Here is a 144179-nt window from a genome sequence, read left to right on the forward strand (position 1 = left end):
AGCGCAGTTTTCTTTTCATTGCGCACCTTGTTATGAAACTGTTGTCACTTTTCGAGCCGCCTAACAGACTACTACAGGCCGAAGATATGGACTTGTTCACTGCGGTGGCACTTGTGAACAGCGCTTCTGACTGCGTGAAGACACTGCGCACAGAAAACGAGTTTTCTGCACTGTGGGATCTCTGCGCTCCTCCAGCATCGGCCACCGAGGCTGTGCCGGTGACCGACCCTGGTCCAAGCAAGAGAAGACGCACAATTAATAAGAACCTCCGCGGATTTGCAGTTGAAGAAACAGTTGGTCAGCCACAAAGTGACATAGATGAAAAGATTGAGTTCATGAGATTGTTTTACAGTGTTATCGATGCTGTGCAAGGAGAGATTAATGCGCGTTTTGGAGAGCGCAGTAGCGAGCTCATTGGCGCACTGGCTGCTTTGAACCCAGAGGCCGAGGATAATTTCCTGGACCCATCAAAGGTAACCCCTCTCCTGGTATTAGCTGGAACTGATGTGGTTGAATCTGAATATACTGTGGCTTGTGAGTTCCTGGTGAAGAAAATGACACCCCGGTTCCCCCCGAAGATGGAAAATGGACAATAGCCAACATCCTCAGCACATTCAACTGTGCACTCCAGGCTATGCCGACTGTTCTCACAGCCTACATTTTACATTTTTTTAGTCATTTAGCAGACGCTCTTATCCAGAGCGACTTACAGGAGCAATTAGGGTTAAGTGCCTTACTCAAGGGCACATTTACATCATTTAGCAGACGCTCTTATCCAGAGCGACTTACAAATTGGTGCATTCACCCTATAGCCAGTGGGAAACCACTTTACACTTTTTTTTTTTTTTTTTTTTTTTTGTGGGGGGGGGGGGGGGGGGGGGTTGTAGAAGGATTACTTTATCCTATCCCAGGTATTCTTTAAAGAGGTGGGGTTTCAAATGTCTCCGGAAGGTGGTGAGTGACTCCGCTGTCCTGGCGTCGTGAGGGAGCTTGTTCCACCATTGGGGTGCCAGAGCAGCGAACAGTTTTGACTGGGCTGAGCGGGAACTATGCTTCCGCAGAGGAAGGGGAGCCAGCAGGCCAGAGGTGGATGAACGCAATGCCCTCGTTTGGGTGTAGGGACTGATCAGAGCCCGAAGGTACGGAGGTGCCGTTCCCCTCACTGCTCCATAGGCAAGCACCATGGTCTTGTAACGGATGCGAGCTTCAACTGGAAGCCAGTGGAGTGTGCGGAGGAGGGGGGTGACGTGAGAGAACTTGGGAAGGTTGAACACCAGACGGGCTGCGGCATTCTGGATGAGTTGTAGGGGTTTAATGGCACAGGCAGGGAGGCCAGCCAACAGCGAGTTGCAGTAATCCAGACGGGAGATGACAAGTGCCTGGATTAGGACCTGTGCCGCTTCCTGTGTAAGGCAGGGTCGTACTCTCCGAATGTTGTAGAGCATGAACCTGCAGGATCGGGTCACCGCCTTGATGTTAGCGGAGAACGACAGGGTGTTGTCCAGGGTCACGCCAAGGCTCTTCGCACTCTGGGAGGAGGACACAACGGAGTTGTCAACCGTGATGGCGAGATCATGGAACGGGCAGTCCTTCCCCGGGAGGAAGAGCAGCTCCGTCTTGCCAGGGTTCAGCTTGAGGTGGTGATCCGTCATCCATACTGATATGTCTGCCAGACATGCAGAGATGCGATTCGCCACCTGGTTATCAGAAGGGGGAAAGGAGAAGATTAGTTGTGTATCATCAGCGTAGCAATGATAGGAGAGGCCATGTGAGGATATGACAGAGCCAAGTGACTTGGTGTATAGGGAGAATAGGAGAGGGCCTAGAACTGAGCCCTGGGGGACACCAGTGGTGAGAGCACGTGGTGCGGAGACAGCTTCTCGCCACGCCACTTGGTAGGAGCGACCGGTCAGGTAGGACGCAATCCAGGAGTGAGCCGCGCCGGAGATGCCCAGCTCGGAGAGGGTGGAGAGGAGGATCTGATGGTTCACAGTATCAAAGGCAGCAGACAGGTCTAGAAGGACAAGAGCAGAGGAGAGAGAGTTAGCTTTAGCAGTGCGGAGAGCCTCTGTGACACAGAGAAGAGCAGTCTCAGTTGAATGACCAGTCCTGAAACCTGACTGGTTTGGATCAAGAAGGTCATTCTGAGAGAGATAGCAAGAGAGTTGGCTAAAGACGGCACGCTCAATAGTTTTGGAAAGAAAAGAAAGAAGGGATACTGGTCTGTAGTTGTTGACATCAGTGGGATCGAGTGTTAGTTTTTTGAGAAGGGGTGCAACTCTCGCTCTCTTGAAGACGGAAGGGACATGGCCAGCGGTCAAGGATGAGTTGATCAGCGAGGTGAGGTAGGGGAGAAGGTCACCGGAGATGGTCTGGAGAAGAGAGGAGGGGATAGGGTCAAGCGGGCAGGTTGTTGGGCGGCCTGCAGTCACAAGTCTCAGGATTTTATCTGGAGAGAGAGGGGAGAAAGAAGTCAAAGCATAGGGTAGGGCAGTGTGAGTAGGACCAGCAGTGTCATTAGACTTAACAAACGAGGATCGGATGTCGTCAACCTTCTTTTCAAAGTGGTTGACGAAGTCATCCACAGAGAGAGAGGAGGGGGGGGGGGGGGGGGGCGGGGAGGATTCAGCAGGGAGGAAAATGTGGCAAAGAGCTTCCTAGGGTTAGAGGCAGATGCTTGGAATTTAGAGTGGTAGAAAGTGGCCTTAGCAGCAGAAACAGATGAAGAAAATGTAGAGAGGAGGGAGTGAAAAGATGCCAGGTCGGCAGGGAGTTTAGTTTTCTTCCATTTCCGCTCCGCTGCCCGGAGCTCTGTTCTGTGAGCTCGCAATGAGTCATCAAGCCACGGAGCTGGAGGGGAGGACCGAGCCGGCCGGGAGGATAGGGGACACAGAGAGTCAAAGGATGCAGAAAGGGAGGAGAGGAGGGTTGAGGAGGCAGAATCAGGAGATTGGAGGGAGAAGGATTGAGCAGAGGGAAGAGATGATAGGATGGAAGAGGAGAGAGTAGTGGGAGAGAGAGAGCGAAGGTTGCGGCGGCGCAGTACCATCTGTGTAGGGGCAGAGTGAGTAGTGTTGGAGGAGAGCGAGAGAGAAAAGGAAACAAAGTAGTGGTCGGAGACATGGAGGGGAGTTGCAGTGAGATTAGTAGAAGAGCAGCATCTAGTAAAGATGAGGTCAAGCGTATTGCCTGCCTTGTGAGTAGGGGGGGACGGTGAGAGGGTGAGGTCAAAAGAGGAGAGGAGTGGAAAGAAGGAGGCAGAGAGAAATGAGTCAAATGTGGACGTAGGGAGGTTGAAATCCCCCAAAACTGTGAGGGGTGAGCCATCCTCAGGAAAGGAACTTATCAAGGCGTCAAGCTCATTGATGAACTCTCCAAGGGAACCTGGAGGGCGATAGATGACAAGGATATTAAGCTTAAATGGGCTAGTGACTGTGACAGCATGGAATTCAAATGAGGAGATAGACAGATGGGTTAGGGGAAAAATTGAGAATGTCCACTTGGGAGAGATGAGGATTCCTGTGCCACCACCCCTCTGACCAGATGCTCTCGGGGTATGCGAGAACACATGGTCAGACGAGGAGAGAGCAGTAGGAGTAGCAGTGTTTTCAGTGGTAATCCATGTTTCCGTCAGCGCCAGGAAGTCGAGGGACTGGAGGTTAGCATAGGCTGGGATGAAGTCAGCTTTGTTGGCAGCAGAACGGCAGTTCCAGAGGCTGCCTGAGACCTGGAACTCCAGGTGTGGGGTGCGTGCAGGGACCACTAGGTTAGAGAGGCAGCAGCCACGCGGTGTGAGGTGTTTGTGTAGCCTGTGCAGAGAGGAGAGAACAGGGATAGGCAGAGGCATAGTTGTCAGGCTGTAGCAAATGGCTACAATAATGCAGAGGAGATCGGAATGAAATTAACTAAACATCTGGGAGAGGAGAGAGCAGAGCCTCCCTCACCAAAACTTCCACCTCAGAAACTATCATTGTTTCACTGAACCACCCGAACAAAAACTCTCCCAACTTCCACCTTTAGAAATCAGAATTGTTGTGAACCACAGCGGTTCAATGTTTCAAGGAATAGACTCAACCCACTTTATTCAGCTAGCTAACTATGACACCATAGCTAACTAGCATGCTAGCATCCAATAACACACAGTTTAGCACCAACACTTGGTCACAACAAACCACCAATAGTGTGTTAACACACTAAACAGATAATTCGTGTCCGTGTCTAGTTCCTTTCATAACGCAGCAATAATTAAACGTTGGCTAGCTAGCACAAATATATTGTATTTAGCTGCCACAGTACAGCACACAATGGCTACTGTGTTGACTCTGTTCGAAAAACGGCTAGCTAGCTAGCTTCGTGCTACACCCGGCACCGCCGAAAACAATGCTAACCTACAATAACTACCCACAACAGCCCACGATGCCTAACTATGACACCATAGCTAACTAGCATGCTAGCATCCAATAACACACAGTTTAGCACCAATACTTGGTTACAACAAACTACCAATAGTGTGTTAACACACTAAACAGATAATTCGTGTCCGTGTCTAGTTCCTTTCATAACGCAGCAATAATTAAACGTTGGCTAGCTAGCACAAGTATATTGTATTTAGCTACTACAGTACAGTTAGCTGGTCGTGTTGGCTAGCTAGCAATGGCTACTGTGTTGACTTTGCTTGAAAAACGGCTAGCTAGCTAGCTTCGTGCTACACCCGGCACCGCCAAAAACAATGCTAATCTACAATAACTACCCACAACAGCCCACGATGCCTAACTATGACGCCATAGCTAACTAGCATGCTAGCATCCAATAAAACACAGTTTAGCACCAATACTTGGTTACAACAAACTACCAATAGTGTGTTAACACACTAAACAGATAATTCGTGTCCGTGTCTAGTTCCTTTCATAACGCAGCAAAAATTAAACGTTGGCTAGCTAGCACAAATATATTGTATTTAGCTACTGCAGTACAGTTAGCTGGTCGTGTTGGCTAGCTAGCAATGGCTACTGTGTTGACTTTGTTTGAAAAACGGATAGCTAGCTAGCTTCGTGCTGCGGGCCTATCTACAATACCTAACTACAATCTAAATACATAATTAAGCCTTACTCGACAAAGCCCAAGCTATGTATAAAGCCAAACTTACCCGACGCCAGCTAACATACTTTGATGAGGAGGTTCTGCTCGTAGAAACGCCGCCTCCCGCTGTACTGACAGGAGGGACTGGAGAGAGGACAGCCTACACACTTGCCCTAACTTTAGGAGCTTCCACAGCAATGTGTGAAAACTCATTTTCCACGCTCAAAAGCGTCTTCTCAGAGCATCGGCGCAGTATGCTGCACAGACGCAAGGCCCAGCTGATTCAGCTTGCTTTTGAAAAGGACCTCACTCACAAGTTTAAGTCCGAGTGGAAGGATACTTTGATGAGGAGGTTCTGCTCGTAGAAACGCCGCCTCCTGCTGTACTGACAGGAGGGACTGGAGAGAGGACAGTGCTGCCTCCACTCAAGGTACCGGTGGGTTCAAAGTCTCTCTGTGTGTGTGTGTGTGTGTATATGCGTGTTTGTGTGTGTGTGTGTCTCATGGCAATGCATATCCCTCTGTTGACTGCTTTAAAATGCAATGTTTGAGAGATGCTTCTGGTGTTACATCTAATATGTTGTATAGTCAAGTGTTTTATGGATATTCATAACATTACATAGAAGCAATGTGGTGTAGGCTATAGGCTACCTGGTCATATTGCTGTTGGTTATGTTTAATGTGATGATTACGTGCTGCGCAAATAGAGTATACGATTATTATAAATATACGTACTCTAGGCTAATAATAATTGTGCCCTGCCCTCCCATGCATTTCATATGCCCCCCTTAAGACTGAGGTCTGGCGACAGGTCTGCCTTCACTCTGACCCTCCTTCTACCCAAGCATTCATGCTAATGTTAGTCCAGTCCACTAGGGACCTGTTTTCATTTCATAACGTTAGTAATCAATAACCTAGTTGTGTGTGTGTGTGTGTGTGTGTGTTTGTATTGTGTTATTATTTAGTTAGTTAGTAAATAAATAGTTAAGCCAATTTGTGTATTGCTGATTCATCAATAAGGTTAGGGTTCTTGCAGGTTCAAGGATTATGCGACGTTCAGAAGGAGACTGAAAGAGGTAATTATTTGATAAGTGTCTTATCGATAACATATATATCTTCTAAGAGTTTAATTCGGGAGATGGTAACTCGTTAAACAACTTCTTCCGTGGTGCCCCAAATTCCTAATGAGTTAATTGTTACATGATTAATTTAATTGAGTGACAATTAAACATAGTTAGGTGATTCGAAAAATAACACTCATACATTAAAGTAAGTCACAACATATTGGTGCCCCCGTGCGAGGAATCCAAACATATTGGAGCCCCCGTGCGAGGAATCTAAGATATAATGAGGCCTTACTGTTGAATTTAGTCTATATGAATTGTGCAGCACATTACGTTATACACCCAGGTTACGTTATACACCATTAGAGCCATAGGCAGGATTTGTTGAGGTGTGTGTGTTTCCATTTGAACAAGATACAAGAGTTTGCCTCCGGTGTTGAATATCTTACAAAAAGTCAGTGTGTAGAGTGAATTACTGAATGCTAAGAGCCAGGACATATTGGGCCGGCCGATTTTGGTATTCTCAGATATAGTCCCGTTGGGCCAAACGGGTACTATTTCTTCTGTCTCTCGCGTCTCAGGAGCCAGTTGACTCGGTCAGTATTAATTTCTAGAGCGAGGACATAGGGCCAGCAATGATAGAAATTTGGATAGATATATTCGTTGACCGGGCCGGAGTTATTATCTATCTGCCTATCGTGCTTCGGTAGCGTGGGTAGGCCACAGGCGTATCTCTAATGTTCCCGCGCGTTCTGGTAATATAGTGCTAGCAAAGAGAATGCCGAATGGGTTTGAATGTGAGATGTCCCTAGTAACCACCTTCCAGTAGTGTATGGGATCCTGTTGTGTGCTTAAAACAAGTATAAGAACGGTTAGCTTTGCACTATATGCTAAGCTAACAAAGGGAGAGCAGCCATTTTGTTTTTCCTGTGTCACGTTGAAATCCCCGTCTTGGCCGACGGGAGTCCCGCACCTCGGTACTCCCTTCGAGTTCAGCTTTCTGCGATTAGTGACCCCTAGTGGTGAAGAAGCGCAAGTATTTCTTTTATGAAAAGAAATATTCTATCTGAGGGCAAAACGTGTTCTTATAGTGTAACTGGCTGGATATCATAAATGTAGCCCCTAATCTCAACTGATTGGATATCATTGTCTCATTCAATTTAATAAGTTAAATTGCCGAACATACCTTTTCAGGTTGATCATTTGGATAAGATCCAAATTGATTTGGTTCAACAAAGGAGACAAAATTTAAACTTTTCCATATTAACCTAGATAAAGCAACGCTTTCAGGTAAATTAAAGTTGAATTCCCAGATAGCCTATACAGGTATGATTAATCATTAACATTGATTAATCAATCCAATTTGCTTTTGCAAATTCATTCACGTCCAACTCCCACATTACTGATGCAGTAGTGATGGTTCATTATTGTCTATAAATAGATTAAAATCATTTTTGCAGCATCCAACAACTCAAAACTCAAACTTTGAAAACAAAAAAACAAAAAAATGCTTTAATAATGTGCAAGCTATCAGAGGGGGTGGTCCCCACTCCCCCGCTAATTAGTGAACCCTCACCCATAAAAGGATTGATCGCTGACCTCCGCAGCGATACCAACCCTAATTATGCCATTAGCGGAAAAACTGCAGAAATTGCGACAAACGCTCTCCAAAATCAACCATTGGGCGCAGGCCTTGTAAAGGTTCTCTCCAGTTTAGCCCTGATGTATCGCCATCAGAGATTGGCATCGGTCCAATACCCAGTGCACAGCTGAAGCACGAGCAATAAATGGTTGATATGAAGGGACAGGTGTAAAGAACCAGGAAACTAATGACAAAAGCAGATGAGGAAAACATTCTGTTAACCGAGGTACTGCGTTTGAAAACTGAACAATTAAAAGTAATTGCAAAAACTTATGACGACGAACGAGCACAAACTCTTCAACAAAATCGTCTTCTACAGGAACAACTCGATTTAGCCAAAACTAAATACGCCAAACTAGACAAATCTGACGAGTTATCTGCAAACAGGAGCGCGCAATTTGATAACATAAATGCAGTTTTGATTAACGTTACTCAAAGCAATAATGTTCTAGTCCAAATGCTGCACACCAAAGATGATCAGTTAATAAACACCATGACCAAGTAGGATGACAAATCAGCAAAACGCATTGAAGTCGCTGAACAAAAGAATGATGTGAGAACTCAGGTGATGAAGATGGAAATATTGATTTCTAAGCAAGCTGAGGAAATCTCATCACTGAAACTCTCGCTCCGTACTCAAGCCCTCTACCCGCAAACCATGTCAGATAAGTATGAGACCGAACGGAGCAAGTGTGAAACTCACGTGTCTGAAATAAATACTCTAAGCGCCCAAGTGGACTCTGCTATGCAGCAGAATACCACCCTTAGGTACCATCTGGAGGAATTCCAGAACAGTCACGCGCTACAGCGTGACTACCCAGTTAAGCAACCAAGCTCGCAACCGGAGCTCAGTACACAAAGGAGTGAAGATGACAGAAGGTTTCAGACTTAGCATCTCGCAGATGTCCCTCAGTCTTCCCCTCTTGGCCATTCAGCATAGGGTAATATGGCGCCTCCTCGCCAACAAAGCCAAAACTTCGCTTCTCCTCTTGGCCTTTCGGCCCACAATTCCCCACAGGATGAAGCCAACCCTCCCCGCGCACTTGGCACGGAACGCCTTGACAAACTCGTCAAAAACCTTTGACCCCGTTCCAGGTAAGCCAAACGACACTGAGACGTTCCTAGCATTTTTACATTTACATTTTAGTCATTTAGTAGACGCTCTTATCCAGAGCGACTTACAGTTAGTGAATACCTTTTTTTTTTTTTATACTGGCCCCCCGTGGGAATCGAACCCACAACCCTGGCATTGCAAACGCCATGCTCTATCAACTGAGCTACATCCCTGCCGGCCATTCCCTCCCCTACCCTGGACGACGCTGGGCCAATTGTGCACCGCCCATGAGTCTCCTGGTCGCGGCCGGCTGCGACAGAGCCTGGATTCGAACCAGGATCTCTAGTGGCACAGTTAGCACTGCGATGCAGTGCCTTAGACCACTGCGCCACTCAGGAGATCAGCCACTAGCAGACATAGAGGACGCCTTGGATGGCTACCCGAACGCTACGGGTGCTGACAGGCTTTACTTATTGAAATGAACGTCGAATAGACACGTGACACGGTTTATTCGTCTCCAACAGCAACACGTGCAAAACGACTACGCTAAATTTGCCACGGCCTTGAAAGTAGAATTCAGTGGTTTTGTGACTCGTAAACACGACAGCTCGCTGGCTAACACTGTCAAGCAAGCTCGGAATGAACACCCACAAGCTTACTATCATAGGCTTCATTCAGCTTACTTTGGCCTACTCACTGAAACAGGAATGGAAGAGCTATTACCATTCAAACAAATGCTTCTGTCGAACATGTATCCCACCTTCATTACCTACTTGGGTCCTACAACCCACGTTGGTTTGCCAATCTCAGAACTCAGAGAGCTTGCGAGCACAGGTTTTGAGGCATCAAAAGTGTGCAGCGCTAAGAGCCCTGACATCTCAATTTTGGAGTTTGAACAGGAGCACTCACTCCAGTTAGAGGGTGCATTATCAGGTATTGAAGCGTCAAGAGATGAAGTACAACAACTGTTTCTACCACGAAACCACGATACCAATACCCACCATGGTCGAAATAACTGTAAAGTACGTCGCCAGCGAAACGACTACCGCTACAATCGACCGGATCGCTATGTTCCTGCACCCAATCCACCCAAAGTGTCAGAGCACAAGGGTAACGGGTGAAAAAGGGTTCAATGACGACCGAAGCATATGCCAATACTCGCTAAAAGCTCTGCTAAGAGAAATAAAGAACCGGAAAGAATTTGATAAACAGGAAAAAGACAAGTCACTATGACTAGACGTGGAATTGCCAGACAACAGGTCTGCCAGAATGAACACCCTTAGCAAGGACGCTAACAGTCAAATTACTCCCGCTGTCACTCCAGACCCTATCCAGGGCCCGCTCGATCAAGACACGAGCCCACAAGCTTTGTCTATAGTCTCTGATACAAATGTTGCAAAGAAAAGGTCAAACACATCACAAGAGCCAATTCCACTCGAAACCCGATAAGTCCATCCGTTTCCACCATGAACAGAAATGACACATCACATCGTTACGAATGACCACTACACTTTGTGGGGAATATGACCACAAAACGCAACTCAAACAGCCCATACCTGGAAACAGTCCTGGAGGACTGCTTAACCTGTCATGCGCTAATTGATTCGGGCTGGACAATATCGCTAATCTCTCAAACGTTGTTCAATGATCTCAAAAGGGCTTTGAACCCAGCTAAATGTTTGTTGAAAACGGAACGATGCAATTCTTTACTTCGAGGTTTCACCCAGACTACCTTGCCTCTCGCAATGCGACTCATGCTGAAATAAGACTTCCAAGACGTATCGCTTGTTCACCCTGTGTATGTTACCAGCCTCGAAAGTGAACCCCTGCTACTTGGAGTAGACTTTATGGATCGGTTGATCCCTCTGATGGATTGGAAGACCAACCAAGTATGGTCACAGGCAACCATGCCGTCTCCACTGACCATACTGTCGTCTCCTACCGCTGACTGCGACACAGTCATCCACAAAGAGCATCTATCAAAAGAAACCCTTTCGAAAAAGATGTCTCTACACTTCTCTGTGAAGCATCTGACCCAAGGAGATATTACAATATCTCGTCACATTCAATCAGCAAACTTGATTGACCAGTCCTTTCATGATTTCAAGCCAGCAGTCTCTGTGCATGAGCCACGTCCCTCCTCCTTGGAGTCATGCGATACTGTAGCTGAGATTAACTTTTCTTGTCCTACGGACACTTCCGCAAGCACTGCGGCCGTCTCAGGAATAAAAGCATCGACATGCAGTGTACTCTGCTTCCGATGATACATTTTCCGCTTTGAGGGGGACTGAAACCCCTTACAATGGAACTAACAGCGTCGGTCCCGCAACTGATCCGATGAGTCCCACTGGTGAAATACTGTGCCATATCGCAGAAATATAGATATCCTCGTCTCAGTTCGCAGGTACTGAAACGGTCGCCACACACGGACGCTGTGGTGACTGACAGGCCACGACAGCCACTGAGCATTTTCAAGCACAAACACCAGGAGATTTGGTTGAATGGTTACAGCCAATCTACTAACCACGCGGCTGCTGACAACTCGTACAAAGGGTCCGACCTTTTCGTTTGTGCCACGGACACCAACACCCACCGGGGGGGGTGGCGGGTTGAGACTATGTGCAACACTGTACGAGACCGCCAGAGCAGGAAAGAAATCTAGTTGTAAACTTCCCCATGAGAACAGAGAGGAGCGCACAAGCCCCTCGATGGGGATAACCTTAGAACACATCTGAGACATCACTGAGGTCTACCACACTGGTCGTAAAAGAAGTCCAGTGGACTTTCCACCTACAAAACAAATGGCAACAATAATCATTCCTTGCCATGTGTAGTTTCAACTACAATGCAACTAGGAAAATGCTCTAATCATGTATTCCGGTAGGATAACATTTCAGAATAAATCAGGAGGATAGCTTGTCCCCTTGAGTACCAGTTCCAATGCCAGCAACAGTCAGTCCAGCCACAATCAGTAAGAAGGTTAGAAACCTAACAAGTCAAATGGCCCTTGACAAAAGCGACAGAGGAGTTAGTAGTCACTCAGATTGCAACACGTGGAAGGGAATCCCCCAAAACACTCTTCTGATGGTTAACAGACATGCCTCTAATAAATAGAACCCTCCATTCAGGAGGAAAGTTATTAAAAGTCATGAACCATGATCACACCGCGTACGACTGGTTCAGTGCTTATAGAGAACTTCCGTCGTGAGGTTAGCTCCTCCGGGGATAACATAGCTATGAAATAGAGTCCTTCATACCTGCTCCGTTGGAAGAAAGCCTACCAGGGTAAACCACCAGAGGGGGACCGCAACAGCGATCCCCAACCAGGACATCCCCTGGCCATTCTTGTGGTGGCCTGCAGCTTGCAGAGATCCTCCCAAGGTAAACCACCAGAGGGGGACCGCAACGATAATCCACAACCAGGACATCCCGTGGTCATTTTTATGGTGAGTTGCAACTTGCATAATAATACCAAGATTGAACCACCAGAGGGGGACTGTCATGACTTGCCCTCATGGGTTGAGGATAAACATGCCGGCTAGGCAAAGGTTTGAACACCCCCTTTCCTGGGGGCCAGTTTTATTACTGGTTGTAAATACCGTGCAGACTTTCTCTTCCTTGCCATGAAGTATTGGGAGAAAGGACCCCTTTGTTAACAAAGGAAGTCTTCCCGCCAAGACTCCAACATCCAAAAGTGGATAATGAAACAATATTCCTACTTAAAAGAATGTGGGAAATGGTTGGTAGGGACTTAAAGAACAATCATGTCAAATTCAATACTATGTTGTGATGTCAATAAAGACGGTGGAACAACATAACTGTATCTCTGGGGGGGTACACTTCCCAGTGATGAGGTTTGCATCTAATTGTTGAATAGAACAAATGATTAAGTATAATAATACTTTTGTGAAGATAACAATGTGATTTTAGCATTCTAGATGAGATGATTGTTTTCCATATTGATTTGTTCCCCAGTCACTGGCCACGCCCAGATGAGCACAAACATGATGGAACGCCCCTTTTACCCCGAGTGCATAAAAAGCCTTGTGACGAAATACACCTCAGACCAGCAGACGTGAAGCGTGAGCTAAACGTTGCAAATGGTTGAATTTCTACCAGACCAGGAAGCCCACGGCTTAAAATGGTTGACACTCTACAAGACCACCAGATGTGAAGCATGAGCTAAATGTTGCAAATGGTTGAATTTCTACCAGACCAGGAAGCCCAGATCGAAATGCTAATTAGCAACAGAGAAGACCTCAGCAAGACTACAAATTCCTGCAGGAAACTCCTGCACATCATCTCTAGCCGACACTGCCAGCTACCGTTCACCAGCGCAATTAGAGACTTGTGCCCAGTCCATGATGAATCCATGTACTGTATTGAAATGTAATGAATAAAGTGTTGAACTTTTCCGTCCCCTTTCTCTGTCTTAGCTAGCCAGACTACTCTTTAGCTAGCTAGTTAGTAGAGCAATAGATCAAAAAACCATTCTGTTTTACTTAGCCTAGATACTTGTTTGTACAGTATGTTGACTTCGCTGTCTATTTCAGACCTTATGGCATTTTTCAAGGATGAGCATAGGAGCATTAAAAGGGGCGAAGACCACTATAAGTCTGGCCATGTGGAGAAGTGCAGCTATAGTGAAGGGCAATTTACCAGTTTGATTCAGCATGAGGGATAAAGTTTATCCTGTGTCGGTGATTGTAGCTATTAAGTTACGTTTGAGCATCTTAGCAATACAATGTGTTCTATACTGCTTCCAACATTCTACAAGGAAAGGGACACTTAATCAATTACATAATCATTAGCCAGATTACCCCCGGATACCAACTTAGATGAGTGATAACTCAGTTCTAGAATGTTGTCATTGATGACAATTAATCCAAATCTATTGACATTCAGAATTGACTGTTTAGCCTGTATTGTAGCTTAATGACCAGAGACAAATCTTCAAAGGCACAATATGTATTTATTCAGTGGTACAGTGGGGAGAACAAGTATTTGATACACTGCCGATTTTGCAGGTTTTCCTACTTACAAAGCATGTAGAGGTCTGTAATTTTTATCATAGGTACACTTCAACTGTGAGAGACGGAATCTAAAACAAAAATCCAGAAAATCACATTGTATGATTTTTAAGTAATTAATTTGCATTTTATTGCATGATATAAGTATTTTATCACCTACCAACCAGTAAGAATTCCGGCTCTCACAGACCTGTTAGTTTTTCTTTAAGAAGCCCTCCTGTTCTCCACTCATTACCTGTATTAACTGCACCTGTTTGAACTCGTTACCTGTATAAAAGACACCTGTCCACACACTCAATCAAACAGACTCCAACCTCTCCACAATGGCCAAGACCAGAGAGCTGTGAAAGGACATCAGGGATAAAATTGTAGACCTGCACAAGGCTGGGATGGGCTACAGGACAATAGGCAAGCAGCTTGGTGAGAAGGCAACAACTGTTGGCGCAATTATTAGAAAATTGAAGAAGTTCAAGATGACGGTCAATCACCCTCGGACTGGGGCTCCATGCAAGATCTCACCTCGTGGGGCATCAATGATCATGAGGAAGGTGAGGGATCAGCCCAGAACTACACGGCAGGACCTGGTCAATGACCTGAAGAGAGCTGGGACCACAGTCTCAAAGAAAACCATTAGTAACACACTACGCCGTCATGGATTAAAATCCTGCAGCGCACGCAAGGTCCCCCTGCTCAAGCCAGCGCATGTCCAGGCCCGTCTGAAGTTTGCCAATGACCATCTGGATGATCCAGAGGAGGAATGGGAGGTCATGTGGTCTGATGAGACAAAAATAGAGCTTTTTGGTCTAAACTCCACTCGCCGTGTTTGGAGGAAGAAGAAGGATGAGTACAACCCCAAGAACACCATCCCAACCGTGAAGCATGGAGGTGGAAACATCATTCTTTGGGGATTTTTTTCTGCAAAGGGGAAAGGACGACTGCACCATATTGAGGGGAGGATGGATGGGGCCATGTATCGCGAGATCTTGGCCAACAACCTCCTTCCCTCAGAAAGAGCATTGAAGATGGGTCGTGGCTGGGTCTTCCAGCATGACAACAACCCAAAACACACAGCCAGGGCAACTAAGGAGTGGCTCCGTAAGAAGCATCTCAAGGTCCTGGAGTGGCCTAGCCAGTCTCCAGACCTGAACCCAATAGAAAATCGTCGGAGGGAGCTGAAAGTCCGTATTGCCCAGCGACAGCCCCGAAACCTGAAGGATCTGGAGAAGGTCTGTATGGAGGAGTGGGCCAAAATCCCTGCTGCAGTGTGTGCAAACCTGGTCAAGACCTACAGGAAACTTATGATCTCTGTAATTGCAAACAAAGGTTTCTGTACCAAATATTAAGTTCTGCTTTTATGATGTATCAAATACTTATGTCATGCAATAAAATGCAAATTAATTACTTACAAATCATACAATGTGATTTTCAGGATTTTTGTTTTAGATTCCGTCTCTCACAGTTGAAGTGTACCTATGATAAAAATTACAGACCTCTACATGCTTTGTAAGTAGGAAAACCTGCAAAATCAGCAGTGTATCAAATACTTGTTCTCCCCACTGTCCATGCATTCTAACAGTCTTGATTTATAGGACCCTTCCCACTATATTATATGATAAGTGATAAAATCCCAACTTAATCCCAAAAACTGCACTTGTGAAAATGACAGTTTATTAAATATTCTACAGCTGTAATGTCAATCAAATAAAACGTTATTTATATAGCACATTTCTTACACAAATGCATTTCAAGTTGTTCAGTCATGCATTTAAAGGCATGTGGCAGTTAACATCCATCTTGGCAGGTCTATAGGTGACCAGGGGATTCTCTCTACCACATGCGAATGCCTCCGTGGAGCTCATAAGTGTAGCCATGCAGCCTATTTTGGCAGTTCACAATATCAGCCATACGGATGTGGAATGCGAGTGGAGGAAGCCAGCCGTGCCCAACCAGGTGCAGTCAGCGAAGGACCTGTCCCCGGCCGAAGACTAGAGGAGGATCTTCAGTGTGTGACTGTTTCCTTCAGCGAAAAAAAATATTCACAACCAGAGCATTTTCATAGTTTTGGCAAGATAACAGACCAATCTGAGATGTGTAAATAGTAGGTCAAGAACCAAGGACTGCCATGACCCAAACACAGCATAATGTAACAGTAACAAGAGTAATGCATGGCCAAAGACAGGACGCAGGTTCATGTTAAAATGATTGCTGTTTAATTGGTACATTAAGTTAATCAAACAAGTGCAAAAAATGTTTCATAACTGGCTGACCACAACATACCAGTTTAAAGTGGTTCCACACTGAATTTAACAGGTTACAGACACACTGAAACCAAAGACACAAGTACAGACATTGTTCCAGCTTTAGCAGAGACTGCATTAACAGTAAACGCTGCATGTTGACCAATCGGAAATTACCTTTACATTTATATTGCGCAATATGTAACGCTTCAGGCGATACAGATTGAATAGAGCCACTACAGTATACTTCAAAAACACATGAATACTTCATTTTGTTAATTCAATGTGCTCCTCTGTTGGAAATAATGGTTTCAAAGATCAAATGAAAGATGACATTCTGGAACATGATTTGCATTCCATTTTGAAAACATAGCAAGTAAAAAGCATTAAAAATGTGGCTGTCTTGTTTGGTTATGTTGAACACCGCTCTGCTTAGTAGGGTACATTGACCAGAATAAAGCTAATTCAAATTTACTGTAGGCTATACAATAGACATCCAACTCTAAAAATATTCTTCATTACACTTTTATTTGCAACTTTCTAAACTTCTTAGCATAATAAATAAGAACCTGGTTTCATATGAAGCAACCACTAGTTTTATGCACACAAGTGCTATTAGATCTCACACAACATATTACATCTGTTATTTTCATTAACAAAGAAAAAACAGGACAGCCTGTAAGAGACAACCAAGCAATGGAATAAAAAGGGCAGTGGAAAATGTCTGTCAAGATAATACAAATTAAATAAAGGGTACAACTGCAGAATGTTTGGTATTTTCCATTGCTAAGGCATAGTGAAGAATCCAGAGCACTTTGAACATTCAAAACACATTAAAGTTGAGCCTGATATTACTGAGAGCTGCAGGTGTCCTGCCTATAGAACACCACGACCCAGATAGTCTTGCACGGTTGTGAACGTCACTTTGTAAATTTACTCAAGGCAGTAATTCAACTGTTAGGTATGGTGGATGTTATATTACAAGTGGTTGAAAAGCAGATCTCCAATACATTTGCGCAATCTGCTTAAATCAGTCGGCAGAATTAATCTTACACATTCAATGTGAGCCAGTTACACCCAAATCCAGAACAGTTTAGAGTGAAAATGTGTCACGGAAACATGATTCATCTCTGAAAATAGACATTGGAACATTACAGGCATGTATTTTTCCTTTTTAACTTCTCATTAAAACAAAATGTATTTACATCTTTTTTTAAATAAATCTTTCATTGGCTTATCTACAGTAGAACTCCAAGACAATACAAATAGGCTTTAAGTGCAAATAAATATTCAGAAGCTGGACCATGAGCCAGAGTCCTTGATCCCTCAAAGAACTAGCACACTTTACAAAATAAGTATACTGCATCAATTCCATGGTCTCCTTATAAAACCAACCTTTTTAGATTTACCTGATATTTACACAATTAAGACTTGTCCAAGGCCAATGACTAGAGCTAAACTTAGTGAAAGCCCATTGATTCTCTTTGAACCAGATTTTGTTCATGAACTCGAGGTTACGTTCAACACATCTGCAACCTGGTCTATGAAACCATTGTTGACCTTTGGTGGTATGACATATCAAACTGCATGATATATTGTGAGTGTTTTTTTTTATATCGCAAAGGATAAGATTTCCTTAAATGTCTTTATTTCAGAGGGGGTAAAACTGGCTTTGTGATGCATGGTCGCCCTGAAGAGCAGCTGCCATACATATGGGGGAATTTTAACATCAGAATGTAGGCAATGAGATAAAGCAGGCTTAGATTAAGTAATGAAGTTAGGCCACTCCTTATGCACAAGCTTCCAAATGGGAGTGAACCAATACATTCTTCATAGTGAGGTTCCATATCATCACGTAATAGAGCTTCCTTTGAAAGGATATGAACCATTCCCGGTGTCTGGGAGGGGCTGCTGTATTGTTGAGCGGAAGGGTAGTTGATTCGGGGGCACCGTCATAGCAGCCAGTTCTCCGTCACTCCTTTCTCAATTAGCAGGAGACGACTAAGGTAAAGTAGGCTACTTGGCACTACAAAAATAGAAATAAAATACAGTTAAACATCTCCCAAAAATACATTTCTTTATATACTGATAATAGCTATCTGCCCAGCTAAACAAAAACAAACGTGGACCTGTGGAACACAAACTGGGTAAATATGTTGGACTTTGACACATATGACTGAATAGCTGCCACAACATGACAGCTTGAAGCCAAGTTGGAGATCATTATGGTTCAGTTCAAGGTTCATGCTCACCCTTCAAAAAAACAAAACATTTTGCATTTCACTGCCAATTCATTCTCGATCACATACCAACCATCTTTTCTTATCTCAAATTAAATAAAAATGGTGTGCTCAGAAGCCCATCTTCTTACCATGGCCGAGGATGCTACAACTCATTGTCTTCAGAGTTTTTAGTGGCCACATTTCCTGAGTAGCCACTTCGAGAGCTGTAACCCAGAAGTCGAGCACTGGTCATCATGACTATTTCTCACCCTTAGAAAACCGCCACCATTGCCCACCACCTAAGTGACTACCCATCTAGACCTCTTCAATGACAGACACACCAACCAGCTCAATGCTAAAAGACCAATCCATTTCTGACATGGCCATTGCCTTCACTTTGCTCCACTACTGTGGCTGGTCTGCGTGTGTATTGATATCAAACACCAGAAAGCTTTACAAACGTAAATCATGCAGCATTGGTAGAAACCGGCATTGGTGGCAACGATGCGAGTGTAAGAACACATGAAACTGAGCTCCAAACATTTTAGTGAGCTATGAAGAAAAGAGGGAGGAGCCATGACTGGAAGCAAGCATTGGTTGGATGTTAGTTAATGAAATGAGAACTTCTTACCTTCGTTTAACTTTGTAGAATACAAATACCGCAAGACAAAGAAGTACGACTAGAAAGAAAAAGAAGTATGAATCCATAAGGTATTATTCTGTTTAACATCTGAAGTAGTTCATTTTTACTTGGCATACATTTTAAAACCCAAAACATACCTGATCCTTTTCCTTATTGTGAATATAATGGAAAAATAATATTGGCATGACAAGTGGTATTGTTATAGGTCTGTATGCCAGTAACAAAAGCAAATTACAAATAACTGTCAGTTCTGCACAAGAAACAAAATACTCCCAAGGTATTAAAAAGCCTACACATTGGTGAGTATATGTTAGAAAATTAATTAATAGTACAGCAACAAGTACACAATTGTTGAATGATAACTTGATTTGAAAACAAAAAAGTTGCCAATTAAATGAATCTCTTCATCAGAAGAATAGTTCTGTGAATTTGACCATTTTCCCACTTATTAGCATGATGCTAATGTTACATCACTAATGTTGGACTGCAATAGCCTATGGTATCTTCCATGATTGATAGTTGTTATCCATGTAGCTCGTCATTCAAAAACAACTTCTGCTGCAACTTACCAAGTACACCACCTACAACACAGCCTGCTATTAACCCAGTGTTGTCTGTAAATAAATAAGCATACACAGAAGGAAGGAAGGTGACATGAATTTGCAGTGAAGGCGAGTCATCACTAAATTGCCTAAATACTGCTTGAACCATCAAAGAGAACATCATATACTGTACAACATCGATAGATAGCAACTGAGTGATAGCTAACTGTTGTAACATCATATATAACATCAACAGATAGCAACTAGGTGATAGCTAACTGTTGTAACAACATCATATACAACATCAATAGACAGCAAATAGGTAATAAATATTGGTTGTAACAACATTAGGGATGGGCACAGTTATTCGAATATGAATGGAGTTGTAGACATTTGACAGGGAGCGCAGCAAAGTAGCCCCAATTTTCCTAGCTACTTTAGTTAGCTAGCTGGCTACTGTGGCTAGCTGGCTACTGTAGCTAGCTAGCAAAACAATGATTTGATGCAGTCAAGGCAATATAAGAAATCATGATACACAAATTTGTTGCAGCCTTAAGTTATCTAACTAGCGCGAGTCGGTTTGGCTACTTTCTCTCTTTCCCTCTGTGCCACATAGACTGTCAGATCGCAGCACACCTGATTCTCTCTCGAGTCACGCGAGCAAGTCTCCATTGACGTAAACAAAAATAACATTCTTTAAAACATGTATTTCGACTATCCGGATATCCGAAAAAATATGATATTATTTGAATACTGAAATAATTTCAAATACCCATCCTTACATCATATACAACACCAATAGATAGCAACTGGGGCATAGCTTACCGCTGGGCTTCGGGGTTTGATCAGTGGGATCAGGTACATGCTCTTCTACATAAATAAGTGATATTTGGGTTAACACACTCACAGGAAACTGACGTTAGATAAAACAAATCAAAAGAATGTAGTGAAAGAATGAGGTGGTGTCGGTGGTAGAGCTCGGCGATATGGAAAAAAATATCCATATTGCGATGCATTTCCTGAATTTATGTGATAACGATCAATAAGTTAATAACAATGTGTAACAGTTTTTTACAAAATATTATTATTATCATCAATCTTTAAACTACTAGTTTGATGGTTGAAGCAATCAATTGTCCGATTAACAAATCACCCATATTAGCAAAAATGTCATTTCAAACTCCACATTTCTCTAGTAAAGACTACTTTTCGAAATGAACGATATCAGCAAAATCCCTGCGATAAGTGATCGGTATGGTCGGTGTAGATAATTAAGTTTATCATTCCAGCTCTAGTTAGTGGCATGGCACACTGGTGAACAAACTAGTGTTACATTTCAACACATCCAATAGTTTATTTCCGTGTTAGAGGTAGGCCAAGAGCTCACATAACTCAAGATAGGATTCAGCCGTTTGTGAGGACAGTGATGATTACTTCATGCATTTGATATGGGTTGTTTTTCTCCATGACTACTTGACAGGTACATCGTTACATATTCAGATCACAATCTATCCTTTGTTTCAGGTGAAGGAGAGTCTGATGGAGAAAAGCCACCATAAACTACCACTGGATGCCAATCAGATTCAATTTGAATGTATAATTCAAGTGTCAATGAAAGTTTAGACAAGCATATCACTTTGGACACAACTTACTAGGGGAATGTAGTGAAATATTAGGCTGAGTATACTTCACAGAACCAATGATGATTCTGCACCTCAGCCACAGACTATGACATGTAACTTGGTGTTGAGGTCCTTCCAAAGCCTCAGACAGACACCACTGGGTTATTGTATTACCACAAAGGATCAAAGGTTAGGCTAATACAATGAGTTAAGGTGTTAGGTGCCAAAGTGTTAGCATAATATATTTTCTCTATCAACACTAAAATATGTGAATTCAGGTCATTCAGCTGTACAACAGGCACTCTCTGATTTCCTGTAGGTTAGGTAATGCTATGGAGAAGAACATGAGGGGTCAGAAGCAAAGCCATTGCTAGGCTATATACAGTATACTGAGTGTACAAAACATTGAGTTGCACCCCCTTTTGCCCTCAGCATAGATTCTACAAGCTGTCGAAAGCGTTCCACAGGGATGCTGGTCCATGTTGACTCCAATGCTTCCCACAGTTGTGTCAAGTTGGCTGGTGGACCATTCTTGATACACATGGGAAACTGTTGAGCGTGAAAACGCAGTAGCGTCTGGCACTTACTACCATACCCCATTCGAAAGGCACTTAAATTAATGTGTCTTGCCAATTCACCATCTGAATTGCACACTTACACAATCTATGTCTCAAGGCTTAAAAATCCTTCTTTAACCGGTCCCCTCCCCTTCATCTACACTGATTGAAGTGGATTTAACAGGTGACATCAATAAGGGATCCCATCTAGTACCAGGTCAGACCCCCCGTTGCCTCCAGAACAGCCTGAATCCTTCGGGGCATTCAACAAGGTGTCGGAAACATTTCACAGGGATGTTGTTCCATGACGACGCGATGGCATCTCGCAGTTGCTGCAGATTGGACGGCGGTACATTCATGCTGCGAACAGCCCGTTCCATTTCATCCCAAAGATGCTCTATTGGGTTGAGGTCTGGGGAATGCTCAGACCACTCAAGTAAACTGAACTCGTCATGTTCCAGGCAATGTTTTTCCACTCCTCAATTGTCCAGTGTTGGTGATCACGTGCCCACTTGAGCCTCCTCTTCTTGTTTTTAGCTGATAGCAGTGAAACCCGGTGTGGTCTTCTGATGCAATAGCCCATCCCTGACCAGGATCGACGAGTTGTGCGTTCCGAGATGCCGTTCTGCACACCACTGTTGTCCTGTTTCATTATTTGTCTGTTTGTGGCCTGCATGTTAGCTTGCACGATTCTTGCCATTCTCCTTCGACCTCCCTCATCAACAAGCTGTTTTCACCCACAGGACTGCCGCTGACTGGATGTTTTTTTGCTTTTCCCACCATTCTCGGTAAACCCTAGACACTGTCGTGCGTGAAAAGCCCAGTGTGTGAAAAGCCCAGCTGCTGTTTCTTAGATACTGGATCCGGCGTGCCTGGCACTGATGATCATACAACGCTCAGTCCCATAGGTCACTCGTTTAGCCCATTCTAATGTTCAATTAAACAGTAACTGAATGCCTCGATATCTGATTTATATAGCAAGCCATGGCCACGTGACTCACTGTCTGTAGGAGCGATCCTTTTTCGTGAACGGGTGGTGTACCTAATAAACTGTGTGAGAATATACACTTGAAGTCGTAAGTTTACATACACTTAGGTTGGAGTCATTAAAACTTGTTTTTCAACTACTCCACAAATGTCTTGTTAACAAACTATAGTTTTGGCAAGTTGGTTAGGACAACTACTTTGTGCATGACACAAGTAATTTTTCCAACAATTGTTTACAGACAGATTATTTCACTTATAATTCACTGTATCACAATTCCAGTGGGTCAGAAGTTTACATATACTAAGTTCATTGTGCCTTTAAACAGCTTGGAAAACTCCAGAAAATGATGTCATGGCTTTAGAAGCTTCTGATAGGCTAATGGACATCATTTGAGTCAATTGGAGGTGTACCTGTGGATGTATTTCAAGGCCTACCTTCAAACGCAGTGACTCTTTGCTTGACATCATGGGAAAATCAAAAGAAATCAGCCAAGACATCAGAAAAAAAATAGACCTCCACAAGTCTGCTTCATCCTTGGGAGCAATTTACAAACACATGAAGGTACCACGTTCATCTGCACAAGCAATAGTACGCAAGTATAAACACCATGGGACCACACAGCCATCATACCGCTCAGGAATGAGACGTGTTCTGTCTCCTAGACAGGGGCGGTGTGTTCATTAGGGCGATATGGGCGACGCACTGCCAAACGGGAAAAGGAAGGGATTTTTTTTCTAATCAATTATATCACGGTAACAGTAGTTATCAGTGTTCTAATCTAGACGTCTGATCTGCCACTAAATGTCCAATCAGGCTAAAGTCGTGCTTCAAATGGCCCCGCCCCTTTTGGGGCGATTTCAGTCAGGTTGAAAATCGCCCAGGAGTCTCTCATAGACTCTCATGTAAAATCTTTTTTTTTTCAAATATCAGAGCTTTCAATACAATCTCTATGGGTTCCGGGAGGGCTTGCACTTACGCGCTTTCGTCATACGTAACATAAGTAACCATGAACATAACTAAGAAAAGAGCGGGTAGCAGCGTCAATCAATTCACGTACTACTGTCAAGATGGCTAGCTTTGCGAGGCAAAGATGAAACTGAGGGCTCCACCAACCCTGGTATTTTTCTTGGACTTGTCAACTTTGTGGCACAATTAGATGAGGTGTTTGATGACCATCTTAAAAATGCTAAAGTTTAAGGGCACATCAAAGACCATTCAAAACGAGCTACTGGAGTGTATGCTAGCGGTCATGAGGGAACATATTGTGGAGGAGGTGAAGTCGGCGAACTTCGTAGCTATCCAAGCTGACGAGACCACGGACGTTTCTACACAGACACAGCTGGTGCTTGTGCTGAGGTACATAGATAGCAACCACAAAGTGCAGGAGCGCTTTTTTGAGTTCCTTCCCATCTCGGAATCAACCTCAGTCTCAATCGCCAGTGTGCTTTTGGAGAGACTGAACGGTCTTTTTGCCGACGACGAGAAAGTCAAACTCATTGCGCAAGCTTACGATGGAGCCAGTGTGATGAGGGGAGAGAAGGCTGGTGTGCAGCAAAAGGTGCGTGAGCATTTCAAGAATGCCCATTACGTGCATTGCTATGCGCATCAGCTGAATTTGATCATGCAGCAAGCTAGAACAGTTTCAGTACAAGTAATGTAGCCTCTCTCTCTCTTTGTCCCTCCCTGTCTGTCTCTTTAACACACACACACGCCCAAATCAGTTCACAGTTGATGTTGTTTAAAATAGTTATTTTTCATTTTTAAAAAAGTAAAAAAAAATCTGTTCATGTTCATTTTTACAAATCTATACAATTGGCCAGAATATGGTTGTTCATATTTACAAATCTATACAATTGGCCAGAATATGGTTGTTCATTTTTACAAAGCCATACAGATAGCTGTGTTTACCTTTTCTAGAAATTATTTTCAAATTCTGTTTTCAGGCAAAATGTCTATCACTGTTCATTTTCACAAATCTATACAAGAGGGCAGAATATGGAAGTCTATAAAAATTTATTATTACCAATAACTTGCATCAATGTTTTCAGTAGCCTCTATCAAAAGCTCCTGCTTGCTTGTTGTGAATTATGCTCAGGTGCACATAATTTCAATTCAACCATGAGGCCTTTTTGAAGCAAGTAATGTGTATATCAGTATTGACTTATATGCTGCCCCTGTCTTCATGTTGTTGCTGGACATATCTTTTTTAAAATGTGTGTAGGTCACCTAAATCATCAGAAAAATTGCCCCCCCTGAGAATTTTTTCAGGAGCCGCCACTGCTCCTAGAGATGAACGTACTTTGGTGCGAAAAGTGCAAATCGATCCCAGAACAACAGCAAAGGACCTTGCAAAGATGCTGGAGGAAACACGTACAAAAGTATATATATCCACAGTAAAACAAGTCCTATAATCAACATAACCTGAAAGGCCGCTCAGCAAGGAAGAAGTCACTGCTCCAAAACCGCCAAAAAAAAAAAACTGACTACGGTTTGCAACTGCACATGGGAACAAAGATCGTACTTTTTGGAGAAATGTCCTTTGGTCTGATGAAACACAAATAGAACTGTTTGGCCATAATGACCATCGTTATGTTTGGAGGAAAAAGGCGGGAGCTTGTAAGCCGAAGAACACTATCCCAACCGTGAGGCACGGGGGTGGCAGCATCATGTTGTGGGGGTGCTTTGCTGCAGGAGGGACTGGTGCACTTCACAAAATAGATGGCATGAGGAAGGAAAATTATGTGGATATATTGAAGCAACATCTCAAGACATCAGTCAGGAAGTTAAAGCTTGGTCGCAAAAGGGTTTTCCAAATGGACAATGACCCCAAGCATACTTCCAAAGTTGTGGCAAAATGGCTTAAGGACAACAAAGTCAAGGTATTGGAGTGGCCATCACAAAGCCCTGACCTCAATCCTATAGAAGATTTGTGTGCAGAACTGAAAAGGCGTGTACGAGCAAGGAGGCCTACAAACCTGACTCAGTTACACCAGCTCTGTCAGGAGGAATGGGCCAAAATTCACCCAACTTATTGTGGGAAGCTTGTGGAAGGCTACCCGAAACGTTTGACCCAAGTTAAACAATTTAAAGGCAATGCTACCAAATACTAATTGAGTGCATGTAAACTTCTGACCCACTGGGAATGTGATGAAAGAAATAAAAGCTGAAATAAAGAATTCTCTACTATATTTCTGACATTTCACATTCTTAAAATAAAGTGGTGATGTGATCCTAACGGACCTAAGACAGGGAATTTTTACTAGGATTAAATGTCAGGAATTGTGAAAAACTGAGTTCAAATGTATTTGGCTAAGGTGTATGTAAACTTCCGACTTCAACTGTGTGTGTGTGTGTGTGTGTGTGTGTGAGAGATGTATATAAATAAATAAATAAAATTAGATTAGGATTGTGCCAAGCAGTATCAAAATGCTCTTAACGTGGACTATGGTTCTCTTTGTAGTAGCTGCAGTAGTGGTGGTAGTAGGGGGCTTTGTTGTAGTCAGAAGGGCTATAAAGACATTACATATAATTAGGCCACTAACTATTCTTATCTGGTCTGTCACAACACTTTACTGTTGTGATCCCTCAAATGCTTTAGTCAGCCAGTGTGGTCTGAGGAGTAGAATGGTGTTGGACCAGATAGCTAGTCAATCATTCATAACATGTAAAAAGGGAAAATAAATACTTGAGGTTGCTATGCACAGGGATGTATATGGTGAAAAATAACAATAGCATGAACATTAACACACATACCATATTTTCTTATCAAAAAGGCCTCAATGTGTTTATATAAGTTGAGGTCCATTCCATTAAAAAATACAGTTTGCTGACACATTGGTCCTGTTCCTACACACCAAATGGTGCACAAAATATCTGAGCTAAAATATAGGCTAAAGTGTGTTAAATAACAAACACTGAAATCAGGCTTACCTTTGCATGTAGGGAAAGGAGCTGACCAGCCTTCTATTTCACAGGTCAGACTGGCTTGTCCCTCCATCTCATTTCCAGCGTTGCACTTATATGTCACAAAAGACTTGTACGTATAGGGGGGACGGCCTTCAATCAGAACGGCATTCTCAACAACAGGACGAGGACATGAGACCACTGCAGACATAAACAAAGAGAGATGTCATTAGCTACTGTTTTGAGGTGAACAATGTGACCCAAGTATATTATTTATTGGTTTTAGACTACTTGAAGCAATAAACAATGTTGTTATAGTCACCCATTTATGAATCCTGCAACTAATCATTATCTAACAAATAAATAGGGTAGATTCTATTGTAAACCACTTCCTCTGAGCTTAATGTTGCATCATGGTTTTCAGAATAGGCCAACACATTATCCATGTTTTAGACTGCTTGCTTAGCCTGTTTCATGCACATCTGTGCTTATGTTCTATTTTATTAGGCTAGATACTGTGATATTTACACATTTATCTTTCAGAGGAGGTCATCTGGAACATGCTCACGATTGTGTGGTGGAGGAAAAAAGTGGAGCCCATATAGATTTGATCAGTGTAAGCCACATGTTTCAAACTCATTCCATGGAGGGCCGTGTGTCTGCGGGTTTTCACTCCTCCATTGTACTTGATTGATGAATTAAGATCACTAATTAGTAAGGAACTCCTCTCACCTGGTTGTCTAGGTCTTAATTGAAAGGAAAAACCAAAAACCATCAGACACTAGGCCCTCCATGGAATGACTTTGACACCCCTGTTGTAAGCAGTTCATGTGAGCAGTTCTATATTTTGTTAACATCCATACTTAGAATGGGAAAAAAGGCAAGCTTTCAACGTACTTTTACACTCAGGTGGAGCTGGCTGGAATTCTCCATTCTCCGAGCAGATTATGGATTTAGTTCCAACCAGAGTGTAATCCTTCTCACAGCCATATTGCACTACAGCTCCAAAGTTATACGTCTCTTCAGGTGGGACAACAGGCCCACCGTTGACAATGGTGGGGGGCTTTCCACACTTCACCACTGCAGATTAGAGCACAACCGCAGTTATGATCAGTTATGAAGAGTTTTGATTTAGGCACAATCACAGAACTGTTAAAGTTATTGTTATTTTCACTTGACATGCTCCTTCAGATGACTAACCTTCACATACAGGAACTCTGCCATCCCAGCCTCCGTCCATACAGGAACTTACACCGCTGCCCACAAGCAAATAGCTGAAAAAGAGAAAGATTAGACAATATGAGACAGTATCTGGAGCTTTGCTTTTAGGACAACAAGGGTTACAACAGAGAGCTCTGATCAAAATAGTAACGACAGATAATATGCCAAACATTTTTTTAAAAACATTTTGTTTAATTTTTAGGGAAGTTTGAGTAAGGCCTATTTGGAAATCACAAAATTAGGCCTACAAATGGACAGCTTTGTGAAACATGACAGTTGCCATGTTAACTCTGAGAAATCACATCTAACACTCAAGAAAGCATTCGGGGGGAGGAGAGAGAGAGAGAGAGAGAAAGCAAATAGCCTTGCACTGACCCAGTGTTACAGGTAGCAACAACCTTGTCGCCAAACAAGATCCCCTCAGAGAGATCATAATGGCCGTTGATCACTTCTCCTGGGGAGCCACACGACTTCCCTGAAACAACCATAGAGAAAACCAGTCAGACTTTCAAAATGACAGTGGCAAAGAGTTGAATGTTAGCACAAAACAGGTCCGAATTCCAGGCTAGTATTTCAAGAAGATCTATGGATGGGCAATGAATATATCAAGTTGCGAGTGGGTAACTAAAAACATTTACAAGAATATGGCATAACTTTAAAGAACAAAAACAAAGACAATTATATTACTTTCGCATTTCAGTTTCACTTCACTCCACACGCCAGCAGTACAGGTGACTGTACGAGACCCTCCTGCACGGACATATCCAATTGCACAGTCAAAAGTGACTGTTGCTCCGTCTACAAATGTCTCTCGAATGATGAAGGCATCTGACAAAACCATGTTTGGCCCTCCTATGGGTTTGGTGCAGTTTTGAGCTGAAAGAGGTGGAGACAAAATGGAGTTAATGTTAATGACCAAGGTGAACAAATACAGGAGACAACACCGTCAATTCAACCCATAAACTGTAGTAGTGTAAGCTTCACACCACCGTCTGTACACAGAGATGCAAAGAAATAGGATTCTGATCCCTCAAATGCTTTAGTCAGCCAGTGTGGTCTGAGGAGTAGAATGGTGTTGGACCAGACAGCTAGTCAATCACTCAAAGTGTAAAAAGGGAAAATAAATACTTGAGGTTGCTATGCACAGGCATGTATATGGTGAAAAATATCAATTAGCATGAACATTAACACACATACCATATTTTCTTATCAAAAAAGCCTCAATGTGTTTATATGAGTTGAGGTCCATTCCATTAAAAAATACAGTTTGCTGACACATTGGTCCGCTGTTCCTACACACCAAATGGTGCACAAAATATCTGAGCTAAAATATAGGCTAAAGTGTGTTAAATAACAAACACTGAAATCAGGCTTACCTTTGCATGTAGGGAAAGGAGCTGACCAGCCTTCTATTTCACAGGTCAGACTGGCTTGTCCCTCCATCTCATATCCAGCGTTGCACTTATATGTCACAAAAGACTTGTACGTATAGGGGGGACGGCCTTCAATCCGAACGGCATTCTCAACAACAGGACGAGGACATGAGACCACTGCTGACATAAAAAAAGAGAGATGTCATTAGCTACTGTTTTGAGGTGAACAATGTGACCCAAGTATATTATTTATTGTTTTAGACTACTTGAAGCAATAAACAATGTTGTTATAGTCACCCATTTATGAATCCTGCAACTAATCATTATCTAACAAATAAATAGGGTAGATTCTATTGTAAACCACTTCCTCTGAGCTTAATGTTGCATCATGGTTTTCAGAATAGGCCTACACATTATCCATGTTTTAGACTGCTTGCTTAGCCTGTTTCATGCACATCTGTGCTTATGTTCTATTTTATTAGGCTAGATACTGTGATATTTACACATTTATCTTTCAGAGGAGGTCATCTGGAACATGCTCACGATTGTGTGGTGGAGGAAAAAAGTGGAGCCCATATAGATTTGATCAGTGTAAGCCACATGTTTCAAACTCATTCCATGGAGGGCCGTGTGTCTGCGGGTTTTCACTCCTCCATTGTACTTGATTGATGAATTAAGATCACTAATTAGTAAGGAACTCCTCTCACCTGGTTGTCTAGGTCTTAATTGAAAGGAAAAACCAAAAACCATCAGACACTAGGCCCTCCATGGAATGACTTTGACACCCCTGTTGTAAGCAGTTCATGTGAGCAGTTCTATATTTTGTTAACAACCATACTTAGAATGGGAAAAAAGGCAAGCTTTCAACGTACTTTTACACTCAGGTGGAGCTGGCTGGAATTCTCCATTCTCCGAGCAGATTATGGATTTAGTTCCAACCAGAGTGTAATCCGTCTCACAGCTATATTGCACAACATCTCCAAAGTTATACGTCTCTTCAGGTGGGACAACAGGCCCACCGTTGACAATGGTGGGGGGCTTTCCACACTTCACCACTGCAGATTAGAGCACAACCGCAGTTATGATCAGTTATGAAGAGTTTTGATTTAGGCACAATCACAGAACTGTTAAAGTTATTGTTATTTTCACTTGACATGTTCCTTCAGATGACTAACCTTCACATACAGGAACTCTGCTATCCCAGCCTCTGTCCATACAGGTCCTTACATCGCTGCCCACAAGCAAATAGCTGAAAAAGAGAATGATTAGACAATATGAGACAGTTTTTGGAGCTTTGCTTTTAGGACAACAAGGGTTACAACAGAGAGCTCTGATCAAAATAGTAATGACAGATAATATGCCAAACATAAAAATAAAAAAACATTTTGTTTAACTTTTAGGGAAGTTTGAGTAAGGCCTATTTGGAAATCACAAAATTAGGCCTACAAATGGACAGCTTTGTGAAACATGACAGTTGGCATGTTAACTCTAAGAAATCACATCTAACACTCAAGAAAGCATTCGGGGGGGGGGGGAGCAAATAGCCTTGACTGACCCAGTGTTACAGGTAGCAACAACCTTGTCGCCAAACTCGATCCCCTCAGAGAGATCAAAATGGCCGTTCATCACTTCTCCTGGGGAGCCACACGACCTCCCTGAAACAACCATAGAGAAAACCAGTCAGACTTTCAAAATGACAGAGTGGCAAAGAGTTGAATGTTAGCACAAAACAGGTCCGAATTCCAGGCTAGTATTTCAAGAAGATCTATGGATGGGCAATGAATATATCAAGTTGCGAGTGGGTAACTAAAAACTGGAAACATTTACAAGAATATGGCATAACTTTTCAGAACAAAAACAATTATATTACTTTCGCATTCCAGTTTCACTTTACTCCACACGCCAGCAGTACAGGTGACTGTACGAGACCCTCCTGCACGGACATATCCAATTGTACAGTCAAAAGTGACTTTAGCTCCGTCTACAAATGTCTCTTGAAGGATGAAGGCATCTGACAAAACCATGTTTGGCCCTCCTATGGGTTTGGTGCAGTTTTGAGCTGAAAGAGGTGGAGACAAAATGGAGTGAATGTTAATGACCAAGGTGAACAAATACAGGAGACAACACCGTCAATTCAACCCATAAACTGTAGTAGTGTAAGCTTCAAACCACCGTCTGTAGACAGAGACATGCCAAGAAATAGGATTCTGATTCTATACAGATATGACCCCACCTTGAATAGTGAGAAACATCAAGGCCAGCTGGACCATCCATATCGTCAAGGACCAACAGACGTTAGAGGGCTGCATGACGTCTTCTTTTCCTGTAACAAGCAGCAGCACACAATTTCCTGGATTGGTTGGTTTGCTTGTACTGTAACGTTTTGCCAGATCCCCACCTAAGCGGATGAACTTCTCACAATATCCACTAGCTGACTAAACTCAATGATTTACGATGGAGCTGAGCGGCGACTAGTGTGCGGACAGGAGCTCCGACGTCACATAAAATAAAGTTTTTATCAAAAACCACAGATTTCAGAACCCAAAGAATAGCACCTGTGATTTTATGTGACGCTGGTGCTTTAGTCCACACACTAGTTGCCGCTCAACTCCATTGTAAAACGTGGAGTTGAGTTTGATCGGCTAGCTAAATATCCACTTGCCTCAATCACACTGTTGACAAGGAAATACACATATTACTCACAATAATGTTTCCCTAAGGGTGGTCAGATAGATAACCTAGCTAGTAGATCAAGTTAGCTAGCTAGCTGGTAACGTTACTGGACTCGGACACAACAAGGCCAAAAACGTACTGATAAGGAGCCTACAGTCATTCCTTACTCATTACATTTACATTTTAGTCATTTAGCAGACGTTCTTATCCAGAGCGACTTACAGTTTTTTAGTGAGTGCCTACATTTTCATACTGGCCCCCCGTGGGAATCGAACCCACAACCCTGGCGTTGCAAACGCCATGCTCTACCAACTGAGCTACAGGGCACTACTACATTAAAGTAGTAGTTCACTATTTTACATCATGATGTTAGATGGATCCTCACCCTGAAAGTAGTCTATGGGCCAGGGGAAACTAATCCATGGCTCAGATCTCTTTATACAGCCATTACAAACTTCAGCTAACATCAGCCACCGCTAGCTAAAAATCAATAAAAGTGATGGGGGCATGTGAGCATGTTGTTGTTTTATGGCCAAATCACCTTTAAGTTACAGTACCAGTCAAAAGTTTGGACACACCTACTCATTCAAGGGTTTTTCTTTATTTTTTTTACTATTTTCTACATTGTAGGATAGTAGTGAAGACATCAAAACTATGAAATAACACATGGAATCATGTAGTAACCAAAAGTGTTAAACAAATCCAAATATATTTTATATTTGAGATTCTTCAAAGTAGCCACCCTTTGCCTTGACAGCTTTGCACACTCTTGGCATTCTCTCAACCAGCTTCACCAGGAATGCTTTTCCAAGTCTTGAAGGAGTTCCCACATATGCTGAGCACCTGTTAGCTGCTTTTCCTTCATTCTGCTGTCCAACTCATCCCAAACAATCTCAATTGGGTTGAGGTCAGGTGATTGTGGATGCCAGGTCTTCTGATGCTGCACTCAATCACTCTCCTTCTTGGTCAAATAGCCCTTACACAGCCTGGAGGTGTGTTGGGTCATTGTCCTGAAAAACAAATGATAGTCCCACAAAGCCCAAATCAGATGGGATAGCGTATCGCTGCAGAATGCTGTGGTAGCCATGCTGGTTAAATGTGCCTTGAATTAAATCACTGACAGTGTCACCAGCAAAGCACCCCCACACCTACTCCTCCATGCTTCACGGTGGGAACCACACATGCGGAGATTATCCGTTCACCTACTCTGCGTCTCACAAAGACACAGTGGTTGGATCCAAAAATCACAAATTTGGACTCATCAGACCAAAGGACAGATTTCCACCGGTCTAATGTCTATTGCTCGTGTTTGTTGGCCCAAGCAAGTCTCTTCTTATTATTGGTGTCCTTTAGTAGTGGTTTCTTTGCAGCAATTCAACCATGAAGGCCTGATTCACACAGTCTCCTCTGAACTGTTGATGTTGAGATGGGTCTGTTACTTGAACTATGTGAAGCATTTATTTGGGCTGCAATTTCTGAGGCTGGTAACTCTAATGAACGCATCCTCGCAGCAGAGGTAACTCTGGGTCTTCCTTTCCTGTGGCGGTCCTCATGAGAGCCAGTTTCATCATAAAGGTTTTTGCAACTGCACTTGAAGAAACTTTCAAAGTTCTTGAAATGTTCTGGATTGACTGACCTTCATGTCTTAAAGTAATGATGGACAGTCGTTACTCTTTGCTTATTTGAGCTGTTCTTGCCATAATATGGACTTGGTCTTTTACCAAATATCTATCTTCTGTATACCACCCCTACCTTGTCGCAACACAACTGATTGGCTCAAACGCATTCGGAAGGAAAGAAATTCCACAAATTAACTTTTAACAAGACACACCTGTTAATTGAAATGCATTCCAGGTGACTACCTCATGAAGCTGGTTGAGAGAATGCCAAGAGTGTGCAACGCTGTCATCAAGGCAAAGGGTGGCTACTTTGAAGAATCTCAAATATATTTTGCTTTGTTTAACACTTTTTTAGTTACTACATGATTCCATATGTGTTATTTCATAGTTTTGATGTCTTCACTATTATTATACAATGTAGAAAATAGTAAAAACAAAGAAAAACCCTTGAAAGAGTAGGTGTCCAAACTTTTGACTAGTACTGTATATAAAAATAAAGCTAATTTCCAGTGTCTGTGTTTAAATGTTAAAAGGTGAATCAGCAGTTACTACATCCATTTTTGGATACACATACATGTTTTTACTTATACATTAAATGATGATATCTACCCATTGATTCAGAAAAATAATATATAACTTATAAATGCCTCATGAGCTTAGTTTAACTGTCATTCTCTATCAGAACCCAAAATACAACCTTGTTTTACTCCAATGTTTGTAAAAAAAAAAAAAAAAAAAAACTGTAAAGCCTGAAAACATGGTTAAAACTATCATTTTTATACCATGGATGGTCAGTCCTTGCATCCATAACTCCGTCTATACATTTTAGTGGTTACATTTCTCCAGCCCCATCCCAGCTTTTTACCAAAACTGTGACGTGAGACCACTGCTGATTGGCCCTTGAAGTCTTTTTTTTACTTTGGCAGATAATGTTACCCATCTTAAGAAGGTTTTCATAATTAATTTATTTTTAATTCCTGAGTTCAGTCTCAACCCTGCCCCACCTATCCTACGCCAATTGCTGGACTTTCACATAGAGGTTACTAGGTCACGCCCAGTTCAAACCACATTTGAAATTAAACCACATTTGTTTATAAAATGTTCTGCCTTGCAATAATAAATATATAAAATAACAAAAAATAAACAGCAAAATACTTAGATTGTTATTTTTTTTAAATGAAAACCTATCAAAATGATATTTAGTACTATAATGGTATTTATTAACATAATATTATTACAAAAATAGTGAAGTGTTCTAGGCTACCCTACCCTAGAATGAAGGTTAGGGGTTAAGGCTAAAATAGGTTATAGGTAGGTTTAGGGTTTCTGTATAGCACGTTGTGACATCTGCGTATATAAAAAGGCCTTTATAAATACATTTGATTGATTGTTAGGTTTAGGGTTTAAGGCAAAAAACATTAAGGTTTATAGCTCTCGTGCTCCTCCCTGTGGCCTTGTGGGTACTACATACCTCATTCGCTACACTTGCTAAACTCCTAATCTGAGGTAGCAACTGCGTCAGATCTACAAATCAATGAGCTAGACCTATCCATTTGGTTTGCGACTCCGTGAACCTGCACAGCATTCGCTCAATTCGATGCCTACGAAAATCGGCCATCTTGAAAAATTGGACATGCGTTTTGTTTAGGGGAAACGGATTGTCTATCAGGTGATGTCCCTGGGGTCTGAGCAAGCAAATCGAGGAATCCGCACTTGTTTGAAATGGAAAACCGTCGCGGGAGCTATTGATAAAGAAGAACATCAAGACGAAGCAGCTGCTTTACAAGTGGGATGCACTGTTGAGCGCTACATTCCGAGGGGTTCGTGCTGATTGTATGGAGATTGTAACAGCCGGTTAAATGGCGTCCCTTGACAAGGCAAGAACAAGATGTACAGTGGCCTCCAAAATTACTGGCACCCCTGACTGGCAACGCACAAACAATACTTTAATAAATATAAACAATATAATTATAGAGATAAAATCAAAATACCAACATGTGAGAAATACTGTACTATATTAATGTTCCAATGGAACCCACCAAAATCATTTATTGATTTAATTAAAAATCAACATCCTCCAAATCAAGGTTTCACAATTAATGGCACCCTTAAAGATTATTGTAAATAACATCTACCAAAATTAAACCAGGAATTAAATTCCACTTATTTAAGTGTCCAAGTCTTAAGGAATCATATTGAGCCATTACATCACTTCCTGTTTCACTAGGGTATAAAAATGAGGTAACACGCATGCAATATCCTTTTGTCATCCAACACCATGAAGAAAACAAAAGAACTGGCAGTTCAAAAGAGACAGATGGTTGTAGACCTTCATAAATCTGGTAATGGCTACAAGAAGATCCACAAACGATTGAATTTACCACTGAGCACTGTCATGGCAATCATTAAAACATTTAAAATATATGGAACAGTTGAAAACCTCACAGGTAGAGGACGCAAATGCATTTTGCCCCCCAGGATAGGGAGGAGGATGGTGAGAGAAGCAACAAAATCCCCAAGAATCACTGTGAAAGAATTGCAGGCCTTGGTGGCGTCTTGGGGTCACCAGGTTTCAAAAAGCACCATCAGACGCCACCTCCACAACCACAGGCTCTTTGGAAGGGTTGCCAGAAGAAAGCCCTTTCTGACCCCAAGACACAGACGCAAGCACTTGGAGTTTGCCAAACGTAATTTAAATTATGACTGGAAGAAGGTGCTCTGGTCAGATGAGACCAAAATTGAACGTTTTGGTCAGATACAGCATCGGCATGTTTGGCATCGAAACAGAGATGCATACAAGGAGAGGCACCTCATACCCACGGTGAAATATGGTGGTGGGTCAGTGATGTTTTGGGGCTGTTTTAATTCCAGAGGTCCAGGGGCACTGGTTAAGATTGATGGCATAATGAATTCCACCAAGTATCAGGCAATTTTGACTGACAATCTGGTTGCCTCTGCCAGAAGGCTGGGACTTGGCCGTAGCTGGACTTTCCAACAAGACAATGACCCAAAACATACCTCAAGATCCACACAGAAATGGTTCTGTGACAACAAAATCAATGTTCTGCCATGGACATCTCAGTCGCCGGACCTCAATCCAATCGAAAATCTGTGGGCTGAGTTGAAGAGGGCAGTTGATAAGCGCAAACCCAAGAATGTGAAGGATCTTGAAAGGATCTGCATAGAAGAATGGTCCAAAATACCTCCAAATGTGTTCCTTAACCTTGTCAAACATTACAGGAAAAGACTCCATGCTGTTAACCTTGCCAGAGGTGGTTACACTAAGTACTAAATGAGGAGTGCCAATAATTATGAAACCTTGATTTTGGTTACATTTATTTTGTATTGAATAATTGTATGATTTTGGCAGGTTCCATTGAAACATTAATATAGTACAGTATTTCTCACGTTGGTATTTTGAGTTTCTCTATAATTATATTGTTTATATTTTTTAAAGTATTGTTTGTGCATTGCCAGTCAGGGGTGCCAGTAATTTTGGAGCCCACTGTATGTAAGGACAAGTGCAATATTATCTATCATAAGGAGACTTACACTTGGAATACGGAGGAGGAATGGAGGGAAAAAGAGAGGCAGAGGAGGTCTAAGAGAAAGAGGGAGAAAGAGGGTCTGCTTGAGTCGGTTAAAAATTGTGGAAAAAAGGGAGATGGTTTGTTAAAGTAGAATGGTATAAAGTGTAAGCAGAGTGAGTTGAAGACAGGAAAAATTGAAGTGAATGAGGGCGAAGTATTGGAGGTGGTATGTGTGGTGAAGTTCTCGGAGCCCGAGGCTTGCACCGAGGGTCAGGATAAAGATGAGTCTGTGACAGTAGGAGTGACGTTTTTGGAAAAAGTGGACCCTTACCTTTTGGCTGATCCATTTGTGGTTTCAGGGTGGGTGAAAACAGAGTTGGGCGCTGTGTAATCGGTGAGGGTAACCAGAAGTGGTATTGTGATAATTGTTTGTGTTTCTGCTGGTCAGAGGGAGCAGGCGCTCCGTGTTAAACGACTGGGGGCAAGAGATGTGAATTGTTTTGCTCTCAGGAAAAGAGTGACAATGAAAGGAGTGATTACTGGGGTAGCGGTAAATGTGAAAGCTGACCAACTGAAGGGGAAGATTCCCGTTGTTTGTGATGCTCGTCGTTTGGTGCGATGCAGACAGGGTGGCGTGAGTGGAGAAACAGAAGAGTCATTGTCTGTCCTTTTGAGTTTTGATGTTGAGTCTTTGTCCGACAAAGTGATGTTAGGATATACAAGTTATCCTGTACGAGCTTTTGTGCCGAATACATTACATTGTTACAGGTGCCAAGCTTATGGGCATGTGGCAGCAGTGTGTAGGAGGGAGGTTCCTAGGTGTAAGAAGTGTGCAGAAGGGCATGAGACAAAGGAATGTGTAGCATTGGGGAAAGTAGTGGTATGTGTTAATTGTAGGGGTGCCCATGGGGCTGGGGATCAGAAATGTCTCAACAACAGGTTATGGTCAATAATATCAAAGGCTGCACTGAAATCTAACAATACAGCTCCCACAATCTTCTTATTATCAATTTCTTTCAACCAATCATCAGTCATTTGTGTCAGTGCAGTACATGTTGAGTGCCCTTCCCTATAAGCGTGCTGAAAGTCTGTTAATTTGTTTACAGAGAAATAACATTGTATTTGGTCAAACACCATTTTGATGTTTGACCTCCTCTGTAGCTCAGCTGGTAGAGCACGGCGCTTGTAACGCCAAGGTAGTGGGTTCGATCCCCGGGACCACCCATACACAAAAATGTATGCACGCATGACTGTAAGTCGCTTTGGATAAAAGCGTCTGCTAAATGGCATATTATATTATTATATATTATATTATTATTTTTTCCAACAGTTTGCTAAGAGCTGGCAGCAAGCTTATAGGTCTGCTTTTAGAACCAGTAAAGGCCGCTTTACCATTCTTGGGTAGCGGAATTACTTTGGCTTCCCTCCAGGCCTGAGGACAAATACTTTCCTCTAGGCTCAGATTAAAGATATGACAGATAGGAGTGGCTAGAGTCAGCTACCATCCTCAGTAGCTTTCCATCTAAGTTGTCAATGCCAGGAAGTTTGTCATTATTGATTGATAACAATACTTTTCCCACCTCTCCCACACTAACTTTACAAAATTCAAACTTGCAATACTATTCTTTCATCATTTGTTTTTTTTATGCATGAATACGATGGCTCACTGTTCATTGTTGGTATTTCCTGCCCAAGTTTGCCCACTTTGCCAATGAAGTAATCATTAAAATAACTGGCAACATCAAACGGTTTTGTGATTAATAAGCCATCTGATTCGATGAAAGATGGAGTTGAAATTGTCTTTCTGCCCATAATTTCATTTAAAGTACTGCAAAGTTTTTTTCCATCATTCTATATATCATTGATCTTGGCTTCATAATACAGTTTCTTCTTCTTTTTGTTGAGTTTAGTCACATCATTTCTCAATTTGCAGTAAGTCAACCAGTCAGATGTGCAGCCAGACTTATTAGCCACTCCTTTTGCCCCATCTCTTTCAACCATACAGTTTTTCAAATAGCGGAGTATGTTTTTTTAATATGTTTTTTTTTGTGAGTGTAGTGTTTGATGGTAGGGTATTTGTTATATTTATTTCTTATTTTATTTGTTTTTTTCCCAAGCAAATTATAAGGGAGTTATACTCCAGTCTAGTAGGTGGCGGTAATGCAACATTTATTGGATGCCAACCGCCGTTAAACCTCATCGAAGAAGAAGCGTTTTGTTTAGCTTTTACAAGATGGTTAACCATGACCAGAAAATGTTTAACGTTTGCATTCTGGGTCACCACAATGTTTACCCTGGCGAACAGTGATCTTGCACACAAAGTAGCCATAACCTTGTTAATAATAGTTACCTGAGGTAAGCCTACAAGGTTAACGCGGAGAGGTCTCATTGTGACGCAGAACAATGGGCTGGGAATAGAACGTTCGGAAGGCGAGATGGTGCCACGGTGCTCAATAGAACTAATATGGGCTGGCAGAGTGAAAAACGCCCTAAGAAAATGCCTGTTTTTTCGCGATTACTTCAAATCTACGGCAAGCAGCTGGGACATATGGTAATATTATGAAAAACTGGGCTCCATGTCAGATGCAATGAAGTAGTTTTATCAGGAAAAAATGTTTGTTTCATGTGTCCAGCCTATACATAGGTAGCTACACCGCCCACAGTCGTCGCAACCCAACTCCACCGTGATGCAATTTGCTCGTAACCCATCTACAGCTAATGGTAAAACAGCTAACGCGTTAGCAGCTAGCAACTAATTAACCAGGCTAGCAAACGTCAGCCAAATACATATTATGTATCTACTGCGTTACCCAGCTAAGTTATTTAGTGTATTGGGGCCCTGTTGCGGGAGTATTTTTGTGATTTTATTGAAAATAGTTAAGCAATAACGCACGAGGGGTGTGGCATATGATATGGCCAATAGAGAGCAATAGTAAGGGCGTCTTGTAGGCACCAACTCCGCCATCGTTCGTTGGAAACTACCTATAGACAGAGAGGAAGAGGTTAACTGTGTTTGTAAATTCACTCTGCCAGAGTGTGCTCTGGGCATTCGTAAATTCAGAGCGTCGTCAGATTGTCCGTTTGTAAATTCAGAGGGTTTTCGCTCTCTGTGACTTGTCGTCTTTGCTCAACTACATTGATGTGTAGTTTGAGAAAAACTCGGATATTGTCGCTGGATCAGCTTGTACCATGTTAGCGTACATTCCTTGCTAGTACTTTCTATAATAATGATAATCAATGGTATTTGGAAAAGTCTTACCTTATTGTTCAAAAGGTGTGTCAACTAACTCGCTGCTCTTCTTCTTCTTCTTCAGTTGGGTTTATCGGCGGTTAGCATCCAACGTTATGGTGCATTACCACCACCTACTGTACTGGAGTGCGGGCCAGAGACAGGGAGAAACTAAATCCGTCCTGCCAGCCTAACTCACTGTTCTTGCTGTGGCTTCTTCTACTATGATATCGTGGCTTCTTCTTCTTCAGTGGGGTTTATCGGCGGTTGGCATCCAACGTTATGGTGCATTACCGCCACCTACTGTACTGGAGTGTGGGCCAGAGACCGGGAGAAACTAAATCCTACCTGCCAGCCCCGTTGCTCTTAAAAAAGATAACAAAATATTTGAGACTATATCTAATAACGTTCTACTCAATATACTCTTTAAACTAATTTCCTGTATCCCCTTCTCCCTCATACTAGATCTCATCCTCTCTTTCCCTCTGATACTGCCAGCACTGTAGCAATACATGCTCCACGGGCTCTGTTTCCTGACAACAATCACACTTTCCTGTTGGATGCTTTCCTATCACATTTCATGTCTTATTCAACTGGCTGTGTCCCACCCTTAATCTTGTAAAAATAACCTCCTCTATTCTGTCCCTTCCTGCCGTCCTCCCCTCCCCGACTTTCCTATGTACTTGAAATAAAGGCCTTTCGTTATTATCTCTGTTCCACTGCTCCTGCCATCTCTGCACCATCACTGTATATATCAGGCTTTTTGCCTCTGCCTTGCTCATTGAAACTTCAACATCAACATCCGCACTACTATGTGCTTGTTTAGCCTGTTCATGATATCATGGCGGTCCGCAAACAGTCGTTTAAGTGCATGCCACCACCTACTGTGCTGGAATGTACGATCAATCATGATCTGCCCAATTCTGTACTGCCATGAAAATACAATAAAAACCAAATGAATCCCTACTAACTTCTACCCCCCCCCCACACACACCAAAAAAAAAACATCTCCTACCACCCTACCCCATTAAACTTTAACTATATCATGCTGAAACACTTCACCCTTAGGATTGTTCAGCATCTTTTTTACATTAGAAAAGTATTCAGACCCCTTGACTTTTTTCACATTTGTTACTTTATAGCCTTATTCTAAAATGGATTAGATAGCCCCCCCCCCCCCCTCAATCTACACACAACACCCCATTATGACAAAGCAAAAACAGGTTTTTAGAATTTTTTGCAGATTTATATTTTATAAAAATGGATATATGACATTTACATAAGTATTCAGACCCTTTACTAAGTACTTTGTTAAAGCAACTTTGGCAGCGATTACAGCCTCAAGTCTTCTTGGGTATGAGAATACAAGCTTGGCACACCTGTATTTGAGGAGTTTCTCCCATTCTTCTCTGCAGATCCTCTCAAGCTCTGTCAGGTTGGATGGGGAGCATCGCTGCACAGCTATTTTCAGGTCTCTCCAGATATATTAGATCAGGTTAAAGTCCGGGCTCTGGCTGGGCCACTCAACGACGTTCAGAGACTTGTCCCGAAGCCACTCCTGCCTTGTCTTGGCTGTGTGCTTAGGGTCGTTGTCCTGTTGGAAGGTGAACCTTCGCCCCAGTCTGAGGTTGATATGATGTTTTTAAAGTGTTATGGGAAACCAGGTTAGAATTAGTAGATAAGTGACTTGGTGCCACAGAGTCTGTATTCCTTATGTCAAATGAGATTACTGATGTTGCTCTTAGAATGATTGATGGACAGGATATACTGACTTGGGGGTAAAGGGTTATAACATCAAAGAAGGGAATGCCCATTGAGGGTTAGCAGATGTTCATGAAGAAACTTGTAAACAGAGGGTAAATAAGGGAGAGTGGCTCTTTGTTCAAATCAGTTCGAAATAGCAAGAGGCAAAGCTCTGTCCTTGTTGTATCGAACCCGGTACCAACTAATACAACATTTGCATTAACTTTCTACAAAGTGTCTAAGTATATCCTTACATCCTTAATTACTTGATACCCTAGAAACTCATCATAACAGAGGTCCTTAGCGCTCTGGAGCAGGTTTTCATCAAGGATCTCTCTGTACTTTGCTCCGTTCATCTTTCCCTCGATCCTGACTAGTCTCCCAGTCCCTGCCACTGAGAAACATCCCCACAGCATGATGCTGCCACCACCATGCTTCACTGTAGGGATGGTGCCAGGTTTCCTCCAGACGTGAAGCTTGGCATTAAGGCCAAAGAGTTCAATCTTGGTTTCATCAGACCAGAGAATCTTGTTTCTCATGGTCTGAGAGTCTTTATGTGCCTTTTGGCAAACTCCAAGCAGGCTGTCATGTGCCTTTTCCTGAGGAGTGGCTTCCGTCTGGCCACTCTACCATAAAGGCCTGATTGGTGGAGTGCTGCAGAGATGGAGGAACTCTGGAGCTCTGTCAGAGTGACCATTGGGTTCTTGGTCACCTCTGTAGCTCAGCTGGTAGAGCACGGCGCTTGTAACGCCAAGGTAGTGGGTTCGATCCCCGGGACCACCCATACACAAAAATGTATGCACGCATGACTGTAAGTCGCTTTGGATAAAAGCGTCTGCTAAATGGCATATTATTATTATTATTATTATTATTATTATAAGGCCCTTCTCCCCCAATTGCTCAGTTTGGCCGGGCGGCCAGCTCTAGGAAGAGTCTTGGTGGTTCCAGACTTCTTCCATTTGATGGAGGCCACTATGTTCTTGGGGACCTTCAATGCTGCAAAACAATTTTGGTACCCTTCCCCAGATCTCTGCCTCGACACAATCCTGTCTCTGAGCTCTACGGACAATTCCTTCAACCTCATGGCATGGTTTTTGCTCTGACATGCACTGTCAACTGTGGGACCTTATATAGACAGGTGTGTGCCTTACCAAATCCTGTCCAATCAATTGAATTTACCACAGGTGGACTCCAATGAAGTTGTAGAAACATCTCAAGGGAGGTCAATGGAAACAGGATGCACCTGAGCTCAATTTCGAGTCTCATAGCAAAGGGTCTGAATACTTATGTAAATAAGGCATTTCTGTTTTTTATTTGTAATGAATGTGAAAAATATTATAAAAACCTGTTTTCCCTTTGTCATTATGGGGTATTGATGAGGAAAAAAGTGTGTTTAATCCATTTTGGAATAAGGCTGTAACGAAACAAAATGTGGAAAAGGTCAAGGGGTCTGAATACTTTACGAATGCACTGTATATAACAACATTCCAAACTTGTTTATCATTATGTAGTCCAATTGGAGCATGATTCCACTATTTCTATCTAGGAGGTGGGCCGAAGCCGAAAACAGTGAAGCTGATCGATCTACGTCGAGGGGGGAGCTGATTTTTGTATATGACGATGAAATATTCTTACGATTACTGTAAAATGTTTGCCCATTTTATCATAAATATTATATTTCAACACTGTCTGCTCTGGCAAATTTACAAACTGCTAAACTTGGAACCAATCAGAACTCCCGTACATACCCCTCGTGATGAATTCAGACAATGGCCTGCTTCTAACTACAGTATAAACAAAGCCTCTGATCTGCTGTCAGTTTGTGTTAAGAGGATCCAACGTTAGCTCCCAAAGACTGAAATAAGATACAGTGGGGAAAAAAAGTATTTAGTCAGCCACCAATTGTGCAAGTTCTCCCACTTAAAAAGATGAGAGAGGCCTGTAATTGTCATCATAGGTACAGATCAACTATGACAGACAAAATGAGAAAAAAAATTCCAGAAAATCACATTGTAGGATTTTTAATGAATTTATTTGCAAATTATGGTGGAAAATAAGTATTTGGTCAATAACAAAAGTTTCTCAATACTTTGTTATATACCCTTTGTTGGCAATGACACAGGTCAAACGTTTTCTGTAAGTCTTCACAAGGTTTTCACACACTGTTGCTGGTATTTTGGCCCATTCCTCCATGCAGATCTCCTCTAGAGCAGTGATGTTTTGGGGCTGTCGCTGGGCAACATGGACTTTCAACTCCCTCCAAAGATTTTCTATGGGGTTGAGATCTGGAGACTGGCTAGGCCACTCTAGGACCTTGAAATGCTTCTTACGAAGCCACTCCTTCGTTGCCCGGGCGGTGTGTTTGGGATCATTGTCATGCAGAAAGACCCAGCCACGTTTCATCTTCAATGCCCTTACTGATGGAAGGAGGTTTTCACTCAAAATCTCACGATACATGGCCCCATTCATTCTTTCCTTTACACGGATCAGTCATCCTGGTCCCTTTCCAGAAAAACAGCCCCAAAGCATGATGTTTCCGCCCCCATGCTTCACAGTAGGTATGGTGTTCTTTGGATGCAACTCAGCATTATTTGTCCTCCAAACACGACGAGTTGAGTTTTTACCAAAAAGTTCTATTTTGGTTTCATCTGACCATATGACATTCTCCCAATCCTCTTCTGGATCATCCAAATGCACTCTAGCAAACTTCAGACGGGCCTGGACATGTACTGGCTTAAGCAGGGGGACACGTCTGGCACTGCAGGATTTGAGTCCCTGGCGGCGTAGTGTGTTACTGATGGTAGGCTTTGTTACTTTGGTCCCAGCTCTCTGCAGGTCATTCACTAGGTCCCCCCGTGTGGTTCTGGGATTTTTGCTCACCGTTCTTGTGATCATTTTGACCCCATGGGGTGAGATCTTGCGTGGAGCCCCAGATCGAGGGAAATTATCAGTGGTCTTGTATGTCTTCCATTTCCTAATAATTGCTCCCACAGTTGATTTCTTCAAACCAAGCTGCTTACCTATTGCAGATTCAGTCTTCCCAGCCTGGTGCAGGTCTACAATTTTGTTTCTGGTGTCCTTTGACAGCTCTTTGGTCTTGGCCATAGTGGAGTTTGGAGTGTGACTGTTTGAGGTTGTGGACAGGTGTCTTTTATACTGATAACAAGTTCAAACAGGTGCCATTAATACAGGTAACGAGTGGAGGACAGAAGAGCCTCTTAAAGAAGAAGTTACAGGTCTGTGAGAGCCAGAAATCTTGCTTGTTTGTAGGTGACCAAATACTTATTTTCCACCATAATTTGCAAATAAATTCATAAAAAATCCTACAATGTGATTTTCAGTAATTTTTTTCTCTCAATTTGTCTGTCATAGTTGACGTGTACCTATGATGAAAATTACAGGCCTCTCTCATCTTTTTAAGTGGGAGAACTTGCACAATTGGTGGCTGACTAAATAATTTTTTCCCCCACTGTAAATATCTGTTTTCGAGTGCACTTGAAATATGCAGAATGCAATATGAATGGTCTTGATCATATGAAACGGTAACTCCATTGACCATTTAGCCAATTAATTGAAACTTAGCCAATGTTATTGACTAGCCTAGCCAGCTAATACTGTAAACATCAATGTGCCTGCTCAGGAAGCTAGTGTGATTGTCTCATATCAAGTTACTAGCTGCAGCCTTAAAGAAATACAATCATATAATTTGCATAGAAACCCAAATAAAAGCATGTACTGTAGATAGAATGATGTGTTTTTCATGTATGCTAGAATAGAGGTTTACAAACAACAGCTGCATATGCATATTAGCCAATACATATGGCATACCTTGCAATACAATCTTCTCTAAAAACAGTTGTACAATGTGCTCTGCAATAAGATAACCAGTTTGGTGGGCATGCATAATGTTGGATGCATTGGTATCGAGAATGATAACGAGGCTGTAGGATTATAGAAAAAGCAGTTGGGAAATGAATGTTTGAGTTTCAAATACTAAATGTTCAGTGACTGTGAGTATATTTAGGTGGTTTAAATGATTAACATTCCTACTAACCTTCTAAAAGTTGATGGTGCCAAAATCTTGCCAATCCATTAATTATTCTACTAACTATGAATGAGTATGAGACTTGTTTTCCATAATGTACGTTTCATGCATATACATTCGAACAAAGAACACCATCACAAAATGTTTCATCATTTATTGAGTAAGGAGACAAATAGCAAAGGTGTCTCAGACAGTATTTGAAGTATCTAAATATAGTGTAACCAATCAAAACACCTTCCTAATATTGAGTTTTCCCCCTTCTTTCTAGGAGCATGTGTGTGCCCAGGCCCCATAGGTGTATTGAAAGGATCCCACCCACCCTGGTCACCCATGTAGCTGACCGATGTAGAGAGAGACAAATGCCTTAGCAGAATGGTTGTGCAGTCTATAGCTTGTGTGGTCAAGAGGCAAGAACTCTACCATCTATGGCAAAATATAGAATTCTCCCCACTGCATGTTACAGTTGTAAAGTAATCTGTTTGTCACCTGTTAAACTAAATCTACATTGAATTTAGTCTTCGAGATGCACGTGTGTCTGTACTTGGTGTATCTGTACTTTGTCTATAAATAATAATAAAATAATGGGGTCAATGCACATAGTCCGGGTAGCCATTTTATTAACTATTCAGCAGTCTTATGGCTTGGAGGTAGAAGCTGTTAAGGAGCCTTTTGGTGTGATAGACAATAATGAATAAAAATGCTCAAACAACCACGTGTATCAGTAGTGGGTCTTCTTCAACTCTAAAATGCACTAGACTGTGTAAGACAAAATCCACAGGCAAATGCGTATGTGGTCCCAATGTCTAAATAGTGACCGCAGGGCTAGTTCAAGCTGCAGTAGGATGGGTCTCCTCACAAGTGAGTGAATCAGCTCATGCTTGGTGAATAGCACTTGGTTGATCTCTGGGAGCAGGACACAGGAGAGTTGAAAAGATAATCTGAGACAAAAGTGAAAGACAATAATTAATAAAATTAATCATCACACCAAAGGAATGTAGCTTGAACGTCCTGACAGTTTGAGGAAGGGTGCTCTGCAATCAACCTGTCAACTGTTGACAGGGATAATGTGGCATTTCTTATTTTTCAGTATGAAGGAAATTAGTGGGTCCTGTCTTGATGACTGTATTAGCTTTACACTACTTTCATTGTCCTATAGCTTTATGTAGTCTTACATTATTACTTGGAATAAACTGATAGCTAAAACGCTTCTTGTCCCAGAATGACATGCTAGCTAGTGACTAAAACTATCTGCTCCTGCTAGCTAGCAACATATCTACTTGCTGTAACTAGCTAACTAGCAATCTAGCTACATTACGGTTACTGCATTCTAATTTGGGAGTAATTTTACAGCTTGCATTTATGGTATCACGTTTCTATCACTAAATAGTTTCTCTCTGGCTGTCACCAGCTGTGTTTAGAACCTAGATACGGAGAACTTGATTGGCAGATGTGATTAGCAGAGATGGTACCTGGATAGTAGTGGTGGGCATTCTGAATCCTTTCTATGAGCTAGCTCATTTGGCTCCGTTCACATAAAAGAGCCGGCTCATTTGGCTCCCAAACGACTCTTTGTTCAAAATGCTTCCGAATTTACCTAGAACCATGAAAACATTTCAGATGTCCAATGTCAGATCGTGAAATGCACGTTCAAATACATTTTTAACAGGCCAAATTGTAAGAAAATCAGCGTGGACCAGATTGAGGCGCCCCCCCCACTATTTATTGTTTCTGCAGTGAGGATTCACATTTTTTAGAGAATTATTTTGTAACTTTTCTGCAGAACAATGTTGTTTTGAGCTCAAACAGCAGTAGTAGCAGTATACAAATCAGGGAGCTAAATGAACGGCTCTTTCACCGATGTGATTCGGTTCCCGACTTTCACCAAAAATATCTGTTCAAAAAGAGCCGTTTGTTCACGAATGACCCATCGTTACTGGATAGTACACACGTTTTGGTCGGTTTAAATCATGGTGAAAATAGTTATTTTACACACTCATAACATAGACTATCACCACATTGACAGGAGTTTAATTTCTGAAGTGGATTATCCCTTTAAAGGTAAATTCCTATTGAGTGGACATCTGCAGCGTTTACTTTGAATGGGATCTCTGCAACTGCGGTTACATTGCATAGCCGCGTTTTTGCAGTTATGGTGCATAGCCGAAAAGGGGCGATCGGAATGAATTCCAGCCTTACTTTGCATGGGCAGCGTTATTGAGGACTTTCACCATTTTTAACTAGTCAACTGGGAAGGACTTCCTATGGGTTAAGGAAGGATCACATAATTCCATCCAGGTCACCAGGAGGGATCAGCCCATAGAGAATGACAGAGAAAGCATCCCTATATAGTTCCCGTCATGGTGTCTGTGAGCGCATGAGAAGCGCCGTTGAGGCAATCTCCATTTTGAAGTAGTCAATTTTCTTAATGATTAGAGGATCCCACCTGATGACCCGGTTGGACATGACTACAACAGGATCACCAGGATGGAACAGCCAATAAAGTTGGAAGTACCACCCAGTTGATTACATAAAAATAGTGTAAGCCCTCAATGGCGCTGCCCATGCTAAAACTGCCTTTTGGCCACTAGAGGCCTCTATCATTCTCTATGGATCAGCCAATGAATTATACTTGTGTGCAAACGTTCCATAACTGCAGGTGGCAGTAAATCGACAACCTTGGCTTTATACTTGTTCAAACAACACAATCCAGGTGGTAGTACGCACCCTTTAAGTTTGTTTGCCAAAATAAATGGACTACTTCAAAATGGAGATGGTCTCAGTGGCGCTGCCCGTGCTCTCACAGACGCCATAATGGGACAGAAACAAAGATGTTGACAACTTCAAGATGGAGCCTGCCTGGTGTTCAACCTTCCAAAGGTCTCCCATGTCACCATGCTCCTTCGTCACTCCTCACTGCCTTCCAGTCAAAGCTCGCATCCACTACAAGACCATGGTGCTTGCCTATGGAGCAGCAAGGGGAACTACCCCTCCCTACTACCTTCAGGCTATGCCACCTCTGATCTCTTGGCCCTTATGACTGAGATAAGTGGTTGTCCCACCTAGCTAACTATAAGGGCTGGATTAAATCCGTATCGCGGAAGATCTGTGTTAAAATGTAAAGGTAATTTCCGATTGAGCTGACATATGCAGCGTTTACCGTGAATGCAGTCTCCGCAACCGCGAGAACATTGCCTTTAATTGTCAATTGCACTATAAAGCGGATCATCAGTGCTACGGATTGAATAGAGCGCTAAATCGCTCTGGATAAGAACGTCTGCTAAATGACTAATTTAAATTTAGATACTAAAATGTGATGTCTAAATCTATGGTATCGAGTAATCCATGGAGAAAGACAAAGGACACTGGTTAATGTTAAAATGATTTATTTTTAATTGATTGGTACATTAAGTTAATCAAACAAGTGCAACAAATATTTGTTTCATAACTGGCTGATCACAACATACTAGTTTAAAGTGGTTCCACACTGATAATTGAACAGGTTCCAGACACAGACTGAAACCAAAGAGAAAAGTACAGCATAAAGGGACAGTGGTGAGATCTACAGTATAATTCAAACACATTAATACATAATTTTGTGAATTCTAAGTGCTCCTCTGTTGGATATAGCAGTTTCAAAGATCAAATTCTGGAACATGTATTATCATTTTCAAGTAAAAAGCATGAAACATGTGGTTGTCTTGTTTGGTTGTTTAACATTGCTCTGCTTACTTAGTAGGGTACATTGATCAGAATAAAGCTAATTCAAATTGACCATGGGCTATACAATAGACACCAAACTCCAATAATATTTATTACACTTTTATTTGCAACATTCTAAACTTACCCTACTAAATAAGAACCTGGTTTCATTTGAAGCAACCACTAGTTTTATGCAAACAAGTGCTATTAGATCTCACACAACACATTACATCTGTTATTTTCATTAACAAAGAAAAACAGGACAGCCTGTAAGAGACAACCAAGCAATGGAATAAAAAGGGCAGTGGAAAATGTCTGTCAAGATACTACAAAATAAATAAAGGGTACAACTGCAGAATGTTTGGAATTTTCCATTGCTAAGGCATAGTGAAGAATCCAGAGCACTTTGAACATTCAAAATGCACTATGCTGAGCCTGATATTACTGAGAGCTGCAGGTGTCCTGCCTATAGAACACCACGACCCAGTGGTCCTGTTGGAAGAGACTCTTTCAACGTTATCATTAAAACAAAATGTATTTATATATTTTTAAATAAATCTTTCATTGGCTTATCTACAGTAGAACTGCAAGACAATACAAATAGGCAATAAGTGCAAATAAAGATGCCAAAGCTGGATCATGAGAGAGTCCTTGATCCCTCAAAGAACTAACACACTTTAAAAAAATAAGTATAATGCATCAATTCCTTTCAATTCACTCAGAAAAGCAGCTGCCATTCATATGGGTGAATTTTAACATCAGAATGTTGGCAATGAGATAAATCAGGATCAGACAGAGTGATTTGTGAAGTACACTGGAAACATAAATAATTATTAAGTTAGGCCACTCCTTGAGCACAAGCTTCCAAATGGGAGTGAACCAATACATTCTTCATTGGGAGGTTTCTAATCATCATGTAATAGAGATTCCTTTTAAAAGCATATGAACCATTCCAGGTGTTTGGGAGGGGCTGCTGCGTTCATAAAACGGGAGAGTGGTAGATTCGGAGGACATCACAACAGCCAGTTTACTGTGACTCCTTCCTTCTCAATGAAGCAGGAGGAGACTGAGGTAAAGTAGAAGACTTGGCACTGAAAAAGAAAACACCCCAAAAATACAAAGTTAGACATCTCCCAAAAATACATTTCTTTATATACTGATAATAACCATCTGCCCAGCTAAAAAAAGGAGACAAAACCAACGTGGACCTGTGGAACACAAACTGGATAAATCTGTTGGACTTTGACACATATCATGACTGAATAGCTGCCACAACATGTCAGCTTGAAGCCAAGTTGGAGATCATTATGTTTCAGTTCAATGTTCAAGAGGTCATCATGCTCACCCTTCAAAATAAACATTTTGCATTTCACTACTAATTAATTCTCAATCATCCATCTTTTCTTATTATCTCAAATTAAATCAAAATGTTGTACGCTCATAAACTCTGTCTTCTGAGTTTAGTGGCCACATTTCCTGAGTAGCCACCTCTAGAGCTGTCCCCAAAAGTCTGGCCATCAGCCCCTCACAAAACCGGCAGCTTTGCCCAATGCCCAACACGTGAGCGACTACCCCAGAAGGTAACCTAGCGGTTAAGAGTGTTGGGCCAGTAACCGAAAGGTCGCTGGTAATATGCCGTTCTGCCCTTGAGCAAGGCAGTTAACCAACAACAACTGTTGTTAAATGAGGAAGACACATATCGGTTGAATGCATTCAGTTGTGCAACTGACTAGGTTTTCCCTATTCTGGATCAAAAAGGGGTTTAGGTGGTCAGCATGGCAAGATTTTAGAGGTCCCTATTTTACGGTGTAGAGATATTTTAGCAGTTTTAAAGCTCATTTCCTGCAAATCTACACATTTTGCCATGCAGCCAAGTGAAACTATTGCAGTTTTATAGCAAATTTAAAAGCTACACAATTACAAAATCAATATTGATAAATTCGTTGTTTTGGGAATTTTTAATTCTCCCTGACTGTCTAGCTTATGTTGATGATTGTTAGTTCTCAAAGATTATATTATAATAAAATATATACATACACTACCGGTCAAAAGTTTGGACACCTACTCATTCAAAGGTTTTTCTTTATTTTTACTATTTTCTACATTGTAGAATAATACTGAAGACAACAAAACTATGAAATAACACATATGGAATCATGTAATAACCAAAAAAGTGTTAAACAAATCATATATTTAAGATTTGAGATTCTTCAAAATAGCCACCCTTTGCCTTGATGACAGCTTTGCACACGCTTGGCATTCTCTCAACCAGCTTCACCTGGAATGCTTTTCCAACAGTCTTGAAGGAGTTCCCACATATGCTGAGCACATGTTGGTTGTTTTTCCTTCACTCTGCGGTCCAACTCATCCCAAACCATCTCAATTTGGTTGAGGTCGAGGGATTGTGGAGGCCATGTCATCTGATGCAGCACTCCATCACTCCCCTTCTTGGTAAAATAGCCCTTACACAGCCTGGAGGTGTGTTGGGTCATTGTCCTGTTGAAAAACAAATGATATTGGGACTAAGCCCAAACCAGATGGGATGGCGTATCACTGCAGAATGCTGTGGTAGCCATGCTGGTTAAGTATTCCTTGAATTCTAAATAAAATCACAGACAGTGTCACCAGCAAAGCACCCCCACACCAGAACACCTCCATGCATTACGGTGGGAAATACACATGCGGAGATCATCCGTTCACCCACACCATGTCTCACAAAGACACGGCGGTTGGAACCAAAAATCTCAAATTTGAACTCCAGACCAAAGGACAAATTTCCAATGGTCTATTGTCCATTGCTCGTGTTAATAAGTCCAAGCAAGTCTCTTCTTCTTATTGGTGTCATTTAGTAGTGGTTTCTTTGCAGCAATTTGACCATGAAGGCCTGTATCATACAGTCTCATCTGAACAGTTGATGTTGAGATGTGTCTGTTACTTGAACTCTGCTTATTTGGACTGCAATTTCTGAGTCTGGTAAAGCTAATGAACTTATCCTCTGCAGCAGAGGTAACTCTGGGTCTTCCATTCCTGTGGCGGTCCTCGTGAGAGCCAGTTTCATCATAGCGCTTGATGGTTTTTGCGACTGCACTTGAAGAAACTTTCAAAGTTCTTGAAATGTTCCGTATTGCTTGACCTTCATGTCTTAAAGTAATGGACTGTCATTTCTCTTTGCTTATTTGAGCTGTTCTTGCCATAATCTGGACTTGGTCTTTTACCAAATAGGGCTATCTTCTGTATACCCCCCACCCCCCCTACCTTGTCACAACACAACTGATTGGCTGAAACGCATTAAGGAGGAAAGAAATTCCACAAATTAACTTTTTAAAAGGCACACCTGTTAATTGAAATGCATTCCAGGTGACTACCACATGAAGCTGGTTGAGAGAATGCCATGAGTGTGCAAAACTGTGATCATGGCAAAGGGTGGCTACTTGAAGAATCTCAAATATATTTTGATTTGTTTAACACTTTTTTGGTTACTACATGATTCCATATGTGTTATTTCATAGTTTGAATGTCTTCACTATTATTCTACAATGTAGAAAATAGTACAAATAAAGAAAAACCCTTGAATGAGTAGGTGTTCTAAAACTTTTGACCGGTAGTGTAGGTCCATTGAAAAGCGTTTTTCCATCCCTAAATTGCCCGTTAGGACTTAGGCGACACAAAAAAAACGCCTTGGCGGCCCGCACATGGATTACAATGGCAGAAAAAACACTAAACAAACCATTTCTGCCAAGATGGCCACTGCGTTCACATTGCTCCACTACTGTGGCTGGTGTGTGTATATTCATATTAAATATTAGAAAGCTTTGCAAACAAAAATCATGCAGCATTTGGCAGAAACCAGCATCGGTAGCAATGGTAAATTAGTTAGGCTAATATACCAATAAGAATGAGAGTTTCAAACCTCTGCCAATTACAGCTAGTTTTCAGTTTTTCCCTCCCCACTCAGACCACTCCCAGACAGTCGTAGCTAAATTCTTGCTTGAGAAATTGCTCTTTGCTAGGAAGCGATTTGTTACTTTGACAATTTTAACTGAAAACAAATCACAGTATGGTATTTAATTGTTACCCAGAAATAAAACCGCTGCATTGGACCTTTTAAAACCCCCCCAAAAAATATTTCAGGTCTGTATGCCAGTAACAATAGCAACTTATTACAAATAACCTCATGTCAGTTCTGCACAAGAAACAAAATAACAAGCCTATACATTGGTGAGTATGTTAGAAAATTAATTAATAGTACAGCAACACGTAAACAATTGTTGAATGATAAGATTTGAAAAAAAGTGTCAATCCAATGAATCTGTTCTTCAGAAGAATAGTTCTGTGAATTTGACTATATTCCCACTTATTAGCATGATGCTAATGTTACATCACTAATGTTGGACTGCAATAGCCTATAGTCTCTTCCTTGATTGATATTGTTGTTATCCACATAGCTCGTCATTAAAAAACAACATCTTCTGCAACTTACCAAGTACACCTACAACACCGCCTGCTATTTTCCCAGCGTTGTCTGTAAATAAACAAACACAGAAGGAAGGTGACATGAATTTGCAGTGAAGCTGAATCATCACCTAAATAGGTAATGAACCATCAAAGAGAACATCATACAGCTACAACATAAAAAGATGGATAGCAACTGGGTGATAGCTTACTGTTGGGGTCTGGGGTTGTTTGAGTGGGGTCAGGTACACGATCTGTTACTTAAAGAAGTGATAGTTAACACACAGATTTAACAATGACTAATACAGCATACAGATGTTGGATAAAACAAATAAAATACTGTGGTGAAAGAATGTGGTGGTGTTAGTGGCATGGCATGCAAGTGAACAAACTAGTGTTACATTTCAACACATCCAGTATTTTATTTCCGTGTTAGAGGTAGGCTATGTGCTCGCATAGCTCAAGATAGGGTTCAGCCGTTTATGAGGACAGAGTGATGATTACTTCATGCATTTGATATGGGTTATGTTTTTCTCCATGACTACTTGACAGGTACATTGTTACATATTCAGATCACAATCCATCCTTTGTTTCAGGTGAAAGAGAGTCTGATGGAGAAAAGCCACCATAAACTACCACTGGATGACAATCAGATTCAATTTGAATGTATAATTCAAGTGTCAATAAAAGTTTAAAAATTAAATTAAAAAGGTCATTTAGCAGACGCTCTTATCCAGAGCGACTTACAGGAGCAATTACGGTTAAGTGCCTTGCTCAAGGGCACATCGACAGATTTTTCACCTAGTCGGCTCGGGGATTAGAACCAGCGACCTTTCGGTTACTGGCACAACGCTCTTAACCACTAAGCTACCTGCCGCCCTGCCGTTTAGACAAGCATATCTCTTTGGACACAAATTACTAGGGGAATTTAGTGAGCATATTAGGCTGAGTATACTTCACAGAACCAATGATGATTCTGCACCTCAGCCACAGACTATGACATGTAACTTGGTGTTGAGGTCCTTCCAAAGCCTCAGACAGACACCACTGGGTTATTGTATTACCACAAAGGATCAAAGGTTAGGCTAATACAATGAGTTAAGGTGTTAGGTGCCAAAGTGTTAGCATAATATATTTTCTCTATCAACACTAAACATGTGAATTCAGGTCATTCAGCTGTACAACAGGCACTCTCTGATTTCCTGTAGGCTAGGTAATGCTATGGAGAAGAACATGAGGGGTCAGAAGCAAAGCCACTGCTAGGCTATATACAGTATACTGAGTGTACAAAACATTGAGTTGCACCCCCTTTTGCCCTCAGCATAGATTCTACAAGGTGTCGAAAGCGTTCCATAGGGATGCTGGTCCATGTTGACTCCAATGCTTCCCACAGTTGTGTCAAGTTGGCTGGTGGACCATTCTTGATACACATGGGAAACTGTTGAGCGTGAAAACGCAGTAGCGTCTGGCACTTACTACCATACCCCATTCGAAAGGCACTTAAATATGTCTTGCCAATTCACCATCTGAATGGCACACTTACACAAGCTATGTCTCAAGGCTTAAAAATCCTTCTTTAACCGGTCTCCTCCCCTTCATCTACACTGATTGAAGTGGATTTAACAGGTGACATCAATAAGGGATCCCATCTAGTACCAGGTCAGACCCCCGTTGCCTCCAGAAGATCTTGAATTCTTCGGGGCATTCTACAAGGTGTCGGAAACATTTCACAGGGATGTTGTTCCATGACGACGCGATGGCATCTCGCAGTTGCTGCAGATTGGACGGCGGTACATTCATGCTGCGAACAGCCCGTTCCATTTCATCCCAAGGATGCTCTATTGGGTTGAGGTCTGGGGAATGCTCAGGCCACTCAAGTGAACTGAACTCGTCATGTTCCAGGCAATGTATTTCCACTCCTCAATTGTCCAGTGTTGGTGATCACGTGCCCACTTGAGCCTCCTCTTCTTGTTTTTAGCTGATAGCAGTGAAACCCGGTGTGGTCTTCTGATGCAATAGCCCATCCCTGACCAGGATCGACGAGTTGTGCGTTCCGAGATGCCGTTCTGCACACCACTGTTGTACTGTTTCATTATCTGTCTGTTTGTGGCCTGCATGTTAGCTTGCACGATTCTTGCCATTCTCCTACGACCTCCCTCATCAACAAGCTGTTTTCGCCCACAGGACTGCCGCTGACTGGATGTTTTTTTGCTTTTCCCACCATTCTCGGTAAACCCTAGACACTGTCGTGCGTGAAAAGCCCAGTGTGTGAAATGCCCGGCTGTTGTTTCTTAGATACTGGATCCGGCCTGCCTGGCACTGATGATCATTCCACGCTCAGTCGCTTAAGTCACTTGTTTAGCCCATTCTTATGTTCAATCGAACAGTAACTGAATGCCTCAATGCCTGCTTTATATAGCAAGCCATGGCCACGTGACTCACTGTCTGTAGGAGCGATCCTTTTTCGTGAATGGGTGGTGTACCTAATAAACTGTGTGAGAATATACAGTTGAAGTCGGAAGTTTACATACACTTAGGTTGGAGTCATTAAAACTCGTTTTTCAACTACTCCACAAATTTATTGTTAACAAACTATCGTTTTGGCAAGTTGGTTAGGACAGTTATTTTTCCAACAATTGTTTACAGACAGATTATTTCACTGTATCACAATTCCAGTGGGTCAGAAGTTTACATACACTAAGTTGACTGTGCCTTTAAACAGCTTGGAAAATTCCAGAAAATGATGTCATGGCTTTAGAAGCTTCTGATAGGCTAATGGACATCATTTGAGTCAATTGGAGGTGTACCTGTGGATGTATTTCAAGGCCTACCTTCAAACTCAGTGCCTCTTTGCTTGACATCATGGGAAAATCAAAAGAAATCAGCCAAGACCTCAGAAAAGAAATTGTAGACCTCCACAAGTCTGGTTCTTCCTTGGGAGCAATTTCCAAACGCCTGAAGGTACCACGTTCATCTGCACAAGCAATAGTACGCAAGTATAAACACTATGGGACCACGCAGCCATCATACCGCTCAGGAAGGAGACGCGTTCTGTCTCCTAGAGATGAACGTACTTTGGTGTGAAAAGTGCAAATCAATCCCAGAACAACAGCAAAGGACCTTGTGAAGATGCTGGAGGAAACACAAACAAAAGTATATATATCCACAGTAAAACAAGTCCTATAATCAACATGACCTGAAAGGCCGCTCAGCAAGGAAGCCACTGCTCCAAAACCGCCATAAAAAAGCCAGACTACAGTTTGCAACTGCACATGGGAACAAAGATCGTACTTTTTGGAGAAATGTCCTCTGGTCTGATTAAACAAAAATAGAACTGTTTGGCCATAATTACCATCGTTATGTTTCGAGGAAAAAGGCGGGTGCTTGTAAGCCGAAGAACACTATCCCAACCGTGAAAGACGGGGGTGGCAGCATCATGCTGTGGGGGTGCTTTGCTGCAGGAGGGACTGGTGCACTTCACAAAATAGATGGCATGAGGAAGGAAAATGATGTGAATATATTGAAGCAACATCTCAAGACATCAGTCAGGAAGTTAAAGCTTGGTCGCAAATGGGTCTTCCAAATGGACAATGACCCCAAGCATACTTCCAAAGTTAAGGAAAAATGTCTTAAGGACAACAAAGTCAAGGTATTGGAGTGGCCATCACAAAGCCCTGACCTCAATCCTATAGAGAATTTGTGTGCAGAACTGAAAAAGCGTGTGCGAGCAAGGAGGCCTACAAACCTGACTCAGTTACACCAGCTCTGTCAGGAGGAATGGGCCAAAATTCACCCAACTTATTGTGGGAAGCTTGTGGAAGGCTTCCCGAAACGTTTGACCCAAGTAAAACATTTTTAAAGGCAATGCTACCAAATACTAATTGAGTCTATGTAAACTTCTGACCCGCTGGGAATGTGATAAAAGAAATAAAAGCTGAAATAAAGAATTCTCTACTATTATTCTGACATTTCACATTCTTAAAATAAAGTGGTGATCCTATATACACACACAGTTGTAGTCGGAAGTTTACATACACCTAAGACAGGGCATTTCTACTAGGATTAAATGTCAGGAATTATGAAAAACTGAGTTGATATGTATTTGGCTAAGGTGTATGTAAACTTCCGACTACAACTGTGTGTGTATATAAATAAATAAATAACATTAGATTAGGATTGTGCCAAGCAGTATCAAAATGCTCTTAACGTGGACTATGGTTCTCTTTGTAGTAGCTGCTGTAGTTGTGGTAGTGGGGGGCTTTGTTGTAGTCAGAAGGGCTATAAAGACATTACATATAATTAGGCCACTAACTATTCTTATCCGGTCTGTCACAACACTTTACTGTTGTGATCCCTCAAATGCTTTAGTCAGCCAGTGTGGTCTGAGGAGTAGAATGGTGTTGGACCAGACAGCTAGTCAATCACTCATAACATGTAAAAAGGGAAAATAAATACTTGAGGTTGCTATGCACATGCATGTATATGGTGAAAAATAACAATTAGAATGAACATTAACACGCATACCATATTTTCTTATCAAAAAGTCCTCAATGTGTTTATATAAGTTGAGGTCCATTCCATTAAAAAAGCCAGTTTGCTGACACATTGGTCCTCTGTTCCTACACACCAAATGGTGCAAAAACTGAGCTAAAATATAGGCTAAAGTGTGTTAAATAACAAACACTGAAATCAGTCTTACCTCTGCATGTAGGGAAAGGAGCTGACCAGCCTTCTATTTCACAGGTCAGACTGGCTTGTCCATCCATCTCATATCCAGCGTTGCATTTATATGTCACAAAAGACTTGTACGTATAGGGGGGACGGCCTTCAATCCGAACGGCATTCTCAACAACAGGAGGAGGACATGAGACCACTGCAGACGTAAACAAAGAGAGATGTCATTAGCTACTGTTTTGAGGTGAACAATGTGACCCAAGTATATTATTTATTGGTTTTAGACTACTTGAAGCAATAAACAATGTTGTTATAGTCACCCATTTATGAATCCTGCAACTAATCATTATCTAACAAATAAATAGGGTAGATTCTATTGTAAACCACTTCCTCTGAGCTTAATGTTGCATCATGGTTTTTAGAATAGGCCTACATATTATACATGTTTTAGACTGCTTGCTTAGCCTGTTTCATGCACATCTGTGCTTATGTTCTATTTTATTAGGCTAGATACTGTGATATTTACACATTTATCTTTCAGAGGAGGTCATCTGGAACATGCTCACGATTGTGTGGTGGAGGAAAAAAGTGGAGCCCATATAGATTTGATCAGTGTAAGCCACATGTGTCAAACTCATTCCATGGAGGGCCGTGTGTCTGCGGGTTTTCACTCCTCCATTGTACTTGATTGATGAATTACGATCACTAATTAGTAAGGAACTCCTCTCACCTGGTTGTCTAGGCCTTAATTGAAAGGAAAAACCAAAAACCATCAGACACTAGGCCCTCCATGGAATGAGTTTGACACCCCTGGTGTAAGCAGTTCTATATTTTGTTAACAACCATACTTAGAATTGGAAAAAAGGCAAGCTTTCAACGTACTTTTACACTCAGGTGGAGCTGGCTGGAATTCTCCATTCTCAGAGCAGGTTATGGATTTTGTTCCAACCAGAGTGTAATCCTTCTCACAGCCATATTGCACAACATCTCCATAGTTATACGTCTCTTCAGGTGGGACAACAGGCCCACCGTTGACAATGGTGGGGGGCTTTCCACACTTCACCACTGCAGATTAGAGCACAACCGCAGTTATAATCAGTTATGAAGAGTTTTGATTTAGGCACAAGCACAGAACTGTTAAAGTTATTGTTATTTTCACTTGACATGCTCCTTCAGATGACTAACCTTCACATACAGGAACTCTGCCATCCCAGCCTCCGTCCATACAGGTCCTTACACCGCTGCCCACAAGCAAATAGCTGAAAAAGAGAAAGATTAGATAATATGAGACAGTATTTGGAGCTTTGCTTTTAGGACAACAAGGGTTACAACAGAGAGCTCTGATCAAAATAGTAACGACAGATAATATGCCAAACATAAAAAAAATAAACATTTTGTTTAACTTTTAGGGAGGGGAAGTTTGAGTAAGGCAAATAGCCTTGCACTGACCCAGTGTTACAGGTAGCAACAACCTTGTCACCAAACAAGATCCCCTCAGAGAGATTAAAATGGCCGTTCATCACTTCTCCTGGGGAGCCACACGACTTCCCTGAAACAACCATAGAGAAAACCAGTCAGACTTTCAAAATGACAGTGGCAAAGAGTTGAATGTTAGCACAAAACAGGTCCGAATTCCAGGCTAATATTTCAAGAAGATCTATGGATGGGCAATGAATATATCAAGTTGCGAGTGGGTAACTAAAAACAGGAAACATTTACAAGAGTATGGCATAACTTTTCAGAACAAAAACAATTATATTACTTTCGCATTCCAGTTTCACTTTACTCCACACGCCAGCAGTACAGGTGACTGTACGAGACCCTCCTGCACGGACATATCCAATTGCACAGTCAAAAGTGACATTTGCTCCGTCTACAAATGTCTCTTGAATGATGAAGGCATCTGACAAAACCATGTTTGGCCCTCCTATGGGTTTGGTGCAGTTTTGAGCTGAAAGAGTTGGAGACAAAACTGAGTTAATGTTAATGACCAAGGTGAACAAATACAGGAGACAACACCGTCAATTCAACCCATAAACTGTAGTAGTGTAAGCTTCAAACCACCGTCTGTAGACAGAGATGCCAAGAAATAGGATTCTGATTCTATACAGATATGACCCCACCTTGAATAGTGAGAAACATCAAGGCCAGCTGGACCATCCATATCGTCAAGGACCAACAGACGTTAGAGGGCTGCATGACGTCTTCTTTTCCTGTAACAAGCAGCAGCACACAATTTCCTGGATTGGTTGGTTTGCTTGTACTGTAACGTTTTGCCAGATCCCCACCTAAGCGGATGAACTTCTCACAATATCCACTAGCTGACTAAACTCAATGATTTACGATGGAGCTGAGCGGCGACTAGTGTGCGGACAGGAGCTCCGACGTCACATAAAATGAAGTTTTTATCAAAAACGACAGATTTCAGAACCCAAAGAATAGCACCTGTGATTTTATGTGACGCTGGTGCTTTAGTCCACACACTAGTTGCCGCTCAACTCCATTGTAAAACGTGGAGTTGAGTTTGATCGGCTAGATAAATATCCACTTGCCTCAATCACACTGTTGACAAGGAAATACACATATTACTCACAATAAGGTTTAGTAGATAAAGTTAGCTAGCTGGTAACGTTACTGGACTCTGGGACACAAGGCCAAAAATTTACTGATAATGAGCCTACAGTTATTCCTTAAGGCCTTTACTCATTAAAGTAGTAGTTCACTATTTAACATCATGATGTTAGATGGATCCTCACCCTGAAAGTAGTCTATGGGCCAGGGGAAACTAATCCATGGCTCAGATCTCTTTATACAGCCATTACAAACTTCAGCTAACATCAGCCACCGCTAGCTATAAATCAATAAAAGTGATGGGGGCATGTGAGCATGTTGTTGTTTTATGGCCAAATCACCTTTAAGTTACAGTACCAGTCAAAAGTTTGGACACACCTACTCATTCAAGGGTTTTTCTTTATTTTTTAAAACTATTTTCTACATTGTAGGATAATAGTGAAGACATCAAAACTATGAAATACCACATGGAATCATGTAGTAACCAAAAAAAGTGTTAAACAAAAAGACTCTTCAAAGTAGCCACCCTTTGCCTTTACAGCTTTGCACACTCTCGGCATTCTCTCAACCAGCTTCACCTGGAATGCTTTTCAACAGTATTGAAGGAGTTCCCACATATGCTGAGACCTTGTTGGCTGCTTTTCCTTCACTCTGCAGTCCAACTCATCCCAAACCATCTCAATTGGGTTGAGGTCAGGTGATTGTGGAGGCCAGGTCATCTGATGCAGCACTCCATCACTCTCCTTCTTGGTCAAATAGCCCTTACACAGCCTGGAGGTGTGTTGGTTTATTGTCCTGTTGAAAAACAAATGATAGTCCCACTAAGTGTAAACCAGATGGGATGGCGTATCGCTGCAGAATGCTGTGGTAGCCATGCTGGTTAAGTGTGCCATGAATTCTAAATAAATCACTGGCAGTGTCACCAGCAAAGCACCCCCACACCATCACACCTCCATGCTTCACAGTGGGAACCACATGCGGAGATCATCCATTCACCTACTCTGCGTCTCACAAAGACACGGCGGTTGGAACCAAAAATCACAAATTCGGACTCATCAGACCAAAGGACAGATTTTCACCGGTCTAATGTCCATTGCTCGTTTTTCTTGGCCCAAGCAAGTCTCTTCTTCTTCTTATTGGTGTCCTTTAGTAGGGGTTTCTTTGCAGCAATTCGACCATGAAGGCCTGATTCACACAGTCCCCTCTTAACAGTTGATGTTGAGATGGGTCTGTTACTTTAACTTTGTGAAGCATTTATTTGGGCTGCAATTTCTGAGACTGGTAACTCTAACAAACGTATCCTCGCAGCAGAGGTAACTCTGGGTCTTCCTTTCCTGTGGTGGTCCTCATGAGAGCCAGTTTCATCATAGCAGTTGATGGTTTTTGCAACTGCACTTGAAGAAACTTTCAAAGTTCTTGAAATGTTTTAGATTGACTGACCTTCATGTCTTAAAGTAATGATGGACAGTCGTTACTTTTTGCTTATTTGAGCTGTTCTTGCCATAATTTGGACTTGGTCTTTTACCAAATAGGGCCATCTTCTGTATACCTCCCCCTACCTTGTCACAACACAACTGATTGGCTCAAACACATTATGAAGGAAAGAAATTCCACAAATTAACTTTTAACGAGGCACACCTGTAAATTGAAATGTATTCCAGGTGACTACCTCATGAAGCTGGTTGAGAAAATGCCAAGAGTGTGCAAAGCTGTCATCAAGGCAAAGGGTGGCTACTTCAAAGAATCTCAAATATATTTGATTGGTTACTACATGATTCCATATGTGTTATTTCATAGTGTTGATGTCTTTACTATTATTCTACAATGTAGAAAATAGTAAAATGTTTAAAAACTTGAATGAGTAGGTGTATCCAAACTTTTGACTGGTACTGTACATCAAATATAGAGTTGATTTCAGGTGATTGACATTTTTCTAAACATGATCACTTTTATTGATTTTAGCTAGCAATTGCTAAAGTTAGCTGAAGTTTGTAATGGCTGTTTAAAGAACATGTTACCATGAATTACAGTTTCTCCTGGTACATATAAATCTTTCAGGGTAAGGAACCATCCAACATCAAAAGTTGTAAAAAATAGTGAACTAGCCAAGGACCTTATGTTTTTTGTAAACAGATGCTGTAACATGGAGATATGGTCGTGTGGGAACAGATAAAAGTTGTGTAATAATTTAACCTTTTTCATTTATTATTTTTAGCTGATATGAAAGATAGTTCAGACTGGTCTCATAGACTAGATGTACATAGTAAACGTAATCCAGGACACACAAATTAGTATGATATGTTATGATTGGTATGGTTACATAAGATAGAATGTTACTTAAGGCAAGCGTGTTGCGTGTTCGAACCTCATCATCGACAACTTTAGCATTTTAGCAACTACTTAGCATGTTAGCTAAACCTTCCCCGCCTAACCCTTTTAGCTAACCCTTCCACTAACCTACCCTTTAACTTAACCTTAACCCCTAGAGCTAGCTAACGCTAGCGTTAACCACCTAGCTAACGTTAGCCACAACAAATAGGAATTCGTAAAAAATAATATACATTTAGCAAATTTGTAAAACACATTGTACGAATTGCAATTAGTAACATGTTGTACGAATTGCAATTAGTAACATGTTGTACAAATTGCAATTAGTAACATGTTGTACAAATTGCAATTAGTAACATGTTGTACAAATTGCAATTAGTAACATATTGTACAAATTGCAATTAGTAACATTGTACAAATTGCAATTAGTAACATATTGTACAAATTGCAATTAGTAACATATTGTACAAATTGCAATTAGTAACATATTGTACAAAATGCAATTAGTAACATATTGTTCACATTGCAATTAGTAACATATTGTTCACATTGCAATTAGTAACATATTGTACAAATTGCAATTAGTAACATATTGTACAAATTGCAATTAGTAATATATCATACGAAACGGATGATGGACATTCACAAATTAATATACCATAAGAAACTTAACATATAATACTATAGAGACAGTCCTTGATTTACGTAAAGAATAATATGAAACGCTCTGAGACCACGTTGGACAGCTACGTTCCCAAAACCGTACCGCAAACGATCAGATCGAGCGTCTGGGCTCTTAACAAAATACCCCTGGGAAGAAGACACTACATACTGTACTGTTTTTTAAGATACTTTAATCAATAGGGGCTAAAGGTTAGCGTCTATGAATGGGGTAGGGCTAACTAGAAAGCCTGGCTAATTGTAGCTGCATCTGCTAGCTACCGTGTTCGCGTACATGGCACTTTTTAGAATAATTTACAATAATTATCAGCGGTATTTGGAAAAATATTACCTTATTGTTCAAATGGTCTGTACGCTTTCTTCAACTAGTAACGATGTCTGCCTGACTAGCAACTTGACGTTTGTGTTGCACCTTTCTTTAAGGGCAGTGCTCCTCCGTTTCAGGTAAGACAAGGGGGCGTGTCTTTAATAAAGGGCCTGTAAGTAGCAAGATATACAATTTCAATTTGTGGAGAAAGGGCAGTGGGCACAAAAAGGCATAGCACATAAAAGCACAAATAGAAGTGATTTATAGGTCAATAATGAACACTTGACATAGAGAGAAATAGTAATGGCATCTTTTTGTTGGCAATAACTCCACCATTGGCTAACCCTTAGCTGCCACCCTCATAGTCTCCACTGAGGACAAATGTAAGTCATTCAAACGTGTTAACCCTCACAAGGCTGCCGGCCCAGATGGCATCTCTAGCCGTGTGCAGACCAGCTGGCTGTTGTGTTCTCTGACATTTTCAATCTCTCCCTAGCTCAGGCCTCTATATCCACCTGCTTCAAGATGTACACTATCATCCCTGTGCCCAAGAAAGGGAAAGTAACTGAACTGAATGACTACCGACCAGTGGCACTCACTTCCGTCATCATGAAGTGCTTCGAGAGGCTAGTCAAAGACCATATCACCTACTACCTCCCCGACACACTCAACCCTCTCCAATTCGCCTACCGGCCTGACAGATCCACGAACGACGCAATCGCCATTGCACTACACACTGCCCTTACCCACCTGGACAAAAGGAATGCATATGTGAGGATGCTGTTCATCGCTGACCACACGACAGTAGTAGGCCGGATCACCAGCAACAACGAGACAGCCTAGAGGGAGGAGGTAGGCACTCTGACAGCGTGGTGCCAGGTAAACAACCTCTCCCTCAATATAAGAAAAACAAAGGAGCTGATTGTGGACTTCAGGAGGAACCAGGCTGGACACGCCCCCATCCTAACTTCAATTTCCTCGCCGTACATATCTCAGAGAAGCTGAAATGGTCTAACCACACGGACACCATAGTGAAGAAGGCACGACAGCGACTCTTCAACCTCAGGATGCTGAAGAAGTTCGGCCTGTCCCCGAGGGCCATCACAGTGTTCTACAGGAGCACCATCGAGCATACTGTCTGGCTGCATCACAGCCTGGTACGGCAACTCCACCGCAGCGGACCGCAAGGCTCTTCAGAGGGTGATACGTGCAGCCGAACTACAACACCAGGTGTCACAGGAAGGCCAAGAAGATCATCAGGGACCCCAGCCACCCAAGCCATGCCCTGTTCTCCCCACTTCAATCACTCAGACGCGGGCAGTACAGGAGCATCATGGCTAAAACTGAAAGACTGGCCAATAGTTTCTACCCTCAGACCATCAGGCTGCTGAATAGCCACCACTAGTCAGCTACCTGCTCCCCCATCCCCCTGCTACTCCACACACACTTTACTCTGCCCCCACCTCAACCACATTCATCACTGTTGTAGTTGTTATGTATACTTACTTGTTTTTATTTCACTCAATGGTCATGCTGCTGCTCCACCTACGGTCGTTCCACCCCACCCCCTCAACAGTCTTTACTCTGCCATCCCCCTGTTGGACATGTATTTATTCATCACTACCACAGTTGTTATGATGTATATAGTGCTAGTTCTATTTCTATTGTTTCCATGACAATTTTCATTCTTTTATTTCACTTAGTCCTGCATGTTGGAGCTCGGAGCCTAAGATGTTCACTGTACCCTGCAATCACACCTGCAACCCTGTACATGTGACTATTAAACCATCTGAATCTGAAATCATGGTTTGCGAAAATTAATGGCGTTTTTGGATAAACTGCAAAAATAAGTTCTGTGATAAACACAGGCTTAGGAGATCTTATACGTTTTGTTCTATGAGATAATATTCATCAGCTAACTTCACATTTAGTGAATTTTGAAGAATGTATGTAATAAAAAAGTATCTCTCAAATATATAGAAATGAAATACATCACTTTATACCCCATTTTTCTGCTGTCATCAAATTCAGCTCAAGCATGGCTCTCATGCAAATAATCTATTTACAGAGATAGCCTATGTATGAGGCCTAGGCCTACACGGTTTTAGAATATTGTCTGTCATCCAGGGTTGTGACAGTGTGACAGTGAAACAGTTAATGAACACTATGCCAGGTACTGATGCCAGGTGCTTTAAAAAAAAATGTGCACACCTTCCTTATACCTGGTAAGAAAAGACGAGGTCAACTCAATAGTGAACTGAAGGTGTGGCATGCTGAGTATCAAAGTGGAAGCATTGTAAAAAAAAAAAGATATGATCACCACTTTGGTATTTAGAGATTTAGAAACACAAGTAAACGTAGTATGTAGAACAATCCTCAATTTGACTCATGCTGAGTAACATAACCTTTCACCATTTTCTGACACTCCTGACACACCATCTGACCAAGATATAATTTAGATATGCTTCCAAATACTTGGGCAAGGTATTTCCATCTTTTATGCATGGTTTCTAAGTAAGATACTGTAAATATTCTGGTCTTTTTGTGGTTAACACAATACCATCACCGCTTCCTTCCTCGTGAAAAGTTTTACTATAACCAAACATGTTCTAAAAGCAGTTACAGCAAATACATTCCTTACAGAATATTTTACCAACAGGTACACATATCTGATTTCTTAATAAACAGTATTCAATAATATATCACGCACTATGGAAAACTTTATGTTGAGGTTATGAGTTTAAAGAAGGGGCGGCAACCGGAAGTGGTTTGTCATTTCTGGTCAACATCTAGAGGGTTTGGCTCTCCATTGTTTTGAGTGTCGACATTGAAAACGGATTCTCATGCTGTGACAATGTCTTATTGTATGACAGAGTTCCTGGGAAGGATAGAATAACAATCATCATGGAATTTGAAATGGATCCTATTCTCATCACACACAACTCAGTATTTACATACGCATGAAATGCAATAAAAGTCACCTGACTCATAAAGTAATATTTGTTTATTTCATGATATCATTCACAGGAAGTGAGGGGTCTTCCTGTTTTAATGTCACACTAGATATGGTGTAGCTTATTAATACAGTCAAATGAACAGGCCTACGGTAAGACAAATAATTGTTGGAAATGTATGAACAAGAATCAAGACTGTATGTATTGTGTCGCTAACCTAGACAGGATCTGGTGGCTGTTGGGCAGGGAGTTAGTATCTGTCTCTGGTAAACACTCCCTGTAAAAAAACGATTTTACTGAGCAATTATTTGATTATGTGTCATTATGATAAGAAATACAAATGTTAATTTTAGGTTTCCATGATATCACTTAAAGTCCTTTCATAATGTAAGCCATATTGAACATGTGACGTTTCAAACTTCCATAACACAATCATTACTGCCCTCCTGTGGCTAACTGTAGCTCTTTACATCCTCACAGGCACATTTACTTCAACTATTCTTGTGTGTCAGTAAGAAAATATAATTTGACATAATATAATCCCACCTTCACCCTTTGTATAGGTAAATAGATAAACCTATTTACCTTGATGTAGTTAGCCAATTCTATATTTTCAATGTCTATGAAGGATGTTGTTGTTATATGACAAAATGACAAAGGAGTTAGCTAAAGCACATACATACATATCTGCGACTAAGGTGAAACAAAGTGGTCAGTTTGCCAAAGGAAACTTGTTGTTGTCATAGAGACTGTTGGATCACACTTGTGTAGGTCTGCACTTGTTCACAAGACAAACAGCTACTATCAGAGTAGCCAGGAAAAGCCAGCGCAGGACCTCATACCAAACAGGCAACTCTGTCCATGCCCTGAAAAATAAACAAGAAGAGTTATGATTGAAAATCGCTCTTTGAAAATGAAATTCCACATTACATACAGTAGTAGTCTTCAGATTTCATTCCCACAGCAGCATACACAGTGCAATTGTTAAGAGTGCACAGTACATCCTGTATTTTAAAATTGACACCTTAATCTATACCTATGCAACTTTCCACAACCTCTTCACAGCACTACAGCACTGTGCCTCTCTGGAAACGTTCACTACACTGCAATCAAACAACAGACCACATTTGACCACTGCAAAGGAAGTCTAACGGCACATGATATGTTAGTTTTAATGTCACATGCACAAATACAGTGAAATGCCTTTCTTGCTAGCTTTAACCCCAACAATGCAGTAATCAATAACAATGTAAAACTAAAAATAACAAGGTAGAACAAAAACACACAAGATATAAAAATAAGAAATAAGAAGAACACAATAAAGTGAGTAAGCATACTATATACAGGGTCAGTTCCAGTACCATATTTACAATGTGCAGGGATACTGGATCGATAAAGGTAGATACAGTATGTATAGGGGTAAGGTGACTAGGCATCAGGATATATGATAACCAGCGTAGCAGCAGCGTATATGATGATTGGATGTGAGTGGGTGTGTTTCGAGTCAGTATAAATGTATGTGCATATTTTATGTGTGTGAGCAAATGATGGAGTGTGTTTTGTATGTGTGTTGGAGTATCAGTGTGCATAGTTAACAAAGACAAGCACAGCCATACCACTGAAGTGCTGGCCAACTTACCGACATATCACCCATCACTCTGGACCAATGACTGTATAAATGGACAAAGCTATTGATCACGTGACACCATTCATTCTACAGTAGATTCGGAAAGTATTCAGACCCCTTCACTTTTTCCACATTTTCTTAAAGCCTTATTCTAAAATGGATTAAATTGTTTGTTTTCCTCATCAATCTACACACAATACCTCATAAAAACGAAGCAAAAACAGGTTTTTATACATTTCTGCAAATTTATTAAAAATTAAAAACGGAAATATCACATTTACATAAGTATTCAGACCCTTTACTCAGTACTTTGTTGCAGCACCTTTGACAGCGATTACAGCCTCGAGTCTTCTTGGGTATGATGCTACAAGCTTGGCACACCTGTATTTGGCGAGTTTCTCCCATTCTTCTCTGCAGATCCTCTCAAACTCTGTCAGGTTGGATGGGGAGCGTCGCTGCACAGCTATTTTCAGGTCTCTCCAGAGATGTTCGATCAGGTTCAAGTCCGGGCTCTGGCTGTGCCACTTAAGGACATTTAGATACTTGTCCCGAAGCCACTCCTGCGTTGTCTTGGCTGTGTGCTTAGGGTCGTTGTCCTGTTGGAAGGTGAACCTTCGCCCCAGTCTGAGGTCCCGAGCGCTCTGGAGCAGGACTTTGCTCCGTTCATCTTTCCCTCGATCCTGACTAGTCTCCCAGTCCCTGCTGCTGTAAAACATCCTCACAGCATGTTGCTGCCACCACCATGCTTCATCGTAGGGATGGTGCCAGGTTTCCTCCAGATGTGATGCTTGGCATTCAGGCCAAAGAGTTCAATCTTGGTTTCATCAGACCAGAGAATCTTGTTTCTCATGGTCTGAGAGTCCTTTAGGTGCCTTTTGGCAAACTCCAAGCGGGCTGTCGTGCCTTTTACTGAGGAGTGGCTTCCGTCTGGCCACTCTACCATAAAGGCCTGATTGGTGGAGTGCTGCAGAGATTGTTGTCCTTCTGGAAGGTTCTCCCATCTCCACATCTCCTGTTTTCTGCTAACAATGCCTGCAGTACCGTGGCTTCAGTGAGAGGGGGCAGTCATTTTCAAATGCTCTGGACCCAGGAACCTGTCTTCACCTAGCAACCAAACACGGTGGAAGTCTCCAAGTGTCTAGATAACCTTTCATCTTTTTCAGCAAAGGTAGCCTATACAATAACTCCACATAGTTCAGTTGCCACCTTTACATGAGCTTGTAGCCTTCTTTGAGGTGCAGTATAGTGTCCATTTATCAGGTTGTTTTTCCTAGCTAGCTAGCTTCATTCAGCGCCAAATTATGTAGACAGGCTCAAATGTGCAGCGCTTACCCCAGGCTTACCCACACAACATGTTTAGGCAATGCACATAAGCAAAATATGAAATTGGCTCAATAAATGAAGCTAGGCAAAGCAGCAAGACCTATGCTGACCCTGTCCATCAACAGCCACTGGAGTAAGGACATTTCTGTACTGAATGAAATATTACCAATACATTTTAAAACCATGTCTATCTTTATTTCCCTAATAGAAAGCATGAGCTTTAGTGTAGAGTGATGACTAACGGCGAACAAACTGTAAGCTATAAAAATAAGTAAAGAGATTCGCACACTCTATATATATAAACTCCCAGTATTTTATTGGGTAAAACACCAATAAATTACTGGGAGTTTATATACAGTTGAAGTTGGAAGTTTACATACACCTTAGCCAAATACATTTAAACTCAGTTTTTCATATTCCTGACATTTAATCCTAGTTAAAATTCCCTGTCTTAGGTCAGTTAGGATCACCACTTTAATGTAAGAATGTGAAATGTCAGAAAATAGTAGAGAGAATGATTTATTTCAGCTTTTATTTCTTTCATCATATTCCCAGTGGGTCAGAAGTTTACATACACTCAATTAGTATTTGGTAGCATTGCCTTTAAATTGTTTAACTTGGGTCAAACGTTTCGGGTAGCCTTCCACAAGCTTCCCACAATAAGTTGGGTGAATTTTGGCCCATTCCTCCTGACAGAGCTGGTGTAACTGAGTCAGGTTTGTAGGCCTCCTTGCTCGCAGACGCTTTTTCAGTTCTGCCCACAAATGTTCTATAGCAGGGTTCTTCAATTCCGGTCCTGGAGGGCCGAAACACCTCTGTTTTTCATCCTCTCCTTCTAATCAGGGGCTAATTCAGACCTGGGACACCAGGTGAGTGCAATTAACTACCAGGTAGAAATAAAAAACAGAAGTGTTTCGGCCCTCCAGGACCGGAATTGAAGAACCCTGTTCTATAGGATTGAGGTCAGGGCTTTGTGATGGCCACTCCAATACCTTGACTTTGTTATCCTTAAGCCATTTTCCACAACTTTGGAAGTATACTTTCATTGTCCTATAGCTTTATGTAGTCTTACATTATTACTTGGAATAAACTGATAGCTAAAACGCTTCTTGTCCCAGAATGACATGCTAGCTAGTGACTAAAACTATCTGCTCCTGCTAGCTAGCAACATATCTACTTGCTGTAACTAGCTAACTAGCAATCTAGCTACATTACAGTTACTGCATTCTAATTTGGGAGTAATTTTACAGCTTGCATTTATGGTATCACGTTTCTATCACTAAATAGTTTCTCTCTGGCTGTCACCAGCTGTGTTTAGAACCTAGATACGGAGAACTTGATTGGCAGATGTGATTAGCAGAGATGGTACCTGGATAGTAGTGATAGGCATTCTGAATCCTTTCTGTGAGCTAGCTCATTTGGCTCCGTTCACATAAAAGAGCCGGCTCATTTGGCTCCCAAACGACTCTTTGTTCAAAATGCTTCCGAATTTACCTAGAACCATGAAAACATTTCAGATGTCCAATGTCAGATCGTGAAATGCACGTTCAAAGACATTTTTAACAGGCCAAATTGTAAGAAAATCAGCGTGGACCAGATTGAGGCGCTCCCCCCACTATTTATTGTTTCTGCAGTGAGGATTCACCTTTTTTAGATAATTATTTTGTAACTTTTCTGCAGAACAATGTTGTTTTGAGCTCAAACAACAGTAGTAGCAGTATACAAATCAGGGAGCTAAATGAACGGCTCTTTCACCGATGTGATTCGGTTCCCGACTTTCACCAAAAATATCTGTTCAAAAAGAGCCGTTTGTTCACGAATGACCCATCGTTACTGGATAGTACACACGTTTTGGTCGGTTTAAATCATGGTGAAAATAGTTATTTTACACACTCATAACATAGACTATCACCACATTGACAGGAGTTTCATGAGTTTAATTTCTGAAGTGGATTATCCCTTTAAAGGTAAATTCCGATTGAGTGGACATCTGCAGCGTATACTTTGAATGGGATCTCTGCAACTGCGGTTACATTGCATAGCCGCGTTTTTGCAGTTATGGTGCATAGCCGAAAAGGGGCGATCGGAATGAATTCCAGCCTTACTTTGCATGGGCAGCGTTATTGAGGACTTTCACCATTTTGAACTAGTCAACTGGGAAGGACTTCCTATGGGTTAAGGAAGGATCACATAATTCCATCCAGGTCACCAGGAGGGATCAGCCCATAGAGAATGACAGAGAAAGCATCCCTATATAGTTCCCATCATGGTGTCTGTGAGCGCATGGGAAGCGCCATTGAGGCAATCTCCATTTTGAAGTAGTCAATTTTCTTCATGATTAGAGGATCCCACCTGATGACCCGGTTGGACATGACTACAACAGGATCACCAGGATGGAACAGCCAATAAAGTTGGAAGTACCACCCAGTTGATTACATAAAAATGGTGTAAGCCCTCAATGGCGCTGCCCATGCTAAAACTGCCTTTTGGCCACTAGAGGCCTCTATCATTCTCTATGGATCAGCCAATGAATTGTACTTGTGTGCAAACGTTCCATAACTGCAGGTGGCAGTAAATCGCCAACCTTGGCTTTATACCTGTTCAAACAACACAATCCAGGTGGTAGTACGCACCCTTTAAGTTTGTTTGCCAAAATAAATTGACTACTTAAAAATGGAGATGGTCTCAGTGGCGCTGCCCGTGCTCTCACAGACGCCATAATGGGACAGAAACAAAGATGTTGACAACTTCAAGATGGAGCCTGCCTGGTGTTCAACCTTCCAAAGGTCTCCCATGTCACAATGCTCCTTCGTCACTCCTCACTGCCTTCCAGTCAAAGCTCGCATCCACTACAAGACCATGGTGCTTGCCTATGGAGCAGCAAGGGGAACTACCCCTCCCTACTACCTTCAGGCTATGCCACCTCTGATCTCTTGGCCCTTATGACTGAGATAAGTGGTTGTCCCACCTAGCTAACTATAAGGGCTGGATTAAATCCGTATCGCGGAAGATCTGTGTTAAAATGTAAAGGTAATTTCCGATTGAGCTGACATATGCAGCGTTTACCGTGAATGCAGTCTCCGCAACCGCGGGAACATTGCCTTTAATTGTCAATTGCACTATAAAGCGGATCATCAGTGCTACGGATTGAATAGAGCGCTAAATCGCTCTGGATAAGAACGTCTGCTAAATGACTAATTTAAATTTAGATACTAAAATGCGATGTCTAAATCTATGGTATCAAGTAATCCATGGAGAAAGACAAAGGTTAATGTTAAAATGATTTATTTTTAATTGATTGGTACATTAAGTTAATCAAACAAGTGCAACAAATATTTGTTTCATAACTGGCTGATCACAACATACTAGTTTAAAGTGGTTCCACACTGATAATTGAACAGGTTCCAGACACAGACTGAAACCAAAGAGAAAAGTACAGCATAAAGGGACAGTGGTGAGATCTACAGTATAATTCAAACACATTAATACATAATTTTGTGAATTCTAAGTGCTCCTCTGTTGGATATAGCAGTTTCAAAGATCAAATTCTGGAACATGTATTATCATTTTCAAGTAAAAAGCATGAAAAATGTGGTTGTCTTGTTTGGTTGTTTAACATTGCTCTGCTTACTTAGTAGGGTACATTGATCAGAATAAAGCTAATTCAAATTGACCATGGGCTATACAATAGACACCAAACTCCAATAATATGTATTACACTTTTATTTGCAACATTCTAAACTTACCCTACTAAATAAGAACCTGGTTTCATTTGAAGCAACCACTAGTTTTATGCAAACAAGTGCTATTAGATCTCACACAACACATTAAATCTGTTATTTTCATTAACAAAGAAAAACAGGACAGCCTGTAAGAGACAACCAAGCAATGGAATAAAAAGGGCAGTGGAAAATGTCTGTCAAGATACTACAAAATAAATAAAGGGTACAACTGCAGAATGTTTGGAATTTTCCATTGCTAAGGCATAGTGAAGAATCCAGAGCACTTTGAACATTCAAAATGCACTATGCTGAGCCTGATATTACTGAGAGCTGTAGGTGTCCTGCCTATAGAACACCACGACCCAGTGGTCCTGTTGGAAGAGACTCTTTCAACGTTATCATTAAAACAAAATGTATTTATATATTTTTAAATAAATCTTTCATTGGCTTATCTACAGTAGAACTGCAAGACAATACAAATAGGCAATAAGTGCAAATAAAGATGCCAAAGCTAGATCATGAGAGAGTCCTTGATCCCTCAAAGAACTAACACACTTTAAAAAATAAGTATAATGCATCAATTCCTTTCAATTCACTCAGAAAAGCAGCTGCCATTCATATGGGTGAATTTTAACATCAGAATGTTGGCAATGAGATAAATCAGGATCAGACAGAGTGATTTGTGAAGTACACTGGAAACATAAATAATTATTAAGTTAGGCCACTCCTTGAGCACAAGCTTCCAAATGGGAGTGAACCAATACATTCTTCATCGGGAGGTTTCTAATCATCATGTAATAGAGATTCCTTTTAAAAGCATATGAACCATTCCAGGTGTTTGGGAGGGGCTGCTGCGTTCATAAAACGGGAGAGTGGTAGAGTCGGGGGACATCACAACAGCCAGTTTACTGTGACTCCTTCCTTCTCAATGAAGCAGGAGGAGACTGAGGTAAAGTAGAAGACTTGGCACTGAAAAAGAAAACACCCCAAAAATACAAAGTTAGACATCTCCCAAAAATACATTTCTTTATATACTGATAATAACCATCTGCCCAGCTAAAAAAAAGGAGACAAAACCAACGTGGACCTGTGGAACACAAACTGGATAAATCTGTTGGACTTTGACACATATCATGACTGAATAGCTGCCACAACATGTCAGCTTGAAGCCAAGTTGGAGATCATTATGTTTCAGTTCAATGTTCAAGAGGTCATCATGCTCACCCTTCAAAATAAACATTTTGCATTTCACTACTAATTAATTCTCAATCATCCATCTTTTCTTATTATCTCAAATTAAATCAAAATGTTGTACGCTCATAAACTCTGTCTTCTGAGTTTAGTGGCCACATTTCCTGAGTAGCCACCTCTAGAGCTGTCCCCAAAAGTCTGGCCATCAGCCCCTCACAAAACCGGCAGCTTTGCCCAATGCCCACCACGTGAGCGACTACCCCAGAAGGTAACCTAGCGGTTAAGAGTGTTGGGCCAGTAACCGAAAGGTCGCTGGTAATATGCCGTTCTGCCCTTGAGCAAGGCAGTTAACCAACAACAACTGTTGTTAAATGAGGAAGACACATATCGGTTGAATGCATTCAGTTGTGCAACTGACTAGGTTTTCCCTATTCTGGATCAAAAAGGGGTTTAGGTGGTCAGCATGGCAAGATTTTAGAGGTCCCTATTTTACGGTGTAGAGATATTTTAGCAGTTTTAAAGGTCATTTCCTGCAAATCTACACATTTTGCCATGCAGCCAAGTGAAACTATTGCAGTTTTATAGCAAATTTAAAAGCTACACAATTACAAAATCAATATTGATAAATTCGTTGTTTTGGGAATTTTTAATTCTCCCTGACTGTCTAGCTTATGTTGATGATTGTTAGTTCTCAAAGATTATTTTATAATAAAATATATACATACACTACCGGTCAAAAGTTTGGACACCTACTCATTCAAAGGTTTTTCTTTATTTTTACTATTTTCTACATTGTAGAATAATACTGAAGACAACAAAACTATGAAATAACACATATGGAATCATGTAATAACCAAAAAAGTGTTAAACAAATCATATATTTAAGATTTGAGATTCTTCAAAATAGCCACCCTTTGCCTTGATGACAGCTTTGCACACGCTTGGCATTCTCTCAACCAGCTTCACCTGGAATGCTTTTCCAACAGTCTTGAAGGAGTTCCCACATATGCTGAGCACATGTTGGTTGTTTTTCCTTCACTCTGCGGTCCAACTCATCCCAAACCATCTCAATTTGGTTGAGGTCGAGGGATTGTGGAGGCCATGTCATCTGATGCAGCACTCCATCACTCCCCTTCTTGGTAAAATAGCCCTTACACAGCCTGGAGGTGTGTTGGGTCATTGTCCTGTTGAAAAACAAATGATATTGGGACTAAGCCCAAACCAGATGGGATGGCGTATCACTGCAGAATGCTGTGGTAGCCATGCTGGTTAAGTATTCCTTGAATTCTAAATAAAATCACAGACAGTGTCACCAGCAAAGCACCCCCACACCAGAACACCTCCATGCATTACGGTGGGAAATACACATGCGGAGATCATCCGTTCACCCACACCATGTCTCACAAAGACACGGCGGTTGGAACCAAAAATCTCAAATTTGAACTCCAGACCAAAGGACAAATTTCCAATGGTCTATTGTCCATTGCTCGTGTTAATAAGTCCAAGCAAGTCTCTTCTTCTTATTGGTGTCATTTAGTAGTGGTTTCTTTGCAGCAATTTGACCATGAAGGCCTGTATCATACAGTCTCATCTGAACAGTTGATGTTGAGATGTGTCTGTTACTTGAACTCTGCTTATTTGGACTGCAATTTCTGAGTCTGGTAAAGCTAATGAACTTATCCTCTGCAGCAGAGGTAACTCTGGGTCTTCCATTCCTGTGGCGGTCCTCGTGAGAGCCAGTTTCATCATAGCGCTTGATGGTTTTTGCGACTGCACTTGAAGAAACTTTCAAAGTTCTTGAAATGTTCCGTATTGCTTGACCTTCATGTCTTAAAGTAATGGACTGTCATTTCTCTTTGCTTATTTGAGCTGTTCTTGCCATAATCTGGACTTGGTCTTTTACCAAATAGGGCTATCTTCTTATCTATCTTATACCCCCCACCCCCCCTACCTTGTCACAACACAACTGATTGGCTGAAACGCATTAAGGAGGAAAGAAATTCCACAAATTAACTTTTTAAAAGGCACACCTGTTAATTGAAATGCATTCCAGGTGACTACCACATGAAGCTGGTTGAGAGAATGCCATGAGTGTGCAAAACTGTGATCATGGCAAAGGGTGGCTACTTGAAGAATCTCAAATATATTTTGATTTGTTTAACACTTTTTTGGTTACTACATGATTCCATATGTGTTATTTCATAGTTTGAATGTCTTCACTATTATTCTACAATGTAGAAAATAGTACAAATAAAGAAAAACCCTTGAATGAGTAGGTGTTCTAAAACTTTTGACCGGTAGTGTAGGTCCATTGAAAAGCGTTTTTCCATCCCTAAATTGCCCGTTAGGACTTAGGCGACACAAAAAAAACGCCGTGGCGGCCCGCACATGGATTACAATGGCAGAAAAAACACTAAACAAACCATTTCTGCCAAGATGGCCACTGCGTTCACATTGCTCCACTACTGTGGCTGGTGTGTGTATATTCATATTAAATATTAGAAAGCTTTGCAAACAAAAATCATGCAGCATTTGGCAGAAACCAGCATCGGTAGCAATGGTAAATTAGTTAAGCTAATATACCAATAAGAATGAGAGTTTCAAACCTCTGCCAATTACAGCTAGTTTTCAGTTTTTCCCTCCCCACTCAGACCACTCCCAGACAGTCGTAGCTAAATTCTTGCTTGAGAAATTGCTCTTTGCTAGGAAGCGATTTGTTACTTTGACAATTTTAACTGAAAACAAATCACAGTATGGTATTTAATTGTTACCCAGAAATAAAACCGCTGCATTGGACCTTTGAAAACCCCCCCAAAAAATATTTCAGGTCTGTATGCCAGTAACAATAGCAACTTATTACAAATAACCTCATGTCAGTTCTGCACAAGAAACAAAATAACAAGCCTATACATTGGTGAGTATGTTAGAAAATTAATTAATAGTACAGCAACACGTAAACAATTGTTGAATGATAAGATTTGAAAAAAAGTGTCAATCCAATGAATCTGTTCTTCAGAAGAATAGTTCTGTGAATTTGACTATATTCCCACTTATTAGCATGATGCTAATGTTACATCACTAATGTTGGACTGCAATAGCCTATAGTCTCTTCCTTGATTGATATTGTTGTTATCCACATAGCTCGTCATTAAAAAACAACATCTTCTGCAACTTACCAAGTACACCTACAACACCGCCTGCTATTTTCCCAGCGTTGTCTGTAAATAAACAAACACAGAAGGAAGGTGACATGAATTTGCAGTGAAGCTGAATCATCACCTAAATAGGTAATGAACCATCAAAGAGAACATCATACAGCTACAACATAAAAAGATGGATAGCAACTGGGTGATAGCTTACTGTTGGGGTCTGGGGTTGTTTGAGTGGGGTCAGGTACACGATCTGTTACTTAAAGAAGTGATAGAGTTAACACACAGATTTAACAATGACTAATACAGCATACAGATGTTGGATAAAACAAATAAAATACTGTGGTGAAAGAATGTGGTGGTGTTAGTGGCATGGCATGCAAGTGAACAAACTAGTGTTACATTTCAACACATCCAGTATTTTATTTCCGTGTTAGAGGTAGGCTATGTGCTCGCATAGCTCAAGATAGGGTTCAGCCGTTTATGAGGACAGAGTGATGATTACTTCATGCATTTGATATGGGTTATGTTTTTCTCCATGACTACTTGACAGGTACATTGTTACATATTCAGATCACAATCCATCCTTTGTTTCAGGTGAAAGAGAGTCTGATGGAGAAAAGCCACCATAAACTACCACTGGATGACAATCAGATTCAATTTGAATGTATAATTCAAGTGTCAATAAAAGTTTAAAAATTAAATTAAAAAGGTCATTTAGCAGACGCTCTTATCCAGAGCGACTTACAGGAGCAATTACGGTTAAGTGCCTTGCTCAAGGGCACATCGACAGATTTTTCACCTAGTCGGCTCGGGGATTAGAACCAGCGACCTTTCGGTTACTGGCACAACGCTCTTAACCACTAAGCTACCTGCCGCCCTGCCGTTTAGACAAGCATATCTCTTTGGACACAAATTACTAGGGGAATTTAGTGAGCATATTAGGCTGAGTATACTTCACAGAACCAATGATGATTCTGCACCTCAGCCACAGACTATGACATGTAACTTGGTGTTGAGGTCCTTCCAAAGCCTCAGACAGACACCACTGGGTTATTGTATTACCACAAAGGATCAAAGGTTAGGCTAATACAATGAGTTAAGGTGTTAGGTGCCAAAGTGTTAGCATAATATATTTTCTCTATCAACACTAAACATGTGAATTCAGGTCATTCAGCTGTACAACAGGCACTCTCTGATTTCCTGTAGGCTAGGTAATGCTATGGAGAAGAACATGAGGGGTCAGAAGCAAAGCCACTGCTAGGCTATATACAGTATACTGAGTGTACAAAACATTGAGTTGCACCCCCTTTTGCCCTCAGCATAGATTCTACAAGGTGTCGAAAGCGTTCCACAGGGATGCTGGTCCATGTTGACTCCAATGCTTCCCACAGTTGTGTCAAGTTGGCTGGTGGACCATTCTTGATACACATGGGAAACTGTTGAGCGTGAAAACGCAGTAGCGTCTGGCACTTACTACCATACCCCATTCGAAAGGCACTTAAATATGTCTTGCCAATTCACCATCTGAATGGCACACTTACACAAGCTATGTCTCAAGGCTTAAAAATCCTTCTTTAACCGGTCTCCTCCCCTTCATCTACACTGATTGAAGTGGATTTAACAGGTGACATCAATAAGGGATCCCATCTAGTACCAGGTCAGACCCCCGTTGCCTCCAGAAGATCCTGAATTCTTCGGGGCATTCTACAAGGTGTCGGAAACATTTCACAGGGATGTTGTTCCATGACGACGCGATGGCATCTCGCAGTTGCTGCAGATTGGACGGCGGTACATTCATGCTGCGAACAGCCCGTTCCATTTCATCCCAAGGATGCTCTATTGGGTTGAGGTCTGGGGAATGCTCAGGCCACTCAAGTGAACTGAACTCGTCATGTTCCAGGCAATGTATTTCCACTCCTCAATTGTCCAGTGTTGGTGATCACGTGCCCACTTGAGCCTCCTCTTCTTGTTTTTAGCTGATAGCAGTGAAACCCGGTGTGGTCTTCTGATGCAATAGCCCATCCCTGACCAGGATCGACGAGTTGTGCGTTCCGAGATGCCGTTCTGCACACCACTGTTGTACTGTTTCATTATCTGTCTGTTTGTGGCCTGCATGTTAGCTTGCACGATTCTTGCCATTCTCCTACGACCTCCCTCATCAACAAGCTGTTTTCGCCCACAGGACTGCCGCTGACTGGATGTTTTTTTGCTTTTCCCACCATTCTCGGTAAACCCTAGACACTGTCGTGCGTGAAAAGCCCAGTGTGTGAAATGCCCGGCTGTTGTTTCTTAGATACTGGATCCGGCCTGCCTGGCACTGATGATCATTCCACGCTCAGTCGCTTAAGTCACTTGTTTAGCCCATTCTTATGTTCAATCGAACAGTAACTGAATGCCTCAATGCCTGCTTTATATAGCAAGCCATGGCCACGTGACTCACTGTCTGTAGGAGCGATCCTTTTTCGTGAATGGGTGGTGTACCTAATAAACTGTGTGAGAATATACAGTTGAAGTCGGAAGTTTACATACACTTAGGTTGGAGTCATTAAAACTCGTTTTTCAACTACTCCACAAATTTATTGTTAACAAACTATCGTTTTGGCAAGTTGGTTAGGACAGTTATTTTTCCAACAATTGTTTACAGACAGATTATTTCACTGTATCACAATTCCAGTGGGTCAGAAGTTTACATACACTAAGTTGACTGTGCCTTTAAACAGCTTGGAAAATTCCAGAAAATGATGTCATGGCTTTAGAAGCTTCTGATAGGCTAATGGACATCATTTGAGTCAATTGGAGGTGTACCTGTGGATGTATTTCAAGGCCTACCTTCAAACTCAGTGCCTCTTTGCTTGACATCATGGGAAAATCAAAAGAAATCAGCCAAGACCTCAGAAAAGAAATTGTAGACCTCCACAAGTCTGGTTCTTCCTTGGGAGCAATTTCCAAACGCCTGAAGGTACCACGTTCATCTGCACAAGCAATAGTACGCAAGTATAAACACTATGGGACCACGCAGCCATCATACCGCTCAGGAAGGAGACGCGTTCTGTCTCCTAGAGATGAACGTACTTTGGTGTGAAAAGTGCAAATCAATCCCAGAACAACAGCAAAGGACCTTGTGAAGATGCTGGAGGAAACACAAACAAAAGTATATATATCCACAGTAAAACAAGTCCTATAATCAACATGACCTGAAAGGCCGCTCAGCAAGGAAGCCACTGCTCCAAAACCGCCATAAAAAAGCCAGACTACAGTTTGCAACTGCACATGGGAACAAAGATCGTACTTTTTGGAGAAATGTCCTCTGGTCTGATTAAACAAAAATAGAACTGTTTGGCCATAATTACCATCGTTATGTTTCGAGGAAAAAGGCGGGTGCTTGTAAGCCGAAGAACACTATCCCAACCGTGAAAGACGGGGGTGGCAGCATCATGCTGTGGGGGTGCTTTGCTGCAGGAGGGACTGGTGCACTTCACAAAATAGATGGCATGAGGAAGGAAAATGATGTGAATATATTGAAGCAACATCTCAAGACATCAGTCAGGAAGTTAAAGCTTGGTCGCAAATGGGTCTTCCAAATGGACAATGACCCCAAGCATACTTCCAAAGTTAAGGAAAAATGTCTTAAGGACAACAAAGTCAAGGTATTGGAGTGGCCATCACAAAGCCCTGACCTCAATCCTATAGAGAATTTGTGTGCAGAACTGAAAAAGCGTGTGCGAGCAAGGAGGCCTACAAACCTGACTCAGTTACACCAGCTCTGTCAGGAGGAATGGGCCAAAATTCACCCAACTTATTGTGGGAAGCTTGTGGAAGGCTTCCCGAAACGTTTGACCCATTTTTAAAGGCAATGCTACCAAATACTAATTGAGTCTATGTAAACTTCTGACCCGCTGGGAATGTGATAAAAGAAATAAAAGCTGAAATAAAGAATTCTCTACTATTATTCTGACATTTCACATTCTTAAAATAAAGTGGTGATCCTATATACACACACAGTTGTAGTCGGAAGTTTACATACACCTAAGACAGGGCATTTCTACTAGGATTAAACGTCAGGAATTATGAAAAACTGAGTTGATATGTATTTGGCTAAGGTGTATGTAAACTTCCGACTACAACTGTGTGTGTATATAAATAAATAAATAACATTAGATTAGGATTGTGCCAAGCAGTATCAAAATGCTCTTAACGTGGACTATGGTTCTCTTTGTAGTAGCTGCTGTAGTTGTGGTAGTGGGGGGCTTTGTTGTAGTCAGAAGGGCTATAAAGACATTACATATAATTAGGCCACTAACTATTCTTATCCGGTCTGTCACAACACTTTACTGTTGTGATCCCTCAAATGCTTTAGTCAGCCAGTGTGGTCTGAGGAGTAGAATGGTGTTGGACCAGACAGCTAGTCAATCACTCATAACATGTAAAAAGGGAAAATAAATACTTGAGGTTGCTATGCACATGCATGTATATGGTGAAAAATAACAATTAGAATGAACATTAACACGCATACCATATTTTCTTATCAAAAAGTCCTCAATGTGTTTATATAAGTTGAGGTCCATTCCATTAAAAAAGCCAGTTTGCTGACACATTGGTCCTCTGTTCCTACACACCAAATGGTGCAAAAACTGAGCTAAAATATAGGCTAAAGTGTGTTAAATAACAAACACTGAAATCAGTCTTACCTCTGCATGTAGGGAAAGGAGCTGACCAGCCTTCTATTTCACAGGTCAGACTGGCTTGTCCATCCATCTCATATCCAGCGTTGCATTTATATGTCACAAAAGACTTGTACGTATAGGGGGGACGGCCTTCAATCCGAACGGCATTCTCAACAACAGGAGGAGGACATGAGACCACTGCAGACGTAAACAAAGAGAGATGTCATTAGCTACTGTTTTGAGGTGAACAATGTGACCCAAGTATATTATTTATTGGTTTTAGACTACTTGAAGCAATAAACAATGTTGTTATAGTCACCCATTTATGAATCCTGCAACTAATCATTATCTAACAAATAAATAGGGTAGATTCTATTGTAAACCACTTCCTCTGAGCTTAATGTTGCATCATGGTTTTTAGAATAGGCCTACATATTATACATGTTTTAGACTGCTTGCTTAGCCTGTTTCATGCACATCTGTGCTTATGTTCTATTTTATTAGGCTAGATACTGTGATATTTACACATTTATCTTTCAGAGGAGGTCATCTGGAACATGCTCACGATTGTGTGGTGGAGGAAAAAAGTGGAGCCCATATAGATTTGATCAGTGTAAGCCACATGTTTCAAACTCATTCCATGGAGGGCCGTGTGTCTGCGGGTTTCCACTCCTCCATTGTACTTGATTGATGAATTAAGATCACTAATTAGTAAGGAACTCCTCTCACCTGGTTGTCTAGGTCTTCATTGAAAGGAAAAACCAAAAACCATCAGACACTAGGCCCTCCATGGAATGAGTTTGACACCCCTGGTGTAAGCAGTTCATGTGAGCAGTTCTATATTTTGTTAACAACCATACTTAGAATTGGAAAAAAGGCAAGCTTTCAACGTACTTTTACACTCAGGTGGAGCTGGCTGGAATTCTCCATTCTCAGAGCAGGTTATGGATTTAGTTCCAACCAGAGTGTAATCCTTCTCACAGCCATATTGCACAACATCTCCATAGTTATACGTCTCTTCAGGTGGGACAACAGGCCCACCGTTGACAATGGTGGGGGGCTTTCCACACTTCACCACTGCAGATTAGAGCACAACCGCAGTTATGATCAGTTATGAAGAGTTTTGATTTAGGCACAAGCACAGAACTGATAAAGTTATTGTTATTTTCACTTGACATGCTCCTTCAGATGACTAACCTTCACATACAGGAACTCTGCCATCCCAGCCTCCGTCCATACAGGTCCTTACACCGCTGCCCACAAGCAAATAGCTGAAAAAGAGAAAGATTAGACAATATGAGACAGTATTTGGAGCTTTGCTTTTAGGACAACAAGGGTTACAACAGAGAACTCTGATCAAAATAGTAATGACAGATAATATGCCAAACATAAAAATAAAAAAACATTTTGTTTAACTTTTAGGGAAGTTTGAGTAAGGCCTATTTGGAAATCACAAAATTAGGCCTACAAATGGACAGCTTTGTGAAACATGACAGTTGCCATGTTAACTAAGAAATCACATCTAACACTCAAGAAAGCATTCGGGGGGGGGGGAAGCAAATAGCCTTGCACTGACCCAGTGTTACAGGTAGCAACAACCTTGTCACCAAACAAGATCCCCTCAGAGAGATCAAAATCGCCGTTGATCACTTCTCCTGGGGAGCCACACGACTTCCCTGAAACAACCATAGAGAACACCAGTCAGACTTTCAAAATGACAGTGGCAAAGAGTTGAATGTTAGCACAAAACGGGTCCGAATTTCAGGCTAGTATTTCAAGAAGTTCTATGGATGAGCAATTAATATATCAAGTTGCGAGTGGGTAACTAAAAACAGGAAACATTTACAAGAGTATGGCATAACTTTTCAGAAAAAAAACAATTATATTACTTTCGCATTCCAGTTTCACTTTACTCCACACGCCAGCAGTACAGGTGACTGTACGAGACCCTCCTGCACGGACATATCCAATTGCACAGTCAAAAGTGACATTTGCTCCGTCTACAAATGTCTCATGAGCGATGAAGGCATCTGACAAAACCATGTTTGGCCCTCCTATGGGTTTGGTGCAGCTTTGAGCTGAAAGAGGTGGAGACAAAATGGAGTTAATGTTAATGACCAAGGTGAACAAATACAGGAGACAACACCGTCAATTCAACCCATAAACTGTAGTAGTGTAAGCTTCAAACCACCGTCTGTAGACAGAGATGCAAAGAAATAGGATTCTGATCCCTCAAATGCTTTAGTCAGCCAGTGTGGTCTGAGGAGTAGAATGGTGTTGGACCAGATAGCTAGTCAATCACTCATAACATGTAAAAAGGGAAAATAAATACTTGAGGTTGCTATGCACAGGCATGTATATGGTGAAAAATAACAATTAGCATGAACATTAACACACATACCATATTTTCTTATCAAAAAGGCCTCAATGTGTTTATATGAGTTCAGGTCAATTCCATTAACAAATACAGTTTGCTGACACATTGGTCCTCTGTTCCTACACACCAAATGGTGCACAAACTATCTGAGCTAAAATATAGGCTAAAGTGTGTTAAATAACAAACACTGAAATCAGTCTTACCTCTGCATGTAGGGAAAGGAGCTGACCAGCCTTCTATTTCACAGGTCAGACTGGCTTGTCCCTCCATCTCATATCCAGCGTTGCACTTATATGTCACAAAAGACTTGTACGTATAGGGGGGACGGCCTTCAATCCGAACGCCATTCTCAACAACAGGAGGAGGACATGAGACCACTGCAGACGTAAACAAAGAGAGATGTCATTAGCTACTGTTTTGAGGTGAACAATGTGACCCAAGTATATTATTTATTGGTTTTAGACTACTTGAAGCAATAAACAATGTTGTTATAGTCACCCATTTATGAATCCTGCAACTAATCATTATCTAACAAATAAATAGGGTAGATTCTATTGTAAACCACTTCCTCTGAGCTTAATGTTGCATCATGGTTTTCAGAATAGGCCTACACATTATCCATGTTTTAGACTGCTTGCTTAGCCTGTTTCATGCACATCTGTGCTTATGTTCTATTTTATTAGGCTAGATACTGTGATATTTACACATTTATCTTTCAGAGGTCATCTAGAACATGCTCACGATTGTGTGGTGGAGGAAAAAAGTGGAGCCCATATAGATTTGATCAGTGTAAGCCACATGTTTCAAACTCATTCCATGGAGGGCCGTGTGTCTGCGGGTTTCCACTCCTCCATTGTACTTGATTGATGAATTAAGAACACTAATTAGTAAGGAACTCCTCTCACCTGGTTGTCTAGGTCTTCATTGAAAGGAAAAACCAAAAACCATCAGACACTAGGCCCTCCATGGAATGAGTTTGACACCCCTGGTGTAAGCAGTTCTATATTTTGTTAACAACCATACTTAGAATTGGAAAAAAGGCAAGCTTTCAACGTACTTTTACACTCAGGTGGAGCTGGCTGGAATTCTCCATTCTCCGAGCAGATTATGGATTTAGTTCCAACCAGAGTGTAATCCTTCTCACAGCCATATTGCACTACACTTCCATAGTTATACGTCTCTTCAGGTGGGACAACAGGCCCACCGTTGACAATGGTGGGGGGCTTTCCACACTTCACCACTGCAGATTAGAGCACAACCGCAGTTATAATCAGTTATGAAGAGTTTTGATTTAGGCACAAGCACAGAACTGTTAAAGTTATTGTTATTTTCACTTGACATGCTCCTTCAGATGACTAACCTTCACATACAGGAACTCTGCCATCCCAGCCTCCGTCCATACAGGTCCTTACACCGCTGCCCACAAGCAAATAGCTGAAAAAGAGAAAGATTAGATAATATGAGACAGTATTTGGAGCTTTGCTTTTAGGACAACAAGGGTTACAACAGAGAGCTCTGATCAAAATAGTAACGACAGATAATATGCCAAACATAAAAAAAATAAACATTTTGTTTAACTTTTAGGGAGGGGAAGTTTGAGTAAGGCAAATAGCCTTGCACTGACCCAGTTTTACAGGTAGCAACAACCTTGTCACCAAACAAGATCCCCTCAGAGAGATTAAAATGGCCGTTCATCACTTCTCCTGGGGAGCCACACGACTTCCCTGAAACAACAATAGAGAAAACCAGTCAGACTTTCAAAATGACAGTGGCAAAGAGTTGAATGTTAGCACAAAACAGGTCCGAATTCCAGGCTAATATTTCAAGAAGATCTATGGATGGGCAATGAATATATCAAGTTGCGAGTGGGTAACTAAAAACAGGAAACATTTACAAGAGTATGGCATAACTTTTCAGAACAAAAACAATTATATTACTTTCGCATTCCAGTTTCACTTTACTCCACACGCCAGCAGTACAGGTGACTGTACGAGACCCTCCTGCACGGACATATCCAATTGCACAGTCAAAAGTGACATTTGCTCCGTCTACAAATGTCTCTTGAATGATGAAGGCATCTGACAAAACCATGTTTGGCCCTCCTATGGGTTTGGTGCAGTTTTGAGCTGAAAGAGTTGGAGACAAAACTGAGTTAATGTTAATGACCAAGGTGAACAAATACAGGAGACAACACCGTCAATTCAACCCATAAACTGTAGTAGTGTAAGCTTCAAACCACCGTCTGTAGACAGAGATGCCAAGAAATAGGATTCTGATTCTATACAGATATGACCCCACCTTGAATAGTGAGAAACATCAAGGCCAGCTGGACCATCCATATCGTCAAGGACCAACAGACGTTAGAGGGCTGCATGACGTCTTCTTTTCCTGTAACAAGCAGCAGCACACAATTTCCTGGATTGGTTGGTTTGCTTGTACTGTAACGTTTTGCCAGATCCCCACCTAAGCGGATGAACTTCTCACAATATCCACAAGCTGACTAAACTCAATGATTTACGATGGAGCTGAGCGGCGACTAGTGTGCGGACAGGAGCTCCGACGTCACATAAAATGAAGTTTTTATCAAAAACGACAGATTTCAGAACCCAAAGAATAGCACCTGTGATTTTATGTGACGTTGGTGCTTTAGTCCACACACTAGTTGCCGCTCAACTCCATTGTAAAACGTGGAGTTGAGTTTGATCGGCTAGCTAAATATCCACTTGCCTCAATCACACTGTTGACAAGGAAATACACATATTACTCACAATAAGGTTTAGTAGATAAAGTTAGCTAGCTGGTAACGTTACTGGACTCTGGGACACAAGGCCAAAAATTTACTGATAATGAGCCTACAGTTATTCCTTAAGGCCTTTACTCATTAAATGAGTAGTTCACTATTTTACATCATGATGTTAGATGGATCCTCACCCTGAAAGTAGTCTATGGGCCAGGGGAAACTAATCCATGGCTCAGTTCTCTTTATACAGCCATTACAAACTTCAGCTAACATCAGCCACCGCTAGTTAAAAATCAATAAAAGTGATGGGGGCATGTGAGCATGTTGTTGTTTTATGGCCAAATCACCTTTAAGTTACAGTACCAGTCAAAAGTTTGGACACACCTACTCATTCAAGGGTTTTTCTTTATTTTTTAAAACTATTTTCTACATTGTAGGATAATAGTGAAGACATCAAAACTATGAAATACCACATGGAATCATGTAGTAACCAAAAAAAGTGTTAAACAAAAAGACTCTTCAAAGTAGCCACCCTTTGCCTTTACAGCTTTGCACACTCTCGGCATTCTCTCAACCAGCTTCACCTGGAATGCTTTTCAACAGTATTGAAGGAGTTCCCACATATGCTGAGACCTTGTTGGCTGCTTTTCCTTCACTCTGCAGTCCAACTCATCCCAAACCATCTCAATTGGGTTGAGGTCAGGTGATTGTGGAGGCCAGGTCATCTGATGCAGCACTCCATCACTCTCCTTCTTGGTCAAATAGCCCTTACACAGCCTGGAGGTGTGTTGGTTTATTGTCCTGTTGAAAAACAAATGATAGTCCCACTAAGTGTAAACCAGATGGGATGGCGTATCGCTGCAGAATGCTGTGGTAGCCATGCTGGTTAAGTGTGCCATGAATTCTAAATAAATCACTGGCAGTGTCACCAGCAAAGCACCCCCACACCATCACACCTCCATGCTTCACAGTGGGAACCACATGCGGAGATCATCCATTCACCTACTCTGCGTCTCACAAAGACACGGCGGTTGGAACCAAAAATCACAAATTCGGACTCATCAGACCAAAGGACAGATTTTCACCGGTCTAATGTCCATTGCTCGTTTTTCTTGGCCCAAGCAAGTCTCTTCTTCTTCTTATTGGTGTCCTTTAGTAGGGGTTTCTTTGCAGCAATTCGACCATGAAGGCCTGATTCACACAGTCCCCTCTTAACAGTTGATGTTGAGATGGGTCTGTTACTTTAACTTTGTGAAGCATTTATTTGGGCTGCAATTTCTGAGACTGGTAACTCTAACAAACGTATCCTCGCAGCAGAGGTAACTCTGGGTCTTCCTTTCCTGTGGTGGTCCTCATGAGAGCCAGTTTCATCATAGCAGTTGATGGTTTTTGCAACTGCACTTGAAGAAACTTTCAAAGTTCTTGAAATGTTTTAGATTGACTGACCTTCATGTCTTAAAGTAATGATGGACAGTCGTTACTTTTTGCTTATTTGAGCTGTTCTTGCCATAATTTGGACTTGGTCTTTTACCAAATAGGGCCATCTTCTGTATACCTCCCCCTACCTTGTCACAACACAACTGATTGGCTCAAACACATTATGAAGGAAAGAAATTCCACAAATTAACTTTTAACGAGGCACACCTGTAAATTGAAATGTATTCCAGGTGACTACCTCATGAAGCTGGTTGAGAAAATGCCAAGAGTGTGCAAAGCTGTCATCAAGGCAAAGGGTGGCTACTTCAAAGAATCTCAAATATAAAATATATTTGATTGGTTACTACATGATTCCATATGTGTTATTTCATAGTGTTGATGTCTTCACTATTATTATACAATGTAGAAAATAGTAAAATGTTTAAAAACTTGAATGAGTAGGTGTATCCAAACTTTTGACTGGTACTGTACATCAAATATAGAGTTGATTTCAGGTGATTGACATTTTTCTAAACATGATCACTTTTATTGATTTTAGCTAGCAATTGCTAAAGTTAGCTGAAGTTTGTAATGGCTGTTTAAAGAACATGTTACCATGAATTACAGTTTCTCCTGGTACATATAAATCTTTCAGGGTAAGGAACCATCCAACATCAAAAGTTGTAAAAAATAGTGAACTAGCCAAGGACCTTATGTTTTTTGTAAACACATGCTGTAACATGGAGATATGGTCGTGTGGGAACAGATAAAAGTTGTGTAATAATTTAACCTTTTTCATTTATTATTTTTAGTTGATATGAAAGATAGTTCAGACTGGTCTCATAGACTAGATGTACATAGTAAACGTAATCCAGGACACACAAATTAGTATGATATGTTATGATTGGTATGGTTACATAAGATAGAATGTTACTTAAGGCAAGCGTGTTGCGTGTTCGAACCTCATCATCGACAACTTTAGCATTTTAGCAACTACTTAGCATGTTAGCTAAACCTTCCCCGCCTAACCCTTTTAGCTAACCCTTCCACTAACCTACCCTTTAACTTAACCTTAACCCCTAGAGCTAGCTAACGCTAGCGTTAACCACCTAGCTAACGTTAGCCACAACAAATAGGAATTTGTAAAAAATAATATACATTTAGCAAATTTGTAAAACACATTGTACGAATTGCAATTAGTAACATGTTGTACGAATTGCAATTAGTAACATGTTGTACGAATTGCAATTAGTAACATGTTGTACAAATTGCAATTAGTAACATGTTGTACAAATTGCAATTAGTAACATATTGTACAAATTGCAATTAGTAACATTGTACAAATTGCAATTAGTAACATATTGTACAAATTGCAATTAGTAACATATTGTACAAATTGCAATTAGTAACATATTGTACAAATTGCAATTAGTAACATATTGTTTACATTGCAATTAGTCACATATTGTTCACATTGCAATTAGTAACATATTGTACAAATTGCAATTAGTAACATATTGTACAAATTGCAATTAGTAATATATCATACGAAACGGATGATGGACATTCACAAATTAATATACCATAAGAAACTTAACATATAATACTATAGAGACAGTCCTTGATTTACGTAAAGAATAATATGAAACGCTCTGAGACCACGTTGGACAGCTACGTTCCCAAAACCGTACCGCAAACGATCAGATCGAGCGTCTGGGCTCTTAACAAAATTCCCCTGGGAAGAAGACACTACATACTGTACTGTTTTTTAAGATACTTTAATCAATAGGGGCTAAAGGTTAGCGTCTATGAATGGGGTAGGGCTAACTAGAAAGCCTGGCTAATTGTAGCTGCATCTGCTAGCTACCGTGTTCGCGTACATGGCACTTTTTAGAATAATTTACAATAATTATCAGCGGTATTTGGAAAAATATTACCTTATTGTTCAAATGGTCTGTACGCTTTCTTCAACTAGTAACGATGTCTGCCTGACTAGCAACTTGACGTTTGTGTTGCACCTTTCTTTAAGGGCAGTGCTCCTCCGTTTCAGGTAAGACAAGGGGGCATGTCTTTAATAAAGGGCCTGTAAGTAGCAAGATATACAATTTCAATTTGTGGAGAAAGGGCAGTGGGCACAAAAAGGCATAGCACAAATAGAAGTGATTTATAGGTCAATAATGAACACTTGACATAGAGAGAAATAGTAATGGCATCTTTTTGTTGGCAATAACTCCACCATTGGCTAACCCTTAGCTGCCACCCTCATAGTCTCCACTGAGGACAAATGTAAGTCATTCAAACGTGTTAACCCTCACAAGGCTGCCGGCCCAGATGGCATCTCTAGCCGTGTGCAGACCAGCTGGCTGTTGTGTTCTCTGACATTTTCAATCTCTCCCTAGCTCAGGCCTCTATATCCACCTGCTTCAAGATGTACACTATCATCCCTGTGCCCAAGAAAGGGAAAGTAACTGAACTGAATGACTACCGACCAGTGGCACTCACTTCCGTCATCATGAAGTGCTTCGAGAGGCTAGTCAAAGACCATATCACCTACTACCTCCCCGACACACTCAACCCTCTCCAATTCGCCTACCGGCCTGACAGATCCACGAACGACGCAATCGCCATTGCACTACACACTGCCCTTACCCACCTGGACAAAAGGAATGCATATGTGAGGATGCTGTTCATCGCTGACCACACGACAGTAGTAGGCCGGATCACCAGCAACAACGAGACAGCCTAGAGGGAGGAGGTAGGCACTCTGACAGCGTGGTGCCAGGTAAACAACCTCTCCCTCAATATAAGAAAAACAAAGGAGCTGATTGTGGACTTCAGGAGGAACCAGGCTGGACACGCCCCCATCCTAACTTCAATTTCCTCGCCGTACATATCTCAGAGAAGCTGAAATGGTCTAACCACACGGACACCATAGTGAAGAAGGCACGACAGCGACTCTTCAACCTCAGGATGCTGAAGAAGTTCGGCCTGTCCCCGAGGGCCATCACAGTGTTCTACAGGAGCACCATCGAGCATACTGTCTGGCTGCATCACAGCCTGGTACGGCAACTCCACCGCAGCGGACCGCAAGGCTCTTCAGAGGGTGATACGTGCAGCCGAACTACAACACCAGGTGTCACAGGAAGGCCAAGAAGATCATCAGGGACCCCAGCCACCCAAGCCATGCCCTGTTCTCCCCACTTCAATCACTCAGACGCGGGCAGTACAGGAGCATCATGGCTAAAACTGAAAGACTGGCCAATAGTTTCTACCCTCAGACCATCAGGCTGCTGAATAGCCACCACTAGTCAGCTACCTGCTCCCCCATCCCCCTGCTACTCCACACACACTTTACTCTGCCCCCACCTCAACCACATTCATCACTGTTGTAGTTGTTATGTATACTTACTTGTTTTTATTTCACTCAATGGTCATGCTGCTGCTCCACCTACGGTCGTTCCACCCCACCCCCTCAACAGTCTTTACTCTGCCATCCCCCTGTTGGACATGTATTTATTCATCACTACCACAGTTGTTATGATGTATATAGTGCTAGTTCTATTTCTATTGTTTCCATGACAATTTTCATTCTTTTATTTCACTTAGTCCTGCATGTTGGAGCTCGGAGCCTAAGATGTTCACTGTACCCTGCAATCACACCTGCAACCCTGTACATGTGACTATTAAACCATCTGAATCTGAAATCATGGTTTGCGAAAATTAATGGCGTTTTTGGATAAACTGCAAAAATAAGTTCTGTGATAAACACAGGCTTAGGAGATCTTATACGTTTTGTTCTATGAGATAATATTCATCAGCTAACTTCACATTTAGTGAATTTTGAAGAATGTATGTAATAAAAAAGTATCTCTCAAATATATGGAAATGAAATACATCACTTTATACCCCATTTTTCTGCTGTCATCAAATTCAGCTCAAGCATGGCTCTCATGCAAATAATCTATTTACAGAGATAGCCTATGTATGAGGCCTAGGCCTACACGGTTTTAGAATATTGTCTGTCATCCAGGGTTGTGACAGTGTGACAGTGAAACAGTTAATGAACACTATGCCAGGTACTGATGCCAGGTGCTTTAAAAAAAAATGTGCACACCTTCCTTATACCTGGTAAGAAAAGACGAGGTCAACTCAATAGTGAACTGAAGGTGTGGCATGCTGAGTATCAAAGTGGAAGCATTGTAAAAAAAAAAGATATGATCACCACTTTGGTATTTAGAGATTTAGAAACACAAGTAAACGTAGTATGTAGAACAATCCTCAATTTGACTCATGCTGAGTAACATAACCTTTCACCATTTTCTGACACTCCTGACACACCATCTGACCAAGATATAATTTAGATATGCTTCCAAATACTTGGGCAAGGTATTTCCATCTTTTATGCATGGTTTCTAAGTAAGATACTGTAAATATTCTGGTCTTTTTGTGGTTAACACAATACCATCACCGCTTCCTTCCTCGTGAAAAGTTTTACTATAACCAAACATGTTCTAAAAGCAGTTACAGCAAATACATTCCTTACAGAATATTTTACCAACAGGTACACATATCTGATTTCTTAATAAACAGTATTCAATAATATATCACGCACTATGGAAAACTTTATGTTGAGGTTATGAGTTTAAAGAAGGGGCGGCAACCGGAAGTGGTTTGTCATTTCTGGTCAACATCTAGAGGGTTTGGCTCTCCATTGTTTTGAGTGTCGACATTGAAAACGGATTCTCATGCTGTGACAATGTCTTATTGTATGACAGAGTTCCTGGGAAGGATAGAATAACAATCATCATGGAATTTGAAATGGATCCTATTCTCATCACACACAACTCAGTATTTACATACGCATGAAATGCAATAAAAGTCACCTGACTCATAAAGTAATATTTGTTTATTTCATGATATCATTCACAGGAAGGGAGGGGTCTTCCTGTTTTAATGTCACACTAGATATGGTGTAGCTTATTAATACAGTCAAATGAACAGGCCTACGGTAAGACAAATAATTGTTGGAAATGTATGAACAAGAATCAAGACTGTATGTATTGTGTCGCTAACCTAGACAGGATCTGGTGGCTGTTGGGCAGGGAGTTAGTATCTGTCTCTGGTAAACACTCCCTGTAAAAAAACGATTTTACTGAGCAATTATTTGATTATGTGTCATTATGATAAGAAATACAAATGTTAATTTTAGGTTTCCATGATATCACTTAAAGTCCTTTCATAATGTAAGCCATATTGAACATGTGACGTTTCAAACTTCCATAACACAATCATTACTGCCCTCCTGTGGCTAACTGCAGCTCTTTACATCCTCACAGGCACATTTACTTCAACTATTCTTGTGTGTCAGTAAGAAAATATAATTTGACATAATATAATCCCACCTTCACCCTTTGTATAGGTAAATAGATAAACCTATTTACCTTGATGTAGTTAGCCAATTCTATATTTTCAATGTCTATGAAGGATGTTGTTGTTATATGACAAAATGACAAAGGAGTTAGCTAAAGCACATACATACATATCTGCGACTAAGGTGAAACAAAGTGGTCAGTTTGCCAAAGGAAACTTGTTGTTGTCATAGAGACTGTTGGATCACACTTGTGTAGGTCTGCACTTGTTCACAAGACAAACAGCTACTATCAGAGTAGCCAGGAAAAGCCAGCGCAGGACCTCATACCAAACAGGCAACTCTGTCCATGCCCTGAAAAATAAACAAGAAGAGTTATGATTGAAAATCGCTCTTTGAAAATGAAATTCCACATTACATACAGTAGTAGTCTTCAGATTTCATTCCCACAGCAGCATACACAGTGCAATTGTTAAGAGTGCACAGTACATCCTGTATTTTAAAATTGACACCTTAATCTATACCTATGCAACTTTCCACAACCTCTTCACAGCACTACAGCACTGTGCCTCTCTGGAAACGTTCACTACACTGCAATCAAACAACAGACCACATTTGACCACTGCAAAGGAAGTCTAACGGCACATGATATGTTAGTTTTAATGTCACATGCACAAATACAGTGAAATGCCTTTCTTGCTAGCTTTAACCCCAACAATGCAGTAATCAATAACAATGTAAAACTAAAAATAACAAGGTAGAACAAAAACACACAAGATATAAAAATAAGAAATAAGAAGAACACAATAAAGTAAGTAAGCATACTATATACAGGGTCAGTTCCAGTACCATATTTACAATGTGCAGGGATACTGGATCGATAAAGGTAGATACAGTATGTATAGGGGTAAGGTGACTAGGCATCAGGATATATGATAACCAGCGTAGCAGCAGCGTATATGATGATTGGATGTGAGTGGGTGTGTTTCGAGTCAGTATAAATGTATGTGCATATTTTATGTGTGTGAGCAAATGATGGAGTGTGTTTTGTATGTGTGTTGGAGTATCAGTGTGCATAGTTAACAAAGACAAGCACAGCCATACCACTGAAGTGCTGGCCAACTTACCGACATATCACCCATCACTCTGGACCAATGACTGTATAAATGGACAAAGCTATTGATCACGTGACACCATTCATTCTACAGTAGATTCGGAAAGTATTCAGACCCCTTCACTTTTTCCACATTTTCTTAAAGCCTTATTCTAAAATGGATTAAATTGTTTGTTTTCCTCATCAATCTACACACAATACCTCATAAAAACGAAGCAAAAACAGGTTTTTATACATTTCTGCAAATTTATTAAAAATTAAAAACGGAAATATCACATTTACATAAGTATTCAGACCCTTTACTCAGTACTTTGTTGCAGCACCTTTGACAGCGATTACAGCCTCGAGTCTTCTTGGGTATGATGCTACAAGCTTGGCACACCTGTATTTGGCGAGTTTCTCCCATTCTTCTCTGCAGATCCTCTCAAACTCTGTCAGGTTGGATGGGGAGCGTCGCTGCACAGCTATTTTCAGGTCTCTCCAGAGATGTTCGATCAGGTTCAAGTCCGGGCTCTGGCTGTGCCACTTAAGGACATTTAGATACTTGTCCCGAAGCCACTCCTGCGTTGTCTTGGCTGTGTGCTTAGGGTCGTTGTCCTGTTGGAAGGTGAACCTTCGCCCCAGTCTGAGGTCCCGAGCGCTCTGGAGCAGGACTTTGCTCCGTTCATCTTTCCCTCGATCCTGACTAGTCTCCCAGTCCCTGCTGCTGTAAAACATCCTCACAGCATGTTGCTGCCACCACCATGCTTCATCGTAGGGATGGTGCCAGGTTTCCTCCAGATGTGATGCTTGGCATTCAGGCCAAAGAGTTCAATCTTGGTTTCATCAGACCAGAGAATCTTGTTTCTCATGGTCTGAGAGTCCTTTAGGTGCCTTTTGGCAAACTCCAAGCGGGCTGTCGTGCCTTTTACTGAGGAGTGGCTTCCGTCTGGCCACTCTACCATAAAGGCCTGATTGGTGGAGTGCTGCAGAGATTGTTGTCCTTCTGGAAGGTTCTCCCATCTCCACATCTCCTGTTTTCTGCTAACAATGCCTGCAGTACCGTGGCTTCAGTGAGAGGGGGCAGTCATTTTCAAATGCTCTGGACCCAGGAACCTGTCTTCACCTAGCAACCAAACACGGTGGAAGTCTCCAAGTGTCTAGATAACCTTTCATCTTTTTCAGCAAAGGTAGCCTATACAATAACTCCACATAGTTCAGTTGCCACCTTTACATGAGCTTGTAGCCTTCTTTGAGGTGCAGTATAGTGTCCATTTATCAGGTTGTTTTTCCTAGCTAGCTAGCTTCATTCAGCGCCAAATTATGTAGACAGGCTCAAATGTGCAGCGCTTACCCCAGGCTTACCCACACAACATGTTTAGGCAATGCACATAAGCAAAATATGAAATTGGCTCAATAAATGAAGCTAGGCAAAGCAGCAAGACCTATGCTGACCCTGTCCATCAACAGCCACTGGAGTAAGGACATTTCTGTACTGAATGAAATATTACCAATACATTTTAAAACCATGTCTATCTTTATTTCCCTAATAGAAAGCATGAGCTTTAGTGTAGAGTGATGACTAACGGCGAACAAACTGTAAGCTATAAAAATAAGTAAAGAGATTCGCACACTCTATATATATAAACTCCCAGTATTTTATTGGGTAAAACACCAATAAATTACTGGGAGTTTATATACAGTTGAAGTTGGAAGTTTACATACACCTTAGCCAAATACATTTAAACTCAGTTTTTCATATTCCTGACATTTAATCCTAGTTAAAATTCCCTGTCTTAGGTCAGTTAGGATCACCACTTTAATGTAAGAATGTGAAATGTCAGAAAATAGTAGAGAGAATGATTTATTTCAGCTTTTATTTCTTTCATCATATTCCCAGTGGGTCAGAAGTTTACATACACTCAATTAGTATTTGGTAGCATTGCCTTTAAATTGTTTAACTTGGGTCAAACGTTTCGGGTAGCCTTCCACAAGCTTCCCACAATAAGTTGGGTGAATTTTGGCCCATTCCTCCTGACAGAGCTGGTGTAACTGAGTCAGGTTTGTAGGCCTCCTTGCTCGCAGACGCTTTTTCAGTTCTGCCCACAAATGTTCTATAGGATTGAGGTCAGGGCTTTGTGATGGCCACTCCAATACCTTGACTTTGTTATCCTTAAGCCATTTTCCACAACTTTGGAAGTATACTTTCATTGTCCTATAGCTTTATGTAGTCTTACATTATTACTTGGAATAAACTGATAGCTAAAACGCTTCTTGTCCCAGAATGACATGCTAGCTAGTGACTAAAACTATCTGCTCCTGCTAGCTAGCAACATATATACTTGCTGTAACTAGCTAACTAGCAATCTAGCTACATTACAGTTACTGCATTCTAATTTGGGAGTAATTTTACAGCTTGCATTTATGGTATCACGTTTCTATCACTAAATAGTTTCTCTCTGGCTGTCACCAGCTGTGTTTAGAACCTAGATACGGAGAACTTGATTGGCAGATGTGATTAGCAGAGATGGTACCTGGATAGTAGTGATAGGCATTCTGAATCCTTTCTGTGAGCTAGCTCATTTGGCTCCGTTCACATAAAAGAGCCGGCTCATTTGGCTCCCAAACGACTCTTTGTTCAAAATGCTTCCGAATTTACCTAGAACCATGAAAACATTTCAGATGTCCAATGTCAGATCGTGAAATGCACGTTCAAAGACATTTTTAACAGGCCAAATTGTAAGAAAATCAGCGTGGACCAGATTGAGGCGCTCCCCCCACTATTTATTGTTTCTGCAGTGAGGATTCACCTTTTTTAGATAATTATTTTGTAACTTTTCTGCAGAACAATGTTGTTTTGAGCTCAAACAACAGTAGTAGCAGTATACAAATCAGAGAGCTAAATGAACGGCTCTTTCACCGATGTGATTCGGTTCCCGACTTTCACCAAAAATATCTGTTCAAAAAGAGCCGTTTGTTCACGAATGACCCATCGTTACTGGATAGTACACACGTTTTGGTCGGTTTAAATCATGGTGAAAATAGTTATTTTACACACTCATAACATAGACTATCACCACATTGACAGGAGTTTCATGAGTTTAATTTCTGAAGTGGATTATCCCTTTAAAGGTCAATTCCGATTGAGTGGACATCTGCAGCGTATACTTTGAATGGGATCTCTGCAACTGCGGTTACATTGCATAGCCGCGTTTTTGCAGTTATGGTGCATAGCCGAAAAGGGGCGATCGGAATGAATTCCAGCCTTACTTTGCATGGGCAGCGTTATTGAGGACTTTCACCATTTTGAACTAGTCAACTGGGAAGGACTTCCTATGGGTTAAGGAAGGATCACATAATTCCATCCAGGTCACCAGGAGGGATCAGCCCATAGAGAATGACAGAGAAAGCATCCCTATATAGTTCCCATCATGGTGTCTGTGAGCGCATGGGAAGCGCCATTGAGGCAATCTCCATTTTGAAGTAGTCAATTTTCTTCATGATTAGAGGATCCCACCTGATGACCCGGTTGGACATGACTACAACAGGATCACCAGGATGGAACAGCCAATAAAGTTGGAAGTACCACCCAGTTGATTACATAAAAATGGTGTAAGCCCTCAATGGCGCTGCCCATGCTAAAACTGCCTTTTGGCCACTAGAGGCCTCTATCATTCTCTATGGATCAGCCAATGAATTATACTTGTGTGCAAACGTTCCATAACTGCAGGTGGCAGTAAATCGCCAACCTTGGCTTTATACCTGTTCAAACAACACAATCCAGGTGGTAGTACGCACCCTTTAAGTTTGTTTGCCAAAATAAATTGACTACTTAAAAATGGAGATGGTCTCAGTGGCGCTGCCCGTGCTCTCACAGACGCCATAATGGGACAGAAACAAAGATGTTGACAACTTCAAGATGGAGCCTGCCTGGTGTTCAATCTTCCAAAGGTCTCCCATGTCACAATGCTCCTTCGTCACTCCTCACTGCCTTCCAGTCAAAGCTCGCATCCACTACAAGACCATGGTGCTTGCCTATGGAGCAGCAAGGGGAACTACCCCTCCCTACTACCTTCAGGCTATGCCACCTCTGATCTCTTGGCCCTTATGACTGAGATAAGTGGTTGTCCCACCTAGCTAACTATAAGGGCTGGATTAAATCCGTATCGCGGAAGATCTGTGTTAAAATGTAAAGGTAATTTCCGATTGAGCTGACATATGCAGCGTTTACCGTGAATGCAGTCTCCGCAACCGCGGGAACATTGCCTTTAATTGTCAATTGCACTATAAAGCGGATCATCAGTGCTACGGATTGAATAGAGCGCTAAATCGCTCTGGATAAGAACGTCTGCTAAATGACTAATTTAAATTTAGATACTAAAATGCGATGTCTAAATCTATGGTATCGAGTAATCCATGGAGAAAGACAAAGGTTAATGTTAAAATGATTTATTTTTAATTGATTGGTACATTAAGTTAATCAAACAAGTGCAACAAATATTTGTTTCATAACTGGCTGATCACAACATACTAGTTTAAAGTGGTTCCACACTGATAATTGAACAGGTTCCAGACACAGACTGAAACCAAAGAGAAAAGTACAGCATAAAGGGACAGTGGTGAGATCTACAGTATAATTCAAACACATTAATACATAATTTTGTGAATTCTAAGTGCTCCTCTGTTGGATATAGCAGTTTCAAAGATCAAATTCTGGAACATGTATTATCATTTTCAAGTAAAAAGCATGAAAAATGTGGTTGTCTTGTTTGGTTGTTTAACATTGCTCTGCTTACTTAGTAGGGTACATTGATCAGAATAAAGCTAATTCAAATTGACCATGGGCTATACAATAGACACCAAACTCCAATAATATTTATTACACTTTTATTTGCAACATTCTAAACTTACCCTACTAAATAAGAACCTGGTTTCATTTGAAGCAACCACTAGTTTTATGCAAACAAGTGCTATTAGATCTCACACAACACATTAAATCTGTTATTTTCATTAACAAAGAAAAACAGGACAGCCTGTAAGAGACAACCAAGCAATGGAATAAAAAGGGCAGTGGAAAATGTCTGTCAAGATACTACAAAATAAATAAAGGGTACAACTGCAGAATGTTTGGAATTTTCCATTGCTAAGGCATAGTGAAGAATCCAGAGCACTTTGAACATTCAAAATGCACTATGCTGAGCCTGATATTACTGAGAGCTGCAGGTGTCCTGCCTATAGAACACCACGACCCAGTGGTCCTGTTGGAAGAGACTCTTTCAACGTTATCATTAAAACAAAATGTATTTATATATTTTTAAATACATCTTTCATTGGCTTATCTACAGTAGAACTGCAAGACAATACAAATAGGCAATAAGTGCAAATAAAGATGCCAAAGCTAGATCATGAGAGAGTCCTTGATCCCTCAAAGAACTAACACACTTTAAAAAATAAGTATAATGCATAAATTCCTTTCAATTCACTCAGAAAAGCAGCTGCCATTCATATGGGTGAATTTTAACATCAGAATGTTGGCAATGAGATAAATCAGGATCAGACAGAGTGATTTGTGAAGTACACTGGAAACATAAATAATTATTAAGTTAGGCCACTCCTTGAGCACAAGCTTCCAAATGGGAGTGAACCAATACATTCTTCATCGGGAGGTTTCTAATCATCATGTAATAGAGATTCCTTTTAAAAGCATATGAACCATTCCAGGTGTTTGGGAGGGGCTGCTGCGTTCATAAAACGGGAGAGTGGTAGATTCGGAGGACATCACAACAGCCAGTTTACTGTGACTCCTTCCTTCTCAATGAAGCAGGAGGAGACTGAGGTAAAGTAGAAGACTTGGCACTGAAAAAGAAAACACCCCAAAAATACAAAGTTAGACATCTCCCAAAAATACATTTCTTTATATAGTGATAAAAACCATCTGCCCAGCTAAAAAAAAGGAGACAAAACCAACGTGGACCTGTGGAACACAAACTGGATAAATCTGTTGGACTTTGACACATATCATGACTGAATAGCTGCCACAACATGTCAGCTTGAAGCCAAGTTGGAGATCATTATGTTTCAGTTCAATGTTCAAGAGGTCATCATGCTCACCCTTCAAAATAAACATTTTGCATTTCACTGCTAATTAATTCTCAATCATCCATCTTTTCTTATTATCTCAAATTAAATCAAAATGTTGTACGCTCATAAACTCTGTCTTCTGAGTTTAGTGGCCACATTTCCTGAGTAGCCACCTCTAGAGCTGTCCCCAAAAGTCTGGCCATCAGCCCCTCACAAAACCGGCAGCTTTGCCCAATGCCCACCACGTGAGCGACTACCCCAGAAGGTAGCCTAGCGGTTAAGAGTGTTGGGCCAGTAACCGAAAGGTCGCTGGTAATATGCCGTTCTGCCCTTGAGCAAGGCAGTTAACCAACAACAACTGTTGTTAAATGAGGAAGACACATATCGGTTGAATGCATTCAGTTGTGCAACTGACTAGGTTTTCCCTATTCTGGATCAAAAAGGGGTTTAGGTGGTCAGCATGGCAAGATTTTAGAGGTCCCTATTTTACGGTGTAGAGATATTTTAGCAGTTTTAAAGCTCATTTCCTGCAAATCTACACATTTTGCCATGCAGCCAAGTGAAACTATTGCAGTTTTATAGCAAATTTAAAAGCTACACAATTACAAAATCAATATTGATAAATTCGTTGTTTTGGGAATTTTTAATTCTCCCTGACTGTCTAGCTTATGTTGATGATTGTTAGTTCTCAAAGATTATATTATAATAAAATATATACATACACTACCGGTCAAAAGTTTGGACACCTACTCATTCAAAGGTTTTTCTTAATTTTTACTATTTTCTACATTGTAGAATAATACTGAAGACAACAAAACTATGAAATAACACATATGGAATCATGTAATAACCAAAAAAGTGTTAAACAAATCATATATTTAAGATTTGAGATTCTTCAAAATAGCCACCCTTTGCCTTGATGACAGCTTTGCACACGCTTGGCATTCTCTCAACCAGCTTCACCTGGAATGCTTTTCCAACAGTCTTGAAGGAGTTCCCACATATGCTGAGCACCTGTTGGTTGCTTTTCCTTCACTCTGCGGTCCAACTCATCCCAAACCATCTCAATTTGGTTGAGGTCGAGGGATTGTGGAGGCCATGTCATCTGATGCAGCACTCCATCACTCCCCTTCTTGGTAAAATAGCCCTTACACAGCCTGGAGGTGTGTTGGGTCATTGTCCTGTTGAAAAACAAATGATATTGGGACTAAGCCCAAACCAGATGGGATGGCGTATCACTGCAGAATGCTGTGGTAGCCATGCTGGTTAAGTATTCCTTGAATTCTAAATAAAATCACAGACAGTGTCACCAGCAAAGCACCCCCACACCAGAACACCTCCATGCATTACGGTGGGAAATACACATGCGGAGATCATCCGTTCACCCACACTGTGTCTCACAAAGACACGGCGGTTGGAACCAAAAATCTCAAATTTGAACTCCAGACCAAAGGACAAATTTCCAATGGTCTATTGTCCATTGCTCGTGTTAATAAGTCCAAGCAAGTCTCTTCTTATTGGTGTCATTTAGTAGTGGTTTCTTTGCAGCAATTTGACCATGAAGGCCTGTATCATACAGTCTCATCTGAACAGTTGATGTTGAGATGTGTCTGTTACTTGAACTCTGCTTATTTGGACTGCAATTTCTGAGTCTGGTAAAGCTAATGAACTTATCCTCTGCAGCAGAGGTAACTCTGGGTCTTCCATTCCTGTGGCGGTCCTCGTGAGAGCCAGTTTCATCATAGCGCTTGATGGTTTTTGCGACTGCACTTGAAGAAACTTTCAAAGTTCTTGAAATGTTCCGTATTGCTTGACCTTCATGTCTTAAAGTAATGGACTGTCATTTCTCTTTGCTTATTTGAGCTGTTCTTGCCATAATCTGGACTTGGTCTTTTACCAAATAGGGCTATCTTCTGTATACCCCCCACCCCCCCTACCTTGTCACAACACAACTGATTGGCTGAAACGCATTAAGGAGGAAAGAAATTCAACAAATTAACTTTTTAAAAGGCACACCTGTTAATTGAAATGCATTCCAGGTGACTACCACATGAAGCTGGTTGAGAGAATGCCATGAGTGTGCAAAACTGTGATCATGGCAAAGGGTGGCTACTTGAAGAATCTCAAATATATTTTGATTTGTTTAACACTTTTTTGGTTACTACATGATTCCATATGTGTTATTTCATAGTTTGAATGTCTTCACTATTATTCTACAATGTAGAAAATAGTACAAATAAAGAAAAACCCTTGAATGAGTAGGTGTTCTAAAACTTTTGACCGGTAGTGTAGGTCCATTGAAAAGCGTTTTTCCATCCCTAAATTGCCCGTTAGGACTTAGGCGACACAAAAAAAACGCCGTGGCGGCCCGCACATGGATTACAATGGCAGAAAAAACACTAAACAAACCATTTCTGCCAAGATGGCCACTGCGTTCACATTGCTCCACTACTGTGGCTGGTGTGTGTATATTCATATTAAATATTAGAAAGCTTTGCAAACAAAAATCATGCAGCATTTGGCAGAAACCAGCATCGGTAGCAATGGTAAATTAGTTAAGCTAATATACCAATAAGAATGAGAGTTTCAAACCTCTGCCAATTACAGCTAGTTTTCAGTTTTCCCCTCCCCACTCAGACCACTCCCAGACAGTCGTAGCTAAATTCTTGCTTGAGAAATTGCTCTTTGCTAGGAAGCGATTTGTTACTTTGACAATTTTAACTGAAAACAAATCACAGTATGGTATTTAATTGTTACCCAGAAATAAAACCGCTGCATTGGACCTTTTAAAACCCCCCCAAAAAATATTTCAGGTCTGTATGCCAGTAACAATAGCAACTTATTACAAATAACCTCATGTCAGTTCTGCACAAGAAACAAAATAACAAGCCTATACATTGGTGAGTATGTTAGAAAATTAATTAATAGTACAGCAACACGTAAACAATTGTTGAATGATAAGATTTGAAAAAAAGTGTCAATCCAATGAATCTGTTCTTCAGAAGAATAGTTCTGTGAATTTGACTATATTCCCACTTATTAGCATGATGCTAATGTTACATCACTAATGTTGGACTGCAATAGCCTATAGTCTCTTCCTTGATTGATATTGTTGTTATCCACATAGCTCGTCATTAAAAAACAACATCTTCTGCAACTTACCAAGTACACCTACAACACCGCCTGCTATTTTCCCAGCGTTGTCTGTAAATAAACAAACACAGAAGGAAGGTGACATGAATTTGCAGTGAAGCTGAATCATCACCTAAATAGGTCTTGAACCATCAAAGAGAACATCATACAGCTACAACATAAAAAGATGGATAGCAACTGGGTGATAGCTTACTGTTGGGGTCTGGGGTTGTTTGAGTGGGGTCAGGTACACGATCTGTTACTCAAAGAAGTGAGAGTTAACACACAGATTTAACAATGACTAATACAGCATACAGATGTTGGATAAAACAAATAAAATACTGTGGTGAAAGAATGAGGTGGTGTTAGTGGCATGGCATGCAAGTGAACAAACTAGTGTTACATTTCAACACATCCAGTATTTTATTTCCATGTTAGAGGTAGGCTATGTGCTCGCATAGCTCAAGATAGGGTTCAGCAGTTTATGAGGAAAGTGATGATTACTTCATGCATTTGATATGGGTTATGTTTTTCTCCATGACTACTTGACAGGTACATTGTTACATATTCAGATCACAATCCATCCTTTGTTTCAGGTGAAGGAGAGTCTGATGGAGAAAAGCCACCATAAACTACCACTGGATGCCAATCAGATTAAATTTGAATGTATAATTCAAGTGTCAATGAAAGTGTAGACAAGCATATCACTTTGGACACAACTTACTAGGGGAATGTAGTGAGAATATTAGGCTGAGTATACTTCACAGAACCAATGATGATTCTGCACCTCAGCCACAGACTATGACATGTAACTTGGTGTTGAGGTCCTTCCAAAGCCTCAGACAGACACCACTGGGTTATTGTATTACCACAAAGGATCAAAGGTTAGGCTAATACAATGAGTTAAGGTGTTAGGTGCAAAGTGTTAGCATAATATCTTCTCTCTATCAACACTAAAATATGTGAATTCAGGTCATTCAGCTGTACAACAGGCACTCTCTGATTTCCTGTAGGTTAGGTAATGCTATGGAGAAGAACATGAGGGGTCAGAAGCAAAGCCATTGCTAGGCTATGTACAGTACACCGAGTGTACAAAACATTGAGTTGCACCCCCTTTTGCCCTCAGCATAGATTGTACAAGGTGTCGAAAGCGTTCCACAGGGATGCTGGTCCATGTTAACTCCAATGCTTCCCACAGTTGTGTCAAGTTGGCTGGTTGTCTTTTGGCTGGTGGACCATTCTTGATACACACGGGTAACTGTTGAGTGTGAAAACGCAGTAGCGTTACAGTTCTTGACACACTCAAACCGGGGTGCCTGGCACCTACTACCACACCCCATTCAAAGGCACTTAAATATTTTGTCTTGCCCATTCACCATCTGAATGGCACACATACACAATCTATGTCTCAAGGCCTAAAAAAACGTATTTAACCGGTCTCCTCCCCTTCATCTACACTGATTGAAGTGGACAGGTGACATCAATAAGGGATCATAGCTTTCACCTGGATTTACCTGGTCAGTCTATGTCATGGAAAGATCCGTTTATTAGGTACTCCCATCGAGTACCAGGTCAGACCCCCCGTTGCCTCCAGAAAGGCCTGAATTCTTCGGGGCATTCTAAAAGGTGTAAGAAACGTTTCACAGGGATGTTGTTCCATGATGACGCGATGGCATCTCGCAGTTGCTGCAGATTGGACGGCGGTACATTCATGCTGCGAACAGCCCGTTCCATTTCATCCCAAGGATGCTCTATTGGGTTGAGGTCTGGGGAATGCTCAGGCCACTCAAGTGAACTGAACTCGTCATGTTCCAGGCAATGTTTCTCCACTCCTCAATTGTCCAGTGTTCGTGATCACATGCCCACTTGAGCCTCTTCTTCTTGTTTTTAGGAGTGATAGGAGTGGAACCTGGTGTAGTCGTCTGCTGCAATAGCCCATCCGTGACCAGGATCGACCAGTTGTGCATTCCGAGATGCCGTTCTGCACACCACTGTTGTACTGCGTCATTATTTGTCTGTTTGGAGCCTACCTGTTAGCTTGCACGATTCCTGTCATTCTCCTTCGACCTCCCTCATCAACAAGTTGTTTTCAACCCCAGGACTGTCGCTGACTGGATTTATTTTGCTTGTCGCACCATTCTCGGTAAACCCTAGACACTGTCGTGCGTGAAAGGCCCAGTGTGTGAAAAAGCCCGGCTGCTGTTTCTTAGATACTGGATCCGGCGTGCCTGGCACTGATGATCATACAACGCTCAGTCGCATAGGTCACTCGTTTAGCCCATTCTAATGTTCAATTAAACAGTAACTGAATGCCTCGATATCTGATTTATATAGCAAGCCATGGCCACGTGACTCACTGTCTGTAGGAGCGATCCTTTTTCGTGAACGGGTGGTTTTCCTAATAAACGGAGTAAGTGAATATATATATATAAATAAACATTAGATTAGGATTGTGCCAAGCAGTATCAAAATGCTCTTACCGTGGACTGTGGTTCTCTTTGTAGTAGTTGGAGTAGCCACAGTAGTGGTGGTAGTAGGGGGCTTTGTTGTAGTCAGAAGGGCTATAAAGACATGACATATACTGTTGTAGTCAGAAGGGCTATAAAGACATGACATATACTGTTGTAGTCAGAAGGGCTATAAAGACATGACATATACTGTTGAAGTCAGAAGGGCTATAAAGACATGACATATACTGTTGTAGTCAGAAGGGCTATAAAGACATGACATATACTGTTGAAGTCAGAAGGGCTATAAAGACATGACATATACTGTTGTAGTCAGAAGGGCTATAAAGACATGACATATACTGTTGTAGTCAGAAGGGCTATAAAGACATGACATATACTGTTGAAGTCAGAAGGGCTATAAAGACATGACATATACTGTTGAAGTCAGAAGGGCTATAAAGACATGACATATACTGTTGTAGTCAGAAGGGCTATAAAGACATGACATATACTGTTGTAGTCAGAAGGGCTATAAAGACATGACATATACTGTTGAAGTCAGAAATGCTATAAAGACATGACATATACTGTTGTAGTCAGAAGGGCTATAAAGACATGACATATACTGTTGAAGTCAGAAGGGCTATAAAGACATGACATATATTGTTGTAGTCAGAAGGGCTATAAAGACATGACATATACTGTTGTAGTCAGAAGGGCTATAAAGACATGACATATACTGTTGTAGTCAGAAGGGCTATAAAGACATGACATATACTGTTGAAGTCAGAAGGGCTATAAAGACATGACATATACTGTTGTAGTCAGAAGGGCTATAAAGACATGACATATACTGTTGAAGTCAGAAGGGCTATAAAGACATGACATATACTGTTGAAGTCAGAAGGGCTATAAAGACATGACATATACTGTTGTAGTCAGAAGGGCTATAAAGACATGACATATACTGTTGAAGTCAGAAGGGCTATAAAGACATGACATATACTGTTGAAGTCAGAAGGGCTATAAAGACATGACATATACTGTTGAAGTCAGAAGGGCTATAAAGACATGACATATACTGTTGTAGTCAGAAGGGCTATAAAGACATGACATATACTGTTGAAGTCAGAAGGGCTATAAAGACATGACATATACTGTTGAAGTCAGAAGGGCTATAAAGACATGACATATACTGTTGTAGTCAGAAGGGCTATAAAGACATGACATATACTGTTGTAGTCAGAAGGGCTATAAAGACATGACATATACTGTTGTAGTCAGAAGGGCTATAAAGACATGACATATACTGTTGAAGTCAGAAGGGCTATAAAGACATGACATATACTGTTGTAGTCAGAAGGGCTATAAAGACATGACATATACTGTTGTAGTCAGAAGGGCTATAAAGAAATGACATATACTGTTGTAGTCAGAAGGGCTATAAAGACATGACATATACTGTTGAAGTCAGAAGGGCTATAAAGACATGACATATACTGTTTTAGTCAGAAGGGCTATAAAGACATGACATATACTGTTGAAGTCAGAAGGGCTATAAAGACATGACATATACTGTTGTAGTCAGAAGGGCTATAAAGACATGACATATACTGTTGTAGTCAGAAGGGCTATAAAGACATGACATATACTGTTGTAGTCAGAAGGGCTATAAAGACATGACATATACTGTTGTAGTCAGAAGGGCTATAAAGACATGACATATACTGTTGAAGTCAGAAGGGCTATAAAGACATGACATATACTGTTGAAGTCAGAAGGGCTATAAAGACATGACATATACTGTTGTAGTCAGAAGGGCTATAAAGACATGACATATACTGTTGAATTCAGAAGGGCTATAAAGACATGACATATACTGTTGAAGTCAGAAGGGCTATAAAGACATGACATATACTGTTGTAGTCAGAAGGGCTATAAAGACATGACATATACTGTTGTAGTCAGAAGGGCTATAAAGACATGACATATACTGTTGAAGTCAGAAGGGCTATAAAGACATGACATATACTGTTGTAGTCAGAAGGGCTATAAAGACATGACATATACTGTTGTAGTCAGAAGGGCTATAAAGACATGACATATACTGTTGTAGTCAGAAGGGCTATAAAGACATGGCATATACTGTTGTAGTCAGAAGGGCTATAAAGACATGACATATACTGTTGTAGTCAGAAGGGCTATAAAGACATGACATATACTGTTGAAGTCAGAAGGGCTATAAAGACATGACATATACTGTTGTAGTCAGAAGGGCTATAAAGACATGACATATACTGTTGAAGTCAGAAGGGCTTTAAAGACATGACATATACTGTTGAAGTCAGAAGGGCTATAAAGACATGACATATACTGTTGTAGTCAGAAGGGCTATAAAGACATGACATATACTGTTGAAGTCAGAAGGGCTATAAAGACATGACATATACTGTTGAAGTCAGAAATGCTATAAAGACATGACATATACTGTTGTATTCAGAAGGGCTATAAAGACATGACATATACTGTTGAAGTCAGAAGGGCTATAAAGACATGACATATACTGTTGTAGTCAGAAGGGCTATAAAGACATAACATATACTGTTGTAGTCAGAAGGGCTATAAAGACATGACATATACTGTTGTAGTCAGAAGGGCTATAAAGACATGACATATACTGTTGAAGTCAGAAGGGCTATAAAGACATGACATATACTGTTGTAGTCAGAAGGGCTATAAAGACATGACATATACTGTTGAAGTCAGAAGGGCTATAAAGACATGACATATACTGTTGAAGTCAGAAGGGCTATAAAGACATGACATATACTGTTGTAGTCAGAAGGGCTATAAAGACATGACATATACTGTTGAAGTCAGAAGGGCTATAAAGACATGACATATACTGTTGAAGTCAGAAGGGCTATAAAGACATGACATATACTGTTGAAGTCAGAAGGGCTATAAAGACATGACATATACTGTTGTAGTCAGAAGGGCTATAAAGACATGACATATACTGTTGAAGTCAGAAGGGCTATAAAGACATGACATATACTGTTGAAGTTAGAAGGGCTATAAAGACATGACATATACTGTTGTAGTCAGAAGGGCTATAAAGACATGACATATACTGTTGTAGTCAGAAGGGCTATAAAGACATGACATATACTGTTGTAGTCAGAAGGGCTATAAAGACATGACATATACTGTTGAAGTCAGAAGGGCTATAAAGACATGACATATACTGTTGTAGTCAGAAGGGCTATAAAGACATGACATATACTGTTGTAGTCAGAAGGGCTATAAAGACATGACATATACTGTTGTAGTCAGAAGGGCTATAAAGACATGACATATACTGTTGAAGTCAGAAGGGCTATAAAGACATGACATATACTGTTGAAGTCAGAAGGGCTATAAAGACATGACATATACTGTTGAAGTCAGAAGGGCTATAAAGACATGACATATACTGTTGTAGTCAGAAGGGCTATAAAGACATGACATATACTGTTGTAGTCAGAAGGGCTATAAAGACATGACATATACTGTTGTAGTCAGAAGGGCTATAAAGACATGACATATAATGTTGTAGTCAGAAGGGCTATAAAGACATGACATATACTGTTGAAGTCAGAAGGGCTATAAAGACATGACATATACTGTTGAAGTCAGAAGGGCTATAAAGACATGACATATACTGTTGTAGTCAGAAGGGCTATAAAGACATGACATATACTGTTGAATTCAGAAGGGCTATAAAGACATGACATATACTGTTGAAGTCAGAAGGGCTATAAAGACATGACATATACTGTTGTAGTCAGAAGGGCTATAAAGACATGACATATACTGTTGTAGTCAGAAGGGCTATAAAGACATGACATATACTGTTGAAGTCAGAAGGGCTATAAAGACATGACATATACTGTTGTAGTCAGAAGGGCTATAAAGACATGACATATACTGTTGAAGTCAGAAGGGCTATAAAGACATGACATATACTGTTGAAGTCAGAAGGGCTATAAAGACATGACATATACTGTTGAAGTCAGAAGGGCTATAAAGACATGACATATACTGTTGTAGTCAGAAGGGCTATAAAGACATGACATATACTGTTGTAGTCAGAAGGGCTATAAAGACATGACATATACTGTTGTAGTCAGAAGGGCTATAAAGACATGACATATACTGTTGTAGTCAGAAGGGCTATAAAGACATGACATATACTGTTGTAGTCAGAAGGGCTATAAAGACATGACATATACTGTTGTAGTCAGAAGGGCTATAAAGACATGACATATACTGTTGAAGTCAGAAGGGCTATAAAGACATGACATATACTGTTGTAGTCAGAAGGGCTATAAAGACATGACATATACTGTTGTAGTCAGAAGGGCTATAAAGACATGACATATACTGTTGTAGTCAGAAGGGCTATAAAGACATGACATATACTGTTGAAGTCAGAAGGGCTATAAAGACATGACATATACTGTTGTAGTCAGAAGGGCTATAAAGACATGACATATACTGTTGTAGTCAGAAGGGCTATAAAGACATGACATATACTGTTGTAGTCAGAAGAGCTATAAAGACATGACATATACTGTTGTAGTCAGAAGGGCTATAAAGACATGACATATACTGTTGTAGTCAGAAGGGCTATAAAGACATGACATATACTGTTGAAGTCAGAAGGGCTATAAAGACATGACATATACTGTTGAAGTCAGAAGGGCTATAAAGATATGACATATACTGTTGTAGTCAGAAGGGCTATAAAGACATGACATATACTGTTGAAGTCAGAAGGGCTATAAAGACATGACATATACTGTTGTAGTCAGAAGGGCTATAAAGACATGACATATACTGTTGTAGTCAGAAGGGCTATAAAGACATGACATATACTGTTGTAGTCAGAAGGGCTATAAAGACATGACATATACTGTTGAAGTCAGAAGGGCTATAAAGACATGACATATACTGTTGAAGTCAGAAGGGCTATAAAGACATGACATATACTGTTGTAGTCAGAAGGGCTATAAAGACATGACATATACTGTTGTAGTCAGAAGGGCTATAAAGACATGACATATACTGTTGTAGTCAGAAGGGCTATAAAGACATGACATATACTGTTGTAGTCAGAAGGGCTATAAAGACATGACATATACTGTTGTAGTCAGAAGGGCTATAAAGACATGACATATACTGTTGTAGTCAGAAGGGCTATAAAGACATGACATATACTGTTGTAGTCAGAAGGGCTATAAAGACATGACATATACTGTTGAAGTCAGAAGGGCTATAAAGACATGACATATACTGTTGTAGTCAGAAGGGCTATAAAGACATGACATATACTGTTGTAGTCAGAAGGGCTATAAAGACATGACATATACTGTTGAAGTCAGAAGGGCTATAAAGACATGACATATACTGTTGAAGTCAGAAGGGCTATAAAGACATGACATATACTGTTGAAGTCAGAAGGGCTATAAAGACATGACATATACTGTTGTAGTCAGAAGGGCTATAAAGACATGACATATACTGTTGTAGTCAGAAGGGCTATAAAGACATGACATATACTGTTGAAGTCAGAAGGGCTATAAAGACATGACATATACTGTTGTAGTCAGAAGGGCTATAAAGACATGACATATACTGTTGTAGTCAGAAGGGCTATAAAGACATGACATATACTGTTGTAGTCAGAAGGGCTATAAAGACATGACATATACTGTTGAAGTCAGAAGGGCTATAAAGACATGACATATACTGTTGAAGTCAGAAGGGCTATAAAGACATGACATATACTGTTGAAGTCAGAAGGGCTATAAAGACATGACATATACTGTTGTAGTCAGAAGGGCTATAAAGACATGACATATACTGTTGTAGTCAGAAGGGCTATAAAGACATGACATATACTGTTGAAGTCAGAAGGGCTATAAAGACATGACATATACTGTTGTAGTCAGAAGGGCTATAAAGACATGACATATACTGTTGTAGTCAGAAGGGCTATAAAGACATGACATATACTGTTGAAGTCAGAAGTTTACATACACTTAGGTTGGAGTCATTAAAACTTGTTTTTCAACCACTGCACAAATGTCTTGTTAACAAACTATAGTTTTGGCAAGTCGGTTAGGACATCTACTTTGTGCATGACACAAGTGATTTTTCCAACAATTGTTGACAGACAGATTATTTCACTTATAATTCACTGTATCACAATTCCAGTGGGTCAGAAGTTTACATACACTAAGTTGACTGTGCCTTTAAACAGCTTGGAAAATTCCAGAAAATGATGTCATGGCTTTAGAAGCTTCTGATAGGCTAATTGATATCATTTGAGTCAATTGGAGGTGTACCTGTGGATGTATTTCAAGGCCTACCTTCAAACTCAGTGCCTCTTTGCTTGACATCATGGGACCACGCAGCCGTCATACCGCTCAGGAAGGAGACGCGTTCTGTCTCCTAGAGATGAACGTATTTTGGTGCGAAAAGTGCAAATCAATCCCAGAACAGCAGCAAAGGACCTTGTGAAGATGCTGGAGGAAACAGGTACAAAAGTATCTATATCCACAGTAAAACAAGTCCTATATCGACATAACCTGAAAGGCCGCTCAGCAAGGAAGAGGCCACTGCTCCAAAACCACCATAAAAAAGCCAGACTACGGTTTGCAACTGCACATGGGGACAAAGATCGTACTTTTTGGGGAAATGTTCTCTGGTCTGATGAAACAAAAATATAACTGTTTGGCCATAATGACCATCGTTATGTTTGGAGGAAAAAGGGGGCAGCTTGCAAGTCGAAGACCACCATCCCAACCGTGAAGCACGGGGGTGGCAGCATCATGCTGTGGGGGTGCTTTGCTACAGGAGGGACTGGTGCACTTCACAAAATAGATGGCATCATGAGGAAGGAAAATTATGTGGATATATTGAAGCAACATCTCAAGACATCAGTCAGGCAGTTAAAGCTTGGTCGCAAATGGTTCTTCCAAATGGACAATGACCCCAAGCATACTTCCAGAGTTGTGGCAAAATGGCTTAAGGGAAACAAAGTCAAGGTATTGGAGTGGCCATCACAAAGCCCTGACCTCAATCCTATAGAACTGAACTGAAAATGCGTGTGCGAGCAAGGAGGCCTATAATCCTGACTCAGTTACATCAGCTCTGTCAGGAGGAATGGGCCAAAATTCACCCAACTTATTGTGGGAAGCTTGTGGAAGGCTTCCCGAAATGTTTGACCCAAGTTAAACAATTTAAAGGCAACGCTACCAAATACTAATTGAGTGTATGTAAACTTCTGACCCACTGGGAATGTGATTAAAGAAATAATAGCTGAAATAAATCATTCTCTACTATTATTCTGACATTTCACATTCTTAAAATAAAGTGGTGATCCTACTTGACCTTAAACAGGGAATTTTTACTAGGATTAAATGTCAGGAATTGTGAAACACTGAGTTCAAATGTATTTGGCTAAGGTGTATGTAAACTTCCGACTTCAACTGTAATTAGGCCATTAACTATTCTTGTCCGGTCTGTCACAACACTTTACTGTTGTGATCCCTCAAATGCTTTAGTCAGCCAGTGTGGTCTGAGGAGTAGAATGGTGTTGGACCAGATAGCTAGTCAATCACTCATAACATGTAAAAAGGGAAAATAAATACTTGAGGTTGCTATGCACAGGCATGTATATGGTGAAAAATAACAATTAGCGTGAACATTAACACACATACCATATTTTATTATCAAAAAGGCCTCAATGTGTTTATATGTTGGTCAACCTGGCGCCGACGAAGATGGCGGCCTCGCGACTAGCTACATGCATTTCGCTACACCCGCTATAACATCTGCTAAACACGTGTATGTGACAAATAACATTTGATTTGATGAGTTGAGGTCAATTCCACTAAAAAAGCCAGTTTGCTGACACATTGGTATTCTGGTCCTAAATACCAAATGATGCACAAAATAGCTGACCTAAAACAAAGTCTAAAGTGTGTTAAATAACAAACACTGAAACCAGTCTTACCTTTGCATTGTCGTGACATGACTTACTTTAATGTATGACTGTTATTTATCGAATCACCTAACTATGTTTAATTGTCACTCGATTAAATTAATCATGTAACAATTAACTCATTAGGAATTTGGGGCACCACGGAAGAAGTTGTTTAACGAGTTACCATCTCCCGAATTAAACTCTTAGAAGATATATATGTTATATATCGATAACACTCACTAATTAAATAATTACCACTTATCAGTCTCATTCTGAACGTCGCATAATCATTGAACCTGCAAGAACCCTAACCTTATTGATGAATCAGCAATACACAAATTGGCTTAATTATTTATTGACTAACTAAATAAATAATAACACAATACAAAACACACACACATAGGTTATTGATTACTAACGTAATAAAATGAAAACAGGTCCCTAGTGGACTGGACTAACATTAGCATGAATGCTTGGGTAGAAGGAGGGTCAGAGTGGAAGGGAGAGAGAGATTCAAACTATCGTGGTTACTTTGGAAACTACGCTCAAGGAAATACAAACGCTTAAAACCATACTAAACGCTCATTCGGATTAGAAATGCAACATGTATTTACGTGTAGCTGTCCTCGAAAGTTGAGTTGATGATGTAGAACTCTGGTTTGCCCACCAGAGATCCCAATGTCCTTGGTAGAGTTTTTGGTCGTAGTAGTGGTTAGAATGGATACTTCAGATTTACCAGCGGTTGTCTGAGAGGGATTGTCCTTCCCAAATCGTGTCTATAGTGAATGTTCTCTAGACGACTATACATGCCAGCTGCAGACTGAGATGATAAGGTCTAGTGCATTATATTCTTCTTCACCTCGTGAGAGTTTGAGTTTCTCCATTTCAAACATGTGGACTAACGTCTCACGTTTTCTGGTCTTTCTGGTCTAACCATTTGTAACGTTTAGCTCACGCTTCACGTCTGCTGGTCTTGTAGAGTGTCAACCGTGGGGCTTCCTTGTCTGAGGTGAATTTCGTCACAAGGCTTTTTATGCACTCGGGGTAAAAAGGGGCGTTCCATCATGTTTGTGCTCATCTGGGCGTGGCCACTGACTGAGAACAAATCAATATGGAAAACAATCATCTCATCTAGAATGCTAAAATCACATTGTTATCTTCACAAAAGTATTATTATACTTAATCATTCGTTATATACAACAATTAGATGCAAATCTCATCAATGGGAAGTGTACACCACCAGAGATACAGTTATGTTGTTCCACCGTCCTTAATGACATCACAACATAGTAACACATTTGACATGACTGTTCTTTAAGTCCCCACTAACCATTTCCCACATTCTTTTAAGTAGGAATATTGTTTCATTATCCACTTTTGGATGTTGGAGTCTTAGCGGGAAGACTTCCTTTGTCTCACAGGGAAATTCCCTCTCCCAATACTGCATGGCACGGAAAATAAAGTTTCTGCAAGGAAATTACGACCGGTCATAAAACTGGCCCCCAGGAAAGGGGGTGTTCAAACCTTTGCCCATGAGGGCAAGTCATGGGCAAACCAGCCTTCTATTTCACAGGTCAGACTGGCTTGTCCCTCCATCTCATATCCAGCGTTGCATTTATATGTCACAAAAGACTTGTACGTATAGGGGGGACGGCCTTCAATCCGAAACGCCATTCTCAACAACAGGAGGAAGACATGAGACCACTGCAGACATAAACAAAGAGAGATGTCATTAGGTACTGTTTTGAGGTGAACAATGTGACCCAAGTATATTATTTATTGGTTTTAGACTACTTGAAGCAATACACACAATGTTGTTATAACCACCCCTTTATGAATCCTGCAACTAATCAATATCTATCAAATAAATAGGGTAGATTCTATTGTAACCCACTTCCTCTGAGCTCAATGTTGCATCATGGTTTTCAGAATAGGCCTACACATTATCCATGTTTTAGACTGCTTGCTTAGCCTGTTTCATGCACATCTGTGCTTATGTTCTATTTTATTAGGCTAGATACTGTGATATTTACACATTTATCTTTCAGAGGAGGTCATCTGGAACATGCTCACGATTGTGTGGTGGAGGAAAAAAGTGGAGCCCATATAGATTTGATCAGTGTAAGCCACGTGTCAAACTCATTCACTGGAGGGCCGAATGTCTGCAGGTTTTCGCTCCGCCCTTGTACTTGATTGATGAATTAAGATCACTAATTAGTAAGGAACTCCTCTCACCTGGTTGTCTAGGTCTTAATTGAAAGGAAAAAACAAAAACCAGCAGACTCTAGGCCCTCCATGGATTGACTTTGACACCCCTGTTGTAAGCAGTTCATGTGAGCAGTTCTATATTTTGTTAACAACCATACAGAATGGAATTCTCCATTCTCAGAGCAGGTTATGGATTTAGTTCCAACCAGAGTGTAATCCTTCTCACAGCCATATTGCACAACATCTCCATAGTTATACATCTCTTCAGGTTGGACAACAGGCCCACCGTTGACAATGGTGGGGGGCTTTCCACACTTCACCACTGCAGATTAGAACACAACAGCAGTTATGATCAGTTATGAAGAGTTTTGATTTAGGCACAAGCACAGAACTGTTAAAGTTATTGTTATTTTGACTTGACATGCTCCTTCAGATGACTAACCTTCACATAAAGGAACTCTGCCATCCCAGCCTCCGTCCATACAGGTCCTTACATCGCTGCCCACAAGCATATAGCTGAAAAATAGAAAGATTAGACAATATGAGACAGTATTTGGAGCTTTGCTTTTAGGACAACAAACACGTTTTGTTTAACTTTTAGGGAGTGTAAGTTTGATGAAGGCCTATTTGGAAATCACTGACCCAGTGTTACAGGTAGCAACAACCTTGTCACCAAACAAGATCCCCTCAGAGAGATCAAAATGGCAGTTCTTCCCTTCTCCTGGGGAGCCACACGACTTCCCTGAAACAACCACAGAGAAAACCAGTCAGACTTTCAAAATGACAGAGTGGCAAAGAGTTGAATGTTAGCACAAAACAGGTCCGAATTCCAGGCTAGTATTTCAATAATATTTATTGATGGGCAATGAATATAGCAAGTTGCGAGTGGGTAACTAAAAACTGAAAACATTTACAAGAATATGGCGTAACTTTTCAGAACAAAATTAGACAATTATATTACTTTTGCATGTCAGTTTCACTTCACACGCCAGCAGTACAGGTGACTGATCGAGACCGTTCAGCACTGGCATATCCAATTGCACAATGAAAATTGACTTTTGCTCTGTCTACAAATGTCTCATGAGTGATTAAGGCATCTGACAAAACCATGTTTGGCCCTCCTATGGGTTTGGTGCAGTTTTGAGCTGAAAGAGGTGGAGACAAAACTAAGTTAATGTTAATGACCAAGGTGAACAAATACAGGAGACAACACCGTCAATTCAACCCATAAACTGTAGTAGTGTAAGCTTCAAACCACCGTCTGTAGACAGAGACATGCCAAGAAATAGGATTCTGATTCTATACAGATATGACCCCACTTGAATAGTGAGAAATATCAAGGCCAGCTTGACCATCCATATCTTCAAGGACCAACAACAGACAGAGGGCTGCATGATATCTTATTTTCCCGTAACAAGCAGCAGCACACGGTTTCCTGGATTGGTTGGTTTGCTGTACTGTAACATTTTGCCAGATTGCCACCTAAGCAGATTAACTTCTCTTAATATCCACTTGCCGTAATCACGCTGTTGAGAAGGAGAACACACACTGTCAACAATCTGTGAGTTAGTGTACCCATATGGATACAATACATGGCCAATGTTTGTCAAACATCTCATTCCAAAATCATGGGCCCTAATACGGAGTTGGTCCCCCCTTTGCTGCTATAAAAGCCTCCACTCTTCTGGGAAGGCTTTCCACTAGATGTTGGAACATTTCTGTGGGGACTTGCTTCCATTCAGCCACAATAGTATTAGTGAGGTTGGGCACTGATGTTGGGCGATTAGGCCTGGCTCGCAGTCGGCGTTCCAATTCATCCCAAAGGTGTTCAATGGGGTTGACGTCAGGGCTCTGTGCAGGCCAGTCAAGTTCTTCCACACCGATCTCGACAAATCATTTCTGTATGGACTTCGCTTTGTGCACGGGGGCATTGTCATGCTGAAACAGGAAAGGGCCTTCCCCAAACTGTTACCACAAAGTTGGAAGCACAGAATCGTCTACAATGTCATTGTATGCTGTAGCATTAAGATTTCCCTTGACTGGAACTAATGGGCCTAGCACAAACCCTGAAAAACAGCCCCAGACCATTATTCCTCCTCCACCAAACTTTACAGTTGGCACTGTGCATTCGGGTAGGCAGCGTTCTCCTGACATCCGCCAAACCCAGATTCGTCCGTCGGACTGCCAGATGGTGAAGCGTGATTCATCACTCCAGAGAACGTGTTTCCACTTACCCCAGAGTCCAATGGCAGCGAGCTTTACACCACTTCAGCCAACGCGTTGCATAGCGCATGTTGATCTTAGGCTTGTGTGCGGCTGCTCGGCCATGGAAACCCATTTCATTAAGTTCCCGACGAACAGTTATTGTGCTGACGTTGCTTCCAGAGGCAGTTTGGAACTCAGTAGTGAGTGTTGTAACCGAGGACAGACGATTTTTCCCGCTATGCGCTTCAGTACTCTGCGGTCCCATTCTGTGAGCTTGTGTAGCCTACCACTTCGTGGCTGAGCAGTTGTTGCTCCTAGACGTTTCCACTTCACAATAACAGCACTTACAGTTGACCGGGGCAGCTCTAGCAGGGCAGAAATTTGACAAACTGACTTGTTGGAAAGGTGACATCCTATGACTGTGCCACGTTGAATGTCACGGAGCTCTTCAGTACGGGCCATTACACTGACAATGTTAACTATGGAGATTGCATGGCTGTGTGCTCGATTTTATACACCTGTCAGAAACGGGTGTGGCTGAAATAGCCGAATCCACTAATTTGTCTACATACAGTGCCTTCGGAAAGTATTCAGACCCCTTCCCTTTTTCCATATTTTGTTACGTTACAGCCTTATTATAAAATGGATAAAATAAAATAAAATCCTCAATAATCTACACACAATACCCCATAATGACAAAGTGAAAACAGGTTTTTTGAAATGTTGACACGTTTATTAAAAATTTAAAACAGAAATACCTTCTTTACATAAGTATTCAGACCCTTTGCTATGAGACTCGAAATTGAGCTCAGGTGCATCCTGTTTCCATTGATCATCCTTGAGATGTTTCTAAAACTTGGAGTCCACTTGTGGGAAATTCAATTGATTGGACTTGATTTGGAAAGGCACACACCTGTCTATATAAGGTCCCACAATTGACAGTGCATGTCATAACAAAAACCAAGCCATGAGGTCGAAGGAATTGTCCGTAGAGCTCTGAGACAGGATTGTGTCGAGGCACAGATCTGGGGAAGGGTACAAAAACATTTCTGCAGCATTGAAGGTCCTCAAGAACACAGTGGCCTCCATCATTCTTAAATGGAAGAAGTTTGGAACCACCAAGACTCTTCCTAGAGCTGGCCGCCCGGCCAAACTGAGCAATCGGGGGAGAAAGGCCTTGGTCAGGGAGGTGACCAAGAACCTTATGGTCACTCTGACAGAGCTCCAGAGTTCCTCTGTGGAGATGGGAGAACCTTCCAGAAGGAAAACCCTCTCTGCAGCACTCCACCAAATCAGGCCTTTATGGTAGAGTGGCCAGACGGAAGTCACTCCTCAGTAAAAAGCACATGACAGCCAGCTTGGAGTTTGCCAAAAGGCACCTAAAGACTCTCAGACCATGAGAAACAAGATTCTCTGGTCTGATGAAACCAAGATTGAACTCTTTGGTCTGAATGCTAAGCATGACATCTGGAGGAAACCTGGCACCATCCCTACGGTGGTGGCAGAATCATGCTGTGGGGATGTTTTTCAGCGTTAGTGACTAGGAGACTAGTCAGGATCGAGGCAAAGATGAACGGAGAAAAGTACAGAGAGATCCTTGATGAAAACCTGCTCCAGAGCGCTCAGGACCTCCGACTGGGGCGAAGGTTCACCTTCCAACAGGACAACGACCCTAAGCACACAGCCAAGACAACGCGGGAGTGGCTTCGGGACAAGTCTCTGAATGTCCTTGAGTAGCCCAGCCAGAGCCCAGACTTAAACCTGATCGAACATCTCTGGAGAGACCTGAAAATAGCTGTGCAGCAACGCTCCCCATTGTCATGACTTGCCCTCATGGGTTAAGGTTCAATCATACTGGCTAGGCAATGGTTTGACCACCCCCTTTCCTGGGGGCCAGTTTTATTACCGGTCGTAAATACCGTGCAGACTTTCTCTTCCTTGCCATGAAGTATTGGGAGAAAGGACCCCTTTGTTAACAAAGGAATTCTTCCCGCCAAGACTCCAACATCCAAAAGTGGATAATGAAACAATATTCCTACTTAAAAGAATGTGGAAAATGGTTGGTGGGGACTTAAAGAACAATCATGTCAAATTCGTTACTATGTTGTGATGTCATTAAAGACAGTGGAACAACATAACTGTATCTCTGTTAACATCACTTAACATAACATCACTTCCCAGTTATGATGTTTGCATCTAATTATTGAATAGAACAAATGATTAAGTATAATAATACTTTTGTGAAGATAACAATGTGATTTTAGCATTCTAGATGAGATGATTGTTTTCCATATTGATTTGTTCTCAGTCAGTGGCCACGCCCAGATGAGCACAAACATGATGGAACGCCCCTTTTACCCCGAGTGCATAAAAAGCCTTGTGACGAAATTCACCTCAGACCAGCAGACGTGAAGCGTGAGCTAAACATTGCAAATGGTTGAATTTCTACCAGACCAGGAAGCCCACGGCTTAAAATGGTTGACACTCTACAAGACCACCAGATGTGAAGCATGAGCTAAATGTTGCAAATGGTTTAAAACTACAACTCCATTACCAAAGGAAGACCAAGCATACTACGGTATAAGCCGGATATTGCAAATGGTTGAATTTCTACAAGACCAAGAAGCGTGAAGCTGAAGCTACACGTTACAAAATGGTTAGATCAGAAAGACCAGAAAACGTGAGACGTTAGTCCACACGTTTGAAATTAGAAACTCTGAATCTCTCAACCTCTACACGAGGTGAAGAAGAAGACAATGCACTAGACCTTATCTCAGTCTACAGCTGGCATGTATAATCGTCTAGAGAACTTTCACTATAGACACGAGAGGAGAGGACTATCCCTCTCAGACAACCGCTGGTACATCTGAAGTATCCATTCTAACCACTACTACGACCAGAAACTCTACCATGGACATTGAGATCTCTGGTGGGCAAACCAGAGTCCTACATCATCAACTCAACTATTGAGAACAGCTACACGTAAATAAATGTTGCATTTCTAATCCGAATGAGCGTAGTTTCCAAAGTAACCACGATAGTTTGAATCTCTCTCTCCCTTCCACCACACCCGTCGCTATGGGCGGGCCATAGGGCCCCTATGGCCGCCCCCAAAAATGCTTGTGCCCCACCACTTGAGGCACAGATCTCTTAAAAAAATTACTTTATTTTTATATTATAATAGTTGCTAATTTTGTGTTGCATTAATGTTGCATTCTTTATCATTAAAACATTAAAAATATAAAGAAACAATGGTGTGATTTTGTTTGATTGATGGGTATCTACACTGCAACAGCCTATCACGGCCTTAATAAAAAGAACGTTAGGCTACGTACGTGACGTAGCCTACGTCAGTGTAGCCGCTCAACAGTTACCGCGCATTTTTGAAAGCTGGATGAGTTTTCGCCGGCTTACTCGCTTCAGTTCGTCATGGATATCCGTAAGTGGTTGAAAAGCCCACCAACAGTCTTCTCTGCCAAATTGGATACGACACCGACGCCTCCTGATGTTGTAGTTGGAGAAGGAGACCCTGGACGACAGTCTGAGCCTGATGCTAGTAGCTCCGTGGAGTCCGACCCTGCAGGTCAAGTGCAACCGCGACTGTGGCAGCATTTGGGCCACAACTGCCTGTTGAATCAGTGTGAGTGACCTCGGCATGGACAAACCCAAACAGGTTGTGTTGAGGAAATATCCAGTCAAAATGTTTGGTTTTTCTCTAGCTGGTATTTGAACAGGGACTGGCTTGAGTACTCGGTGGAAAAGGCCTCCGCATTTTGTTATGCCTGCAGGAAATTCAAATCTGTATCATCGGACGCGACCTTCTCCATTAAGGGATTTCATGATTGGAAACATGCAATTGGAACAGGCAAGGGCTTAAATAAGCATGCAGCTTCAAAAGAACATTTAGCCTGTGAAGCAATGTGGAGAGATTCAGAAAAACGTAGAGACAGGAAAAGAGATTTCCACTCTCTTAAATTCAGAGCAACAGGCTCGCAACAGATACTACATGTAATTGATATGCTGGAGTTTTTAGTGGTGAATCAATTGCTGTTACGTGGAGATAATGCTGGTTTTGCCAGTGTGCTAGATGATAATAGCTCAATGGGGCTGTTTTTGTCTCTCTTTGAGTACACCATGCGCAAAGATCCCGAACTGACACGGTTTACAAAAACAATCCCACAGAATGCACGCTATACCAGCCCACAGATACAAAACGAGATTATCGAAATGATGAGCAAACTCGTGACAGAGGAGATAGTGAGACAAGTCGGCGATAGCTGGTATTCAATTAAAGTGGATGGCACACGGGATCCTTTAGGCCAAGAAAACATATCTGTAGTTGTGCGTTTTGTTGACAAAAACTATGGTCTGTGTGAGCGCCTCTTGGTAATGGCCACATCTAAGAAAGGTGATGCAGAGGCTCTGACAGGTGTCATCATTGATGAGCTCACCAGCGCCGGACTCAGCACGGACAAAATCCTGAGTCAAGTTTATGATGGCGCATCACTCATGTCTGGCAGGCATGGTGGTGTGCAGAAATTGCTCCAAAACAAGCTGGATCGTAACATACCATATATTCACTGCTTTAATCACCAACTTCATCTGGTTGTGATTCATGCCATGTCCAGTGAAGCAGCTGTCGATGATTTTTTTGGAGTATGCAACATACTGTACAACTTCATCAGGAAGCCAACCATGGCTATTCTGTACAAATGCGATACCCTGAAACGTCTCTTGGACCAGAGATGGACTGGCCACTTGACAACGGTCAAAGTTGTGGTGAAGAGTTTTCACGACATCTCCACATTACTGACCGAGGTGGAAAACACACGAGGCCTTGGAGCGGAGGTGCGCGTCGAGGCTACGGGGCTGCTTCGTGCCATTACGCAGCGCAGTTTTCTTTTCATTGCGCACCTTGTTATGAAACTGTTGTCACTTTTCGAGCCGCCTAACAGACTACTACAGGCCGAAGATATGGACTTGTTCACTGCGGTGGCACTTGTGAACAGCGCTTCTGACTGCGTGAAGACACTGCGCACAGAAAACGAGTTTTCTGCACTGTGGGATCTCTGCGCTCCTCCAGCATCGGCCACCGAGGCTGTGCCGGTGACCGACCCTGGTCCAAGCAAGAGAAGACGCACAATTAATAAGAACCTCCGCGGATTTGCAGTTGAAGAAACAGTTGGTCAGCCACAAAGTGACATAGATGAAAAGACTGAGTTCATGAGATTGTTTTACAGTGTTATCGATGCTGTGCAAGGAGAGATTAATGCGCGTTTTGGAGAGCGCAGTAGCGAGCTCATTGGCGCACTGGCTGCTTTGAACCCAGAGGCCGAGGATAATTTCCTGGACCCATCAAAGGTAACCCCTCTCCTGGTATTAGCTGGAACTGATATGGTTGAATCTGAATATACTGTGGCTCGTGAGTTCCTGGTGAAGAAAATGACTGACACCCCGGTTCCCCCCGAAGATGGAAAATGGACAATAGCCAACATCCTCAGCACATTCAACTGTGCACTCCAGGCTATGCCGACTGTTCTCACAGCCTACACACTTGCCCTAACTTTAGGAGCTTCCACAGCAATGTGTGAAAACTAATTTTCCACGCTCAAAAGCGTCTTCTCAGAGCATCGGCGCAGTATGCTGCACAGACGCAAGGCCCAGCTGATTCAGCTTGCTTTTGAAAAGGACCTCACTCACAAGTTTAAGTCCAAGTGGAAGGATACTTTGATGAGGAGGTTCTGCTTGTAGAAACGCCGCCTCCCGCTGTACTGACAGGAGGGACTGGAGAGAGGACAGTGCTGCCTACACTCAAGGTACCGGTAGGTTCAAAGTCTCTGTGTGTGTGTGTGTGTATATGCGTGTGTGTGTGTGTGTGTGTCTCATGGCAATGCATATCCCTCTGTTGACTGCTTTAAAATGCAATGTTTGAGAGATGCTTCTGGTGTTACATCTAATATGTTGTATAGTCAAGTGTTTTATGGATATTCATAACATTACATAGAAGCAATGTGGTGTAGGCTATAGGCTACCTGGTCATATTGCTGTTGGTTATGTTTAATGTGATGATTACGTGCTGCGCAAATAGAGTATACGATTATTATAAATATACGTACTGTAGGCTAATAATAATTGTGCCCTGCCCTCCCATGCATTTCATATGCCCCCCTTAAGACTGAGGTCTGGCGACAGGTCTGCCTTCCACTCTGACCCTCCTTCTACCCAAGCATTCATGCTAATGTTAGTCCAGTCCACTAGGGACCTGTTTTCATTTCATAACGTTAGTAATCAATAACCTAGTTGTGTGTGTGTGTGTGTGTGTGTGTGTGTTTGTATTGTGTTATTATTTAGTTAGTTAGTAAATAAATAGTTAAGCCAATTTGTGTATTGCTGATTCATCAATAAGGTTAGGGTTCTTGCAGGTTCAAGGATTATGCGACGTTCAGAAGGAGACTGAAAGAGGTAATTATTTGATAAGTGTCTTATCGATATATAACATATATATCTTCTAAGAGTTTAATTCGGGAGATGGTAACTCGTTAAACAACTTCTTCCGTGGTGCCCCAAATTCCTAATGAGTTAATTGTTACATGATTAATTTAATTGAGTGACAATTAAACATAGTTAGGTGATTCGAAAAATAACACTCATACATTAAAGTAAGTAACGTCACGACATATTGGTGACCCCGTGCGAGGAATCCAAACATATTGGAGCCCCCGTGCGAGGAATCTAAGATATAATGAGGCCTTACTGTTGAATTTAGTCTATATGAATTGTGCAGCACATTACGTTATACACCCAGGTTACGTTATACACCATTAGAGCCATAGGCAGGATTTGTTGAGGTGTGTGTGTTTCCATTTGAACAAGATACAAGAGTTTGCCTCCGGTGTTGTATATCTTACGAAAAGTCAGTGTGTAGAGTGAATTACTGAATGCTAAGAGCCAGGACATATTGGGCTGGCCGATTTTGGTATTCTCAGATATAGTCCCGTTGGGCCAAACGGGTACTATTTCTTCTGTCTCTCGCGTCTCAGGAGCCAGTTGACTCGGTCAGTATTAATTTCTAGAGCGAGGACATAGGGCCAGCAATGATAGAAATTTGGATAGATATATTCGTTGACCGGGCCGGAGTTATTATCTATCTGCCTATCGTGCTTCGGTAGCGTGGGTAGGCCACAGGCGTATCTCTAATGTTACCGCGCGTTCTGGTAATATAGTGCTAGCAAAGAGAATGCCGAATGGGTTTGAATGTGAGATGTCCCTAGTAACCACCTTCCTGTAGTGTATGGGATCCTGTTGTGTGCTTAAAACAAGTATAAGAACGGTTAGCTTTGCACTATATGCTAAGCTAACAAAGGGAGAGCAGCCATTTTGTTTTTCCTGTGTCACGTTGAAATGCCCGTCTTGGCCGACGGAAGTCCCGCACCTCGGTACTCCCGTTCGAGTTCAGCTTTCTGCGATTAGTGACCCCTAGTGGTGAAGAAGCGCAAGTATTTCTTTTATGAAAAGAAATATTCTATCTGAGGGCAAAACGTGTTCTTATAGTGTAACTGGCTGGATATCATAAATGTAGCCCCTAATCTCAACTGATTGGATATCATTGTCTCATTCAATTGAATAAGTTAAATTGCCGAACATACCTTTTCAGGTTGATCATTTGGATAAGATCCAAATTGATTTGGTTCAACAAAGGAGACAAAATTTTAACTTTTCCATATTAACCTAGATAAAGCAACGCTTTCAGGTAAATTAAAGTTGAATTACCAGATAGCCTATACAGGTATGATTAATCATTAACATTGATTAATCAATCCAATTTGCTTTTGCAAATTCATTCACGTCCAACTCCCACATTACTGATGCAGTAGTGATGGTTCATTATTGTCTATAAATAGATTAAAATCATTTTTGCAGCATCCAACAACTCAAAACTCAAACTTTGAAAAAAAAAACACAAAAAAATGCTTTAATAGCAAGCTATCAGAGGGGGTGGTCCCCACTCCCCCGCTAATTAGTGAACCCTCACCCATAAAAGGATTGATCGCTGACCTCCGCAGCGATACCAACCCTAATTATGCCATTAGCGGAAAAACTGCAGAAATTGCGACAAACGCTCTCCAAAATCAACCATTGGGCGCAGGCCTTGTAAAGGTTCTCTCCAGTTTAGCCCTGATGTATCGCCATCAGAGATTGGCATCGGTCCAATACCCCAGTGCACAGCTGAAGCACGAGCAAGAAATGGTTGATATGAAGGGACAGGTGTAAAGAACCAGGAAACTAATGACAAAAGCAGATGAGGAAAACATTCTGTTAACCGAGGAACTGCGTTTGAAAACTGAACAATTAAAAGTAATTGCAAAAACTTATGACGACGAACAAGCACAAACTCTTCAACAAAATCGTCTTCTACAGGAACAACTCGATTTAGCCAAAACTAAATACGCCAAACTAGACAAATCTGACGAGTTATCTGCAAACAGGAGCGCGCAATTTGATAACATAAATGCAGTTTTGATTAACGTTACTCAAAGCAATAATGTTCTAGTCCAAATGCTGCACACCAAAGATGATCAGTTAATGAACACCATGACCAAGTAGGATGACAAATTAGCAAAACGCATTGAAGTCGCTGAACAAAAGAATGATGTGAGAACTCAGGTGATGAAGATGGAAATATTGATTTCTAAGCAAGCTGAGGAAATCTCATCACTGAAACTCTCGCTCCGTACTCAAGCCCTCTACCCGCAAACCATGTTTATTTTTTTATTTTATTTTTATTTCACCTTTATTTAACCAGGTAAGCCAGTTGAGAACAGGTTCTCATTTACAACTGCGACCTGGCCAAGATAAAGCAAAGCAGTGCAATAAAAACAACACAGAGTTACATATGGGGTAAAAAACATAAAGTCAAAAATACAACAGAAAATATATATACAGTGTGTGCAAATGTAGCAAGTTATGGAGGTAAGGCAATAAATAGGCTATAGTGCAGAATAATTACAATAGTATTAACACTGGAATGCTAGATGTGCAAGAGATTATGTGCAAATAGAGATACTGGGGTGCAAAAGAGCAAAATAAATAACAATATAGGGATGAGGTAGTTGGGTGGGCTAATTTCAGATGGGCTGTGTACAGGTGCAGTGATCGGTAAGGTGCTCTGACAACTGATGCTTAAAGTTATTGAGGGAGATAAGAGTCTCCAGCTTCAGAGATTTTTGCAATTCGTTCCAGTCATTGGCAGCAGAGAACTGGAAGGAATGGCGGCCAAAGGAGGTGTTGGCTTTGGGAATGACCAGTGAGATATACCTGCTGGAGCGCAGACTACGGGTGGGTGCTGCTATGGTGACCAATGAGCTAAGATAAGGCGGGGATTTGCCTAGCAGTGATTTATAGATGGCCTGGAGCCAGTGGGTTTGACGACGAACATGTAGTGAGGACCAGCCAACAAGAGCGTACAGGTCACAGTGGTGGGTAGTGTATGGGGCTTTGGAGACAAAACGGATGGCACTGTGATAGACTACATCCAATTTGCTGAGTAGAGTGTTGGAGGCTATTTTGTAAATGACATCGCCGAAGTCAAGGATCGGTAGGATAGTCAGTTTTACGAGGGCATGTTTGGCAGCATGAGTGAAGGAGGCTTTGTTGCGAAATAGGAAGCCGATTCTAGATTTAACTTTGGATTGGAGATTCTTTATGTGAGTCTGGAAGTTGAGTTTACAGTCTAACCAGACACCTAGGTATTTGTAGTTGTCCACATACTCTAGGTCAGACCCGTCGAGAGTGGTGATTCTAGTCGGGTGGGCGGGTGCCAGCAGCGTTCGATTGAAAAGCATGCATTTAGTTTTACTAGTGTTTAAGAGCAGTTGGAGGCTACTGAAGGATTGTTGTATGGCATTGAAGCTCGTTTGGAGGTTTGTTAACACAGTGTCCAATGAAGGGCCAGATGTATACAAAATGGTGTCGTCTGCGTAGAGGTGGATCTGAGAGTCACCAGCAGCAAGAGCGACATCATTGATATACACGGAGAAAAGTGTCGGCCCAAGAATTGAACCCTGTGGCACCCCCATAGAGACTGCCATAGGTCCAGACAACAGGCCCTCCGATTTGACACACTGAACTCTATCTGAGAAGTAGTTGGTGAACCAGGCGAGGCAGTCATTTGAGAAACCAAGGCTATTTAGTCTGCCAATAAGAATGCGGTGGTTGACAGAGTCGAAAGCCTTGGCCAGGTCGATGAAGACGGCTGCACAGTATTGTCTATTATCAATCGCGGTTATAATATCGTTTAGGACCTTGAGCGTGGCTGAAGTGCACCCGTGACCAGCTCGGAAACCGGATTGCATAGCGGAGAAGGTACGGTGGTATTCGAAATGGTCGGTGATCTGTTTGTTAACTTGGCTTTCAAATACTTTCGAAAGGCAGGGCAGGATGGATATAGGTCTGTAGCAGTTTGGATCTAGAGTGTCACCCCCTTTGAAGAGGGGGATGACCGCGGCAGCTTTCCAATCTCTGGGGATCTCAGACGTTATGAAAGAGAGGTTGAACAGACTAGTAATAGGGGTTGCGACAATTTCGGCGGCTAGTTTTAGAAAGAAAGGGTCCAGATTGTCTAGCCCAGCTGATTTGTAGGGGTCCAGATTTTGCAGCGCTTTCAAAACATCAGCTGTCTGAATTTGTGTGAAGGAGAAGCGGGGGGGCATGGGCAAGTTGCAGCAGAGGGTGCAGAGTTGGTGGCCGGGTTAGTGGTAGCCAGATGGAAAGCATGGCCAGCTGTAGCAAAATGCTTGTTGAAATTCTCGATTATTGTAGATTTATCGGTGGTGATAGTGTTTCCTAGCCTCAGTGCAGTGGGCAGCTGGGAGGAAGTGCTCTTATTCTCCATGGACTTTACAGTGTCCCAAAACTTTTTGGAGTTAGTGCTACAGGATGCAAATTTCTGTTTGAAAAAGTTAGCCTTTGCTTTCCTGACTGCTTGTGTATATTGGTTCCTAACTTCCCTGAAAAGTTGCATATCGCGGGGGCTATTTGATGCTAATGCTGTACGCCACAGGATGTTTTTGTGCTGGTCAAGGGCAGTCAAGTCTGAGGAGAACCAGGGGCTATATCGGTTCTTAGTTCTGTATTTTTTTAATGGGGCATGTTTATTTAAGATTGAGAGGAAATTACTTTTAAGGAACAACCAGGCATCCTCTACTGACGGAATGAGATCTATATCCACCCAGGATACCTGGGCCAGGTCAATTAGGAAGGCCTGCTCGCTAAAGTGTTTTAGGGAGCGTTTGACAGTGATGAGGGGTGGTCGTTTGACCGCGGACCCGTTACGGACGCAGGCAATAAGGCAGTGATCGCTGAGATCCTGGTTGAAGACAGCTGAGGTGTATTTAGAGGGTATGTTAGTCAGGATGATATCTATGAGGGTACCCATGTTTACGGATTTAGGGTTGTACCTGGTAGGTTCGTTGATAATTTGCGTGAGGTTGAGGGCATCTAGCTTGGATTGTAGGATGGCTGGGATATTAAGCATATCCCAATTTAGGTCACCAAGCAGTACAAACTCTGAGGATAAATGGGGGGCAATCAATTCACATATGGTGTCCAGGGCACAGCTGGGGGCTGAGGGGGGTCTGTAGCAAGCGGCAACAGTGAGAGACTTATTTCTGGAAAGGTGGATTTTTAGAAGTAGAAGCTCAAACTGTTTGGGCACAGACCTGGATAGTATGATAGAGCTCTGCAGGCTATCTCTACAGTAGATTGCAACTCCACCCCCTTTGGCAGTTCTATCTAGACGGAAAATGTTATAGTTGGGGATGGAAATTTCAGAATTTTTGGTGGCCTTCCTGAGCCAGGATTCAGACACTGCTAGAACATCAGGGTTGGCTAACGCAGTGAATAACTCAAACTTAGGAAGTAGACTTCTGATATTTATGTGCAAGAAACCAAGACTTTTGCGATTACAGAAGTCATCAAATGATAGCGCCTGGGGAGTAGGAGTGATACTGAGGGCTGCAGGGCCTGGGTTAGCCTCTACATCACCAGAGGAACAGAGGAGGACTAGAATAAGGATACGGCTAAAGGCTTTAAGAACTGGTCTTCTAGTGCGTTGGGTACATAGAATAAAGGGGGCAGATTTCCGGGTGTTATAGAAAAGATTCAGGGCATTATGTACAGACAAGGATATGGAAGGATATGAGTAAAGTGGAGGTAAACCTAAGCGTTGGGTAACAATGAAAGAGATAGCATCGCTGGAGGCATCAATTGAGTCGGTCTCCGCGTGTATAGGGGGAGGGGCAAAGGAGCTATCTAAGGCAGGTTTAGCTATGCTGGGGGGTCTACAGTGATATAGTACAATTAGAAATAACCGAAACAACAATAAACTAACCATGTTTGGGCTGAGGCTAAACATAAACAGGATGTAGTACCGTAAAAAGGAACAGTCCAGCAGACATCAGCTGTATAGCTGAGTTATCATAAGGTCCGGTGGTAAAGCACTAGTGAGTAAGAGGCCACGGCTAGCGTGTGCTAGCGGGCCGGGGCTAGCAGATGGATGGAATCTTCGTGGTTAACGTCGTAACCACATCAGACGATTTCGTCGGCAGACCAGTCGTGTAGGATCGGCGGGGCTCCGTGTCAACACTAGGTGGTCCCGTCCGGTTGACAGAGAGGTAGATAGCCGGGAGATGGGCCTAGCTCAGGATGATTAGCCAGACCACAGCGTCCGTTTTGTTGTAGCTAGCTGGTAGCGATGAATCCGGAGTTAAAGGTCCAGTGATTCAGTGATTCCGGCGGAAAAACTGATATGTTCTGGGTCGATAACGCGCTGTGCAGACTGGCCGAATATATCCGGTGATTAATGTCCAGTGATTAAAATTAATCCCGCAGAAAAAAATCCAATGTTCTGGGTGAAATACCGCTAGCTGTGGCTAATAGCAAGTAGCTAGTTAGCTGGCTAGCTAGTTTCAACTGGAGATTCTAGATTCTAGATAAAGGTAAGTCAATAACAGAATCCGTTCCACATTGAGTGAGGCCGGTTGCAGGAAAGTATATTTTGTAGAAGGATGAAAAGTCTGATAGGGAAATATGTACGAAAAATTAAGAAAAATAGGGTATTTACAGGCTATTTACAGACATTCGACAAAAACACAACTGCACTACTACGCCATCTTGAAAAAATAAAAATAAAAAATAAAATTATGTCAGATAAGTATGAGACCGAACGGAGCAAGTGTGAAACTCACGTGTCTGAAATAAATACTCTAAGCGCCCAAGTGGACTCTGCTATGCAGCAGAATACCACCCTTAGGTACCATCTGGAGGAATTCCAGAACAGTCACGCGCTACAGCGTGACTACCCAGTTAAGCAACCAAGCTCGCAACCGGAGCTCAGTACACAAAGGAGTGAAGATGACAGAAGGTTTCAGACTTAGCATCTCGCAGATGTCCCTCAGTCTTCCCCTCTTGGCCATTCAGCATAGGGTAATATGGCGCCTCCTCGCCAACAAAGCCAAAACTTCGCTTCTCCTCTTGGCCTTTCGGCCCACAATTCCCCACAGGATGAAGCCAACCCTCCCCACGCACTTGGCACGGAACGCCTTGACAAACTCGTCAAAAACCTTTGACCCTGTTGCAGGTAAGCCAAACGACACTGAGACGTTCCTAGCATTTTTACATTTACATTTTAGTCATTTAGCAGACGCTCTTATCCAGAGCGACTTACAGTTAGTGAATACCTTTTTTTTTTTATACTGGCCCCCCGTGGGAATCGAACCCACAACCCTGGCATTGCAAACGCCATGCTCTATCAACTGAGCTACATCCCTGCCGGCCATTCCCTCCCCTACCCTGGACGACGCTGGGCCAATTGTGCGCCGCCCATGAGTCTCCTGGTCGCGGCCGGCTGCGACAGAGCCTGGATTCGAACCAGGATCTCTAGTGGCACAGTTAGCACTGCGATGCAGTGCCTTAGACCACTGCGCCACTCAGGAGATCAGCCACTAGCAGACATAGAGGACGCCTTGGATGGCTACCCGAACGCTACGGGTGCTGACAGGCTTTACTTATTGAAATGAACGTCGAATAGACACGTGACAAGGTTTATTCGTCTCCAACAGCAACACGTGCAAAACGACTACGCTAAATTTGCCACGGCCTTGAAAGTAGAATTCAGTGGTTTTGTGACTCGTAAACACGACAGCTCGCTGGCTAACACTGTCAAGCAAGCTCGGAATGAACACCCACAAGCTTACTATCATAGGCTTCATTCAGCTTACTTTGGCCTACTCACTGAAACAGGAATGGAAGAGCTATTACCATTCAAACAAATGCTTCTGTCGAACATGTATCCCACCTTCATTACCTACTTGGGTCCTACAACCCACGTTGGTTTGCCAATCTCAGAACTCAGAGAGCTTGCGAGCACAGGTTTTGAGGCATCAAAAGTGTGCAGCGCTAAGAGCCCTGACATCTCAATTTTGGAGTTTGAACAGGAGCACTCACTCCAGTTAGAGGGTGCATTATCAGGTATTGAAGCGTCAAGAGATGAAGTACAACAACTGTTTCTACCACGAAACCACGATACCAATACCCACCATGGTCGAAATAACTGTAAAGTACGTCGCCAGCGAAACGACTACCGCTACAATCGACCGGATCGCTATGTTCCTGCACCCAATCCACCCAAAGTGTCAGAGCACAAGGGTAACAAGGGTGAAAAAGGGTTCAATGACGACCGAAGCATATGCCAATACTCGCTAAAAGCTCTGCTAAGAGAAATAAAGAACCGGAAAGAATTTGATAAACAGGAAAAAGACAAGTCACTATGACTAGACGTGGAATTGCCAGACAACAGGTCTGCCAGAATGAACACCCTTAGCAAGGACGTTAACAGTCAAATTACTCCCGCTCTCACTCCAGACCCTATCCAGGGCCCGCTCGATCAAGACACAAGCCCACAAGCTTTGTCTATAGTCTCTGATACAAATGTTGCAAAGAAAAGGTCAAACACATCACAAGAGCCAATTCCACTCGAAACCCGATAAGTCCATCTGTTTCCACCATAAACAGAAATGACACATCACATCGTTACGAATGACCACTACACTTTGTGGGGAATATGACCACAAAACGCAACTCAAACAGCCCATACCTGGAAACAGTCCTGGAGGACTGCTTAACCTGTCATGCGCTAATTGATTCGGGCTGGACAATATCGCTAATCTCTCAAACGTTGTTCAATTATCTCAAAAGGGCTTTGAACCCAGCTAAATGTTTGTTGAAAACGGAACGATGCAATACTTCACTTCGAGGTTTCACCCAGACTACCTTGCCTCTCACAATGCGACTCATGCTGAAATAAGACTTCCAAGACGTATCGCTTGTTCACCCTGTGTATGTTACCAGCCTCGAAAGTGAACCCCTGCTACTTGGAGTAGACTTTATGGATCGGTTGATCCCTCTGATGGATTGGAAGACCAACCAAGTATGGTCACAGGCAACCATACCGTCTCCACTGACCATACTGTCGTCTCCTACCGCTGACTGCGACACAGTCATCCACAAAGAGCATCTATCAAAAGAAACCCTTTCGAAAAATATGTCTCGACACTTCTCTGTGAAGCATCTGACCCAAGGAGATATTACAATATCTCGTCACATTCAATCAGCAAACCTGATTGACCAGTCCTTTCATGATTTCAAGCCAACAGTCTCTGTGCATGAGCCACGTCCCTCCTCCTTGGAGTCATGCGATACTGTAGCTGAGATTAACTTTTCTTGTCCTACGGACACTTCCGCAAGCACTGCGGCCGTCTCAGGAATAAAAGCATCGACATGCAGTGTACTCTGCTTCCGATGATACATTTTCCGCTTTGAGGGGGACTGAAACCCCTTACAATGGAACTAACAGCGTCGGTCCCGCAACTGATCCGATGAGTCCCACTGGTGAAATACTGTGCCATATCGCAGAAAGATATCCTCGTCTCAGTTCGCAGGTACTGAAACGGTCGCCACACACGGACGCTGTGGTGACTGACAGGCCACGACAGCCACTGAGCGTTTTCAAGAACAAACACCAGGAGATTTGGTTGAATGGTTACAGCCAATCTACTAACCACGCGGCTGCTGACAACTCGTACAAAGGGTCCAACCTTTTCGTTTGTGCCACGGACACCAACACCCACCGCTGGTGGGGGGGTCCCAAGACACAAAGGGAGGGGGGGGAATACTAGCCCAAACCTACGTGCAACAGTGTACGAGACCGCCAGAGCAGGAAAGAAATCTAGTTGTAAACTTCCCCATGAGAACAGAGAGGAGCGCACAATCCCCTCGACGGGGATAACCTTAGAACACATCTGAGACATCACTGAGGTCTACCACACTGGTCGTAAAAGAAGTCCAGTGGACTTTCCACCTACAAAACAAATGGCAACAATAATCATTCCTTGCCATGTGTAGTTTCAACTACAATGCAACTAGGAAAATGCTCTAATCATGTATTCCGGTAGGATAACATTTCAGAATAAATCAGGAGGATAGCTTGTCCCCTTGAGTACCAGTTCCAATGCCAGCAACAGTCAGTCCAGCCACTATCAGTAAGAAGGTTAGAGACCTAACAAGTCAAATGGCCCTTGACAACAGCGACAGAGGAGTTAGTAGTCACTCAGATTGCAACACGTGGAAGGGAATCTCCCAAAACACTCTTCTGATGGTTAACAGACATGCCTCTAATAAATAGAACCCTCCATTCAGGAGGAAAGTTATTAAAAGTCATGAACCATGATCACACCGCGTACGACTGGTTCAGTGCTTATAGAGAACTTCCGTCGTGAGGTTAGCTCCTCCGGGGATAACATAGCTATGAAATAGAGTCCTTCATACCTGCTCCGTTGGAAGAAAGCCTACCAGGGTAAACCACCAGAGGGGGACCGCAACAGCGATCCCCAACCAGGACATCCCCTGGCCATTCTTGGGGTGGCCTGCAGCTTGCAGAGATCCTCCCAAGGTAAACCACCAGAGGGGGACCGCAACGATAATCCACAACCAGGACATCCCGTGGTCATTTTTATGGTGAGTTGCAACTTGCATAATAATACCAAGATTGAACCACCAGAGGGGGACTGTCATGACTTGCCCTCATGGGTTGAGGATAAACATGCCGGCTAGGCAAAGGTTTGAACACCCCCTTTCCTGGGGGCCAATTTTATTACTGGTCGTAAATATCGTGCAGACTTTCTCTTCCTTGCCATGAAGTATTGGGAGAAAGGACCCCTTTGTTAACAAAGGAATTCTTCCCGCCAAGACTCCAACATCCAAAAGTGGATAATGAAACAATATTCCTACTTAAAAGAATGTGGGAAATGGTTGGTAGGGACTTAAAGAACAATCATGTCAAATTCGATACTATGTTGTGATGTCAATAAAGACGGTGGAACAACATAACTGTATCTCTGGGGGGGTACACTTCCCAGTGATGAGGTTTGCATCTAATTGTTGAATAGAACAAATGATTAAGTATAATAATACTTTTGTGAAGATAACAATGTGATTTTAGCATTCTAGATGAGATGATTGTTTTCCATTGTCACACCCTGGCTCTGGGACTCTATATGTTGAGCCAGGGTGTGTTCATTCTGTTGTGTTTATTTCTATGTTGGCTAGAGTGACTCCCAATCAGAGGCAACGAGTGTCAGCTGTCGTTGGTTGTCTCTGATTGGGAGCCATATTTAAACTGTCTGTTTTCCCTTTGTGTTTGTGGGTTCTTGTTCCAGTTGGTTTGGTCATTGTTACCGAGGACGTTACGAGTCGTTTGTTGTTTTGTTGATTGTTGTTTCTATTATCACTAAAGATAATAAAGTTAACCATGTTCGTTCATCACGCTGCGCCTTGGTCTATTCAATACGACGATCGTGACATCCATATTGATTTGTTCCCCAGTCAGTGGCCACACCCAGATGAGCACAAACATGATGGAACGCCCCTTTTACCCCGAGTGCATAAAAAGCCTTGTGACGAAATTCACCTCAGACCAGCAGACGTGAAGTGTGAGCTAAACATTGCAAATAGTTGAATTTCTACCAGACCAGGAAGCCCACGGCTTAAAATGGTTGACACTCTACAAGACCACCAGATGTGAAGCATGAGCTAAATGTTACAAATGGTTGAATTTCTACCAGACCAGGAAGCCCAGATCGAAATGGTAATTAGCAACAGAGAAGACCTCAGCAAGACTACAAATTCCTGCAGGAAACTCCTGCACATCATCTCTAGCCGACACTGCCAGCTACCGTTCACCAGCGCAATTAGAGACTTGTGCCCAGTCCATGATGAATCCATGTACTGTATTGAAATGTAATGAATAAAGTGTTGAACTTTTCCGTCCCCTTTCTCTGTCTTAGCTAGCCAGACTACACTTTAGCTAGCTAGTTAGTAGAGCAATAGATCAAAAAACCATTCTGTTTTACTTAGCCTAGATAATTGTTTGTACAGTAAGTTGACTTCGCTGTCTATTTCAGACCTTATGGCATTTTTCAAGGATGAGCATAGGAGCATTAAAAGGGGCGAAGACCACTATAAGTCTGGCCATGTGGAGAAGTGCAGCTATAGTGAAGGGCAATTTACCAGTTTGATTCAGCATGAGGGATAAAGTTTATCCTGTGTCGGTGAGTGTAGCTATTAAGTTACGTTTGAGCATCTTAGCAATACAATGTGTTCTATACAGCTGTCAACATTCTACAAGGAAAGGGACACTTAATCAATTACATAATCATTAGCCAGATTACCCCAGATACCAACTTAGATGAGTGATAACTCAGTTCTAGAATGTTGTCATTGATGACAATGAATCCAAATCTATTGACATTCAGAATTGACTGTTTAGCCTGTATTGTAGTTTCATGACCAGAGACAAATCTTCAAAGGCACAATATGTATTTATTCAGTGGTACAGTGGGGAGAACAAGTATTTGATACGCTGCCGATTTTGCAGGTTTTCCTACTTACAAAGCATGTAGAGGTCTGTAATTATTATCATAGGTACACTTCAACTGTGAGAGACGGAATCTAAAACAAAAATCCAGAAAATCACATTGTATGATTTTTAAGTAATAATTTGCATTTTATTGCATGACATAAGTATTTGATCACCTACCAACCAGTAAGAATTCCGGCTCTCACAGACCTGTTAGTTTTTCTTTAAGAAGCCCTCCTGTTCTCCACTCATTACCTGTATTAACTGCACCTGTTTGAACTCGTTACCTGTATAAAAGACACCTGTCCACACACTCAATCAAACAGACTCCAACCTCTCCACAATGGCCAAGACCAGAGAGCTGTGTAAGGACATCAGGGATAAAATTGTAGACCTGCACAAGGCTGGGATGGGCTACAGGACAATAGGCAAGCAGCTTGGTGAGAAGGCAACAACTGTTGGCGCAATTATTAGAAAATGGAAGAAGTTCAAGATGACGGTCAATCACCCTCGGACTGGGGCTCCATGCAAGATCTCACCTCGTGGGGCATCAATGATCATGAGGAAGGTGAGGGATCAGCCCAGAACTACACGGCAGGACCTGGTCAATGACCCGAAGAGAGCTGGGACCACAGTCTCAAAGAAAACCATTAGTAACACACTACGCCGTCTGGGATTAAAATCCTGCAGCGCACGCAAGGTCCCCCTGCTCAAGCCAGCACATGTCCAGGCCCGTCTGAAGTTTGCCAATGACCATCTGGATGATCCAGAGGAGGAATGGGAGGTCATGTGGTCTGATGAGACAAAAATAGAGCTTTTTGGTCTAAACTCCACTCGCCGTGTTTGGAGGAAGAAGAAGGATGAGTACAACCCCAAGAACACCATCCCAACCGTGAAGCATGGATGTGGAAACATCATTCTTTGGGGATGCTTTTCTGCAAAGGGGAAAGGACGACTGCACCATATTGAGGGGAGGATGGATGGGGCCATGTATCGCGAGATCTTGGCCAACATCCTCCTTCCCTCAGAAAGAGCATTGAAGATGGGTCGTGGCTGCGTCTTCCAGCATGACAACAACCCAAAACACACAGCCAGGGCAACTAAGGAGTGGCTCCGTAAGAAGCATCTCAAGGTCCTGGAGTGGCCTAGCCAGTCTCCAGACCTGAACCCAATAGAAAATCGTCGGAGGGAGCTGAAAGTCCGTATTGCCCAGCGACAGCCCCGAAACCTGAAGGATCTGGAGAAGGTCTGTATGGAGGAGTGGGCCAAAATCCCTGCTGCAGTGTGTGCAAACCTGGTCAAGACCTACAGGAAACGTATGATCTCTGTAATTGCAAACAAAGGTTTCTGTACCAAATATTAAGTTCTGCTTTTATGATGTATCAAATACTTATGTCATGCAATAAAATGCAAATTAATTACTTAAAAATCATACAATGTGATTTTCAGGATTTTTGTTTTAGATTCCGTCTCTCACAGTTGAAGTGTACCTATGATAAAAATTACAGACCTCTACATGCTTTGTAAGTAGGAAAACCTGCAAAATCGGCAGTGTATCAAATACTTGTTCTCCCCACTGTACATGCATTCTAACAGTCTTGATTTATAGGACCCTTCCCACTATATTATATGATAAGTGATAAAATCCCAACTTAATCCCAAAAACTGCACTTGTGAAAATGACAGTTTATTAAATATTCTACAGCTGTAATGTCAATCAAATAAAACATTATTTATATAGCACATTTCTTACACAAATGCATTTCAAGGTGTTCAGTCATGCATTTAAAGGCATGTGGCAGTTAACATCCATCTTGGCAGGTCTATAGGTGACCAGGGGATTCTCTCTACCACATGCGAATGCCTCCGTGGAGCTCATAAGTGTAGCCATGCACCCTATTTTGGCAGTTCACAATATCAGCCATACGGATGTGGAATGCGAGTGGAGGAAGCCAGCCGTGCCCAACCAGGTGCAGTCAGTGAAGGACCTGTCCCCGGCCGAAGACTAGAGGAGGATCTTCAGTGTGTGACTGTTTCCTTCAGCGAAAAAAAATATTCACAACCAGAGCATTTTCATAGTTTTAGCAAGATAACACAGACCAATCTGAGATGTGTAAATATTAGGTCAAGAACCAAGGACTGCCATGACCCAAACACAGCATAATGTAACAGTAACAAGAGTAATGCATGGCCAAAGACAGGACGCAGGTTCATGTTAAAATGATTGCTGTTTAATTGATTGGTACATTAAGTTAATCAAACAAGTGCAAAAAATGTTTCATAACTGGCTGACCACAACATACCAGTTTAAAGTGGTTCCACACTGAATTTAACAGGTTACAGACACACTGAAACCAAAGACACAAGTACAGACATTGTTCCAGCTTTAGCAGAGACTGCATTAACAGTAAACGCTGCATGTTGACCAATCGGAAATTACCTTTACATTTATATTGCGCAATATGTAACGCTTCAGCGATACAGATTGAATAGAGCCACTACAGTATACTTCAAAACACATGAATACTTCATTTTGTTAATTCAATGTGCTCCTCTGTTGGAAATAATGGTTTCAGAGATCAAATGAAAGATGACATTCTGGAACATGATTTGCATTCCATTTTGAAAACATAGCAAGTAAAAAGCATTAAAAATGTGGCTGTCTTGTTTGGTTATGTTGAACATCGCTCTGCTTAGTAGGGTACATTGACCAGAATAAAGCTAATTCAAATTTACTGTAGGCTATACAATAGACATCCAACTCTAAAAATATTCTTCATTACACTTTTATTTGCAACTTTCTAAACTTCTTAGCATAATAAATAAGAACCTGGTTTCATATGAAGCAACCACTAGGTTTATGCACACAAGTGCTATTAGATCTCACACAACATATTACATCTGTTATTTTCATTAACAAAGAAAAAACAGGACAGCCTGTAAGAGACAACCAAGCAAATGAATAAAAAGGGCAGTGGAAAATGTCTGTCAAGATAATACAAATTAAATAAAGGGTACAACTGCAGAATGTTTGGTCTTTTCCATTGCTAAGGCATAGTGAAGAATCCAGAGCACTTTGAACATTCAAAACACATTAAGTTGAGCCTGATATTACTGAGAGATGCAGGTGTCCTGCCTATTGAACACCACGACCCAGATAGTCTTGCACTGTTGTGAACGTCACTTTGTAAATTTACTCAAGGCAGTAATTCAACTGTTAGGTATGGTGGATGTTATATTACAAGTGGTTGAAAAACAGATCTCCAATACATTTGCGCAATCTGCTTAAATCAGTCGGCAGAATTAATCTTACACATTCAATGTGAGCCAGTTACACCCAAATCCAGAACAGTTTAGAGTGAAAATGTGTCACGGAAACATGATTCATCTCTGAAAATAGACATTGGAACATTACAGGCATGTATTTTTCCTTTTTAACTTCTCATTAAAACAAAATGTATTTACATCTTTTTTTAAATAAATCTTTCATTGGCTTATCTACAGTAGAACTCCAAGACAATACAAATAGGCTTTAAGTGCAAATAAATATTCAGAAGCTGGATCATGAGCCAGAGTCCTTGATCCCTCAAAGAACTAGCACACTTTACAAAATAAGTATACTGCATCAATTCCATGGTCTCCTTATAAAACCAACCTTTTTAGATTTACCTGATATTTATACAATTAAGACTTGTCCAAGGCCAATGACTAGAGCTAAACTTAGTGAAAGCCCATTGATTCTCTTTGAACCAGATTTTGTTCATGAACTCGAGGTTACGTTCAACACATCTGCAACCTGGTCTATGAAACCATTGTTGACCTTTGGTGGTATGACATATCAAACTGCATGATATATTGTGAGTGGTTTTTTTTTATATCTCAAAGGATAAGATTTCCTTAAAATGTCTTTATTTCAGAGGGGGTAAAACTGGCTTTGTGATGCATGGTTGCCCTGAAGAGCAGCTGCCATACATATGGGGGAATTTTAACATCAGAATGTAAGCAATGAGATAAAGCAGGCTTAGATTAAGTAATGAAGTTAGGCCACTCTTTATGCACAAGCTTCCAAATGGGAGTGAACCAATACATTCTTCATTGTGAGGTTCCATATCATCACGTAATAGAGCTTCCTTTGAAAGGATATGAACCATTCCCGGTGTCTGGGAGGGGCTGCTGTATTGTTAAGCGGAAGGGTAGTTGATTCGGGGGCACCGTCATAGCAGCCCGTTCTCCGTCACTCCTTTCTCAATTAGCAGGAGACGACTAAGGTAAAGTAGGCTACTTGGCACTACAAAAATAGAAATAAAATACAGTTAAACATCTCCCAAAAATACATTTCTTTATATACTGATAATAGCTATCTGCCCAGCTAAACAAAAACCAACGTGGACCTGTGGAACACAAACTGGGTAAATTTGTTGGACTTTGACACATATGACTGAATAGCTGCCACAACATGTCAGCTTGAAGCCAAGATGGAGATCATTATGGTTCAGTTCAAGGTTCATGCTCACCCTTCAAAAAAACAAAACATTTTGCATTTCACTGCCAATTCATTCTCGATCACATACCAACCATCTTTTCTTATCTCAAATTAAATAAAAATGGTGTGCTGAGAAGCCCATCTTCTTACCATGGCCGAAGGATGCTACAACTCATTGTCTTCAGAGTTCTTAGTGGCCACATTTCCTGAGTAGCCACTTCAGGAGCTGTAACCCAGAAGTCGAGCACTGGTCATCATGAC

The 144179-nt window shown here is 41.6% G+C and overlaps 2 protein-coding genes, 4 long non-coding RNA genes and 1 pseudogene across 12 annotated transcripts; all 7 read right to left on the bottom strand.

Annotated features, from left to right (window-relative positions):
* Nucleotides 1-16055: 16055 nt before the first annotated feature.
* LOC311147800 (C4b-binding protein alpha chain-like) lies at nt 16056-64805 on the bottom strand. Of its 6 annotated transcripts, none has more exons than XM_084184587.1 (22): nt 64752-64805; nt 60964-61053; nt 60603-60791; nt 60290-60389; nt 60026-60099; nt 59723-59905; nt 58866-59039; nt 31047-31235; nt 30732-30831; nt 30352-30425; nt 30049-30231; nt 29180-29353; nt 28491-28679; nt 28179-28278; nt 27783-27856; nt 27480-27662; nt 26610-26783; nt 20338-20382; nt 19540-19584; nt 18959-19007; nt 18477-18551; nt 16056-18131 (listed from the first exon to the last, which is right to left on the bottom strand). In XM_084184587.1, the coding sequence occupies exons 2-21, from the start codon at nt 61037-61039 to the stop codon at nt 18491-18493; spliced, it is 2436 nt and encodes an 811-aa protein (XP_084040713.1). In that variant the 5' UTR covers nt 61040-61053; nt 64752-64805; the 3' UTR covers nt 16056-18131; nt 18477-18490. The 6 variants fall into 6 exon arrangements, with proteins under 6 accessions (XP_084040713.1, XP_084040712.1, XP_084040715.1 ...); XM_084184586.1 differs by having other exon boundaries at nt 29180-29356; XM_084184589.1 differs by lacking the exon at nt 20338-20382.
* Nucleotides 49382-54397, bottom strand: LOC311148061. Its single transcript, XR_014614869.1, has 3 exons — nt 54379-54397; nt 54195-54236; nt 49382-50805 (listed from the first exon to the last, which is right to left on the bottom strand). It is a non-coding gene; the product is annotated as an uncharacterized lncRNA (long non-coding RNA).
* Nucleotides 64806-75131: 10326 nt separating the features above from the next.
* LOC311147443 lies at nt 75132-78923 on the bottom strand. The gene is made up of 3 exons (XR_014614792.1): nt 78905-78923; nt 78721-78762; nt 75132-75322 (listed from the first exon to the last, which is right to left on the bottom strand). It is a non-coding gene; the product is annotated as an uncharacterized lncRNA (long non-coding RNA).
* A 3927-nt stretch (nt 78924-82850) lies between these two features.
* Nucleotides 82851-87166, bottom strand: LOC311148134 (C4b-binding protein alpha chain-like; the record flags this gene model as incomplete). Its single annotated transcript, XM_084185029.1, has 9 exons — nt 87098-87166; nt 86795-86977; nt 85941-86114; nt 85250-85438; nt 84937-85036; nt 84558-84631; nt 84255-84437; nt 83385-83558; nt 82851-82963 (listed from the first exon to the last, which is right to left on the bottom strand). The coding sequence occupies exons 1-9, from the start codon at nt 87135-87137 to the stop codon at nt 82851-82853; spliced, it is 1230 nt and encodes a 409-aa protein (XP_084041155.1). The 5' UTR covers nt 87138-87166.
* Nucleotides 87167-87374: 208 nt separating this feature from the next.
* On the bottom strand, nt 87375-91884 carry LOC311148009. The gene is made up of 4 exons (XR_014614847.1): nt 91831-91884; nt 88036-88125; nt 87675-87863; nt 87375-87461 (listed from the first exon to the last, which is right to left on the bottom strand). It is a non-coding gene; the product is annotated as an uncharacterized lncRNA (long non-coding RNA).
* Nucleotides 91885-102019: 10135 nt separating this feature from the next.
* LOC311147340 lies at nt 102020-105800 on the bottom strand. The gene is made up of 3 exons (XR_014614783.1): nt 105782-105800; nt 105598-105639; nt 102020-102210 (listed from the first exon to the last, which is right to left on the bottom strand). It is a non-coding gene; the product is annotated as an uncharacterized lncRNA (long non-coding RNA).
* An 11770-nt stretch (nt 105801-117570) lies between these two features.
* LOC311148135 (complement component receptor 1-like protein) lies at nt 117571-119654 on the bottom strand (annotated as a pseudogene). Its single transcript has 5 exons — nt 119516-119654; nt 118903-119002; nt 118703-118776; nt 118487-118582; nt 117571-117756 (listed from the first exon to the last, which is right to left on the bottom strand). The product of its transcript is annotated as a complement component receptor 1-like protein (transcript).
* Between the last annotated feature and the right edge of the window lie 24525 nt (nt 119655-144179).

Source organism: Coregonus lavaretus (genome assembly GCF_964263955.1).
Source record: "Coregonus lavaretus genome assembly, chromosome: 20".
Lineage (NCBI taxonomy): Eukaryota > Metazoa > Chordata > Actinopteri > Salmoniformes > Salmonidae > Coregonus > Coregonus lavaretus.

Bases quoted from the DNA above. Each gene is read 5' to 3' on its own strand.
- LOC311147800 (XM_084184586.1), bottom strand. From the start codon at position 61,039: ATGCAGCCCTCTAACGTCTGTTGGTCCTTGACGATATGGATGGTCCAG. The intron at 20,383-26,609 runs GTAAGCCTGATT...TTATTTATGTAG, and splicing joins TCCTTTCCCTACATGCAAAG to AAGAGCATGTACCTGATCCC. The intron at 19,008-19,539 runs GTAAGTTGCAGC...TTTTCTTTCTAG, and splicing joins TGTTGTAGGTGGTGTACTTG to TCGTACTTCTTTGTCTTGCG.